A 121,796-nucleotide genomic window follows, 5' to 3' on the forward strand; every position below is an offset into this window, starting at 1 on the left:
CTCGATATAAGTAGATTGATGGTGGAACAAAGATTTCTAAACCAAAGGCAAGATGGATGATATCATCGTATTTTGACCCATTTTAGCTATAGTTTTATTATGCATTTAGTAAGAGTTTTTTTATGATTTCAAGGTTTAAATGTCTATTATCAAGTATTTTAGGTTTCAAGAAGGTTTTACAGGTTATAAGACAAAAGGACCAAAAGACAAGGAAAACACATTTTCAGGACAGATTCAGAACTTCACAGTACATACCACTTCTGAAGAACTTCCCAAACTCATACCACCAATCAAATATTACCTCTTATTTCGTATTATCTGCACTTGTCCCACAAATATATTTCTCCTGCATGTACTACAGTTAAATCTTATCGAACTACAAACCGCTTTTCCTGCACAATCAAAAACTCTGTCACCATTCGTATGATGTTAACAAAATAAGAAAACTGCATTCTCTATTTTTCCATCTTGTAATAAGTTTTATTATCATTCTTAAAGTAACTAGAATTAAATTAAGAATGTTAATAACAATAAATGTGCACACTTTCTATTTTCAATTTATTCAATTACATTCTGTTATGATTTTTGAACACAGTAAAAGATAAAAATAAGCTTTACTCTAAGGGGGAGGTATTGGTTTGAGATTTGAAGAGAATTATAATGACTTTAAATAAAATCATGGAAAGTATAAAATTGAGAATTCTAAGTGATTGTTTAGAAAGTTGTTTAAAATCTTGCTGATTTGTTTTTCCTAATCTTGTAAAATCACTCGTAAAATCTTGTAAAATCTTTCTCAAAAAATACTGCACAATATTCTTTTGATTCAACGCTTCTGTGAAAGAAAAAAAAATCTCTTGCTTATCTCATCTTCTATAAAATCATCTTTATTCAACGCCTCTTGACATTGAATAACTCAAGTTTTTGTTTTGATTTGTATTTTTAGTGCTCTCTGTTCACATACGTTTGCTCTCTGCAAGATAACTAGTAAAATATATCTTCTTTAACAATTCACATTCACAATTCACAATCATAAGTACACGTTTGCTCTTTGTCTATCACAATTCATGTGCTGGCTGCGAATGTACTGACTCTATTGTCGGAGTAATCAACGAAGAAGAAGGAGGAGGAGGCTTGTAGGGTAACAACGACACGACAGGTTTGGGTCGGAGCAAAAGCCGGAACCTAGCTACTATTTTTTTCTGGGTATATGAGTTTGGTTTGCGACGTCTTCGGTTCTTCTTCTCTGCCTCCCAAAAAGTCATGGACTATGATTCACAAATCTCTCTATTTGATGAAAGAGTTTTCATGACTCTTTTTATAAAGAAAATGGTATAAAATCTTAAACCAATAACATAATATTTGAATTCATTAACAATCCAAGATTCTTTTGTTTTATTTGAATAACATAAAACTTTTAGTGACTTTGTAAAACTCTTAATCCAATAACAATAGATTTATCAAGATTTTAGATTACTTTTTATAAATCCACAACTAATAACACCAAATTTTAAAAGAGTTTTAGAAAGTCTTAATTGAATAACAACATATTTTACATAACTTTTAAAATCATTAAAATTCTCTTAAAATCTCAAACCAATACCTCCCCCTAAAGCTTTCATCTCCTCCTTGAACTTAACCATTGCAATTCTTGGCAATGTAACCACAATCTGAACCCCTCCAACCATATCCGGTTCCAATTCCAACCTAGATGGTCGCATGAACATATTAACCATCCTAGCTGTCTCCGATGGGACTACTGGGACCATATTCACCGTCAAATAAAACAACCCATCTTTTTTTCCTTTGATCGTTAAATTCATCTTAATGATTTTCTCAGTGTTTGCAAGCTCTTCTTGGAGATAATCTTTATCGTGAGCCTTTCTCTTGGCCTCTTTTATGAGATCGGAGATTCTTCCACTTCTCTTGCAGTTAATGGCACGTACATATCGATATATGCATTACCGTAGTATCCATCGGGCAAAGGTGGATCCACAACGTCGCGGATTCCTACTGATAAACCCAAAACAGTGACTCCATCTCGATCCAAATTGAGAGCTTTAACTCTTGACTTCCACAAATAAGCTCCTATAACTTCGAAAGTAGTGAGAACCTCATTAGAGAATCCGTACTCTTTCAGTGTAGCTTCTTTCAATCTTCTTATGCTATCAGCTCTAATATTTATTTTCTCAGTTACCTTAAAACATTTATAAACAAGGACATAATTAAAATATTACCTTAGATTCAAAAACATATAGTTTTGTGCACATGCATACCCAATCATCCGTTGGTAAGTAGGGTGAAGCTGCCGTGTCGCCACCGGGAAGAAACGGAAGTTGATCATCGTCTTCCGGCTTCCCCACAAGTCTTTCTCTTTCCCAAACCGGTGTCAACTCTGGTTTCTTCTTACCGCCGGCCAACTCCGTTAAGGTACACATGATATGACCTTCTCCATATCCATCGCACATTGCATGTGTCATGGCCATCCCTAACACGAATCCTCCACATCCAAATTTGGTTGTTCTTCTTCATTTCACTTTCACATATTTAACTATTTCATACCAAAAAGAAAGGTCATTGTTGTTTATTTCTGAGGGGATATATGAATATATTAATATACATCTAAAATTGATCTGATTAACATGCCTATTTTCAGTTATTTGATTTATAAATAAATATTAAGAATACAAATCCCTTATCACTTAGCAATATGACTATTAATAAAAAAAAAAAATTTACACTTGAAGTTCATATATCTTAAGAGGTTTATAAATTAAGTATTATATGATTCTTGCTTTTTTTTAATGCTGACCTGATTTAAAATACATAAATAAATATATTTCTATTTATTTATAATTTTTAATAGATGTAATGTTCGAAATAACTGAGAAAAAATAAATGATCCAAAAACCAAACCATATTTATTGAGAACTTGTTAGATATACATTTTTGGGATACCTTTTTCAAAAAAACCCCTTTTTGAACATTTTTAGTTTTACCCTCTTTTACACTATTACAATATGTTAAATTCATTTTTTTAAAAAAATTTAGGTTTGGGTTCTCTATTTTACATTTATGATATAGTTTTGAAGGGGTAAGATTTGGTATTTTGAGATAGGACTTAAAATTTATTCATTTTTACATAGAAAATGAGTATTTTTGAAAATGGACAAAATGAAAATAGATTTTTGAAAAATGACTTAGGAAAAATAGTATTTTTAAAAATTTCATTATTTTATTTACGGTTAAAATGGTTTTTAAATTAAAAAATCTGAAAAGCTGAGTCCGAAATTAAGCTAAACAATAAATAAGATAGAAAAATTAGTTTTCATTTAAAACCAAGGATAACCAAAACGAAAAAAAAAACCGAATAATTCGAACCAAAATCGGGAATTAACACCTCAAAAAATATAAATGATTTGTGTACCTGCAAAGCAAAAGGTCGATAACCATCGTTCTCCACATGAAGTTCAGGCAAGAACTTCAAGGCCGTATCTGAGTCAATGTTCTCCAGATTATTCAAAGAAGAGAGCTCCACATTTTCAGTAGTAGCCACCGTGAAAGGCACACCACCTTCGTCGCCACCACAGCTCAATTTAAGCTTCCTGTCAGTCTCCTGCCGCTTCAAACTCCCTGACAGTGGATAGTAATACACAAGAAGATCGGACAAAGCCTCCCTAAGCAGAGATTCGGCGCTTGCATCATCATCATCATCATCAACAACGTTCTTGGCATTGAAAACGTAACATACCTTGTAAATGACGTCATTGTAAGAATCATTGTCAAGTGTTAAATTATTACGTGTTCAAGGCGAGAGGCATGAATGCTATCAGTGGTGTGGATGAATTCCGACTTATCTAAGGATGAAAGTCAGCCAGTCAAGCATAGACACCAGACGTCTCATGAAGGTACATCCAGTGTAAAAGGAATAAACTAGATCACCAAGATAATTTGAATATCTGAAAATGGCACCAGATGAGACAATTGAAGTTATCGGAAAGACTTACAAATATTATAAACTAGTGAAGAAAATGTTGAAGTGTCTGCCTGCAAAGTTATCTGCTATGTTGGTATGAAAGTTGCTAGTAACACTGACTCAATGAACTTTGTGGATTTAGTTGGGATTCTGAAGTCTAGGCGAACTTTCTATCTAAAATATAATGGCACTCGTTAACTAAACTAAGACTTGATGTAAATAAGTTGTACCCCAATAGAGTACCGCAAGTCTCACACACACTTGGTAGTATTTAACGACCAAATCATATAGACCAATTAAATAAGCACATAATAAACAATATATATTTAAATAAAGCTAGAATGCCATAAATTGCCTCTCCCAATCTTTTGAAAATGTATTGGTCTGTCTGAAATAGTTTCTGTATGATACAAGAAGTGATACAGGATTGTTGTTAGTTTGTGTGCATATAAAGTTTTTATAAGGTTTGAGAATAAAATATTGAAAGACGGTATGAGGATGAATTAAAGGAAAATTATTATTTCATTGGTTGATTAAATTGGAGTTTTACAAGAAAAAACAATAGCAAAATGAAAAAATGTTATTTCTTATAGAATTTGGAAATCTTCTCTTATGGTGATTAGGAAGTCTTGTTGGATATATAAGTAGGTGTTGGGCACGTCCTAGAGAAGGAAGATAGTTAAGCAAAAAGATAAATCTTATAAAGTTTTATGTGTTTGTGTGCGGCTTAGTTTCACGATTTGGTGCTTGTGTGATTAAATTTCTTTCTTCGTCGATTTCAAGTGTGTGTGAAGGTTGTTCCAAAGAACTGAAGTCTAGATTCAGTGAGAGTTAAGCCTAAAATTAGGTTATCTTGGTTTAAATAAAAGTTCGGTGTGAGTTTAGTTAAGGGTTCACGAATGTTACACGTGGAACCATATAGTAGAATTTGAAGAAGCAAATTATTCTACAGAAGCATAAATGGATGACGTGGCTTCTTCTAAGATGTTTTATTTTGGGTGATGTAGATGGCTTTAGGAATTAGGAGTCTTAAGCTACTCCTTTTATTAGTAAATAATTCTAATTAAGTTATTCTAGTTGTCCGCGTGTGGTCAATAAGTTAGAAAACGGTTTAACATAGTAGTTTTATTAAGGCTTAGAGTGGTTGGTCCATATTGGTATGCTAAACTCCATACTGAACCTGAAGTATGCAGCAGTTTTAAAGCAGACCAAAAAATGCACACCGGTAGAAAGATTTTGGTATGCAGTTATTAATTTGTTGGTTGATATATTCAACACTCAATTATATGTTTATCATAAACCAGAATAACACAACATTTAACTTCAAGTGACATGATGAAAAACAAGATACCAGTAAAAAGAAGAACGTCACATATTTTTATATCTATTCGCGCCCAACACTTTCCTTATATCACGAATACAAGAGACTTACAAGAACAGAGGAGTCTCTCGCTGCTATGGTAAGAACATAAACGTAAGAAACATTTCCGAATCCACGAGTTGATCTGCTGTTAGAATTTTGAGTTCCCTTTTTTTTTAACTCACTATCCTCCCACTGCTGTCTAGAAGTAAAAGAGCCATCGCAATCTTGCATTTCATCATAGTTACCTTTTTCAACAAGTAAACTTACCAAACACAAGAATGTGAAACGTAGAAAAAAAAAACCAAAACCTTAACAAAACAGTCATGGAAATGAGATATCAACAAAGAAGCAGCGATACGTGTCTCTCTTGCAATAACTTTAGTTACAATCTGACCTTACGATCTCCTCGGCATGAAGGGGCATAAAAACTAGAGCAAAGTTTGCCTCCATGCTCATGTTGCAGAGATAGAGAAGGAGAAAAAGAAGAAGGAGAAGGCTAGCGAGTTTTGCCATTTCTTCAACAAATAAATGAGAAGAATTTGTTGCTATGAGTGATTTGAAGGAAGAAGCTGGAGTAGGATTTTGAAGTTTCTAAACAAGAGGCAGGAATTGGGTTATTTTCTTTTGAAGTTTGAAGCAGTCAGACTTTATTTGCATGGACATTACTTTAGAGAGTTTTTGAGTAGAAGTTTCTAGTGATGCAACAGTACCACTCTAGTTTTATTATTGTGATGCACTTTGACAAAAAACCAAAAAAGTCATCTCAAAAAAAGAATTGGTTCGAGGAAATAAAAAAGATTGGGAAACTTCTGAATGCTATATAATGATTTAGATATGACAAAGGAGAGACCAGAAAACAGAATACAAAGTCAAAGGTTTTTGCATATATGAAATGGAAACAAGAACATTGAGGTTGATCTAGAGGAGTATACCAAAATCTGGATAGGTTTGTCATTCAAGATTTTGGTCACTGGAGATTCTACTTTAAGCAAAGATGCTTTTGCAGGCTCCAGGAACTTCATTAGATAAAATGGCAAAGTAAGTCAGAAACAGGGAGAACAAAATCATCTTGTCAAGTTAGTAGTGATGTTACGAAGTAGGTTAGAGTGACCAAAAGAGTTTTAAATCCGGTTAGATTAATGTTTTTTACAAAACAGGTTCAATGTTTTAAACAAATTCAATTTACGAATATGTATGAGTACTTAACGAGATTTAGTGTGAGAGCAAACGCTTAACTGTGCTCCCTTCTCCAAAAGTGGAATCGTTGGCCAAACCATGTTCTGCTTTCCAGTTTACAAGGATTGTCCTCCTATCTCATATTCCTAAAAACTGAAACAGAGCAAAACGGAAAAACTATCTCATATTCCTAATTCACAGTTTTACTTTTTACCCTCCTTCCATTTCCAGAAGCGCGGCCGAGCTCTAGGATATGTTAATGGCTCAGGCGTTATATCAAAAACAAAAAAAGGCGAATTCTTTACGCTGCTGGTTCAAGCCCCTTTCGAGTCGTGTTCAAAAAGTTTTTCAAAGAACCAATCACGTCTCTGAATCTTCTGCTTCTTCTTCAATTACAGTTGGGAGCGATCCTTCTCTGCTGAAACCAGGGTTTAGGAACTTGGCAACAAAAGCCCATAGCTTATAAACATCCTCAAAGTTTGTCAAAAAGCTAAGAGAAGCTGTGACAACCTCAAATCGCACAAACCCATTTTTTCCACCGCGCTTACCAGCTTCTCTCTGAAGATGCAAAGAGCTATCTTCCTTGATCCTAGCGCCCCCACGGTGGTTTCTCGGAAGATCCATTATGCGTATGTGACTCAAGATACCAATACCAAGAGATACACCTTCTCTCTCAGCCAGTTTCAGAACAACTTCTGGACTTACAAACCCTTTGCTTTTATCTTTCACGTTGAAAGCAACCGCTGCTCCTCTTTCGTACTTTATCTTTGGGCCATAAATCTGCACAAGGTTCATGTATCTGCTGCTACCATCACTGCCTGATTCAGGCACTTTCAGCTGTAGCAAAGAGATCACAAGCCAGTTAATCAGAAATCTGAGCCTAGTTGTCGTTTTATTAAGACCTAACATATTCACATGATCAATATGGCTGCAAACAATCTCTGGCTCTCTTCTGTCCCAATCATCCTCATTTTGGTTTTCACCATCACTTTCGTCATATACACTGGCCAAAGAAGCTTCACCTTGGTCCAGACTATGACTGATACGGTCCATGTTAAATGAAACCCGTGTTCCTCTACTCGGTTGTTCATCTTCCACACCCAAAAGCCTCCCACCAGTACCCCTTCTCCCCAATAACCTAAACTCACCTTCTGTTTCTCGTCTTATTGCATTATCTTTCATCTCTGAAGAAATCTTGGAGCTTGAGCCATTTGATCCAAAACCAGATCCTGCGCGATAGACAATGTTACCGCAGTTTTCTTCCTGTATCTCTTGCATTTGGAGATTACTATTAGAGTTCCTCAGATTCCGTGATGGCGTTGAGTTTGTCTCCTGAGTAACTGACATAACTGCAGCATCAAACGAGAGGACATCTTTACCATCATACATAGGACTACTGTAACTCTTTGCTACCGGTTTTGGTGATTGACGTTTGCTGGTAAACCAAAACGGTGGCAATGGAGAGGCGATTTTATGGTGGTTCAAGTGACCTGCACGGTCAGACCCAAGCGGACTTTGACCCAAATCAATCCAAAACGAATTATCAGACGACTCATCTTCACTGAAAGCAGGGCTTTTCATCAACTCTCCAACCGAAACACTTTCATTTTCTTCAAATATGGTACTACTAGTCCCATCTCTATCAGAGGTATTATCTTCTAAAAGCTCTGTCTCAAACACATCCCTCACTTGAGCTGCAGTGTATGCACCAGAGAATACCGGCATCTGAGCACCTCTACGAGCAGCTACTGTGGTTGCCGCCGGTTTATCTCCGCCATATGTACCAAGCTCATGATCTTCAAGACCAACCAATCCGTCCAGACCATCTATCGAATCACTGAGATATAACGGATACTGAGGTGTGATCTTCACTATTCCTGATCCTGTTTTACCGGACTGACTCTGAAGATTACCCATCACCGACTTCTTAATCAACAGGCAACCAAAACCTGTAGGATCATGCCCAAATACCTTGTAGAAGGAGGTGATGATAAACTCTGGTCGAAACAATGATAAACCGAGCGAATCCATATCTTTGGGACCTAAAGAACCAGCGTCAAGCAACACATGCCAGTTGTTCTGCTGAGCAAGAGCCATCCACTGATAAGAGTACTTAGATCCAGTAACCCTAGACTGAGCAGGAAACACAAACAACCCAACCCCAGAATCCTTTTTCTTCCTCTTCTTATGAGACAAACGCTTCTTCAAATCCGTGGAACACAGCTTCAAAGTTGGCCATTTAAACCAAGCGTTATAAGCTTTTGCACCTTTCTCTCTTGCAGTCTGAGCCATCCAATTCACAGACTGACTCTCGTGATCAAACATGGTCAAAAGCCGCTTATTCGTATGGAAAGGATAAGATTCCGCAAGCAACCTAAACGCAGAGCCTCTACTTCCAGTGAAAACAAGACCATACTCACTCTCAGGGATATTCAGATAATCCATTATCCTAGTCTTGAGATCATGTTCCACAGTGCCACTCTCAGCTCCACCATAAAGCGCATGGTTAATCAAATTGGCAGTAATCTCAGATAAACTAAACGTACAAGAATCCCAATAATGCAAAGTCTGAAGATATGAAAAAAGCCCAAATCCACAGTAATCAAGACATACCTTGGAATCTAACAAGTGAGCATACTCATCAGATCTCAACTGATCAACTTTCTCAGAAGTCTCATACTTTGGATACATTGTAAGAAACTTGTTAAACGCTTCAAGAATCTCAGGTATATCATCTTCAGACTCAAAAGTGCGTTCAGCGGCTAAAGCAGTTGCCCGCAAGAACTCGCGTTGAGCGTGTAACCTAGCCAAGGATCTAGAACGACCCAAGCTCTCATCTTGATTATCATCTTTCTCAACTTCTTGAGATTTAAAGAGTGAACCATTCTCAGACGCTTCCTCAAGAGCATCTCTAAGCTTATCTTCATACAATTTCCGAAGCACTGAAGCTTTTCTTTTAACATCGATTGGCGAATCAGACCCATCTCCATCTCTTCTCCTGCTCTTACTCTTATCCAAGATCAGAGCAGCACAGTGATGAATTTGCTTCCACAGAGGAAAATGCATTAATCTCAATTTCAAAAAACCTTTCCTTTTTTTTTTAGCCCATAAGAACAAAAACCCCAACAAGTGAAGATCTTGAAAACAGATCAAAGAGAAGCCTCTAAAAACGGAAACTTTCACAAAACCCACAAAAATTAAACGAGTTTTACGGAAGAAATTTTCAAACAAACAATCCCAAGAGAGAGAACCCTCTAAGAAAAAACAGATCCCAGAACTCTTGTGAACCGAAGAAGAAGAAGAAGAAGAAGCTTAGCTTTTTTTCTGCTCTGTTTTTTTTTTTTTTCTGATTGTTTGGAAGATTAGAGAAGATGATAATAAATGCAAAGCTGACTCCTTTCACCACCAATCTCTCGTTTCATTTACTACACTCTCTCTCTCTCTACTCAGTGCGTTTCTCTCTCTCTTTCTCTTTACTTTTTCGGTCAAAAAAGGCATTGACTTTTTTTTTTTTTTCACAAAAGGAAAAGAGTAGTAGTGGTGGCGTTTTAGGGTTTTTGATAAGCTCTAATTATTTCAATTTTTTTCTGTAATCGTTTGATTTTTTTTTTCTTCCTATGAGTATGAAAGATACGTTAAGCTCATTTTATGCATTGTGAAATAGACAGTAAATAATTTTTATATAATTTTATATAAAAAAATTGTTTATTATTTAATTAGAGTAAAACAAAACAGAAATTATTTTTTATTAGATAAAACATTAACTTTTTTTGTCTTATTTTCTGCCCTGAAAAAATGTATGAATTAGTCAACTCTGCCAGTAATATGAAGTAATTTTTTTGGTGAAAAAAAATGAATCTCGAAAAAATATATATTTATAAGTTCTTTTTTGGTAACTTAGAATTATAATTAGATATACTGAATAATTGAAGATAAATTTTTGTAGTAAAATTTAAGAAGTAAAAGAGTGCATATTAAATATGTTGGGAGTGTTTGGGTAAGCAGACCAAAAATACATATGCGTATTAAATATATTAGGTTGAGAACAGTGGGAAGATTCTTGCTCTTTTTAGACTCCACATTTATGAAAAAAAAATTGCAGAATATTTATTCAAAAACAGCTTAAAGAATGTATACGTGTTATTATTAGCTTCTAATTCGGAACAAATTGACAATTACAAGTTATTTGAAATCACTTTATTAGTTTATTGGGTAAATTCTTTACGACATTTTTTCCAAGTATATTTGAAAGTACTTTTTGAATAGTAAAGTTTGGGAAAATTCGGTTCAGAGACAGTTCTTTATAATTTTGCTTTAATTTTAAAATTAAAACGAAAAATTAACAAATAATGAACTATATTATAAGTTTGAAAGTAACAAAATATTTATTGAGAGAAGAATCAAAACAAAAAGAAATCTAGAAACAAGTTAAAGAAGAATTAGAGAGAAACTTAAAGAGATAATTAGATTTCTCACAACTACATCTTTTTCTTCTACATGATTTTTATTTATAGAGGGAGAAGACAAAGAGAAGTTGAGGATAAGTGGTGGACAAATGTTCCAAGTGGTGTTTAATAAAAAAGGACACATGTTGTGATGGATACACACATATTTTACAACACTCCCCCTTGTATCCATCACTAGCGATGAATTACACACTGCCTCATTAAAAATATCATCATGGAAAAACTCAGTGGGATGAAAAACCATGACAAGGGAAAAAGAGTACATCAGTGTAAACTCCCCTTCGAAAAAAACTTCACAGATCTCGTAGATGCCGCATTCCAATATTATGAATATGTTTTCTGAATGTGGTAGTCGGAAGTGCATTTGTGAATAGATCTGCTGGATTGTCAAATGAGCGGATATGTTGGATATCAACTTCCTTCTTTTGCTCGAGTTCTTGAGTGTAGGAGAAAAATCTTGGAGGTATATGCTTTATTATGTCGCTCTTGATATAACCTTCTTTGATTTGGGCGACACAAGCAGCATTGTCTTCAAATAATGTTGTTGGCCCTTTACTGGTGACTATTCCACTCGATTCTTGTATGTGGTTAGTCATTGATCTGAGCCAAACGCATTCCCTCGATGCTTCATGAAGAGCAATTATTTCTGTATGATTTGAGGAAGTGGCGACCAAAGTCTGTTTCTATGAGCGCCATGAGATTGAGGTTCCTCCAATTGTGAAAACATATCCAGTTTGGGATCGGGATTTATGTGGATCTCATAAATATCCTGCATCTGCAAAACCAACTAGACCAACCAAAGAGATTCTAGGATAGAATAATCTCAAGTCAATCGTACCTTGAAGATAACGGAGAAGTTTTATCCCATTCCAATGCCTGCGAGTAGGAGATGAGTTGTATCTTGCAAGTAGATTCGTAGCAAATGCAATGTCCGGTATAGTGCAATTTCAAGATACATAAGTCCAACGATAGCACTCATATAAGGTATTTCGGGACCAAGTATTTCCTCTTTGTTTTCACAAGGTCTGAATGGATCACTATCGACATTCAGAGATCTATTTACCATTGGAGTACTCAAAGGAGTCGCTTTGTCCATATTAAAGCGCTTTAAAATCTTTTTTGTATAATTTGATTGATGCACAAATATTTCATCTTGGAAATGCTCTATTTGAAGCCCGAGACAGAATTTTGTCTTTCCAGGATCTTTCATTTCAAACTCTTCTTTCATATGAATTCTTGTATCATCAATCTCCTTTTGAGTTCCAATTATATTTAGATCATCAACATATACAACAATGATCACAAATCCCGATGGAGATTTTTTTATAAAGACGCATGGGCATATTTCATTATTAACATACCTTTTCTTCAATAGGTATTCGCTTAAGCGATTATACCACATGCGCCCAGATTGTTTTAATCCGTAAAGTGATCGTTGTTATTTGATCGCACAAATTTCATTAGACTTAGATTCTAATGCCTCAGGAATCTTAAACCCTTCTGGGATTTTCATGTATATATCATTATCCAATGATCCATATAAATATGTTGTCACTACATCCATAAGGTACATTTCTAAATTCTTAGAAGCCGTTAGACTCATTAAGTACCTGAATGTAATTGCATCCATGACCGGAGAATATGTTTCTTCATAATCAACTCCAGGCCTTTTGCAACAAGTCGGGCTTTATATCGTGTGATTTCATCTTTTTAATTTCTTTTTCGCACAAATACCCACTTGCAACCAACAGGTTTACATCTTTAGATGCAGTGACAAGAGGTCCAAAGACATTTCTTTTATTGAGGGAGAGCAACTCAAGTTGCATAGCCTTTTTCCATTTCTCCCAATCAGGCCTATGTTGGCACTCTGATACGGACCTTGGCTCTGGATCATCTTTTTCATGATCGAGCTCTTTAGATACAGTAAAAGATAATATACCGTTATCATCATCGATTTCATCTCTAGCCCATAACATTCCATCTTGAGCATAGTTAATAGAAATCTCATATTTTTCTGTATCATCCTGAGGACTTTTTTCTTTATTTGGTCCTTCTTGAACCTTTTCATCTCCCATTTTCTTTTTCTTTCGGGGATTTTTATCTTTAGAGCCCATTGGCCTCTCCCATTTCAATTGAACCTTAGGTTCATTAGCTTTGCTTCCATCGAGTTCCTCTCTAGGAATTTCAACTCTTGATGGTGCATTTGCAGCGGGGATATATGACTTTGTCACCCTTTTTGTATCTATGAACGCATTTGGTAATTGATTTGCCAATTTTTGTAAATGTACAATTTTCTGAACTTCCAGTTCACATTAATTTGTAGGGGGATCAAGATATATCAGAGATGGTGTATACCATGTAATATCTTTTGGTACTTGTTTACTTCCTCCCCCTAACGCTGGAAATTCATCTTCATTAAAATGGCAATCGGCAAAACGTGCCGTAAACATATCACCAGTTTGTTGTTCAAGATATCGAATTATACTCGGTGATGCATAACCGACATATACACCCAATCTCATTTGTGGCCCCATTTTTGTTCTTTGCGGTGAGGCTATGGAAACATAAACCGCACATCCAAAAATACGGAGATAGGATATGAAGATGCTAATTGTAAAGGGGATATATATTATATGCGCTTGGTCGTAATTGGACCAATGCCGCAACATGCAATATAGCATGACCCCATATAGAAATTGGGAGTTTTGTTCTCAATATTAACGGTCTAGCAATGAGTTGTAGCCGTTTAATATAAGATTCAGACATGCCATTTTGTGTATGAACATGAGGAACCAGATGCTCAACATCGATTCCTATTGACATACAATAGTCATTGAAAGCTTGTGAAGTAAATTCATCAGCGTTATCAAGTCTGACTTTCTTTATGGCATAATCAGGGAATTGAACTTTCACCTGGTTATTTGGGCAATAAATTTTGTGAAGGCTGTGTTTCGTGTTTTCAATAGACACACATTTGACAATCTACTAGATGTGTCAATCATTACCATAAAATAACGAAACGGCCCGCATGAAGGGTGGATAGGTCCACATATATCACCATGTATTCTCTCCAAGAACATTGGTGATTCATTCCCAACTTTGGCTGGTGATGGCCGAATTATGAGTTTTCCTTCAGAACATGCATCACATGAAAATTCATCATATCTAAAAATCTTTTCATTCTTCAATGGATGGCCATTGGAATTTTGCACAATTTTTCGCATCATGACTGAACCAGGATGTCCAAGTCTTTCATGCCATATCTTAAATGTACTAGTAAACTTAGAGTTTACTGTTACATAAGATGCAAAACTATTTATTTATCTGCAATACAATCTAGAGGATAACATTGGCAATTCTTCCAATATATGTTTCTCCTCAGATGTTATGCAAAGATATTCAATGTCGTTCTTATTCAGAGTCTCTATATGATATCCATTTTTTCAGATATCTCTGAAACTAATCAAGTCTCTATATGAAATATTTTTTCAAGTTTCTATTGAGTGCGTTGTAGCACTGTCTGCTAGACACACATCTCCATCCTCAATCTCAAAATTTGACATTTTCTGAGATAAAGTATTTATAAAATAAACATTAATGAAATAACAAAAAATCTTACAAAAAAAACTTATTATATATTACAATAAAACTATTATCCAAAAAGACATTTTATAAATATAAAGTACATATCAAACTATGACAAAGCATATTATGGCATTTGAGCCTTATTCGCATGATTTTCCGTTTTCATGATCAACGAAAAAATCTGCTATATCAAGATGGGGTTCATCGTTTAGGCCATGGAAAGAAGGTCCAGCTTCTTTATAGATGATCTTGGTCTCAACATCCCTTTCTTTTGCCTTTTGGGATGCTTTGTACAGATCGGCCAAATGTTTTGGAATACGACAGGTCTGATACCAATGTCCTTTCATGTCGCATCTATAACAAGTACTTTCACCTTGTTTCTTTAAAACGCGACTAACATTATTGATTTGAAGATTTTTGTTGGTTTTTCTTGCATTGAAATCATTAGGAGAGAGACCCCTTCCTTTTACTCTTCCACGACCGTAACCACAGCCTCGACCGCGTCCGCGTCCACGTCCTCGTCCTTGCCAATTATTATAGCTGGATGTAGCAACATTCACTTCTGAAAGTGGAACTGATCCAGTTGGACGGGTTTGATGATTTATCATCACGAGCACATTATTTTGTTCAGCAACATGCAAAACTTGCATCAATTCAGAATATCGAGTATACCCTCTTTCTCGATATTGTTGCTGCAGGAGTACATTTGAAGGATGAAAAGTTTGGAATGTTTTCTCGATCATATTATAATCGGAAACTTCTTCTCCGCAGAGAGCCATCCTTGAAGTGATTCCGAACAAAGCGGAATTGTACTCACTAAGACTTTTGTAATCCTGAAACCTCAGGTTTAGCCATTCATGTTTGGCTTTTGGTAAGATCACATACTTTTGGTGATCAAACCTATCCTTGAGAGCGATCCAGAGATCTGCAGGATTTTCTCTCGTGATGTATTCATTTTTTAAACCATAGTGGAGATGGTGACGCAAGAACATCATGGCTCTCGCTTTTTCCTCTTCTAACCCCGTTTCTGACGGATCGAGGGTTTTGAGAAGCCCATTCCCTTTCATATAAAATTTTGCATCTAATGCCCATGTCATATAATTTTTCCCAAAGACATCAAGGGGGGGCGAATTCATGCTTTGCCAAGTTTGACATGATTACTATATAAATAATAAAACCATTTGTTAAAAATAAAATTTTATGAAACACTTTTGTAAAATCTTGTTTTAGCAATAAATATAAACTATAAAAGAAATTATAAGCTATATAATGTATTCATAAATTAGAACAATTATATTAGGAGGCATAGCCTTCCATATGATTTATAAATACATAGATCTGAACATATGATCAAGGAGGTAGAGCCTACCATAATGATCAAGAATGTAGATCTAAATGATCAAGGAGGCAAAGCCTACCATAATGATCAAGAAGTATATATAGTCTTTTATTTTATATATAATATATATAGTAATATGCATGTAAAATAATTAAATTCAAACAACTTTAACAAAACTTAAATCTTACCTCAAATTGATGATGGATCACAAATCGCTTATGCTCAAACTTGTAATGGATCGAGAGTCGTTCGTGCTGATAACATGTTGTGAACTATATTATAAATTTGGAGGTAACAAAATATTTGTTGAGAGAAGAATCAAAACAAAAAGAAATCTAGAGAGAAGCTAAAGAAGAACTAGAGAAATAATTAGATTTCTCACAACTACATCTTTCTCTTCTACATGACTCTTATTTATAGAGGAAGAAGACAAAGAGAAGTTGAGAATAAGTGTTGGACAAGTGTTCCAAGTGGTGTTTAATAAAAAGGAACACATGTTGTGATAGATACACATATTTTACAACAAACATCTCTTTTTTTGGCTGACAGAAAAAGTTTTTACCTTTTTGATTAAAAAATAAGAGTAAAAATTTCTTCTTCTTTTTTTAACAGCGAGCAAAAATTTCATTTTGAAATAAGTTGGTCATCTTTTGATCTAAGATCTTTGTAGATTTAGTTTCCTAATCAATAATCATCCTTAGATAGAGTTTAAACAAAAGATGCTTGCAAGGATTCAAGAGCTTGCACATAAGCAAAAAAAATACCAAAAAGAAACAGAAAGAGTCATCAATCATGTAGCTTAACAAAAGACGTTAAGGTGTCTTCTGGAACTTATTCTAAACCTCACTTTGGATCTTTCGGCGCTGCCTTAATCTTCCACCAATGCTATTTTGATTAGGTTCAAGAGCCGCCTTCCTCTTACTTCTCGTTACTCGAGTCCTCACTGAGTTAACCCCGGTCTCTGTCTCATCGCTTAGGACCTCGTTATGAGCTTTGACTACAGGAGTCTGACTTTCTCTAGATCTTGTCTCCAAATTCTGGTCTTGTCCTGTCCTCTCTTGAACTTCTGGAAGAGCATCACCAGTGTGGGCACATGAATGTTCTTGTTTATCCTGCTTTGGCGTCTGAAGATAACTCAGGACCTGAACATCAACCCATGGAGTCTGATCATCCACAGGAAGCAAGTAGCTAACTGGTCTCGTCTCCAGATTTGAGTTTTCTCCTATCTTTTTCTGAACTTCTGAAAGATTATCACCAGTGTGCGCACATGAATGTTCTTGTTTATCCTGCTTTAGTGGCTCACGACAACTTAAGACCTGAACATCAACCCATGGAGCCTTATCATCATCATCCACAGGAAGCAAGTAGCTAACTGGTCTCGTCTCCAAACTCGAGTTTTGTCCTATCGTTTCCTGATCTTCTGAAAGATCCTGAACATCAACCCACAGAGTCTGTTTATCCACAGAAGACTTGAAGCTCAGTGACCTTCTAGCTGAATTTGGATTCTCATCCTCCTCTTTCTTCAAGGAAACACCATTCTGATCTTCGATCTCCGGAAGCTTTTGTACTTCTTCAAGGAGATCACAGTTCTGATTTTCATTAGCGTTTTCATCTTCCTCTTTCTCCAGGGAATCATCATCAATCTGAAGCTTTGGTACTTCTTCATCATCAGCAATCTTTTCTTTAAAGGAAAGTGATCTCTTTGCAGAAGCTTGATTTGGGGTTGAGTCATCAGTTTGCAACCGTTTGGTTTGAATCAGATAATGTGCTACAGACTTATACCCAAGTGCAGCTATCTGGAAAACAATAGCAATAAAGAAAGAAATCTTAAGCTCTTGATACTATTCAAGATTATACAAAAGAAAAATCGAAAGAAAACAACGTACCCTTCTGTAGATCGGGCCAGTTGGAACCCATCCTTTGTTATTGCGACACAAACTGCAATTGCAAATCCCGCGACAAACAGGGCAGGTCCAGTTTGCATTCTCCAAAGCTTCCAGCACATGTTCACCATATCTGTTCATCAACAACATTGAATATACATTCATCACCAATAACAAAATAACTCCACTGCTAGTAATCATATTAGGTAGCAACCAAACCTCATGAACAAACAATCTCCACAGAATTGTCCTTGAACCATGTTGCATTCACTGCACTGTGTACGATGTCCCATCGTTTTCTGTCTGTAAGACACAGACACATACACACTGAAGTATTAAGCAAATTTCATTTCACTGAACTGCAATATCAAGTTCTCAACAGACATGGGTTTGGTTATTTACCTGCACTGGTGACAAGTCTTACCCTTAAACGGATCATAGATCCGTTTGCCATCCTTATCATAGCCATCAACAAAACATGTCCAGCTTCGTTCTGTATTCCCAAGAAGCTTCTCATGTTCCTCAGTGTAAATCTCAGGCCTTGCCCCTTCACCAATCACCACACTCCCTCGTTTAGCTGTTTTTTTACCCTTCTCATTGATCCCATCAGTGTAGATAACTGGCGTTGTGTTCTCCAATCTAACAACAATCACAAAAGAAGAAACAAATCATAAACCCTATTCCCCTTCTTCCAACTCAAAACAAAACCCTACTTTGATTTCTACTCAAAACCCCCAATTCCTCCAGAAAAATCTCTCCTTTAAACTGAAACAAATCGATTCATAAACCCTAATTTCAACTCAAAAAAAAACCCCTAATTTCTACTCAAAAACCTCAACTTCTCCAAAAAAAATATCTCCTTTAAGCTGTTTCATAAACCGTAGTTAAGATTCATAAACCCTAATTCCCACAAACAAACGAAACGGAGAAAAGGAAGAGAGATTACCGAGAAGACCGGCGAGAAGGCTGAAGAGGAGGAGTCGATCTCTGAGCGGCATTAGGGTTACCTTGAGATCTTCTATTGACGGGTCGGTTCTCGGATCTGAGTTTGCGAGAGAGATTCAAGATGCCAAGATTTTGCATCCTCTGAAGATTCTCTTTGATCCTATCTTCTCTGCATTGTTCGTAAAGAGACACCTTTTGGGTTCCTTCCATCACCACTTTACTGGGTTAAGGTTTGATTCGGGTTCTCTTGGTGATGGATGAATGATTTCAAAAGTCTCTCTCTTTATGGCTGCTGCTCTGCTCTTGTGGAGAAATGATAAAAAAAAAAAAAGTTTAGATTTTTATTTTGGGTCGAGTTGATGTTACACAGCAACGGTCATATTATATTTGAAAATGTGCAGAAAATTTGGGAATTGTGTTGGAGATAAGATAAGTACACCCTAATGATGATGGGACTTTAATCTTTTTAAATATTTTGTGTTTTTTTTTTTTTCCTTTAATTGCAATACAGCTAAGTAAAATAATGGGAATATAGAAAGATGTGAAGCATTTAGAAGAAAATATTATCCCAATTGGTATATATTTTTTCTATTTGATACCAAATTTGCAAATTTTGGATTTCTTTTTTCTTAGTGGACTTTTCTATTAGGAAGAGAATAGTATAAGACTTCTAAAAGAAAAGATTTAGACCATAAAAATAATAATGAGAGTCTTACCTTGTCGAACCAAATTAACACCTACTCACTTGCATGGAGCGTTCTCCTATTACTGTATGTGTTTTACTAAACTTCCAGAAAATATTAAAATGAAAGTTTAACACATTTGCTCAAATTCTTATTTTGCCAAACTGGACCAGGTGTGTCAAATTCTTTCTCATGGCAAGCCCATTAACTTTTGTGTTTTCTCTTCCACGGATGAAACAAAAGGGTTAACCATGATCTGCCTCTACTCGATTCACAACCTGGAGATCAAGCTTGCTCGGGTTGAATGGTTCGTAAGCTTAATCTGGCTTTGGACCGATGATAATTTCTCTTTGAAGAATCTTAAAGCTGCAATCTCAGCCTCACATCGATGGTGGCTGATATGTTCCCGGCTTGTAAAGCACAATTGTCACACACCAGTTATCGCATTCTTCAGTTCCATAGGAAATCAATACAATTTCACCTCCACTTGCCATTTTCGAATTCAGCTCTTGTATCACGAATGCTTTTTGAGGTTTCCCGAACCAAGGCTTAGAACAGCTCGTCAATTCATATCTCGTTGGTTCATCAGTGAAAGCATGAAGAGGAACGGCATTATGATCCCGTCTCCATGGAGCGGTGATTACCGTATAGTCTTCAATCCTCCAGCTCCGTCTCTTCCCAAACCCAAACCTCTACAAGCATCTTTCCGCAACATCAAAGGTAGATTTTATGAAAGTAGAGGTGGGGAGAAGAACGGCATAAGGTTGGTTTCAAATCCAACTCCTCCCTCTTCTCGACTCAGGTCTGTGCCTCTTGACCCTTTGCTTGGCCTATTATACTTGATTTATCGATACAGGGACTTGACTGGCCGAAGACTCTGACTAAGTCCTATATCGTATTCATGGAGATGGGTCTGCAATTGCTTTTCTCGAACCTTGGTCGTATGCAAATCCCCTAGTACCACATCTTTTAATCTAAGCTTTTGGCTATTTGGATGGTTGTTTATAGATCCTAGATATGTAAATGAATGGAAGGTTATCGGCATTATGATCTCCTCCCTACGGAGTGGAGATTACCGAAACCTCCCCATCCTTGTTTCCTTGTGTCCTTCAAATATCGAACCTGCTCAAGTGCTTATCAGCAACACCAAGGAAAGTTCTCATGCAAGTAAGAGGCCGGAAAATCACGACATTATGATCCCGCCTCCTTGGAGCGGTGATTACCGGAGATTCTCCACCTCTCGAGACTTGCTCCTATCCTCTGTCCCATTATCCCTATCGTGCTTTGTCCCGGCAAACCATGAGGTATATGACAGCTTATCAACGTCACATGAATCGGTTCTGATCGTGACTATTCCAAATCTCCCCAGACTTGCTCGCGGAAGTGTCTATGACACACCATGAGATCGCTTGTGGCTTGTTGCTCGTTTGCTTCAGTCTTCGATCCTCTATGGCCTATCAAACCTTTACTTTTGTATGCCCTTTAAAGTTTATTGTAACCCTTTCAATGCTTATTGTAACTTTTGCTATGCTTGAAGCTCTTGTACACTCTGCCTTTGAGGCTTTATTTGAATGAAAAAGCAAGGCTTGTTTGACAAAAAAAAAAAAAGCTATTAATATAGAAGAGTAACGAGCTATTTCCCCCCAAGAACTATCATATCTCGCTGGATGGAGCCCGAACTTGAGCCACAATCTATATAGCTATGTAAACTATGACCAATCTCTATGTCCCCCCAAATTAAAAGTTCTACACCTATATCTCCATGAAAAAAAAGTTCTATATCTATTTACACCTAGACCTGGTTATGTGACGGTTTACTATTTGCTTAACCGTCTAACGAATAGTCTAAACCAAAATTGACCAGATTAAACCTGATTTCTTGTCAGCCTTGGTCCAGTTGTGCTAATTTGGATCAAACGATAAACTATATATATGGGACAGTTAATGTTTTAAGTAAAAAAAAAAATGACAGAATCATATATATAAAAACATATGGTAAAAAAAGTCTGTACAACAAATCTGAATTCAGTATCTCCTATCTTCTTCTTTTTCATTTTTTTTTGTTTATTTCAATGCACGGAACAATCATAGAATACAGAGGACGACGAAGAAAACAAATTCTAAAAGTTTGTAAAAATCTTAACAGAAGAAAAAAAAATGGAGAGAAAGAAGAAAGAATTTAATTTTTTTTTCTCCAGTGAATGAAGGAGAGAGATGAGAGAATTTACCAGCTGAGACTGAGACTGAGAGAGAGAAACTATATAATATGTAAAACAGAGATCATCAATCATCAATCATCAGCATGAGTTGTAGTGTCCATACAAATCATAAGGTGCCCAAAGAGTATCAAGTGGACAAGGCCGTCTGGAATCGGGACACGAGGAGTGTTTCAGGATCGAGTGCACGGCGGCGACCGAGCCACGGAGGTACTCGAAATCGAGAGTAATGGCGACGTGGACCAAAGAAGGGTTGCAGACGCCGGAATCGATGTCGGCGACGGGGTAATCGGCGGCATTGCGGAAGACGGGAGCTTTTCTGAAGGAGAACCTATGGGTCTGTGGATCGGAGGTTGGTAAGCGGAGGTAGGCGTCGAGATGAGAGGATCTGATGGCTTCAGCTGGAGGAAAAGATTGGAGAGAAGGAGAGAGGACGATGATGACCAAAGCGGCGGAGAATAAACCGGAGAATCTCATTATCCAAAGCATCTTCCTGAGGAGGAGGAGGAGGAGGAGATTAATATCGATACGTTTCTTCTTCTCTTCTTGGATTCGAAATCAAACCACCGATGGGCGGCGAAAGAGGAGGAGGCGATAGAAGACCGGACCAAGGCTGACAAGAAATCAGGTTTAATCTGGTCAATTTTGGTTTAGGCTATTCGTTAGACGGTTAAGCAAATAGTAAACCGTCACATAACCAGGTCTAGGTGTAAATAGATATAGAACTTTTTTTTCATGGGGATATAGGTGTAGAACTTTTAATTTGGGGGACATAGAGATTGGTCATAGTTTACATAGCTATATAGATTGTGGCTCAAGTTTGGGCTCCATCCAGCGAGATATGATAGTTCTTGGGGGGAAATAGCTCGTTTCCCCGACTTACAGCTCTATAGTTAATTGAAGGTCAAAAAAATTACGAGCTCCCAAAACTCATAATTGTAAGTACGAGTATGTTTTGGTAAAAATATTTTCGAATGTTCAATTTTAGTAAAAATAAAACTAGCTCTAATTAACTACGCTGTAAAATTTATTGTTAAACTCACGGTAATTTAATATTTTCTTTATATGTTTTTTTGACTAAATTATCTTATTATATAAAGTATGGTTTCAAAAGTTATTAACTCATCAGATCATGAAACGTGTAAAGTATGATTTCAAAACTAGAGCTCTCCAAACTTACAATTGTGAGGATGTTTTGGTAATAAGAATTTCAAAACTCACCAATAGTTAATTACGCCGCAAAATTTTTGACTAAATTATCTTATTATATAAAGTATGGTTTCAAAATTTATTAACTCATCAGATCATGAAACGTGTAAAGTATGATTTCAAAACTAGAGCTCTCCAAACTTACAATTGTGAGGATGTTTTGGTAATAAGAATTTCAAAACTCACCAATAGTTAATTACGCCGCAAAATTTAGTCTAAACTGACCCTAATTTTAGTCTTTTGGTTATGTTTAATAAATTTTCAAGTATTCATTTTTGAGCAAAAACACATGAATTATTTCTTAAAACCGTAATTTAGTCTTCTCCTTATGTAGTAAAAAAAAAAATTTACCTCATCCATACACAAATCTTCCAAAAAACATATGTTGAGGTGTTTTTCTAAGAGATATACATGTAATAAAAACAAAACAAACTAAAACTTTAACAAAAAGATTTTTAAAGACGTTTCATACATCGTTTGTATCCTTTTCACCCATTTTGTTAGTTTGTAAATTGTAACAACAAAATTTTTGGCGTTGATACTTTTATTTCTTGTTCCAACAAGTTTGAGCTACTTAAATTAATTACGAGTCAAAATACATAGAGTTCAAGCGTCTAAAGAATTAAATTCTCGTCATTATTTTCTTACTAGCGTGAGGAAAAACTAGGCCACGTTGATGAACCACCACTAGAAAAATCTTGAAGCCTCCTCTTTATATCAAAACGGTCAAACCAAATTCATTTTAACCAATTAAACACAACCTCACAAGTTTCCCTTCGATCTCAAACTAACACTTTGTTATACTTGTTATATAAACTCAAACAATAACACCAAAACTTCTCAAATCCGAGAAATATGGCTACGACACGAGCTTCTACGTCAGGCAGGGTCTCTCAAGCTTTCACTATCCTCGTCTTCTTCTTCTTCTTCTTCTCAACTCTCACTGCTTCAGTGGAAGCTGCTGGTCGTGGAGTTAACAATGATAAAAAGGGCGACGGATTAGGAGCTTCGTTCATATTTGGAGATTCTCTAGTCGATGCCGGAAATAATAATTATCTATCGACGTTGTCTAGGGCCAATATGCAGCCTAATGGTATCGATTTCAAAGCCTCCGGAGGAAATCCTACCGGCCGGTTCACCAATGGCCGGACCATCGGTGACATCGTTGGTACGTAGAAAATGGAAAAAAAGTTCCATCGATATATTCAATATTATCCATGCATGTATATCCTATAACCCATTTCTGGTATATGATATGTGGGGTTTACTCGTTTAGATAGTTCAACTAACATACCTACAAATTTATGTTGACGTTTTTTTTTTTTTTTCAGTTTTTGTAAATCACACTATTAAAATCAAATAACCGGATATGAGATCCAATTAAGTTGGATATATAGAGTATACAAACGTTTTAGCAACATGAACCTTTGTTTGTTCTATACATGGTTGAAATTTTGATATAAACGGTTCTAAAACGTTCAAATGTTTATTCAGGGGAAGAACTTGGGTCTGCCAACTACGCGATTCCATTCTTAGCACCGAATGCGACAGGCAAAGCTCTATTAGCCGGTGTGAATTATGCATCTGGAGGAGGAGGAATCATGAATGGCACCGGGAGAATCTTTGTACGTACCGAACTATTTTAATCGGATTTTGTATTTAGATATATCGTTTTAGAGTTCTAAATTTTAATGGAAATGTAAATATTTGGTAGGTGAATAGGTTAGGTATGGATGTACAAGTTGATTTCTTCAACACTACACGGAAACAGTTCGATGATCTACTTGGAAAAGAGAAAGCAAAAGAGTATATAAGCAAAAAATCAATATTCTCAATCACTATAGGAGCAAACGATTTTCTCAACAATTATTTATTCCCACTTCTCTCAGTCGGAACACGGTTCACTCAAACTCCTGATGATTTCATAGGTGACATGCTCGAGCATCTACGCGACCAACTAACCGTAAGCAACACCAAAACCAATCTCATCAGCCTAAATTTTTAGAAAGGTTTTGTTATTTGATATCATATGTTATAAGCTTACCATCGAATTGTATGGTTGCAATACAGAGGCTATATCAAATGGATGCAAGGAAGTTTGTAATCGGTAACGTTGGACCAATTGGATGCATACCGTACCAAAAAACGATCAATCAGTTAAAAGAAGACGAGTGTGTGGATTTGGCTAATAAGCTAGCAAATCAATACAATGTTAAATTAAAGAGTTTATTAGATGAACTAAACAAGAAACTTCCCGGTGCAATGTTTGTCCATGCCAATGTCTACGACCTAGTAATGGAACTCATTACCAACTACAAAGAATACGGTAATACATTTTTCTTGCTCTTCTACAAAATCAATCCATATATATTGACTAGCATATTATCCGAACCCGAAATAAAACCCAAACTAATCCGAATTAAATGTAAAAATGCATCTAGGGGGAATTGAACCCATTACCTTGGACATTTAAGAGTGCATATTAAACTATTGTGTCATCTTAGTTTCTTTGTCCTAAAGTGAAACGTTAAATATTTATATATATACATGTGTTCTGAAATTTATAAAATGATAAAAAAAAAATAAAAAAAAAAAATTGTTCATGATTTTTTTGAGTTCGGGTATACCCGAATAACCCGAATGGGTAATACCCGAACCCGACTCGAAAGTATAAAAAACCCGAACAGGTTCTATATGCCTAAACCCGAAAATCCAAAGCCGAATGCCAAGGGCTAGTTATTGACTATATGACTTAAATAAATTTTGGATTCACAAAATATGGCAGGGTTCATATCCGCGACAAAGGCTTGTTGCGGTAATGGAGGACAATATGCAGGTATAATTCCGTGCGGACCAACTTCGAGTTTGTGCGAAGAGAGGGATAAATATGTGTTTTGGGATCCTTACCATCCAAGCGAAGCAGCAAATGTCATCATCGCGAAGCAATTGTTATATGGTGATATCAAAGTTATATCTCCGGTTAATCTCAGCAAACTTCGAGATTTGTGATTTGATTGTTGAACTAAAAAATGTCCCTTTATATACACAATTTCTTACATTTACGTTTGTTATACGCCAAGTTAAAATCATTTCTTTGTATTTTTATGTGTTGTCGTGTTCAAAAAAAAAATTTAAGTGAGAAATGCTTGTTTGTTTTTGTCAAGAATCAAGATGTGTGATACAACTTTGGAAATTAGCTCTCGGCAATAAACCAGTGCAATTTAAATCCGGTTCTTAATTCAAATCAAATTCGTTTTCCGGTCCGAACCGGTTCTTTAAACAGCGTCTCTCTTTCGTCGTTAATGGTCTTTCTTCCTCAACTCGCCGGTTACAGAAACCCAGAAATGTTGGTTCTTTCGAAGCAAAGGCATCAAATTTGCGGTCGTTTCTGCCGCAGAGCATCCCCTTCTTCTCTCAATCGCAGCATTCACATTGGCCGATCGATGTTCACCTGGGATTCTCAAAGGAACCTGCTTTAGATTGAGTACGTTTACTTTGTTTTCTCTTGTTAGCCTAGATTCTTAGTCTAATTGCTTCAGTGCTTGTAGTTTTTTGATGGGTAGAGGGAATTTGATGAAAAGTTTTTGTCTTTCCTTAAATCTAATTGAGAAAACAATAACTACTGTCTTCTGTGACCAATGAAGTGTTCGAGAAGCCACATTATTCTGTTATTTTCATCTTACATTTAGAAATCACTCTGCTTATTTCTTATACATGTAGATGCATTCTCATATGACTTATTCTTATTGGTGGAAGCTGTTGTTGTTAACCCATTTGCAGTGCCAGGTTAATTTAGGCAATATATTTATCAGCAATCTCTAGGAGAAGAGCACACACTTCTTGAGGCGTGGAGAACATTGGCATATGATCAGCACATTTGATCTCCATTACTTCTTTTGGTGGAAAGTTCATGATCATCCAACGCTGGTAATCTTCTGACACCACACAATCCTCTCCGCATACAATGTATATACGTGTAACGGATCCGTATCCTTCCTCACTGAAGCTTCTTGCCCCTGCTAGATTGTTTGTTACTAATGGGTTTGCCTTCACCAACATTTTCGCCGATTCAAGATTCTTATTCGCCGCAACAAAAAATCAACAAAAGATTGAATGAGTTTACTACTAGCACAATCATATTTGTGTTACTTAAAAGAACTGGAGTCTTACTTGATTTGGAGAGTGTTGATACATTTTCTTGGTCATGAATTCTGGTCCTAAAAGTGTATACTGTAGAGGATAATCAGGTTCTCCATAGGTTCCACAAGTGGTGTCCAACCATTCCTCTTGTGGAATGCTTCTGAGAAACTGCATATTTCAGTCAAATATCAGAATCACTCAGAAGAGATATGAAACCAAATCATCATGTTTGTTTTCATACCGTTTCGTAAACATAAGCTGGTGGGTTTCTTGTGTCAGGCATGAAAGCTGTCAAGAAGACAATGGCAGCAACTTTACAAGGGAAAATGTCAGCAGCAAGTGCAGCCGGTATTCCTCCCATGCTATGCGCAACTAGAATCACCTTATCGTCATCTGAGCCAAGCGAGCTCAGAAACTCAAGCAATGGTTTGCAGTAATCCTTCAGAGTCTGAATCTCTTCAACTTTGGTCATGTTTGTACCCGATGCAGCAAGATCCACTGCTGTCACACAGTGACCTGCATTCTCCAGCTGCGTTTTCACCTTGTACCAAGTCCATGCGCCATGGCACACGCTATGGACAAGCACACGCTATGGACAAGCACAAACTGCTTCAGGTGCGTCTTCTCCATTGCCTTTTTTACTCTCAGCATCTTGGTTCAACGCTTATATATATATGGTAATTTTCCCGCATATACTGTTTTGTATATTGACTGTTAGTTTTTGGTCGTTCTCTGAGATCCAGAGAATGCTAAATCAAGACTACGTTGACTGTTAGATTTTTCATTTCAACTATAGTAAGCAATAAAGTCTGAACGGTTTAGAAAGATCCATTTTTGAAACACATTTAATTGTATCAAATCCAGATACAGTTACTCTTTGAAGCTTCAACTTGTTTGCAGAATCCACGAACAAGCACATACCGCCCCTGGTTAGTTGCCTTCTCTTTTTATCCTCTTTGTTCATCTATTCTTTTGACTATTAGTTTCCCTGGTAATATAAGATATAGAGAGTGGTTCACTAATATTTTATTCACTTATAGTTTTTACTTAGTAGAAACTTCTAGCTATGGTTATATGGACTTCAGTATGACTTGGATCACTACCATCTTTGTTTTATTTTGGATAGAAGCTGAAGTTCATAGTAATATACTTATATATGCAGGTATACATGCATATGTTCTACATCTTTTGATAATTCAATGCTGGAGAACTTCAGGTAGTGTGTAATCTTCTTCTTACATTCTTAATTATATGATACACCATTGTTACCAATAATCTTATTTGCTTATTTCTTATAAATATAGAATGTAACTAGTCACTCACATCTCGCTTAGTATTGTAACTGTGATGCAGTGAAGATCTCTAGTTTATCTAGGCATATTTATCCGCAATCTCCAAAAGAAGAGCACAGAGTTCTTGAGGCTTGGAGAACATCGCCATATGATCTGCATCTTTGATCTCCATTACTTCTTTTACTGGGAAGTTCTTGATCATCCAGCGCTGGAAATCCTCGGGTATCGCAAAGTCCTCTCCGCAGACGATATATATACGTGTAACGGATCCGTACCCTTCCTCACTAAAGCTTCTTGTCCCTGCCAGATTGTCTGTAACGACCGGGTTTACCCTCACCAACATATTTGCTAATTCAAGATCCTAATCAGGCACAACAATAATCAATAAAAGACTGAAGTTACAAGCAATCATTTGGGTTTAAATTAGGAGTCTTACTTGGACGGGAGAGAGTTGATACAAATTCTTGGCCATGATCTTTGGTCCAAAAAGAGCAAATTCTAGAGGGCGATCAGGTGTCCCATAGGTTCCAAACACAGTGTCCAAGCATTCCTCTTCTGGATCGCTACTGACCAGCTGCTAGTTTCAAGCAGATATTAGAATCAATTTGAAGAGATCACACCATGCAATTAGAATCATCGTTTTTTATGTACCTTGTCAAAAACATAAGCAGGTGGATTTCTTGTGTCGGGCATAAAAGCTGTCAAGAAGACAACAGCAGCAATCTTACAAGGAAATATGTCAGCAGCAAATGCAGCTGGTATTCCTCCCATACTATGAGCAACAAGAATCACCTTATCGTCATCCGGACCAAGAGAGCTCATAAACTCAAGTAATGGTTTGCAGTAAGCCTTCAGAGTTTGAATCTCTTCCACTCTTGTCATGTCTTTACCGGATGCCGCCAGATCCACTGCTGTCACACAGTGACCTGCAGCCTCCAGCAGTGTTTTCACCTTGTACCAAGTCCATGCACCGTGGCACAGCCCATGGACGAGCACAAACCGTTTCTGTTGGTTCTTCTCCATTGTCTTTTTCTACTTTTAGCATCTTGTGGTTGAACACATTAATTATAAGGTTCCCGCAATCACTCTTTGGATGTTGACTAATAGATTTTTGGTCGTTGTCTGAGATCTAGAAAGTTTCTAAACCACACAACATATTGACTAGTTTTTTTTACACGTATCTTATTCATTACCATTCTTGCATACGGCTTCCCAATTTACTACAGTTCTCACTAATGAATCTTTATTCTCATTTATGGTTTATGGTTGTGGTGGAAGCAATAGTTGGTTATTTATTTGCAACCTCCAAGAGAAGAGCACATAGTTCCTTAGGCTTGGAGAGCATTGCCATATGATCTGCATCTTTGATCTCCATTACTTCTTTTACCGGAACGTTACTGATCATCAAACGCTGGTATTCCTCAGGTACTATATTATCCTCTCCACATATGATACGTACGTGTAACCGATCCATACCCTTCCTCAGTAAAGCTTCTTGTCCCTGCTAGATTGGTTGTAACCAACGGGTTTACCCTTACCAACAATTTCGCCAATACAAGATCCTAACAAATGACAACAGTGAATAGAAGAGTGACTGAGGTTACTAGCAATCACATTTGTTAAAAAAAAGAGGTTTTGTTAGGCTTTGGAGTCTTACTTCTACCGGAGACAGTTGATACACTTTCTTAGCCATGAACGTTGGTCCCAAAAGAATAGACTCTAGAGGACAATCTGGATTCCCGTATCTCCCAAACACGGTGTCCAACCATTCCTCTCGTGGAGTGCTTCTTATCAGCTGCAGCTTTCAGTTGGATATCAGAATATATCACTCAGAAGTCAGACGCGACCATACGGTGCAACCAAATCATACCTTTTCGAAAACATAAGCAGGTGGGTTTCTTGTGTCAGGCATGAAAGCTGACACGAATACCATAGCAGCAATCTTACAAGGGAAGATGTCAGCAGCAAGCGCAGCGGGTATTCCTCCCATGCTATGAGCAACAAGAATGACATTCTCGTCATCCGGGCCAAGCGAGCTCATAAACTCAAGCAACGGTTTGGAGTAATCCATCAATGTCTGAATCTCTTCCAACCTGGTCATGTTTCGACCTGATGCAGCCAGATCCACTGCGGTTACACAGTGACCTTCAGCCTCTAGCTGTGTTTTCACCTTGTACCAACTCCACGCGCCGTGGCAGACCGCATGCACAAGCACAAACCGCTTTGTCTCCATTGCCTTTTTCTAGTTTCATCATCTTGCTTCAATTCTGAAATATATAGTTTGTACGGTTTCACCAATCTTCTGGTGGCTTGTCGCATGCAAACTCTTTACGTGATCAAAGAGCTGAAATTTGTATTTATATATCTTTCGAGCTAACTCCAAATTAAAATATACAAGTGAATCTTGGAATGATATTGATGTAAAACTCTAACCACCACGAGATTGACACTGCTTTTTGGACTTTTATTACAGTAGATGACTAGATATTATCAAACTATTTGTAGTTGCATACACGTTAGATTAACATATGATCTATGTTTACCCAAAAATAAATAATTTAACCACATATAACAAAGACTGCAAAAATGATAGTTTATATATCCATTGGTCATGATTTATTCATTTATTTATTTTTATTTTTATTTTTATTTTTTTCTGTTTTATTTGCTTTCTTGCTCTTTTGAACTCTACTTTGTTCAATCATTATGAGAAAAAAAACCTACAAAAAGTAAACATAAGTGAGAATCATAGTGAATCATTGTGCAAAGAAGGAAATATGAATCTTGGTGAAAACATTGAAATATATTTTTCTTGTGAAGAATATTATTTCTATAGATAGATACATGATCTAGTCACCCATATATATCACTCAAATCTGGCTCATAATTGTGGTTGAAGCTGATTTTTGTAACTATAATGTAGTGACGATCTTCATTTAATTTATTTTAGGCATGTTTATCCGCAATCTCCAAGAGAAGAGCACATAGTTCTTGAGGCTTAGAGAACATTGGCATATGATCTGCATCTTTGATCTCCATTACTTCTTTCACCGGGAAGTTCTCGATCATCTCACGCTGGTAATCCACGGTTACCGCAACGTCCTTTCCGCATACGATATATATACGTGTAACAGATCCGTACCCTTCCTCACTTAAGCTTTTTGTCCCTGCCAGTTCCTTTGTAGCGAACGGGTTTACCCTCACCAGCATTTTCGCCAATTCAAGATCCTAAACCCAACACAACAGACAATGAATAAAAAGTTAGACTGAGGTTACTAGCTAACAATTCCGGTTTGGTTTTAATTAGGCCAGGAGTCTTACTTGGGGTGAAGATAGGTTATACAAATTCTTGGCCATGAAGTTTGGTCCAAAAAGAGCAAACTCTAGAGGACCATTAGGCTTCGTAATTACAGTATCCATCCAATTCTCTTGTGGACCGCTTGTGATCAGCTGCTCGTTCCAGGCAGATATTAGAATCACGTTGTTCAAGTTAAGAAGCTAATCCTAGTGATTTATACTTTTCTTTCCACTTAAAAGTTCAAAACCATTTGATTTAAGGATGCATATAATGTAACAAGGTTTTTCTTTGGTTGAATAAATTTTACACTCATTCAATATATATTAGAATCAAATTGAAGAGATCACACCAATGTAACTGATTCAACTTTTTATGTACCTTTTCGAAAAAGAAGCCAGGTGGGTTTATTGTGTCGGGCATGAGAGATGCCACGAAGACAATAGCAGCAACCTTACTAGGGAAGATGTCAGCAGCAAGTGAAGCGGATATGCCACCCATGCTATGAGCAACAAGAATCACCTTACCGTCATCCGGGCCAAGCGAGCTCAGAAGCTCAAGCAGCGGTTTGCAGTAATCCTTAAGAGTCTGAATCTCTTCCACTCTGGTCATGTTTAGACCCGATGCAGCTAGGTCCACCGCGGTCACACAGTGACCTGCAGCTTCCAGCTGCGGTTTCACCTTGTGCCAACACCATGCGCCGTGGCAGATTCCATGGACTAGCACAAATCGCTTCTGGTTCTTCTTATCCATTCCCTGCTTATTGTAAAGAATGTATAGTCCTGTTATACATTGTTCAGCTTTATAGAATCTAAGAAAATTACAATTCAATAAAATAATACTGTATCGAATAAAAAATCCTCAAGCAGGGCAGCTAGCAAATAAGAAAACGACTTAAATTAACCCTTTCTGACTTTAGTGAAATAAAACATCCTTTGAAAAGGTAAAACAAAAGTGATGACTTTGATGACTATATCTAATTGTGCACGCAATTGAATACTATCATATTTAAATATCAACTTCACTCATATATTATATCCATAAAACATACTATCTTTAGGCTGGACAACAATTTTTGTTTTTGTTTTTGTTTTTGTTTTTTGTTTTTTGTTTTTTGTTTTTGTCTTTTTAGTTTACCAAAAATCATTATGAAACAAATGGTAGTAAGATAAATGGTTTGCTTAACTTATTAATATCATTATTTATACGAAAACCTTGATTTACATGATATACTTAATAGATGAGATGACTTTTATATGCAATCACGACCAGATGCACTAAAACATAGTGACAATATTGTTTTAGCATTTTTTGTTTTAATGAGACTAATAGAATTATTATCTTTTTTTTTTGGACAAAAGAATTATTATCTAAAATCAGCTAATTAACACATTCTAACATTCATTCTGTGTGTACTGTACTCCTACTCTCAGTCTCATGCTTTTCGGCCTCCTTGGACACGTCTAAAAATAGGTAGAAATACATCAATTGTTTTTTGTATAACCAAAACAACTTAAGCACTATCGGAAAAGGATGATCTTTAAGGATGACATGCATAAATCGAGAAATAATCCAAAATTGTTTATTTCAACAAGAAAAAAGTGGGTGTAAACATTATACTCCACTTATTTCTTATCGGGATAAGTTGGTCCCAGATGATTTTCTGTGCATTGGCTTTTGGAGATTGAATAGGAGTGGCAAGGCAGATCTAAAACTTTTTGTTACAGGGTCATTATTAATATACCTATATAAGAATATTAAATTATTTGTGAAGTTAACAAATTCAAAATGTTTAAGTATTACTGTTATTATTTTAAGGGAGATTCTCGAAAATAGCACCTTAAGTTTTTTTCCAAAACTAGCACACAATCTTAATTATTCCAAATATAGCACAATTTTAATTTTGAGAAAAATTATCTAAATAAATAAAAAAATAAAAATAAAAATAAAAAAAAGAAAAGGAAAACGCAGCAATCATCTTAGCCAAAACCTAAAAAAAACTCCAGTTGAATTAGAGTAGAGATGCTCGAAGGAGGAGGAGACAACGAATGAAATCGATTTGATTTTGAAGAAGCGAATGAAATCGGAGATGATGATGCTATCGACGCTTCTCTCTCGCTGTAACGCTCTTCAATCTCAGATTTTAAATTCACGGTAGGATCGATATTTTGGATTCTTCGATGTGAAGCTTGCTTCTGGAGCAGAGGAAGTGATGAGTTTAGTGGAAGAACGTTTCTTCAAAGAAAAGTCATTGTTGCAGTTTGACATTGTCGTTGTTAATTTGCTTTTTAGACTATGAAAGAGAATCCTCTTCTAGGTCCTTCTTCTTTGACGTGGATAATCTTAAAGATCTCATCTTTTTTTATTTTCCTAGAAAGATTCCAAATTTTTAACTTTGGTTGTTCAATTCATGTGTTCTGAGTTTTGACATTGTTCAAATTTATGATGGGTTCTTAATAAAATTCATTATTGTGTATACTTTTTGATGTTTTTCAACTTCTCCTTTTGAACAAAGAAACTCGTTTCTAAATCTTTGGGGGGTGAGTTAATTAAAAGTGTTACGAGTGTGTGTTGTTTTATACAAGATTGGAGAAAATGGGGTTTTAGATGTATCAATGGTGGTTCATAAACACCATGTGTGGCGTTTGTTCACTTGTAGTGTTGTAGTGGTCAAGATTGGAGCTTTAGATATATCGAATGATGTTTTATACCAGGTGTGGCGTTTGTTCACTTGTAGTAACTTTGTATAGATGTAGATTTGGTCAGAAGAATTGGAGTTGTACCAACATTCCAAGAAATTTAGGAAGGATGTCTCGAATTTAAGGAAGGGTTTCAAACAAAAGAATAAACAAAGAAAACAGAGCATACACGCCACCCTATTGAGTTTTGTTGATGGCTCGAGAATTCTTTCTCATGTTCTTGTAATGTTAAAAATCAGCACCCAACATCCAACATCCAACACTCCTTGGAAATTCAGGAAGGATTCCACGAAATTCAGGAAATATTTATTGAACTTGAGGATGACCTTCATAAAAAGTTTGAATTTCAGGATGAACTTAAGGTTGACCTTTACAAAAAGCTTAGATATTGGTAAATACCCAGATATGTACAAAAAAGATATCATTACCCCCTCACTAATAGAGTATTCTTTCATATATTGAGGCATGTGTCGACAATTCATAGGATTATGTTCCTTAATTCAGTTTTACTTTCTCTGTTTTTAGACATGTATGATGTTTGTAAAACCTTTTTAGATTGTTTTGGTAATTGTATGATGTATCTGCATCATATGTTTTTATTAACACTTTATTTTAACTGTGATTGAACTTCAGGAAGGATTGTGTGAAATTCGGGAAAGATTTTATGCAATTCAGGAAGACTTCTTTGAATCGGAGCAACCAATTTGATTCCCCTTGATGAATACGAATACATCGATCTATGTGAATTCAATATCCATCAAATCATGAACAATAGCCTAATTCTATAATCATTGAATCATTGAATCATTCTTTTTTTTGCTTTTACTTTTGATAACATAATTTGGAGTGACAGATTTTGTCTCCGACGAGATCTGAGTTTGATCTTTCATGGTGGTGTCGTTCTCTCGAGAAGAAAGTCACTATCTAATTCTGGTTACATGTCTGCCTCCACCGTTGCCGTTGCTGGAGGAAGACGATGACAGAGACTATGATTTCTGGATATATTGGAGACGACGGAGAAGATAGAAACGACATCGTCATAACTAGACGGAGAAGAAGATGAATAAAAAAAAAAGATATTTATTAATTTAATTTTAGAGAAATAATTAATATAATAAAAATACTATTTTTGGAAAATCTGAGTGTATATGCTTATTTTGGAAAAAAAAACCTAAAATGATGCTATTCTAGGGTATTTCTCTTATTTTAATGAATTGTACACCTATAAATTGTAGTTGTTTTTTTTTTGGGGGGGGGGGGGGAACTATTGTTCAAAAGGCCATTTTTGGCTAACCATTTTGTTAATTTGTCATTTTGCCTAAAATATTTGTAATTTTTCATTTTACGGAAATTTTTTTTTTATTAAATTGCATACTTAATAACAAATACTATACTCTAAAAGAACACAGAATTTAATAAACTCAAACATAATGTGTAAAATTATGTTTTTAAATATAAATTTGGCAAATTAAAAATTATTTTAGGGAAAATGGCAAAATATATATATATACCACTAAAACGTTCATTTCTCATAATTGATTCTTGTTTTTTTTTGTCTTTTTAATATGTGTGGCAGGTGCAACACCATGTTAATTATAAAGTTGTTTTGAAATTATTCTATAGGGGATCGGTATAAGGTGCAACAATATGTTAAAATAAAATAGTGGTATGGGTAGGATAATTCTGGTCATGAAAGTTGTCTCCAATAAGGCAATAACTCAGTAGCAATCCCTAACTCCACTAATAAAAGATGATTTTCTTGGTCATTATGGCTACAAGACTTGACACTTGTTATCCACTGAGTTGCTTTGTCGGCAATGAGATTTGTTTTGGTCTTTGTCTGGTCAGAGAGACTTTTATCGTCCAGTGACCAAGTAAGAGAGATTTCAAAGGCTACGTAAGGAAGCTGAAGGGCATAGTACGTAGCTGATTCGAAAGCAAAAGATATGGTTGCAAATGAAATGATTCCTATTAGTGATATTAGAATTACATATTGACTCATGATGCTGCAGGTATGCGATTAGTACTGAATATATACACCAGTAAATTAGTTGGTTGGAACATAAATATTATTAAAGGACAGGGATAGAAAAAAATGAATTCTTATCCATCGAACATCAAATACTATTATATATTTTGTTTGTTTTGTTAAGACTCTTTTGGTCTTTGTAAATGTATATATATGAAGGTTTTCTATGATCAAGTAGCTAAAAGATCCGCAGACGGCGGTGATGGGAGTGTGATACCAGATGGATGTTTGCGTATGTCGAGAGTCGTCCTTGGTAGGTTCTTTGTCAAGTGGTTTAACTTGGCGAATTAAAAATCTCGAAAGATTACAACAACAAAAATTGGAAAATGGACTTACAAGTTGGGGAGGGGAGAATCGGATTGTAGTCGTGCCAAGTTAGTCTATGTCGACACGTACTCATTTATATATAGTAGTCATCTTCCTGTACGAGATGCCCTTTTGTCATGTAGTATATGAATTATAATACAAGAATAGTAACATTACGTACAAGTACAGCATTAAAACAAACGATTGGGTAAAATTTATAGTATAATAGTTATCCGGCCTGGCCATGAACTAAAACCTCAGAGAACATGGATGACAAGTTGACAACGTTCTAAAGTAATTGATGGCTCAGTTGGTTCATATTACATTAAAATCCTCATTTTCGTAAAGACCATGATTTCTTATTATTATATTTTTTAAGAAATCTTATTTTATTCAATTCAAAATATGCAAAATTAATCAAATTTTTTCTTAAATTAAAGAAAGTATATAAAATACCATGTAGTAATAAAATCCTTAAATACAATATTTACATTAACAAATTTGATATATGAAAGGACAATTTAGAATATTGCTTTAGAAATTTGAAATCCCAAGATTGGTCATATATAGTAGTTAGGTATTCATGTACGACTTCTATGGTTGCAGGATTTACCCAGTGAGAAAAATCATTTAATCAAGAATGCATGGATGTTGTTGTATGCCTACGGGCTACGGCAATATTATAATAAAAATTATACGTCTTCTATTACTTCGGTCATCTATAACTTTGATCATCCCTCCGAGAAAGCCTACAAAATACTTGCTAAAAAGCTTGTCGAGGCTATCAATACAGGCTTTGCCATATTTGCAAGTCATCTATACTTGCATTATACTTTGGTTGTACATGATAATCATCTAGTATGTTTTCTATGAAAAAAGCCTCCGGTTTCAATAATTGGCGGCATTTATCGGACTATGAGAGCGAAGCTTCTTGAACTGTACAGCTTATAATTATTTAATCTAAATACATTTTCATTGGTAGACTTGAAAGCTCTGATTCCATATGGATTTTTTTGATACATTATACATATATAATTGTATCATGAATCTTATTTATTTATATAACTGCTTTTTAGTGTAATACAATTCTTGCTACTGATTGGGCATGAAGACAGAATCTGGATTCATAATTCTTCGTAGATACTATCCTCTTATGGTTTATTGTTGTGGTGGACGAATGAAGTTCACTACTAATTGCGGTCCCTCAGGTTTATTTAGACGTATTTATCTGCAATATTCAAGAGAAAAAACACTTCTGGTGGGGTTTTATTACGTTACGTGATTTATATTTACATATCTTTCGAGTTATATAAAAATGAAAAGTCTGACCACCACGAAATTGATACTACTTTTTGGAGTTATATTACAGTAGATGCTATCAAACTAAATGTAGTTGCATACACGTTAGATTGTCACATGTCAACATATGATCTATCTTTAGGGTCTTATAGTGCAAAATAAATATATAAACCACAAATGATAAAGACTGCAAAAATGATAATTTATATTTAATTTTTATACAGCAAAATAATTATATAACCACAAATGATAAAGACTGCAAAAATGATAAAGAGTTTGCTCTTTTTGGACTTTTATTACAGAAGAGTTGACTAAACGTTATCAAACTAATTGTAGTTGCATACACGTTAGAATTTCAAGATAAGATCTATGTTTATGGGTCTTACACTGCAAAATAAGTAAATAACCACAAATGATAAAGACTGCAAAAATGATAACTTATATATATATATATATATATATATATATATATATATATATATATATATATATTCTTTTCTCTCTGTTTTTTTCTTGCTCTTATATTATAAGAGAGAATCATAATGCAAAGAAGAAAATATGAATCTTGGTAAACATAAGAAAGTATATATATCTTGTGAAGGATAACATTTGCTTATTTAATTATTTGCACAAAGTAAAACAATCAGTGTGGGGCAAAGGCAAGAAGAGAAGAAGTAGATGTCAGACAAAGAGAAAAAGATGGTGGTTTGGGCTGAGAAGTATAAAGGGCCAATGGCTTTGGTTAAGGCCCAAATAAAGAAGTGTTTGTTTTGTTTAAAGCTAACTAAGTTAAGAAGAGAAAGAGTGTTGTGTTGTTAGTCTAAAGACTCTAAACTAGAGTGGTTAATAGTGTAAGAGTTAGTAGTTTGACCTTGCTTGTAGAAATGAGTCAAGTACCTAGAACTAGAAGTATAGATTAGAACTAGAGTTTAAGTGTGTGGAAAGTGGAAATAACCACTATATGTCAGTCTATATGTATCAATGTATGTGTGTTTTAATACCGTGTAGACAATTAAAAGGATTTTATTCTCTCTTCTCTCTTAGTTACCAACGTTTTGTAACTATGATGCAGTGACGATCTTATGTTTATTTCGGCATATTTACATGCAATTTCCAAGAGTAGAGCATATAGTTCGTGAGGCTTGGAGAACAATTGCCATAATAAGAAATAAAGTCCGAACTTATAGAAATATCCATTTTAGAACACACACTTAATTGTATCAACTCCAAATACATTTTCCTCAATTAAGAGAATTTGTTGGCGATTTCCAATAGATGGTCACTGAGTAGTTGAGGTTTGCAAAACATTGGCATATGATCCGTCTCTGCCATCTCAATCACGAAATTCGCCGGATAATTATCTATCATCCATCGTTGATGTTCTTCTAAGATGATCTTGTCCTCTTTGCACACAATGTAAGCTCGAGGAACAGATCCATACCCTTTGTCTGAAAAGTTCTTTGTCCTTGATAATTGGTTCACAAATAATGATGCGGGCCTCTTTAAAAGCAGTCCAAGCTCAAGATCCTAAATCAAGATTACCACAATATCAAGATTACCTTACTATCAATTATATGATGATCATAAATGTTTTTTTTTCTTCTAAAGATGATTATAAATTAAATTACCTCAATAGGAGAAAGCTGGTAGAGACGGTTCTTCATAAACTCAGTGCTGAAGAACACAGACAAGCCAGAATTGTCTAAGCCGTACGGCTTGAGCTCAGTGCCCATCCATCCTTCTGGTGTCATGTGGCTTGCAAACTGTAACGTGAGTCAAATACATATTATATGCTCAATATTTGTGTTTTTCCGTCCATATGCACTTGACTGATTGATTAATACTTAATACTATATGTGTTGAATGATGGCCATAGATTTTGTTTTTTTTTTCTATGTCAACCACAAAATTAAACTAAAATATGAGATATACCTTGTCCACGACGAACGATGGTGAGTATTTGGTGTCGGGCATGAAAGCAGTCACAAAGACAGAAACAGAGATTTTTTCAGGAAACTTATCCATGGCTATGGCTAAATTCAAACCTCCAAAGCTATGACCAACGAGCACAACCTTCTCATCATTTGGCAATGAAGTCATTAGCTGAATCAATGGCTCAGAATATTGTTCGCATGTGGAAATGTCAGTGATCGACCTGGTGGTGTCTATACCGCAGGCAGCTAGGTCTAAGGCGGTTACACGATGTCCCGAAGCCTCGAGCAGCGGCTTCACCTTGTACCAGCACCATGCGCCGTGGCATGCACCATGGACTAGCACGAAGTGTTGCTTCCTCTTCTCCTCGCTCATCTTATTCTCTCCTTTTGATTTTTATCACCCGGTTTCGTACTATCACACATATTAGTAGAGGGATCACAAATTAAGCTTATCTTCGAATTTTCTAAAATTGTCGCTTTCTTGAGAATCTTTTACGATTTCACGTGATAGTTACAATCGAATATTTCTTTCAAGAAATAAGAAAGAAATAACAATTTCTGGAATTTTCTTTAAAAAAACAAACAATTTGCTGTGCGGGTAAAAGTATCTTTTTAAAATTATAATAGTAGGACTTACGAACGAGCTGTAAATCGGAGGTTGACAAGTGATTTAACTCGTTGGAATTATATTCATTCAATAAAACTGGTATCAGAGCGTTATTATTGATTTAAAAGCAGTAAAAAAAATAAAAACGAGTAACATTTCCAAAAAATTCCAGCATTACAGTTTGTTTTATTTTTTCCTAAGTGGAGAATATGACAAATCTTGCAATAAGTGATTACCGTAACCGACGGAGGAATTTTTTTGTTTTTTTTGGTTTTTAAAGATGAATGCCACATGACTTTTTATGTAGTCGTTACCTCATAAAAAGCAACGAAGTCTGAAACTTTTTTTTTTTTTTACATCATCTGAAACTTTTTAAAATTCATTATTATTGTTTGCAACAAACCCTTATTATTATCAAATCTAATACACATATTCATGAAGATCGATTAAACGAATTCGTAAGCAATTTCCAGTAAGTAATGGCAGAGTTGCTGAGGCTTGCAGAACATTGGCATATGATCTGTCTCCTCAATTTCCATAACTAAATTCACCGGAAAATTATTAATCATCCATCGTTGGTGTTCTTCTGGAATGGCTTTGTCCTCTTTGCACACTATGAACGCTCGAGGAACAGATCCATATCTTTCACTAGAGAAGTTCTTCATCTTTGATAAATCGTTAACAAACAATGATCCTGGCCTCTTTAAAAGCAATCCCAGTTCAAGATCCTAAATCAAGATAACAACATAACCAAAACCAAAAGAAGTTGAAAAAACCAAAAATTTACTTTTTCCATCGACCCACAACCCAGCATTAAATTTTACATTTTATTTTAGTACTCCTTAATTCCATAAAAATGAAGAAACTTAGTTTAAATATTAGAGTTATCTAAAACATATATCAATCTAGCTAATATGGAAAAGTCTCATATAGGTCATTATGGTGCAATAATTATGTAGACCACTTTTGTAGGCCACAAAAGGTTGAATTCGATATAGTTAAATAAGCGTGCATGTTTTGTTTTTATTTAAATTTAATAATATAGAACATTATAGAAAATTACTGTTCGCGGCACTAATCATATTAGAGATAAAGACTAAAAAAGAGAAAAAAAAAACAAACTGAAAACATATATACATATAGATAAGTAAGATAAGTACAAGAATGTATGATGATGAATTACATACCTCAATAGGAGAGAGCTGGTAAAGACCCAACTTCATGAACTCACGGCTAAAGAACATACTCAGTCCGGAATTGTCTAAACCGTATGGTTCGAATTCGGTGCCCATCCATGCTTCTGGTGGAATGTTGCTTCCATACTTTTACATAAATTGGAAAGAAAAGAAAAACTAAATATACAAGAAAATAAGGAACCGTATACTGTGGCAAATTTATTGACAAGTTGACAACCATGAAAATGAAACATGTAAGAAAAAAAATCCACTATATAGGATTTAATTTTAGACCCCACGTGTTCGTTAGATTGTCAAAACATGATCTATAGTTATCTCATATAGGCCACAAAATTCATAAAGTAGATTCCAGAAAGAACGAAACATGTTCAAAAGAAAAAACTCCAGAAACGAAATATTTCTATCATATACGCTAATTCATTTCTCTGATCAGTATACTAGGTAGTAGGTACTAAGTACTAACCATTAATATTTTTTAGCAATATGTATTATGTAGGCTTGAGAACGAGTATAAACACAAGAAGGGTACTATTACATATTACTAGGTTATATATGTTATGATTACCACTTTAAATTTGTTAGGAGAATAGTGTGCTAGATTTATACATGACCATAAATAATTCTTATATTTTTTTGTAGTTTTTATTATAAGCAATCTTCCTTATTTTCTGTAAGACTATAAAACGGGTTTTAACTTGTCCAACTTGGACGCTACAAGTTTTGCTACAGTTTAAATTTTGACTCAGCAAGACGCCAAGACTTATTTAAGATAAATAAATACAAGTATTGGCGTTGACGAAAGAGACTTTGTAGATACATTCATACATACAGTGATCTATATACATATCATCAAGATCGATCTATCATATTAAATAAGTAATAAAAAAACGAGGTACCTTCTCCAAGACGAAGGAAGGTGAGTGTTCTGTGTCGGGCATGAAAGCTGTCAGGAATACAGCGACAGAAATTTTTTCGGGAAACTTTTCCATGGCTATGGCTAAGTTCAACCCACCGAAGCTATGACCTACGAGGACAACCTTCTCATCATTTGGTAATGAGGTCAGCAGCTTCGTCAATGGCTCTGAGTATTGTTCACATGTAGGGATGTCAGTGATCGACTTGGTTATGTCTAAACCAGAGGCAGCTAAGTCCACGGCAGTTACACGATGGCCCGCCGCCTCTAGCAATGGCTTAATCTTGTACCAGCACCACGCTCCGTGGCACGAACCATGTACTAGTACAAAATGTTGTTTCCTCTTTCCCTCGCTCATTCTTCTGACCTTTGATATTTTCCTACTCTCCTAAAACTAAAACGCATACAAATATAAATAGAAGATTTTGTTGGTCAAGTTTAAGACAATATAAAAAAAGTCGCTTCGGTACGAAGGAATAGGGTGATTGCTACTCACGATGATATTTATTTAATTTAACGTTTACCATCAACCAAATCTTACATACTATATAATACAGTCTGTCGCGCGCCCGTCAAGATGAATAATTTTCTAAGTAAAATGTACTTCATTAAATTATTTTACATTGTTGACCAAAAAAATTATTTTATTATCCAAATATATTTTAAAAATAGAAAATAGAGGACGGATTTCTAAATGGACTACCCTCTGTTTCATAATAAATAATTTTTTCACAAAACACTTTTTGTTTGAAGTAACGCTATATTTTTCATAAAATTAAATATTTATATGTTTATGATTATTAGAATTTTGTAGTTTGATTTATTAGTGGTCAAATAGTGTTTGTGTAAATAATTTGCTATGTTTTCATTTGTTTGCAAAAACTGGAAATATTTTTTATTTTGTAATAGATAAAGTGTCCGTTAGATCCAATTTAACACTCCAATTTCTTTATGTTCTTTTGTTATTATCTTTTAGTAGTTTTTTTCGTTTTACTTTACTTTCTCAAACTTGTATGCAAAAGTTTATGTTGATTTAGTAAATAATGATTATTTGTGTTTTTCAATTTCGTATTCAAATTAATCCACTTTTCAAAATATATACTAAAAATGGGTTTTAAGTAGAAATAACAAACATTTATCGTTATTATCTTTGCATTTTAACTTAAAAATATATAAAAGTGGAGTAAATATTTTGTCTGGATATTAAGAACCCACTTGCGAATAACTAACCTTTGGAGAGCAAACGAGACTGTTTTTTTTTTTTTTTTTATTAAAATGAGACTAATCTCTTCAATATATCCACTAAGGGACCTATATTGTTTTGTATATGAGCATGTTATCAATGGAATGGAGATGATAACCAACAAAAAAAAATACTTCTTCTGTTTTATTTTTTTTAGATTTAAAAAACATCTGTATTAGTATTTTTGCAGCAGTTTTTGCTCAAAAATACTTTTTGGAAAGTTTTTACATTTAATGCATTGACTTTAATATTAGTTACCAAAACTTTAAAATTAATTATAGGGAAGTTTTAAAAAAATAAGGAAATCTTTCTATCTCATTCAAACATAAATATATGATTCCTTTTCTTTTTTATTTGGATTTAAATTATCTTGAATTATTCTATAATACATTTAGTTAATAAAAATTGTGATTTTTTCCTGCATATGATGTAATACAAAATTTTAAAATGGGACATATATTACTCAATATTTAAAAACTTTTATTTGGTTTATTCCGGTTTTTTATTTTAAAGATTTTTAAATGGTTAAATATGAAAAATATTTAAAACTTTAAAAAAGTTAAATATGATAAATATTATACCGTAGATACACAATAAAAACTAAAAATTAAGATGATAAAGTGTGAGTTAAAATATTCTGGGACAGGATTTTATAGCATGACGGATTTTATTGATATTTATATTAATTAAAAAATATCATTAATTTGGTGTTACATGGATAAAACATCATTCATTATTTTATTAACACTATCGGTATCAGAGAATAGACATATCTAATTATATAGATTAAATAAATATTATGTAAAAAATAAATTATATTGTGGTATTATATGGTTTATTTAACAATTATTATATAATTATAAGTTATAACATATTTAACCAACAAATACAACTTATAATTTAAATATTTTAGTTATAAATAATTTTGTCTTGCGGTGTACCGCGGGTCCTAATCTAGTTAAGTAAATAAGTGAAATCTTGTATATAAAAGTTTTTGTAAGATTTTCAGTTTAATTGTTTAATTGTTTAATTGTTTTTAATTGTTTTTTTAAACAACATTCCTTAAACAACACTTGTATTAAAACGAGGGTATATATGTAAGTGACAATATTGGGAGGAAAAAGAGGGATGTTTGAAACACCATGACTCGGAAATAAAAATAGATCGATTTAGAACTTTAAAAACAATCGTATTTGTTTTTATGAATAGATTCAATTGATAAAACAAAATTTAGACTTTCTTAAAATTTGACCACTTAGAACGAATGTTCATAGGTTCAAATACCATTAAATAAAGAGATTTGTACCCAAAAAAACCTTTCAAGTCACCATTTTTTGCATGTTTATACTACAATTTCCAAAAAATACAAAACAAACACATGAAGCCAAAAATAATATGCATTATAACATGTCATCAGCACCATCAAATTTAAAATGGTTAAAAATAGTATATTAAATCGAAGTCTCGAGTTCAAATCTATATTTAATTTTATAAAAATATATTATATGTGCCCGTATAAATGTTTTGAAGATACATATAAATACTATATTGCGTACTATTTTGTACTTCATAAAATTAATTTGCATTGTCTAGAGAGCTCAATGTAAGGGCAGATTGTCTAGCCCGTTCTTCAAGATTGCTTTCCTCTGAAATTTCCTTTGTAAACTCTTTTCCTCCGGTTTGGGCAACCAATCTTGGAGTTATTTTTTAATTTGATTAATGTTTGGTTGAAAAAAAAAAAAAAAAATTAATTTGCATTTTTAGGAGATGAAAGGTAAAGTTGCAAAAAATGACCATTTAAAGGGTTATTTTGCACAAAAACCTTAAATAAACTTCACATAAATGCAAATGAATAATTCGATGATATATACTGTCACACGACCCTTTATTTCCATTTTTCTTGGATTTTGCATTCATATTACATTTTAGGTTGCATTTGCATTCTACAGTAAAACCTCTATAAATTAATATTCTATAAATTAATAAACACGATAAATTAATAATTTTTGCTGGTCCCAAGTCGGGACAATGTAAAAATTAACAATATTCGATAAGATAATAAGATAATAATTTTTTCGAAATCTCCTTATAAAATATGGTCCCAATAATATCATAAATTAATAATCATAAATCATAGGCATAAATACTAAGACAATTTTGTAAAATATGAATCTAGTGTTGTTTGTCTTTTCTTAAAGTTGGAATCTCGTTGGAGTTCATCTCTGATTTTCCTTATTGCATCAAAAACTCCTGGTGTTGTCTTCTCGATTTGCATCCAAAAGTTGTGAAGAGTTCTAGACGCGATAATTGCTTCCTTACGTGTAACTGGTTCCAAAGGTTCTACATTATCGTCTTCAGCTTCTTCATCAACATTAATGACAGAAGCCACAATCTCTTCTAAACTCTGAACTTCTGAGCATGCATCATTTTCACCTGGATAGTCGAGTAGACTATTGACATCCACTTTATTTCGATAACCAAGATTATTAATCACCACTTCAAGTTCCTGCATACCATCTTCACAAAGTGATTCCTCTTCTGAATTCCTTGATACGGCATCCCTTGAACGAATTTTACAATGTCGAAAACAATTTGCTATTGTCTCTCCATGAACATTAGTTGTCCAAGCAGAGACCGCAAAATTGATAGCATGCAAAACATTGATCTTAGCTGGATCAGATTGTCCCAACTCATATCCTTCTAAAACCTCACGGTAAAATCTCCTTCGATAATGCATTTTAAAAGCTCTTATTATTCCAGCATCACAAGGTTGGATTTTTGACGTCATGTTAGGTGGCAAGAAAAACAACTCAACATTATGTAATCCTTCAATATTTCTTGGATGTGCTGGGCAATTATCTACCACAAACAAAACCCTTCTACCATGCATTATCTGATCAAACCAGCGAATATATTCTTCAAAAATAACACTTGTCATCCAAGCTCTTTTGTTGGCTCGATAATGACAATTCAAGCTATTCATGTTGACATTCTTGAAGCAGCGCGGCTTCGCATATTTTCCAATAATCCATAAGGGAATTTTTTCAGACCCATCCTCGTTACAGCAAATAACAACAGTTAACCTTTTTTTGTCTTGTTTTTTGCCTTCAAGTTGTTTTGTAGCAAGAGAATGATCAGCTTGTAACCTATAAAACAAACCAGTTTCATCCATATTAAAAACATCTTTCTTAGAAAACTTATCTATTTTTCTTCTTATAGCTTCCAGCTTCTTTTCCATGTCTTCAACATCAACTGAACCGCTTTCTCCAAACCGACGAAACGACTTGATACCGTGTCGTAATTTGAATTTTTCAAGCCAGCCTTGAGAAAATTGGTGCTCAAAATCTTGTTCCGGGTATACAAGTTTCATAGTCACTTTTGCCTTCTCTAAAATTAGTTCTCCGGTCATATTCACACGATCTTGGTATTGAAGAAACCATTCAAAAAGAACTTTCTCCATCTCTGGATATTTTGCTGGTTTGTGACGTTTGATATCTTTTTTGGATTCCAGATTGGTGGAAAGATATTCATCTGATCTTTTGAGTGTGTTTGAGATTGTACCTTGGCTAACTTGAATTTGAAATTTTTCTTGAATCCACAATTGTAACTCTTTTTGAGTACATTTGGTATGATCTCTTTTGTACTCACATAACTCTTTGCGTATTTGGTCTGTCATGGTTGCTTTTGCAACACCTTTTAGATGAGAAGCCATAGCTAAGATTTTGTGTAAAGAAAAAAAATAGTAGACGAGAATAGCTCGTACGTTCACGTTCGTGTCTACAAATAAAGACAAAGGTTCTATAGAAATATGAATGTTAACATAATTGAATATGTTATATCAAAACATAAGGAATTTTATATAAAGAAAAATTCTAAAAAAGTATATGATTTTAAGGAAAAAATTCCAAATTTACATCTAGAAATATTTTAAAAGTTAATGTAGTGAATAATATTGTATTTTGCAAAAATATTTCTATAAATTAATAATTTATAATTTATACGATAAATTAATAATTATTAATTTATGGATAAATTAATATCACTATAAATTAATAAAATCTCAAAGTCCCCACATTATTAATTTATAGAGGTTTTACTGTAGTTATCTTTATTAGGTCTTGGAGTGAAAACTATTAAAAAAGAAAAATTGTAGAAGAGATTTTGTGCTTAAGAGAATAAGAAACATAAAATAAACAAGAGATGGTTATGCAGGATGCATCATATGAAGGCCTTCCCTTGGGATTTATCTTCATAGTCCTAATGAAAGTCAGGAGATTAATTTAACTTTCCAATGGAGATGATTTTGGGTCAATCGAAGCAACGTTCAAAAGTTATGACTGATACAGTGAACATTTATTCTCCTAAAAACTTCCAACTGTCCAAATATCTCCTAAAAAAATCAGTATTTAAGATATCTAATATTATATGCAAAATCAAAATACTGATTAGTTATAAGGATTCCTCCCCGCTTATTAAATAAAGTTTTTCAACCGAAGCATTTCAACAGTTGTAGTCTCGTGTCTTTGCCTAGTTTGGTTGAAGCACTTCAAGAGGTATTGGGTTGAGTTTCAATTGAAGATGTAGCAGTCTAGAAGGAGTGGTAATTTCAATCCTTGGTAGGTGCTCTTCTTCATCTCAGTTCTACAAGTCCTTTGCTAATTTGTTTGGCTGCATCTTTATCCTTTCCAAGCATCGTTGTCTTCCTGTTCTTGGAGTCCATTCCAAGCTTCGGGAATTGATTTTCAGAGTTGAATCTTTATTAGCTTTGCATTGTTGGGTTTGGTATTGTATTAGAAGTTGTTTGTTTGTAAGTTTCTCTTATCCTTTGAGGCTTTAGCTTAAAAATCTTTGTAAAACTCCAGTTTTATCAATGAAGAAGAATCCTTTAGTGAAAAAAAAAAAAAAGGATTACCATATCAACATTGTGCATTGGTTTTGTAATCAGCTTATCTTATTTCTTAAAATATACTATTTTTCCTTTTTGACACAACAATACATTCAAGCTGGTGGTAAGTAATAGTATAACCCTGGCCTAAAAGTTGACTTGTTAGTTTTAAAAGGTCCAGTAGAGCTGTAAATGCTAAATAATAGATTAGTTGTTTCCTCTGTCCCATTTTAATATTTGATTATAACATTTTGGTTAAAAGTGCACATATTAAAAATTATTTTATCTACAAAATTATTAGATGTAATTTTTAATTTAAAAAGATTGGCCTAATCATTGAAAATTAATAATCACAAAAATGTTAAATAAATATAAAGATAATTTTACAAAGAAACTTATAAAATACATAAAAATGAAAGAAATAAAAAAATCATAAATATTTTAGGAAATAGGACAGAAGAAAGAAAAAGTACTAATCTTGATCCAACTTATCGACAGACTTAGTTGTTAATTGACATCTGATAATTGATTATCCAACATATATTAATTGATGAGAGGAAAAGAGACAGAGAAAGAAAAAAAGATATCTTTTAAGTATAACTCCAAAGAGAAAATCTTGATGCAGTCTCAATTTATATTATCTCATAGCCGACCTAACTTGTTAAGATACAAAGTCTAACTTGACTGTGTGGTTGTCTTCTTTTCGACCAAGGATAATAATGGTTCGAACTCATATTGGAGGAACTCATATTGGAGGTTGTCCGCTAATGGTAATGGGCATTTTTTGTAACTTTACCTTTCATCTCATGAAAATATAAATTAATTTTCTGAAATAAAAAATAATATATAATATAGTTTTTATATGTATCTTCCAAACTTTTGAACGGGCACATATACTATATTTTTAAAAATTAAATATAAATTTGGACTCCTCATCGTTAGAACTTTGATTTATTATACTATTTTCAACCAGTAGCGGAGGCAGAAATCTTTTTTAGAGAGGTCCAAACAAAAAATTAAGCTATAAAAATGTAATATTAAGAGGATTAAAATGAATTTTTTTAAAAAAGTAGGGTCAGCTGACCCCATAATCCCTTGCTAGATCCGCCCCTACTGACATGTTATATTGTATATTATTTTTGGCTTCATGTGTTTGTTTTGTATTTTTGGAAATTGTAGGATAAACATGCAAAAAATGATGACTTGAAAGGTTTGTTTTATACAAATTCCTTTGTTTAATGATATTTTAACCTATGAACATTTTTGTTCTAAGAGTGGTCAAATTTTAATAAAATCTAAATTTTATTTTATCAATTGAATCTATTCATAAAAACAAATACGATTGTTTTCAAAGTTCTAAATTGATCTATTTTTATTTCCGAGTTATGGTGTTTCAAACATCCCTCTTTTTCCTCCCAATATTATCACTTACATATATACCCTCGTTTTAATACAAGTGTTGTTTAAGGAAACAATTAAATTTGCAAGTGAGTTCTTAATATATCCAATTTACTCCATTTTAAAGTTAAAATGCAAAGATAATAACGATAAATGTTTGAGAATGCTTTACGGCCGGTTGTTCACTAATGTAATGTCTCATGTTATAATTCAAATATATGCTTAACTCGTGGTACATCACGGGATAATTATTTAATTTTATTTATAATGATGTTTGATTTTAACGGTATTTAATTTAGTAATAAAATTATATATTTTTAATTTTTAGTATTTTTTATATTTAACCGGTGATACAATTATTCTTAAAGTATTATAATTTTATCAAGATAAAACACTAAAATTATGAAATATAACTGTTTGTATAATGTATAATCAATCAGAATAATATTTTGTATTTATTTAAAATAATACAATTATTGTTTTGTTTAATATATAATTATTTAATTTAACTGATTGTTTATTTTTAGTGTATACAGTACAGTTTAATGATTGATTTTTTTATTTTTATTTTATTTTATTTTGGGACAGATATATAGGAAACAAATTTGCTATTAATAAGGAATTTAGGTAAAATTAATTAGTTTTTACAAAAAAAAATCGATTTTGTTAATTTACCATATTTTACATATTGCTTTTAGTGCAATTTTGTTGTACTTAAAAAATATATATATATACTCACTTGTGCCATTAAAATTTGGTATTGGTAATATGATTTGATTGTTCGATAGAGAAGTTTTATATATAAATGGGATTATAAAGGCAATAAATGTTCGGCTCAATAAGGAGATGTTAAATCCAAGCAAATGAAGAATGGGGACCTACCTTCTACGTCTCTTTCGTAGGTGTCTCATAAAATTATAAATAAAACATGTGGTTTACATATATCCAAAATATTTGCTAGAAATATCTTTTTAATATACTCTTATTTTTGTGTTTTCATTTTTGGTCTTCTTTAATTTTCAATAAACATTATCCTTACATAAAAAAATATTTTAATTAATAAAATAAAAAAACAAAATTTTCTGCCAAAAAAGGTTTCGAGATATTTTCCCGCCAAAAAAAATTTACAAAGCGTTTATAAGGTATTTAAAAAGTTTCCAACCTGTAAACATTAGTAAACTTTTTTAAAAAGGTTTTTCAAAGTTTTTTAAAAAAAATTATAAGGTATAAATTTCATAAAATTTGGTGGAAAAATCCATTTTTGTAATTTTGGTATAAATTTTATTTTGGCGGGAATTTTTTTTATTTTGACAGAAAAAAATAATTTTTGGTCAAAAATTTTTTCATTTTTTGGTGGAAATTTTTTTAATTTTGATGACAATATATTTGGCTGTCAGTAAAAAAAGTAATTTGATCATTTTATAAATAAAAAGAAAATGTTTTGAAAATGATTAATATAAAAAATTATTTAAAAAAAAAAGACATGGAAAAGAGTTATTTTCGAAAATACCCCTTGTATTTATACGTTTTTTTATCTCACAATCATCATCGTTCTTTATTTTGACATTTTCTCTAAAATATTATATTACTCATGATTTACCATTTGTAATTGACAGATCTAAGCCACGATATGTGGAACAACAGAAAATGCTCTAGCCTTTATGTGAACTATTTGAAAACTTTTTGCATCGATTCTATAGTACTAAAGCAAAATTCAGAAAGAAAATTTGAGTTTCAAAGATTACAAATAAAATCAATGAACTTGAATAAACAAAAGAAGACACTTCTACATTACTAGTTCTCTTCTATATATATGTATTCACCTCTTTTTTTTTTTGGTCAAAATATATATATTCACCTCTATCAATAGAAAATAATGCATAACTATTTTTTATTTAAATATTGACTTGCTCTACCTTTCCATTCTTCGGATAATGGAGCCTAGCTCTCCTTGTCTCATCCATCGTGAGAGGTAAGTGCAATGATCGTGCTCCCCACCAGGTGTTGGAACCAAATGCACTACAAAAAATTGTGTGTCTTGTATCACTTAGATTGTATCACAAATCTAAGTAATGTTATTTAAAATCATTTATTTATAAATAAAGTAAATATAATGACTTAGCATCATTTGTATTAACTAATGTTTTAATTAATCTGTTTGACATCAATTAAATAAAATTGATACAATTTTTACTAGTTTGTATCACTTTTTTAAAACGGTATAAAGTAAAAAACTTACATCATTTAGATAACTGATGTATCTATTAATTTTTTTAAAAATCATTTTAAGAAATGATACAAAATTTACATCATTCAGAAAACTGATGTTAAAATAAATTACATTAACATAATATACACATTTAGTTTTTAGAACTAAAAGGTAACGTAAACAATAAAAAAAATAATGAAGATTTTTTATTGGTTAGTCAACAGTTATAAGGATTGAACTGTAGTTTTACCGTTCGTAAATTTAATCCAACAAATAAGATATTTTTTCTTTTTTTGTTTTTGTCAAAGCTTCTCTTTTTTTTCTTGTTGTTATCCAAACTTCTACCCTTCTATATTCTTTTTTGTCGTTCTCCTTTCTCACAACTTCTTTTTCCTCACATCATCTCATTCCTTCTTCATCATAGTAATTTTGTGGTGATTAGGTTTGGCATGTTTGATGACCAATATCCGACGGCAATAAATCACTTGTTGATTTCACTTGTTGATTGTTTTGCAAGTTGTTAGGCTCGTGATTTGCAAACGCATCACTGAAACTAACAGAATTGTCTTTTTGTTAAACGTCACACCCTCGTGGCCTAGTTAATAATAATAATAATAATAACCGTACATGTATATTAAAAGCTGATAACAATAAAGCTAGGATATATATTATAATTTTAGAAAAGTTAATGTAAATCAAAAGCGAGGACGTTTGGCTTTGCCGCAGAAGAGAGCGTTAACAGGAGGCTCGGATTCAGTATAAAGAGACTTCTCGTCGTTCCATACACGAACATAGAGTTCCTGACCTAAGTATCTCCTTGACCATATCTGTGACCTCAAATTCCACATTCCCTTATTGTCTAGTGATACCAATATGCTCGTCCACGACATTGGATACACCTATTTTTACACACATATATAGAACATTTAGCACCATAAATAGTTCATATGCATGCATTTAGTATTACTAGACATTTACAACATAAACTATTATATATGTGATATTCTAATTTTTGGGTTCAATTTATAGTTTATACATAAAATTTTCAGTGTACTTAATAGATTTTACCTGAAATGTGTGCTTTGTAACAGCATCAATCAAATTGTAACCTCTTCTCTTGGCCATGTTCCATGTGCCTGACCCGTATCTGATTATAATTATAAGCATCTTCAATAAATCTAACAAAAAAATCTGATAGATCGAGAGTGATAGTGATAGCTAGATATCAAAGAACTTAGGCTTAATTATTACCCAACAACATATGCGCTAGTGCCGTCCAGGTGCCAAGATTGAATAGATCTCTCGTTGTTCTGGAACACGAACTCGACATACTCATGAAGAGCCACATCAAAGACAGAAGTTCCGAGAATGGAGGGACCTGGTGTAGGAATGTTCATAATGGTCCTAAAGTTAAACACCCCGGGAATATTGAACCAGTCGGCTAATTTCAGTGGAGTTGCTGGGTTAACGTACGACACACGGTTCACTGTGTACCGGAGTTTCCCATTGATCCTCGCTCTTCCGTTGGCTAAAACAAAAGTTCGATTTATCGGTATGGTACCATAGTGAAAGGATCCTTGTGGATTTGGCCTTGCTGCATTCGCCGTCAAATTTAACCTATATTAATTGACCTTCAAATTAGGTGCTGCCATAAAATTGCTCAATTTAGTTTTGTGTGACCAAATTAAATCGTATAAATTACCTGATGGTTCTTGCTTGTTTCATGGACCAATGGATATGGTAAGTAGGATCCATGGGGAGGGGATGAGATGGTCTGATTTTGGAGCCTTGGTAACTGAGGATTCCTGTGGTGGTCAGTACCGGTTTGGTAAATCGTGTTGAAGCCACAATGAAGTAGTCCTTAACTGGAGCTTTCAGTGTGACCAGCACGGTGACAGACTGGCCAACGTGTATGTCAAGTGACTCATATACCTCTTGCAAAGTGTGAGAGCCTTCTACTTCGACGAGAGTCATCATGTGTCCTTGAATCCTAAAATTAATTGATGTCGATATCCCGACATTTGATACCCGAAACCTATATATCTTGCCTTTACAAACACATAAAACATGATATCAATAAAGAGTACAAAGAATCGAAAGTTGAATTAAGGAGACAAATGGATCTTTGGTTATGATGATTTACCATGTTGACCGGTAAAGACTAAACCTCTAGAGGCACCATTGATGAGAAGGCCGTCCGGAAGAGGAAGAGCACGACCTGAGTCAAGTCTCCTTCGCAGTTCCTATCAAAAACAACAACGAGGCACATATATTTAGATGCTGCGCTTATTTAAACCCTAAAAGAAATTTGGTTACTTCGAAAGTTAAATCTTGTATTATACTAGTACCTTGTGGCCCATCTTGTACCAATCACTGACGAGGAGAGTGAAGTCAGCGTCTGGTTTAGGGTAAGGAACGAAGATGACTGACCTCTGGTTAATGTTAAGTGCACCAAAAGCACCACTTGCTCTGTGCATAGACGTCGAAGCAAAGTATGTATAAGTACCGATCTGGTCCTTAAGTTGAAAATGGTAAGTCCAATTCGAGTTTGGTTGGATCGGACAGTTTGTTCCCAAAACTCCGTCTTGCCACGACATCTTCCTCTGTTTAATTCCGTTCCTACGCATTTTTCTAAAGTATCAAGTTCTGGTTCTAGGTTAGAACCTTATCAATTTGTTTTAAATCTGAACCCAATTTAAAGACGACCATCATGTATAAATTTTACGTACCATGTGATGAGGAAAGGTTCATCAAGCTTGTTAATGACATTAACAACGATATTATTGTTTGTTACACCTTCAATTGCAGGACCAGGGAACTGTCCATTGATAAGAATAACCTGAAAAATTAAAACAATAACAACACATTATATTATAATACATAAACCAACCAGAAAAGAAAATTAAAAGAGACAGAACAGTGTATAACCTGTTGAGGAACACCTAACGGAGATCGGGTTCCATAAGTAACAGTCCAAGTGAAGAAAAGATAAGGGTCCTCTGCGTTTACCATAAAAACTGAGCTAAAACAATAAGCCAATAAGAACCCTACTAACAAGAGATTTGTCTGCTTCGTCATTGTCTAGATAAGTAATGTTATGGTCGAGAGAGACTATTAGTTTTCTTGATATTTTACCAATTAAGGTTGATCTTAAATATATATACAAGTGACTAAGTGAGTATAAAACAGAGAAGTAATCAAATGGAAGTGACGAAGTAAGTTCATATTGTGAATCCCCATGCATATGTACACACAAAAAGGCACCAATGCTCTTTTGCGCCGTAATTCATGCAATTGCCGCAACCCTTTTTTTGTTTCTTTTCTCCGTAAATTAAAGTTTTCTAATGGATTTTATTTGAGTTATGACTTATGAAAAATAACCTCTTGTTATCAGTTTCACTTTTCAGCAAGTATAAAATAACTCGCCCTTAGCATAAAATTCGGATTTCGGATCTGAATTCTAACATATTCATCTACTTTTCTTCTTTTTGGGTATAATTTTGACCATCTACGTAGTTTCTTGTCATGCAAAAATCTTTTTTTTTTTCCTTTCTGTAAGAGTATTACAACTGCGGTTATGTTATTATGTTAAAATATAATTATCTCCATGATAAAATTTGTATTTAATAATAAGTTGCGGTAATTCGCCGTACATCTAGGATGAAATCATGAATTTGTATCTTGATTAGCTTCGGTTTACATATATTAGAAAGTTTTGCATTAACATATTGTTGTCTTTATATTGTACAGTTGTGTTTGGCCGTGGTCGATGACTCGATGTCAGTAGAAGAGAAGTTATAGTCACCGCCACGAACCGCTTCTCATTTAATGCATCATTGGATCGTGGAATTTGAGATTACAAGTTTCATGAATATATTTATAAAAAAATTAATGGAAAAAACTATAGATCTTTATCCGAATTTCAAGTTAATAATTCAACCATTCTTTTGACATTTTTTTTACATGCTAAACTGCCATTGCTAATACTAAGTTGGCAAACAAATTTGGTAAAACAAGTTTGTTCGGAAAATACAGATTTCGATTACTCAATTTATGAATTTAATTGCCTAAACTATTTAACTCTCATGAGACACTAATTGACATTTGTTATTAATTAGCTATTTTTAGTTTTAAAAGGAAAATGAAGGTGGATTACGTCAATTGTCAAACCGAGTGGTAACTTGTGAACATGGTGAGGCATCCCTAAAAGGCAATTCTCATTGGGAATCCAATTTTATTACATAATAATCCACACACATGCATGCGTAACCAATAAGCTCGGTTTTTCCATGTTGCTCTCTATAAACTAGTTTAATTACTGTTTTTTTTTTAATTGTTATAGGCATTTATTTACTGTTTTTTTTTTAATTGTTATAGGCATGTATTAGAATTTAGAAGACAAAAAATAGAAAACTCGATCCGATAAAGCCTCCTAGAACCGCCAAATTCTAAGTTCTCGTTGTCTCGAATGCTAAATTTAGAGGCTTATTCTATCTTACATTTTTAAGAAAACTTACATTTTATTTTCAGTTTACTTACATTTTAAAACAAAGAGAAAATTGGCTTAGTTATCTATTCAGAGTTATAAAATGCACATTATATTTTTTTCTACTAAAAATTTAACATCATTTATATAAAAGAAAATATACGCAAATATCATTTATTCACCAAGTATCTTCCAATAAGAAGTTTCATGTGGTCGTAAATTTACTCTTTTTCAAAAAAAAATATATATATTTACCCGGCCCACTTTTGTGAATCAACAAAAATTTACTTGCTCCTATTGGATAACTAACATTTTTGTATCGTTTTCAATTTATCCTTGCATATCAATATCATCGAGTTTTCTATCCAAATTGATGAATTTTTAGAAACAGACGAAATTGTCATATAGATATATCTTTCATTTCAAGACGATTTGACATCTAAACTAACTTTTTACTCGTCCGAGTAGTCCTACATGTTGAACATGGTTTCCTTATCAAGCAACACATATCAACCATGCATGACTACCACGTCACCATAACCACCACGACGTGTTACATGCATCAAGAACTAGAACTACTTTACCCGCAGTCTACCTCTTATCAATTTCCAATATACATGTCTATCAACCATTATCCAAAACAGCCATGGCTAACGACGTGACCAAAGATCCCTCACCCAAATCTGGTAAAAGCAACTTAAGCCAATATATATATATATATATATATATATATATATATAACCAACTAACTAAATTTGCTTTTTATTCTTACTTTAACTCTGTTTTGTTCCTTGCTATATGTTTCATAAATTACATCGAAGATATTGTGGAGGATATTTACTTATGGAGGAGGAAGAAATTAGCCTTCTCTATACTCACAGTCTCAACGTCGACATGGATTTTACTCAACTTTTATGGTTTAAATTCCATAACCATTGTTTCTTGGATCGGTATCGCTGTTGTCTCTATGGTTTTCCTCTGGGGAAGTTTACTTCGCCTTCTCAGCAAGTAATTAATATTCCATCTCAAAACTATTTGAAATGACAAATTCTTATATGACAAATAATTTCTGATTCAGATAGGCTCGACTGACATGCACAGTTGTTTATGTCAAACGCACGGTCCATGTTTTAACGGATTACGTTTTAAAAATGGTCTTATATATAATTTTAGTTGCTCATGTATGTTTTATTAATTTTTGGACAGGGTCGAACCGGAGCTGTCAGGGTTAGAAGTGTCGGAGGAGTTTGTGACAGAGACAGTGAGGTCTTGTCGGATGTTAATGGAAGAAATTGTTAGATGGATGTTCCGAGTCGGTGCTGAGAGTGAATGGTTTGTTTTCGCGAGAACCGTTTTAGGTTTTTGGATCTTGTCAAGAATTGGAAAGCTTCTCGATTTCCATACTTGTCTCTTCATAGGTACGTAATTAACTACGTTGGTCGTGCACCACACAACGGATTTCGTAATACTTATTCAACTATAAATTCCTTAGCCTAATCATTAATCATGTGGTGTGCTATTGACATCGATCGTAGTGATAAACTGATAATTTTCTCAAAATGGTCCCAATTTTATTTTTTTGTTCTTCAAAATGGTAGTATCATTAACCGTAAGTGTGATCAAGTTTGTTTCTTGATTCTCTGGCATTTACAGGATTGGTGATGGGCTTGACAGTTCCAAAGTTGTGGGAGAAGTATGGAGTTCAAATTCATAAGCAATTGGGTGATGTTAAAGAGAGATCAAAAGGAGTGTACGGTACAACACATGAGAAGATTTTAATGATGAAGAACAAGTTACAGTATGGTACATATGATAAAGTGAAAAAATTAGAGTAGATGTTTTGTATCTGTTTTTTTTTTAATGTAAAATAGTGTAAAACATAGACGTGTAAACAAAATTTAATTGAGTAGATTCTTCTATTTTAACCGCAAAAACAAACGAGACAGAGAAAATTGCAATAAGATTTTGGCGTATATTTTTGTACTTGTAACAGAAACTTAAGATCTTAAACTAAATTTGGTAGTGATTTACAGCAACGTATCATATGAAAGATCTTAATATGTTTTGTCTGAAAAAAAATAAAGACAAAAAATAAAGACAAAAAATAAAGACCGTAAGCCACTCTGTATCAGAGCCAGGTTTCGATCCTGGGACCTGTGGGTTATGGGCCCACCACGCTTCCGCTGCGCCACTCTGATTTGTTGTGAAGAGCTACCAATTACGTATTTATTGACACTATTAGTCTTGGATTCACCTCCGGGATTAGTTTCAAGCAAAACATCATTAGGGTGTTAAAAGTATCAGCGTAAGCCTCTGTATCTTCGGAAGTTATACAGAATCCATATTCGGCAACAGTCCCAAATATTCTAAACCCCAGCGAAACTCTGAGGCATCCTCGGATTAAATTCGCTATCGGTATAGAGAAGTGCTGCATATTGACAATGCTGAATTTTATAGATGCAAATATAGTGAGAATGAATAATACTAATACGGTCGATTAAAAAAGAAATTAGATATTCAAGAGTTAGTAACTAACCAAGAAATGAAAAAAGTGTATTTGATTCTTTTATTGCAATTGTCTCTTAAAAACTAGCTTCCTTGTTCTCAGATTTCCTCCATTTAACCGGTGGTTCAAGCTCTTCCTCCTCCTCTTCTTCATGGAGATTCTCTTGTCCCATTGGTTGCATCAGAAACTGTCCTACCTCTGTTTGCTCTTGACCTTCTTGTAATGGAGGCTGAAGCATGAGCTGTGTCTGAATTTGATCATGGTTGATATGACCATGGTCTGCCTCTTGACCCATCTGATAAGGATCACCAAAGCTTCCTAAAGCAAGAGATGGTCCAGACAACGACCCACTAGCACCGTGATCGTTCACATCCATTTGGTTATAACCCGTGGCTGTAACCGACCCATTGTTGTCAATTCCGTAGCCATTGAACATCCCTTGTTGATCCCCTCTCTCCATCATCATTGCAGCAATTCTCTGTGCATCAGAAGCCATGAATTGCAACTGCTCATCTTGCGGTTGATGTTGCTGAGACAAGTTTGGTTCACGTATCATCAAGGGTTCTCCTTGAGGGATCACTCCAAGTGGCATTCCTTCCATAGACATCATGAAATTGGGTGGAGGATTGTTACCTAGAGGAGGAAGGTAAGGCGGCGGAATCACAGCATCAGGTCCCATGTAACCAGAAAGCTCTTCTTTAGCAGTGACAAGATCCTGTTGGACTTTCTTGAGGTATTGTTGTAAGAAGGATATGAGTCCAACGCATCCATAGATTGGGTCACGTATACGCGCCTCGGCTTCATAGAAGAGAGAATTAACAGTTTCTTCACGTTGGTCAGGGTGGAGATCGTTAAGGATCTTTGTTACATTGCTTGCTCCAAAGACTCGGTGAACACATATAAACTTTTGAGGATTAGTCGGTGGAAAATACGGCGCAAACACACATTCTTGAGTGCATTTGCGCCTCAAGAGCTTGCATGCCGCACAAGGTGTTGAAGCCATTCCCTCTCAAGAAACAACTCTATCAAAAAAGAAAAAAAAAAAAAATAACGGAATAAGACATAAAAAACAAGGCAAATGAAATATGTAATGTAAGACATGTCTCTCCTTGAAGCACAAGAAACACAACCACATACGTTTTAGCTTAAAAATACAAGGAACCAAGAACAAATAAGAGCATTTGGATCATCCTTTAATTAAACATATCACATCAACTCTCTCAACAATAAAAACAAAACATAACTATGAACATTTAATTATTTTGGATTACATCAGTTTTCAGCCAAAATCAATCTCATTATAGGACAAAAAAAAAATCTGAAATCCACATAAAATGGATTAAATCAAAATAATTTAAGAAATCGTACCCGATCGTTGGAGAACCTCCGATCCTGTTCTCATATGACCTTCAACGAGGTACCTAAAATATTCATAACAATTTAAAAATCTCCCCAAACAAAAAAAGACAAGAAAGAAAAAAATATAATACAAAAGCTAGATGACCTAAAAATAATTACTGGATTTTTGAAAGAGTGAGAGAGGAAATGAAGGAGAAAGGAAAAGACAGAGATATTCCCAGTAGAGTGCCTGAGGAGTCGTGAAGATTGATTACAAAACTAAGGAACAAATGACGGAGAGATGTTTCTGAGAAAAATTTTAAGGAGACAACAAAAGTTGAGATTTAGAAACCTTAGATTATATCACAACAACGAGAGAAAAGAGAGAGAGAGATGAGAGACATCGTGTGTTTAAATTGATATCTTAACCGCTCATGCAATATTTTTTTTTTATTGTTTTTTGTAATTGATAGACAATTTGAAATGTGTCAATTGATTAGTTAGTAGATGACTAATTCAATTTTGCTGAGGAAAATAAAATCAAATATAGTTACATTGGTAGGAAAAATAAGTTATTTTTAGATATTGGTTATATATTTTTTAACTGAAATTTACTAGGTCTTGATAAACTTAACTTGCACATTTAGAATCTAAAAAAAGAAAAAAAAATTATAGCATATCCTTAAGTATTTTAAACTGTTTAAAATTTTTAATACATAATGTGAAATTAGCATTTGACATTTCTGAAGTTTGTATACATTGAGCGTTCATTTTTAACTTCATTGTTTCAGATATGATACATTGTAATTATAGTGAACGTTTAAGTTATAATAACAAAGGTATATTGTCTTTAAAGATTTCATTGATTTGAACTTGATACTATTTAATGAGTGAAGATTTTTAGTTGATAATAACAAATTCAAATTATGTCTTGACTTTAACTTGAATGGCTGACAAAAATCTAAAATCTGTTGAACACTTGTTAACTATATTAGTATTTAGTATTTTACTTTATTTTTCAAATAAATAGAAGGAAATTAGCTTGTTCTTTTAGTTTAGCCCAAAAGAATAGGACTGGAAATGTATGATATTAAGAAGAAGCAAAAAAAAAAAAGATAAGCGAGCGTTTACTTATTGGCTCTACATACAACGTTTAATTTAAAAGTCTCTAAATCCTTCACTGATTTAAACTTGATTCGATGTAATCAGTGAACACGTAACTAATAGTAATAAATTAATAACGTAAGTAGGTAGATTAGGTGTTGAAATTTTAATTAGGGTCTACGCGGTCGTCTAGGCGCTAGGCGGTTAGCAGACATCTAGATGACCGCATGATCCGCTTAAAATTACATAAATTTTAATTTAATAGTTTATTTTTGATTTTTAACTACATATATTTAAATTATTAAGTTTTATATCTGTATATGTAAACTATAAATGTTTATATGTTACTAATGTAATTTAAATAAATGTAATTTAAATAAATGTGTTTTCTAACTTTTGTTTATGATTTGTTATTTTTTTATTTTTCTAACATATATTTATATATAATTTTATATGTAACAATTACAGAATAAGGCATTTTTTTATTATTTCTTATCAATGTAGGACGTTTAGTCCAGACTCTCGAAAACATGCATTTTCTCATTAACCAAAAGACGTTTTAATCTTGAGTCTCATTGCAACACAATTTTCCTTTCGCTTCAGATCTTACCAGCGGTTCGCCGTGAATGGCCAGATCTCTCTCAAACGATGCAGCTGACCGCCAATCATTTCGATGGGTATAAAGGCATCCGATTATCTCCCTCTTCTCTGCAGTTTTTTCGTTTGATTCATAAAATATTGAAGGAGAATTTTGATTTGTTTAGTGTTTATGATTTCAAACCCTTGGGTTCACAAGATAGTATCCCCTTAGGGTTTAGATTTCTTCATGCACAACGAAATAGAGATTGAGAGAGGTTCTTTGTTTATTGGATCAGCGAAGCCATGATTTTGGATTTATTAGATCAGAGAATCCATGGTTTTGGTTGAGAGAGATTTTGTGTTTTGGATGCCAAATAATTGGTGTTGAAAGTGGTGAAGATGGTATTGATGAGAAGTTGAGAAGCCATGGTTTTGGTCAGAAGAAAAACAAAAATTTTGATCGGCGGCAGAAATTTTTTTTGATCGGTTTTGTCGTTAAGAGAGAAGGAAAGAGAAGACACAGAGGGGCAAAACTGAAATTTTCTCTAAGTCAAAATACATATATCTGAGAGTATAGATAATAATCCTGATTTCAAAGATTTGGTCCAACAAAGGCCCAAATATATATATATATATCTCAATTTTATATATATAATGTTTTATTTGTAAACGCCTGAACCGCCTAAAAACTGTCTAAATTCCAATTAATTTTATATATATAATATTAATGATACGATTAAGATCATCTTGCTTGTCACAAGCCTTGTGACACACGGTTATTAATAAAACAATATCACTATCATGATCATGCTAGTCTCTGAAGTCTATTTCTCGCGTATGATTGACCCCGATTAAGCGTATCATTAATCATATGCGAGAAAATGGACTTCAAAGACTAGATCATGATAGTGATATTGTTTTATTAATAACCTTGTGTCACAAGGTTTGTGACAAGCAAGATGATCTTTTCATGAATTGGCCCTTGAGTACTGTACAATGACATATTTGAGTACTCCGCGCATTCTCTCGATAAACCTCTTCTTCTTTCTTTTAATTAAAAAAAAAGGAAGAATAAATTCTGTAAACGTGGATTTTAAGCCTTTGTTATGTATTTTTTCGTTATCAATATATCTCTCCATTTTGCTTTCTTTTCCAATGTATTTATTGTCTGAAAAAATATAGAACACAAAAAACACAAATCTCGCTTAGTAAAAAACTATGCGAGAAGCAACAACCAACAACCAACAAGGTCCTTTTCTTTGATCCTCTATCCGTGACTCGATGCTTGAATACTCTACAATAACATATGAGCATTTCCTTCAGGTGTCAGGAGAGCTTCTCGACTATATTTTTTTTTCTTTTTCTTTCAAATAACTAAAAAAATTCAACCTTTCGTACATCTCTTCAAAATAGGGATTATAACATTTTATTTGGTCTCTTTTCAAATGTTACTCGAACTGACGACTTCTAAATTTTGTCTTAGAGTCTTTATTAATTGAGCTAATAACATTTGATCTCCTGGTTACATTATCTTCACGCTTTCCTTTATATACACAAAAATGAAATGTTAAAATGAGAAACACTGTAAAACCTAAACCCATTATGCTCTTGCTGCAATTTGGTGCTGTCCACATTTAACATCGCCAAGTTTACTTAATTCTTAAACAACCCTATCAGGCAAAATTAACAAAATGTGAATCATGGATTTTAACATAGTTTAATTACCGCCTAATACTACCTTTGATTTTAAATTATGCATTAAAACTATGTCCAAAGAAAAGGAAAAAAAATCAGGGCAAATGTAAAATTCTGTTATATTGAACATGAATTTCTAAAGTTTGGTGTTATTGAACATGAATGATATTCATACATCTTATATGTAAAATTCTAAAGTTTTGTGTTATTCAATCAAGATTTTAATTCTTATATACTTCATGAAAATCTAGTGTTTGAAATAAGTTTTAATAGTGTCATGATAAATTATTGGAAATAAAATCCACAATATAGTATACCAAAGTGATATTTCCTCTGTTCCAATATATAAGATTTTCTAGCTAAAAGATCAAGGTTTAAGAAATCATAAATGTTTTGTTATTTTTACATAAAATATATGATTAAATATTTATTTAAAATATTTAACCAATAAAAAAAATCCTATAGAATGGAACAAAAAAAAAACTAATTTTTTTTTATAATTTGGAACAGAGGAAGTATTAAGTATAATAGTATATCAAAAGTCCACATTCTAATAAACATTTTAAAATTAAAATAAAATAATTATATTATTATCATATCGACCGAAGAGTGCCATCAAAATCAGAGAGCAACTGAAACGTTTAATAGCTATGTATATTTATAATATGAGCCACACAATTTAGTTTTTTGTCGATGGAAATAAAAATGAAAACAGAAACAAAATAGACCACATAATTTCTATCTTTTTCGTCTCTGCGTTATGGGGTTTATGACTTTATGTCATTATGATATTACAAAACCTGATTAACACAAAAAAAATTAGACAAATCTTTCTTTAATTTCCAACACAAAAAGTACATTAGAATCTTTCAATCCTACGATTTCTGAGCTTCTGGTCCTAAAATCCCATTCACCACTGACGTGGCGAGGAGAACTCCGATGAACTCAGCGGCCACGACTGCTCCGGCCTGTGTCAATCCATTAAAACTAACCGCGGTCACGATTTCCTTCTCCGCTGTCTCTACACCTCTCTCCGCCGCTTCTAATCCTTTCTCCGCCGCATCAACTCCTTTCTCCGCCGTCTCGAAACCTTCTTTAACGATCTCCACCGCTTCTTCTTCTGCCTTCTTCAGCTTCTTTCTTATACCGAAAAACGGAATATCCTCCGCCATTGATGCGGGCTGAAGTCCCGTCACCACCGTCGCAGCCGTTAAAGAAAACAACATATTCCTACGAGAGGCGCCGGATAGTGAAAACGTAGGAGGCGCTGGTTTGCTAGGATGCGCTGCTCGTGGGCTAACATACGCAGTGCGTGCGCAACGTGCCTGGAGAGCTCCGCAACCACCGCTGAGTAAAGAAAGCGAAACAGTCGAAGCCATTTTTTTTAGGTGACAAAAAAAAGACTTCGATATGATGATGATATATACAACAAGATAACAAAATAATTTTCATTGTCTATTGACGTGACACGTCATCTCCATTCAGATTCTTAGAGAGTGGGTAATAATAAAAGAAGTAATTAAAGAATAAGGGAATCCATTTTATATAATTATTTTAATCAACTTTTAGCCCCAAAAAATTCAGCAACTTTGTTATTATATGATGACTCTCATGAAGCAATTCGTGAGGTGCGACACATTTTAGCCTTGACTAAAGTCAAAATTCTGTAACCGGTCATGTAGTTGGCAACTTGGCAATGGTCTTGTCCATAGATATACGTGGAGGCGCTTCGCAACTTGTTTTTCCGTGGCGAACCATAAGAGTTTTCACGTGATATGAAGATTATAAATTCCCTTCATAACGAGCCAACAAGTTAGAGATCATGTACAGATGGTTCCTTACTTCTTGTAGTAGTCAATTCGACAAGAATCCTACCTGAGCATTGTGACTCTACATGTTCTTAACGTATTAGCGAGTAACGTATATGTAAGAAAACATATCGTATATTTTTTATTTAATTTTGTATGTGTTTTACTTTCTCTAAACATGAATAAGATGTCAACTTAATAAAAATTGAAGACGTTAGAGAAAAAATTGTAACTAGAAACCGGTAGATATGGTGTTCTTTGGAATGTTCTTCTCAAGACTTGTTCAACTATGGATGGCTACCTAAAAAATATTGGATTAATAATATTAGCTATCCGTGACATATACACAAGGTTTTTTTTTTTTTTTGGATTCTAAGACGAAGACTTCGGTTTTGGGTCATCTACTTGTTCTGTCTCTCCTTTTTATAACTTGAGTTCTGCTTTGCTTCTGATTTTATTATTTTGGTTTCTTTTATAATAAATTGAAATGGAAAAGATTGAGTTCCTGGCTGAGTTTCAAGTCGCGGCAGAGAAGCTAAGCCACAGCAACGGAGTCCTAGTTATGATCACGTTGTTCCTAAGATGGGTCGCGTGCTTCGCTGCTGTGTCAGTCATATTTTTTCATGTTTTAAACTATACGATTTATGTATAACTTACTCTTCATCTTATATATATGTTTATTACCTTTTATGTGGTTAAAAGTTTCCTGATGATTTTGGATGGAACGAAATGGAAGTACCCAAACAACATGTTGACTTCACTATTAGCTCCCTACCTCTGCGCTAGCCTTCCTCTCGTTATTTTCCAATTTTTTAGGTAAGCTTTTTGTTCTTGACTCTTAAGCATGTAACAATTGGATTAAGTATTCGATTTGTGTGTTCGCAGGGCGGGATTTGGGAAATGGATCGCACTCTTTACAGTTGTTCTCAGGCTTTTTTTACCAAACCATTTTCCTGGTACGCTTACGGTTTAGTGTTTTCGATTACTGTTTTCTGTTTTCTCAACTCCAAGAAACTGGTTCAAGTGTACATTCCTTAACTATAAGTTAAAAAACTTGCAGAATTGCTAGAGATCCCAAGTGCAACGATTCTTTTTATTGTGGCTACACCGAGGGATTTAGTGGATGCATTCAGAGACGACCTGAAATATACGGGAGGTAATGTGAGTCTTCTGACGAGCTTTTACCTTCTAGATAGACACACTAAAGCTTGTGGTGGTTTCAAAAACTCATTCACTCAAAAGGACAAATTGACTTACACCATTTGTCTTTATATTCTCTCTTTCTACCCTTTTTTCTCCGCATTTGCTTCCCTCTTCTACTAATTAAGTACCCAACGATCTTGCTGATATTGTGATTGGTGGTCTTATAAGGTGTCGAAGACGGATCTTGTGTCTTGTTTTTAGTCGCCGTGAATAAAAATATCAAAATTTTGAAATTATATATCTTTTAAAGGCTTTCAAATAGTATTGGTTAATGTTTAATTAGGGTTTTACTATTAAATTGTGTGTGTTTACAATTTACTATCGTTTCCAATTTGCAGAAGATAATTTATGGAGAATTATATAAATGTTTTGTTTAAAGGTAGGCAGAAGATCCTACCAACCCTAAATTATCAATTCGAATGCAAACCGAATTTTTATACAAAAATACCAAATTAAATAAAATTGATTACAATATATTTAACTTTAATAATATATCTTGGAAGAAAGCTCTTCCAACATAACAAAAAGCACGACTGCTATGAGTCTATGATATCAATATGCTAGTTTTGTTGAAATATATATAACAAAGAAAATGGACTTGTTGAAGTAGTTTCGTGTATCCAAATCATCATAAAAATATGAGAGAATTCTAAGACGTATAACTCAAGGAATGGCTTTCTAGTATGAGAGAATATTCTTTTTATTCTTGTCGATTAGCTCTTGTGTTGTGTGTCGCTAATTAGTTTACAATTTTTTTTGAAGGACATTAACGAACATTGAAATTCATGTTCTTACGTATTCAAATTCGCTTATACTGTATATTTTCGTAGATACCATTTTTCTTTTGTCTGGGCCACTGGGCCATAGTTATTCTTTTAGGGCTTCAACCTTTTGTAAAAGAGAGATGGAACCAAGTTTTTTATGCCGGTGAAGAAGACCCTAACGGCCATACCATAAGGTGCAAAAGGCTCTTCGGCTAGTGTAATGTTGATATCACGATAACTGTCATTAAAAAAAAACGGAGCGAGAACCAAAATTTAGGGCGTCAAAAGATATTTTTCTAACAATGTTAAAAAAAAAACAAAAAAAGCAAACTGTACAATAAGTTTTTATTTAACAATTAACAAACTATACACCAAGATACAAATCAAATAAAATCAAATTAAAAAAATAGAATGTTAAATTTAAAATATATTTTTTAAATTACGAAAAGAAAATCATTTCAGTTAGTCAAACAAAGGTGAAAGGTAACGACTGGTTCAATATTTTTAAACTTTATCAAAAGAAGTTATATATACTACCTTTTGGGGGTGAGAGATTAATGTATCGTCCATGAAGCTTCTCAGAAGTTACTGAAATTTCGTAAAAGAAAAATCTTTTTACTCAATGCAAAAGACAATTTACGCATAATTAAAAATCATATTCACAAATAAATCAATAAAGTACGCACACGTATGGACAGACACAAGTATTTATAAAAGAGACCAAATTATTCTGTAAGAATAAAAACACAAATTACAAGTATATATCATAGCCAGCAAGCATATTATTATAGACATTCCAAGTCTACGAAGCCTACAACAAAATTAATTAAACTTCCAAATCAACAACATGCCTATCTGTTTCTCCTTCCACTGCACGAGAAAACTCAAACTCAGAAGACTTAGTTAATGTATTAATATTTTTTTTTAATCTACTTTTGTTATCCACCTTTCCTTAAGTAATCACCAAACAGTGTGTTCTTAATGCGGGATGAATGTTGGAGTATAATATGCTAAAAATATAGATAAATTAGAAGTTTATTAGGGAACACAGTCACTTGCGGTTGGCATCAATGTGCTTAGTTGACAATTAACCCATTGACCCATCATATCATCATCATCACTTAAACTCCATAACAGCTAATCAACAACCATCAATTCTTAATAACTACACTTCAAAAACAAATTATAAATATAAAGAAAAAACATAAATCTATATTTCTAATTTGATGTACAAAGAAAATATATGAAAAAGAGATGTGACCCGGTTATAAGGGGGACTTGACAAGCTGACTTCCCTGTTCTGCAACAAGTTGTCGAATTCAGAGAGGTAGGACAACGCTTATTGAAGGAGACACGTCGTTGCGTTCGTCTTGTAACGTGGCAGATTTAGCCACGTCATATAATCCCAATCGTTAGGATTGTTTTGTTTTGTCACCGTCCTCCTTATAAAGACCACAAATAAAACTTTTCTCTTTTGCTTTTAACATCAACTTCACATATATATTATTAATGAACTATCTAAGCTTGAGCATGTAAGCTGCATGTTATACATTCGTAATCAAAATGTGGTACAAAGTTAATAAGTAATGATGATGCATGTTATAACATTCGTAATCAAAATGTGGTGCAAAGTTAATAAGTAATGATGATGCATGTTATACATTCGTAATCAAAATGTGGTACAAAGTTAATAAGTAATGATGAACATATAAGTAGAACTGTGGATGTGACATTTATGTATGTGTGTAGTAGGTCGACTTGAAACCCAAGCTCAAGTTTTACTTCTTCAAATTTGTTCTTCCACCAAATCACACTTATCACAACCGTCATATATCCCAATCACTCTGGATTTTTGCCACCGTCCACGTAAGAGTCACCAATTCTAATTTTTATTTTGACAATTAACAATTTCTGTTAAGGGTTTTTTTTTTCAATGTTATATTTCTCATTAACTAAAATCAGAGATTACTAAGTTACCAATAAAACATATATATACAACCAAAACACTACAGATGTTTAGGTAAAAACAGTAACATCAATGTTTAGTTTAGATATAGTTTTGTTTTTAATTACATTCCGTTTCGCTATCACAATTATATAATTTATATTCTATTGTGATTAAAATTAACTAATGATATGATATTCCTCTACTTCTTAAGTACGAATACAGACGATGAAACTAAAGTATTAAAAACGTTTAAGACTTCCACAAAACCATGATCATATATACGATGGGAAGGATTAGAGTATATTACAATATCGAAACGACGAATCTAATGAATAATTTGCCAATTAAGTCTTAGTGTACGTCCATCCATACATACTCGACAATGAAATTAAATAACATTCAATGGTTTGCATCTCGTAGCTTCTTGGCCATCAAAAATCATAGGCTTAAAGTGTAGCAAAGCTAATCATCTCTTCACGTACGTACGTAAATGAAAAAGAATGCGTTAAAGAAATTTGCAACTTACCTAATAAATGAGAACCATATAATAAACGCATGGTCCTTCTTTTTTTCATATATTTTTTATGAGTATTTGTTATCATCAGATGACATTAATAAATTTCAGATCATGTAACTTATTTATTATATAACACATCCCCACATCGATCAACATCAGATATATACTACTCCTTAAACAAAACTATTAAATGCATCATGAACATAACATATGGTTGATGTAGATAGAATAGAATTACAAAAAGAAACAAATATACTCGAACAAAGGTTGAACGGTAATCAAAAGAAAAATATAATTACTTTTCGAGTTCAACAAACCTTATCTTAACACTTCCCAACTACCATATACATTGATAAATCTTGTTAGATTAATTTATAGTCAATTTGCACTCATAATTTGGCAGCCTATAGTTAATTAGTAGTCATGACATACTGCTGTATGAGATATTATTGTTTTCACTAACTCCACTATCCTATTAATTCTTGCCACAACTTCTTTAATACCTCTATCTATCATAATAACATTAAAGAGGCTACTACGCAATAAGAGGTTAAACACTTGAAAGTGTGAAAGAAATCAAGATGAAGACAAAAAAAGGTATTGAGAAATCAACCAAACAAGAATTTGAATGTATAACAATCTTTAAAATTTTAGTTTGAGAAATCAACGAAACTAAAATTTTCTAAACGGATTATGATACATTTTCCTGTTTAACGCTTCCGATTAAACATCTTTCTATACAATATTTTTTCAAAAAAATTCTCCTATATCATACATACTTTTCCATTCTCATATCAATCAGTCCACTTTTATATATACTGTCTTATAATTATCCCAAGAAAAGAGAGGTCATTAGTTGAACAGATCATTAGCGAACGAGTTTGATTCACAAAAACACAGCCCCTAAACTGGTAATTAAACACCAAACCAAAGGGTAAACAAAATCACAACACAAAGCTGTCATCCTCCCAACTTACTTACACAGCCTGTCATTGCCCCCACTGGTCGTTCAAACTTCAAAAACAATATTAAAAACATACACATAATCACAAAACGACGAAAATTCCTACGTGGCACACATCCTTTTATATAAATTACACACAAAAGCACCTTTCACTTCTCATCTCCTTTCTAACTATTCCCTTTATATTGGCCGGTAAACGAGTCGACTCACTGAGTCAGACCAAAAAAACCATGGGTATATGCAGCTCGTACGAGTCGGCACAAGTGGCAACGGCGAAGCTGATCTTACAAGACGGGAGGATGATGGAGTTCACGAGCCCGGTCAAAGTCGGTTACGTGCTACAGAAGAATCCGATGTGTTTCATTTGTAACGCCGATGATATGGACTTCGACAACGCCGTATCCGCCATTAGCGCCGACGAGGAGTTTCAGCTTGGTCAGCTTTACTTCGCTCTTCCTCTCAGCGCGCTTCATCATTCTCTTAAAGCCGAGGAGATGGCTGCATTGGCTGTTAAAGCTAGCTCTGCTCTCATGAGAAGTGGTGGTTCTTGTGGCCGAGATAAATGCAGGTGTCGTCGGAAATGTGTATCTCCGGTGATCTTTTCGGCACGTAGAGTCTCGGCGGTGGGATCTGATGGAGAGACAAGGAACGGGAAAAGACGCGGTGGTGGTGGTAGCGGGAGGAGGAAGTATGCGGCGAAGTTGAGTAAGATAGAAGAGTAGTGAAGGGTAGTTTGGTAATTTAGTTAATATTTTAGGGTTAAGTTTGTGAATAGCATGTAGTGTGGTTATTATTATTGGAGGAGCATATTGTTGTAATGCACATTGCATTTTGCAACGTGGGAAAAAGTGATTGTACTTTGGTTCATATCATATGATTAGAGGATTTTATATTTTAGACTTTCGAACAAAAAAAAAAAAGAGACCCTTATTACGGATCAAAGTTACAAATTTACTAATAAGTGCATTACGGGTGAACGGTATGTGTTGCACATTAGCATTCACCAAATATAGAGTTTGAGTGCATTGTGATCTTTAGTAGTGGTGGTATAGATTTGTACAGTCAAAATCTCGCTGCAGAACTATTAATTTTTGTTTTGTCACGTTTTATGGACCACACTTTGAAACGCACACACAAACAAAACAACGTAAAAAATAAATTGTCTAAAATTCTAATCATAGTTATTGAAAAACGTTTGGTGGATCTTATGGACTAATATAAAAGATTATAAAATATAAAATAGTCACATTCAATTTGTTTCATTTTCTTAGCAACGTTTGATTTGATCTAATTACACTTTTACATCCGATGTGTTTCTCTGACAATTATTGGTTCCGCTATACCCAATCAAACTCACATCTAATCGGTTGGTCCATGATATTAAGAATAAGATGGCTTTGTTATACTTATACATATATAGAAAGATTAAGATGACTATAGTATTAATCCAAGTTAGATTACATTTTGTGGATAAGAAAGGACCATGTGTTTGATTCACATGACTAGTATTTTGATTGGAAGGTAAACAACCAAACAAAACAAAAGAAAAAGAAAAAAAAATCTGTATAACACAATAAACCATGGAGTAAAACAACAAACTAATTATGAAACTTTGTAAAAAAGATTCGATCTTGTTGTCAGTTTAACATTTACAGTGACCACTTCTAGTGACCAGTTTAGAAGTTGGCATTTCACATGGTCTACAGAAGAGAATTTTTGTCACTAGTTGCATTGGTGAATTAAAAAACCAAATATTCCAAAACTGTGAAAATCTAATGTCAATAACTTAAAGAATAACTAGATAAGTTAGCCTAACATGATCCCACATTTATTGTATGAGTTTGATAGGTAATGGATAATAGTGACACTATGAATCACGCATAATGACTAACTGCAATGAGACATGAGAGACATCACATAGACTCAGTAATTTGACTTTTAAGTGACGACCCTACGCATTAGGGGCGTTAGGTTTGAGAGGCATCACCCGATTTGGTCCCATCGATACATTATGACGAAGTCAATTCTTTGGGATTACGGTGACATATGATTTTATTTTGTTTTGGATTTAAATTTTGCTTAGAGGCTTACAGCTATTGATTGATTGATAAGTTATCTGATTGAACCACATCACGTACTTGATTTCTGATTCGATGTGAGATTTCTATGGCATATGTCTCTGTTTGGGTAATCCGGTTTTGGTTTTGAGTTTGCTTATTATCTCGGTTTGATTTGTTCTATGGAAACTCATTACTGAACCAAATAAAACCAATTTATTTCTGTTTTAATTTCACTCGGTTTGATGTAATTTTGATTTGGTTTACTGTTTGGATTTTGGTTTAATTTTACCACAAATACATATTTTCTAATTACACTAAAATTGTTTCAGTTCGGTTATGGTTATTTTGCTTTCCCATTAGAATAATAATCGGTTTACATAGAAGATTCGGTACGATGTTGAACTAAATATTTCGATTCGATTTGGTTTGGTTTTTATTTGGTTACATGTGTTTTTAGTAGTTTGGTAGAGTGCATGTCAACTAGGTCAAATACACTAGCAAATGGTGGAAAGCAATAATGAATGTGGAAACAAAAGAATGGGAGTAATTATAAGTTTGGACATGACTTTAATGAGACGACGGTACGTGCGGTGCCAAACCATTATGGCCTACTTTTAGAAGCCCACTTCTTCTTTTATCTTTTTTTTTTTTGTCTATTAATTTTATTTATAAAATCATGTATCTCACTCTACTACGATATACATTATTATTATCAGGCGATATCAAAGAAAAGGCTAAATATAAATGTAACGTAAACATAAAGAGAAAACACTCTTTTATATATGAGCACTTTAAAGTGTATATGAAAAAGAAAGAAACCCCAAAACACCATGAAAAGAAAGAAAAGAAAAGAAAAAGACAGAGAAGTTTGACAAAAGAAAAAAACAAAAGTTTACGTTCAAAAAAAAAAAAAGCTTATCCACCAAATTTTATTGCAAGTGTGTGTATAAATAATATCCCACCACTAAGAAAAGCTTTTGGGTTTGTTGATGTCCTTCACCTTTCAAAACAATTCATTTTTATGCTTTAAGAATGGTGACTTGTTTACACTAGTATCATGGGGCGTACGTGATTAGAGAAAAATTTTATATAGTTCAATCTAGATGTTAGTGTGAATGTCAAAAAAAAAAAATCTAGGTGTTAGTGTGAATGTAGCTGACTCTTTAACTTTTGTATATAGGTTCAATCTATAATTGGATTGTATACTTGCTGAAAAATATGATGTAAACTAATATCGTACGTTAATGTCACAAATAATAAATAAGGGAATTGATTTTGTTGTATGTACAATAGTCTATTCTTCTGCAACAAAAGACAATACAAGAGCCAAAACATCATCCCGGATTGGTAACCAAGAAACGGCAGGCAGTGTTTCCTCTAATTTCTATTTCTACTTTCTACACTCCACAATACATTCTCCTATATACTTCACCAATAACATTACCAAGAAACTGAGACCCTGAAATCAAAACCCTTTAAAGAATTATTCATCTAACAAGTTCTCTGGATATCAAATACCGAAACACGAAACTATGAGGCGTCCATTCGATAATGCTCTTTCGGGATCTCCCTGAGTTAAGTTTCTTTATAGTTTTCTTCATTGTCTCTGGAAGGCATTCTTGAATCATCTCCATCAATGCCGCTTGACTCAAACCTGAATCTTTGCTAAAAGACTCAATGATCTTTGGTAAGACTAGCTTCTGGTCTTTTTTCACACCAAACATTGCACGGATGTATTCCTCTTTTGAAGTTTCTAGCTCTTGGTATATTCCCTTAGGCGTATAAACACGAATCTGCAGCCAAAACAAAGAAGCACATTTAATATCTCTCTGTTTCTTTCAAAGAAGATATAACAGAAGTGTAACCTTCTTTCTCTACTTACCGCAGGATCTGAATGGTTGCCTGAACAAAGTGCAAAGAATAAGAGAGGCTCAGAATGGTCAAGGGAATATTCTTGATGTTCATCTCCTGTTCTGAATTTTTTCGGAATAAGTAATAACTTCAGCCACTACATATAGAAGAGAAAAAAGCTTTAGACAAAGTCACATTAACAATATTGAGTTTAGAGATACACAAGAAGGCGGCCTTACCTGGCCAGGACGAGGCATCTTGATGCGAAGAATATAACTTTGTATCGCTTCTATGCTTACCGTGCGACCTCCTATTTTGTAAGCTGGCTGGAAAATGTCAAGCAGAGACAAAGAAGAGTTGTTAGTAATATTACCTTGGAGACCAAGAAGACCAAGAAGAGTGTTAGTAACATTACCTTGGAGAGCAGTAAAAAACGCTTCCCATTGTTCTGTGGAATACCATTTACTAGAAATGTCTGCAATGGTGAAAAACGCATTGTAAGTTAGTAAACTACAGTAAAAAAGAAGACAAGAGGTTAGATCAAAAGAGCAGAGAGAAAGCTGCGTACATGCATCACAAGTGCGTTATGTATGTTAATCCAGAAGGCAAGTTTCTCTTGATGAGTGAGCTTTCTCGGATCAACACTTTCCAGTTGCTTAATAAGTAAGCTGTAAAAGTACAAACCAATGACTACCATCAGCATAAAAGTTGAGCAGAAGAACAAAAGGAAAACTCTGATAGCTGAGAATTTAAAGACTGACCTGAAGTTTCGATTCATCAAGTCAAGGTCACGTCCTTTCCTATGGTTTCGATGAATCTGTGACACTTCGATCATTGAGTTATAAGGTCCGCTAAACTCAAACTGATCATCGAAAGACGAGTTTTTCCTGAAGCTTGGACTCCACATATCATACTGGTCTTGAGGTGAAAACTCGCTTGTTGAAGATGGAGATGAACTAGGTGATGAGAAACCATGGTTTATCGATGGTGGATCTGCTAGCTTAGAGTATATAGCAGATACACATTTTATCATTTCCTCTGATAACTTGTTTGGAGTCATAAATATGTGATCTGATATCCTAGTTCCCATGTGTTCTGCAAGGCTTGCAGCATTTGATCCATTTTGTATATACTGTTGCATCAAACAAGAGTAAAGTTACAGACTTTATAAACTCTTAAGGTAAATACAAGATGATAGAACCATTTCAATGAGACTCTTACTTCATGTATGGACAATGGTTGGGAGTGGCAAGCGAATACCGAGTCTTCTGGTGGAGAGATTCGGTTCTTGTAGGTGGAACGTTGATTAAGAGAGGATTGGCAACGGCGAACACATGAATCAATGTCTTCCTTCTCAACAAAACATTGATCTTTTAGTCTATTGTCAAAGGAGAAACACCGAGAATCAATTGTTGAGTTTTCTTGATTGAACTGTCGAGCAGCAGAACCAGGTTCCTTCACTCTATTGTCAAAGGAGAAACACTGAGAATCCATTCTTGAGTTTTCTTGGTTGAATGTTCGACCAGCAGAACCAGGTTCCTTCAGTCTATTGTCAAACGAGAAACACCGAGGTTGCGTGGCTAAGCTTTCTTGTCTGCATCTAATGTTAGGAGACTCTAGTTCCTTCTCAACCAAGTGTGGACTCTTCAGTCTGTTGTCAAAGGAGAAACACCGAGATTCATCAGGTGTTGTTGAGAAGTCTAGACGTTTTCCTCTGAGAGTGGACTTAGGTGAAGTCGAGCTATGTTGTTTCGATGTTGGTGGAGATAAAGAAGATGTTTGTTGATCAAATGCTTTACGGTACAAAGATAGAAGGTACTGTTCCAAATGTGAAACTTCCAATTCCAGCACTGCGATTTCCTTGATCAATTCTGTTGGAGGCTGCAAGAAAAATATATAAACCAATTCATGAGCATGAGCTGCACAATAATATCAACATTGTGTCACCTATTTTACATAAGAAACTGATTACTTTACCTTTGGTGTTGAGTCAGCTTTGATGTCTCGAGAAGGTGTCTTATAGCCTAATGCCTTCTCTAACGCACCGCGGACATCAAACTGGTTTTGCAATCTTTTCTCAAGCTCTTGAATCTAAATGTAACCAAAGATCATAAAGAAATCAATTATGTGAATGAAACAAATGATCTTGGAGTAAAGAGAGCTACCAATATATACAAACCTCTTGCTTCAAAGAGCTCTTGAATTTTACATCCGGGGATAGATCCTTCTTCGTTTCACCGCAACGAGGTAAGTCCTGTTGATAAAAACAAAATAGTTGAGAGAAGCTAAGATTACGTTGTTCTGAAGTGAGCTTTTGAAAAAAAAAAATCATAAATCAAAATGAGAAGTTGGGTTTAAAGTTTAACTCACGAGCTTGAGGCGTTGAGAAGCATTAAGAGAACAGTCAATGCTATTCTCATCTTCAAGCTTTTTCTTTTCAGGAACAGTACAACTACAATAAGTGAAATCAAGATTCCAAGAATCAAAACCCAGAATATATATATATATATATATATAAACAAAGATTCTAAAACAGAACTAGCCAGAAACAAAACCACATTTCTATAACAAGTACATAAAAGCTTCAACCTTTTTTAGTCCTAAAACCTACAAAAGACTCAAACTTTGACCCATCCAGCAACGAAATAACTTAGCATCTGACTAAACTTAGACAACCCATGTTGTCAAATTTGAGAAATCGCTAAGAAACAAGTAACATTGAAGCTAAAAAAAAACAGAGCTAAAGAAGAAGAAAGTCTTGAAATTGACAAACCTCTTAGAACGCTTATGTCTCTGTCTCTGCATTTTCTTGTGTCTCACTAGGAATCTTCTGTAACAAAGCTCAACTTTGTGACTGATCTCAAAGAGAAGAAGAAGTAGAATGGGTTTTGACTTAAGAGAGACAGAGGAAGAAACAGAGATTTGATATTGATCTTCTCAGATTGATGAATGAATCATAAGGAAGAGAAACTAAACTCCAAGAACAGAACACACATCACTTGTCTTCTTCCACCATTGGAAACAAAAGAGAAACAAATCTGAGTTTATGAAAGCGATTATTTTTTGCTTATAAGAAAGAACATATATACGGATACGACCAAAGAGAAGTAGCAAAGATTTGATGTTTTTTTTTTTTTCTTGTGTTCTCTGTCTCACGCGCGTATACGCACAGAAGAGCAAAAAGAGTGTGGGTATAACTTTTTTGACCCTAGAGAGAAGAATCTCACATCATCACCTCACCTCTCTTAGCCTTTCTTTATCAATCTTTAAGCTTTTTGTTGTTAGGGACTTTCTCTTTTGCATTAAAAGCACAACATTTTACGTGGGATATCGATTTACGTAAAAAAATCTTTATATAATGTAAAAACTTTTTCACGAATTAATAAATATATATTGTAATTTTGGGTGAATATTTCTTATTTGTAGAAAATAATATTGTGGTCGAATAAACAATAGGTAATTATTTTAAATAAATAACGTATTTTATAATATAATTAATTAATGATACAAGAACAATACAATACTATATGGTTAATATAGAAGATAAATGAGACATTTCAAAAAAATGTATTTTTAACAAATTCTCAAAGATAAATCAAAAGTTTCATGAAAATTATAAAATGTGATGTATATATATTTATATTCTATTGCTGCAACAGAAAAATAATATCAAAACATTATAAAGAGAAACAAAAGTACTACATTAGTTCTATTTCCACAGGGTTTGTGTGTGGTATAGATTTTTTTTTTTTTGGTAATCTGTGTGTGGTATAGATTGGTAAGCTAGTAAGCTACATAATGATATATAACCGGAAATCTAATATATATATTTTTTTTTTGGTAACAATGGGAAGTAGAAATGTAATAATTTTAGGACACACACTACTTTCCAATACGACTTAGTATACATTAAAGATTAAACCCCCCAATATTTCTCTCTATAAACTCACTTAGTAAACTTTAAGGAAAACTTTTTCAACTTATTTACCCACAATATTAAACAAGTACTCATGATATTGACATATTGTAACACATGGAATTGTACAGCATTTGTTACAGCTTTGACTACACTTAGAGACTGACAAGTAAATAACCGTCCGTTACAAAAAGAAAGTTCTTTTAATCTCAAGTGTCCAAGAAACAAAGAGTTTTTAATAATTGATTATATATACTAAAAGTAAAGAAGTCAAAAAAATGAAATGGTACAAAGACAAGCCAAAGGGTAAAACAATATTCCGTTACTATTTTTGCGGTGAAACGAGAAAAAAAAAACGAAAACGAAAGGAGACAAAACTATATATTATATTATATATTTCTACTCTTTTGTCAATATTTGAACGACTTCCCAATTATCAGATTATAATATATATTGAACCTATCAAAGAAAAGTTACTCAAAAAGGTGAACACAACTGTTGTATTGTATGGGCTTGTTGGAATGTAAGTGGGAGTTGTTGAACCATCGCATTGCTCATTGTCCCGTTCTGTTCTCTTCTCCTAGCCTCATAGGATTATTAGGATCCTACGTTTTGTTTTTTGTTTTGTTTCTTTTCTTGTTACATTCTCTTAACTCTTGTACTCATTCCTAATGCTTGATTACTCAATATTATACTTAGTTTTATTTTATTTAATCTTACATATAAATTTCTGTTTTGTAAACATAAAAAATTAATGTTTTGTTTTTTTTACTCCATTATGGTCTATGTAGAGTATCATTTATTAGACTATAGATAGTTTATTTGAAATTCATCATACATATGTTTCGTTGGATATATATAGAAACATGCATTCAATCAACTAATCATATTTCAACAGATAATTAGATGATAATATAACTTGGCCGCAACATAACTTATATGGCTACTGCAAGTAGTCAACTGGATATGAGCTATGGTACCAAGTATGAGTCCAATACATAACGAAAACAAATGATTTGGATTTCTTAGAAATTTATGAGATAAGGAATAGATAAGTTTGCATCTCACTCACTGAAGTTGTTTGGTGCAGTAGGCCAACTAATTAAGATGAGATCGATTGCTAAACCAGTAAACCACTAATCAGTACATCAGTAGACATACTTAGACATTTTTATATTATTATTTATTCAAACTATCCAAACAACCACAATTCTACTTATGTCAACCTGATTTGACATTTTAATGTTCATCACTTCATTGGTCTCAATTTAATTACTTTTGCATATACACAAGGATATAAAAATAATTGAAAATTTCGTAGCCCATTGGCCATTATACACTTCGTTTGACTTTTTTGCTCACTATTTTGTAACCATCAGATACTTTATTGTCCTCAACTATTGTACTATATAAATTTATGAAGACACGAGATCACAGTAATGTGAATTAAGTGGACTGAGGCAGATTAAGATACTGTACTTACCAATATAATTATAAAACTTTCACTATTTTCTAATGTAATTACCAAAATAATTTTAAAACTTTCACTATTTTATTAATGTTTTGAGTGATCGATTTTTTTTTTTCAAAGTCGAAAATTAGTCCATACCATTTTAATTTTTTTTTCCAAGTTTTAAATTATGTAAACCGCACTTTTCCTAATTGGACCTTTCTAAAAATTTCGTCATACATAACTTCAAATTATAATGATAATATACAGTCATATAAAAACTATTTTGCTAATGGATAAATTTTCCCTCCAAATTTTTTTTTCTCCAAGACATAAAGGGAATTAAGAGACATAGGATGCTTGCTGTAAAGGGGAACTTGGAATGTTACTTTTCTTTTCTTCTTCATCTTTCATTTCACTTTCACTATTTTTTATTTTTTAAATAATTAATCTCTCAAATAATGAGATACCCGAATTGTCTTCCAGTACCAAGAAGACTATCGTTTGTCAAAGAATCCCAGGGGAAAAAAAATGTTTTAAAAGTAACCAAAAGTGACATCTCAAACCATAGGGTTTTATTATAATCCCTTTGATCATTAGTGATTTAGTGTTGTGTTATTGTTAATATAATAAAACTGACAGCTCTTGGTACTCTTTTTATCTTGATTTTCACCTGCTCTTGAAAATGATACAATCCCTAGTTTTAAAACATTTACTCGAAACCAAAAGCAAAAATTGGATCATATTTTATAGCAGTATACTATATATATATATATATACTACTCAACTTATTATAGTATCTAGTTAAACTCAGTTTTCTTGGTATATTATTAGTAGCTCATTAAGTTTATTCTTCTTTTTTTTTTTGTCAAAGGCTCATTAAGCTTATTCATCATTGTAATATATCATAGTACGAATATCACATATAAGTGTCAGGAAATTCAATCATTAATCTAATCAGGTAAAAATCATCAATAATGGGTTGAAATCGAATTCCATTAACCAGTACAATTAGCACGGTAGATCATATACCATAAAGAAATTAAAATCCAAGTTGCTAATGTTTTACCAAAAAAAAGTATATATTTGTAAATTTGTTTAATAATTTAGTTTATATATAGAGAGTATATAATCATTTTAGATGAATTTTAAAACCAAGTGGTTTAACATTTTTTTTATATACATAACTTAAGAGCTTAGATACACTTCCCATTAGGTTTTAAATTATATAGTTAGCGATTCACTTAACAAACACTATTTTAGAGAGAAAGATCCAAAACTTTCTTACATTGAGATTGAGGAAAAGGCCAAAAAGCTTGTCGATTATTATTTTAAAACTAATTGGACGTTAGTGAATTCAGAAGTGATCGTGAGATTGACCAGTTTAAATTTTGATTGTTATAATAGACTATTAGTAAATGTAAATAATTTGTGATAATCTATGCACGTTGAGCTCGGTAACAGTGTTACAACTTCTTATTTGCACGGTGTCGGGGACACAAATTACGGTAAAAATTCAAGTTTCACCACTAAACACTGTTCTTTCTTTTTCATTAAAATTAGGTTCAGATAAGATGTATAAATAAAGAAAAATTTATTTTTGTATGGAGTTTATGAAATGTGAGATCGGTGACTTTGGACTTGGTGGTGGCATGTGGAGAGCAAAGTAATGAAGAGATTTGCCAGCTGAGCGAGACAAACATGCTTTAATGAATCTTATTTAAGATGCATTTGAGCTCTGAGATTATTTATAACAAAGTAGTTCAAAAGATAAATACTTATTTATTACAAATTACCTCAAAGAAATTAATGATGCACATGAACTAGTAGTACTTATATTGGATTCCGGTTTATTAAAAAATTTTCATCGTGCCGTAAAAAATCAGTTTCTTCTAACGAGATTAGTAAAGTATACTGTATTTAATTATTCAAAAAATTATCAGGTTGATGAGATGTGGATTTATAAAATAGAAAACAAAAAAAGTTATGGGGCAGTTTGGGATAAAATAAATAAAAAGGGGGTTGAAATTAGAATCATACAAAGAATACAGGAAAAAGCTGAAATTTACAAAGGCATTTGGACAAGAGAGTCAATGCCAATCATAACTATCAAATACACTTTCAAGTTCACTTTTTGCTCACATGTTTGTAGTAACATAACACGCGCTATCACCACCACCATTTCGTTATATCCACAAAGTGATTATAATTTTTGCATTTTTTTCTACAAAACCAAGGAATTTAATACTATATGTATTTCATTTTTAGCGTGACCCATAATGCAATAATGAAGTTTGCAATTATTAATTTTGTTCTTTCATGCATCCCATGTATAGTATTAGTGACATAATCTTATGATCTCATATGCTACGAAACTAGACTAGCTAATGAGCAGTGATGATGTTTGTTTGAAATTTAAACTAACCTTGAAGGTTATGGCCTTATGGGCATTTAGCGTATACAACGATTAACCATGATTGAAATCGTTATGTGTATATTTAAGAAATTATAAATTAACAAATAGGTTTTGCGTTTGGTAACTTTTAATCAATCAGTAAAAAAATGACATTTCTTGGAATAAAAATCAAATTAATCAAGTTAATTTGTTTTAAATTTCTTCATGCTGCGTTAGTAACATTACGTCCAATGTTTTACAAGTTTGTTTAGGAAATGATTCATCTGTTTAGTTTTCGATCTATAAGTCTACTAAATTTTAGTTCCACACTCACTATATACAATCATATAATCGTACTAAAATTTATATTCTACAAATGTATGTATTTATAAAAAAATGCATAGCCTACATTCTCTGAAGTCAAAATGAAATTAAGTCAATAATTCAGAGTCAACTTCCTCCTTGCTGTCGAATATATATATATATATATGTACATATCAATTTTCAATGATTGGTATTTTTAAAGAGACGATAATTTAATATAATGTTATAAATTACGTAGGTATTTTAAAACAAGAAGAAAAATCATATCTCAATGAAACGAAAACATAAAATGCTAAAACAAATGATTGCAAGTAACCTTGGGTTGTTCCACGATTCTTACCCACTCTTACGCAAATACAATTTAGAATCATGAGAATAAAGTGACATGGGTGGTGACCTAATGTGATGGGTCCATGAAATTGTTTTATACGATATGTAACTAGTTTGGTAAACTATCCAACAAGATTTGCCATCTTTTTTGCCTATTTGTTAAACACATTATATGTTTTCACAAAATTCACCTTTTAAAAAAAGACATAGAATAGTAAATATCGTGGTAGATTTATGTAGCTTTCATATTGTACAAGTTCAAGCCCATTCTTGTGATTAACTTAACCTCTTTCTTGTAATGTCCAACATTGATCAGTAACATGGTTTCAAAGTCCAAATTTGATAGTAAGATGGTCCAAGTAGGATGGCCAAATAAGATATTCTAGGTAAAGGATATTGGTCGAGATGAGTTGAATGAATTTATCAATACGAGTTTCATATTGAAAACATTTCATGAATATGCATAAGTAGCTGGCATTAAGAAAAAAGTATGGAACTAGAACAAAAATACGAATTGTGCTCGTTTATGTTTGGTGGACAATAGACCATATATGGGCCTTAAGAAATTATTTTAGACATGGTGCATGGGCCTCTCTACAAAGAGCAAACCGAGCCCTCTGGTTTACAAAAAGTGAACTGATGCTAAGGCGTGGTGGACTACGCTGATCAGTTGTTGGGGAGGTCACACAGATTTTACTTTTGTGCTGAGACATGGTTTCCTGATTGACCGCATGCATGTCAATAGTATTATACTAGCATTTAATATAACTTGCGTTGATCATTAACTGTTTTATTTTATTTGCAATAGATTAAACCCCAAAAACTCAAACAAAATAGTCGTCATACAAAAAAAATTTAGTAGCCTAGCTGGGCTAGCTAGAATTCGTCCTTTCGTTCTCTACTTGTATGCAGACAAAACCCTATAATACAATAAAAGGAGATTACCGCGAATTTGCCGAATATATTTCAGAAAAAATGACACCAAATATATATAAACATTCTGGATCATTTTTCAGTACACTTAAATCAGTTTTCTTTCTAATTAATAAGTTAAAAAAACTTAAAATATTAGAGAAAAAACTGACTTATGGTTTCAAACTCTTCGTAAAAATTATAAAATGAAACTCTTCTTAAACACAAAAGTAAAGTCTAGTTTTTTTTTTTGTGACACATAAGGAAGAATCATCAAATTGACAAAAAAGCACACAACATTAGTAAGTAATATATTAGTAACAATATATTCATAAAATTTGTTTAATTATATAAAAATCATTTTTCAATGTAGTATAATTGTGACACCCCAATTTTAGAGACTTGAGCAGAAGTTTAAAAGAATTGATTTGGTAACCTATGTTACCAAATTACACTTATCTCTTCGGTCAAAGATCTTGAGAGAATTCCAGAGTTAAACGTGATTATATATGCTGGAGTAATTTCTTGATGGGTGGGAAAAATGTTATGGTGATCTGTAGGAACGGTAAACAAGTCTTTAAAACCTTCTGAACGTAGTAAACTGGTCATCAGATATGGTTGGATGTACATGCTAAGAGTAGACATAGATCCACTAAAAATGGTGGATCCATGGACTGGAAGTGGACATAGAACCATTAAGAAGTGGCGGTCGGGACGTTACATATTACATTACTATATAATATAATACGTTATTTATGCGCTCTAAACAGACGTTTCTTTTCTTGGTGTCAAAATTGTCATTCTGGATTTGCATGTTCGACTACTGTATCTTAAAAAAACTCAATAATTGATGGTTATTTATACCTAAAATTTTTATTTTATTATTAATTTAAATTGCATCAATTTTGTTTGAATTCTCGGTTCATTTGAACATTTTTCTATAAACTAAGTGACTTAAACATTAATTGTTTTTTTCCTTTTCTTGAAAGACATAAAAACAAGATTTCTAACAACTTTCAATTCTTACTATATTGCGTAAATTTTCGATAAACTCAATAAAGATCCAGAGAATCTAAAAAAATACCTTTTTTACAATACCACATTTCAAAAATGATTTTTTCTATTAAACCTTATCAAAAATATTTCTAAAAATTTGAGATTAATCCAAATATGTGTGTAAACTTATAAACATATACACAAACTACATTTATATATGTGTAAAATCTTATAAATACCATATAAATAATTTATAAATACCTTACAAATACGTTATGAATACCTTTAAAGTTTTTATAAATGCTTAATAAAACCTCATAAAATTTTATTAAACTAGAATTATAAATTATAATTTTACTATCACTATATAATATTTTTACATGTCTGTGCCAATGTTATTGCAAAAAGAGCATCTAGATGGCTTGAATTGAGTGTGGTACCAACGAAACAAAATATTGATATTGAGTAGATATCTAATGAGTTTGATAGATAGACATAGTGAGTTAGTGACAAACTTTTTCAGCCAACAACTAATTTTTTTTTAAGAAATAGTTTTCTCATTATTATCGTTTTATTAATACAGTATATAATATTTGCTGACCCATTTTTCCCAAAATGCAAATTACATTTATCTTTAAGGGTGACGATTTAATTTGGTTTGTCCTTGACAGCTAATATAAATATATAATGATTAACAAAAACCAAACTCATTCACATACATACATATTGAAACGTATACCTTTTTTTTTTTTTTAATCTTATCTTTTTAATCTTACACTGTAATCCAATTTATAACCACACACCAATAACAGGTATCCCTAGAAATGTATCTTCCCTTTTCTGACATTGTGGCCATGGTACATCCCCAAATAGAGATGCCCAAGTCCCAAGACCTATAAATCGTCACAATTCCAGAAGAGAAGAATCACATCCAAGAACAAAAACATATATAGATCTTAAACTCGTAGATTCAACCTCCTGAAGTCTCTCTCTCCAATTTGCATCCATCACATAATCATTAAGGTATGACCTTCCATGCCCAAAGTCCAATCCTTAGTGTAAAATCATTTACTGTGCTTCGAGTCCTGTGTAGTTATGTCACATACATGATGCGTTCACTTTGCTTTATACTTCTTTCATTATCGTTTGGTTCCTCTGCGATCAGTTTGTCTCTGATTTTGACATGCCTGTTAGGCTTTTACCATGTGTGGCCGAACAAGTTAATACTGTCACTGTATTACATGACCTCTAAGTTAGATCTCTATGCGAAAGCTTGTTTGGGCACCTTGGATGTGACCCTGTAACTTTTTCCTTTTGAGTCTTAACTGTCTAGTGATAAAGCATCAAATTCTTTATTTATTAATGGTGAGCTAATTTCAAACTTTGAACACAGAAATCCAAGTTAACAAAGCTTTTTTAATAGATCTCAGACCTGTATCTTTTTAACTTTAATGTATTTGTTGATTATTTTTTTTTTAAACAAATTCAACATCTTTTCTTTAAACATCACTGCAACAAGCATTCTTATTTTTCTTCTTCGGTATTATTTTTGTTTTAAAATATATATATTTACCATGATAGAAAAATTATGGATCCGCCACTATTAAGTTGTTTCATAAAAATTCACGAAACTTCCTATAATTTTAAGAACTTTTTTTAAATTTTGTTTTAAAAGTTTTGGAAAACCCTTTAATACGGTATTTTAACGTGATTTATACTATATAAATTTATTAGTTTTTTTTTATTTTTCATGAACGATATTTACTATCTTAAGTAATTGTTTTCGAAAAGCATTCAATCATATACACTATCTTAAGTAATAACAAAATTTCCTAACTTGTGCGACCGATTCCATCATAATTCGAATCCATCAAGTCGCGTTATCCTGCAGTAGAGTTTGGCTATAGATCGAGCCGTGTCGATTGAATGATTATAAAAAAAAAAAAATTCCTAACATATTATCATTAAAATTAAAATCCTTTTATTTTCTCATAGTAATCCTTTTATTTAATATAAAATTATTTTTTTTATGGACAAAAAAAGGGAAAAAAAAATACAGCCAAATTGACCCATTTTCTAAAAATCCAAATTACTCTTTAAAAGGTAACAATAAATTTTGTTTTGACACTGACAGCTAACATAACCATTAACAAAAACCACCACACCCCAATTAACTCAGCCTTCTTTATATACTATTATATAATAAAGTTCATATATACATACATAGACGATAGACCTACACACCATACACATAGTTTGTCCTCCCGAGTATATATTTTTAAAAATCTACTAATTCAATTTATAAACCACACACACAGAGAGAAATAATAATTATCCCCTAGAGAGCATTAGAAAAGTTATCTTCGTTATTTTCGACATATCAGGCCATGGTACATGCCCAAATACCGATGCCATCGACCAATAAAACTTTCGATTTTAAAAAAAACCCTTTCTCTATTCTCTAATTTTGCATCGCACCCACACCACAACACACAGATCAATCAATAAGGTGTGTAATACAAACCTTCCCCCATGCCCAAAATCCAAATCTCTTATGCTATATATATATATATATAAGAAAAAAGAACCCGTATTATTATTAATATTACTATGTCACATACATGATGTGTTGTTGTTCCGTTCCCACTTTTATAATTATCTTTTTTTTTTTTTTTTTTTTTTTTGTTGGTTTGGTTCTTCTTCCGTGACCTAGCCTTTGATTCCGCCATGTCTGTTTCTATGTGTATCCTAACAAGTTATTGTGTTACCTGACCTTTCTCTTATAGTTTTATTTATTTATTAGTAATTAGATTTGTTTTGTGCATTTTAACATTTTTTTTGGTCACCCTCTCACCACACACCTGGGTTTGTTGTTGATAGGTCATGTTATTGATCTTCGAATTGGTACTTGATCCCCATCTATGGACCAACCTTTTTTATACATATCTCTAATAATCCCATATTGGGTTTTTATCAATTCTTGTAGAATTCAGGGTTTTAGTTTACTTCGTAAGATCTGAATTGTTAGATTAACAATTGTGATTAATATTAGTAGTACCAAACAATGTTCATGTAATAATTGACCTTTGTATGTCTGAAAATTTCTTTTCTTGCCTTATTAGAAATTTTCTTATGGTTAAATTTGATTAGGAAAGCAATTGATATTGAGTTATGTGTTTGATTATTATTATATTTGGTTTTCTCCTCTGTTCTTATTGCAGAATTGTGTGATTTTTATCAAGTCCTGGGTTTAAACAAGTGAAATTACCAAGTGGTGATTTATGGAAGCTGAAATGGATGAATTGGTTCTTGACGTGGATGTTGAGGAAGCAACAGAAATGGATGAATTGGTGAAATCTGAGCTGGAGGATGATGTAAACGCGGTGAAGCCTAGTACTGATTCAGTTACCGGTAATAGTGGCGAGGCCGAAGGCGAGTCATCTCCTTCTGAGCCTAAATGGTTACAACAAGATGAACCTATTGCTTTGTGGGTGAAGGTAATAATGATACATTTTTATAGCTCTCAGAGTTTGTAATCTTTGAAAAGTTTTTTTCATATGGTTAATGTTTTGGTGTTGTAGTGGAGAGGGAAATGGCAGGCTGGAATCAGATGTGCCAAAGCTGATTGGCCATTGTCGACATTGAGAGGGAAACCAACTCATGGTAGAAAAAAGTATTGTGTGATTTTTTTCCCGCATACGAAGAACCACTCATGGGCTGATATGCAGCTTGTTCGATCCATCAATGAGTTTCCTGATCCTATTGCTTATAAGTCACACAAAGTTGGACTTAAGTTGGTTAAAGATTTAACTGCTGCTCGACGCTATATCATGCGCAAACTTACTGTAGGCATGTTCAATATAGTTGACCAGTTCCCCTTGGAGGTATATACACTGGAATATAACTATTTTTAATATACCAAATGATTTAGATTGCATTTGATCATGATATTTTTGATGTTGCAGGTTGTAGCTGAAGGAGCTAGAGATATAATAATCTGGAAAGAATTTGCAATGGGGGCTACTAGAAGTACAAGTTATCATGATCTTGGAATAATGCTTGTGAAGCTTCATAGTGTAAGCTTTATTCTCTCTTTGCTGTTAGAGTTTAAGAGTGTTTTTTTTTGTTTGATTCTTGTATAATCATGTCTCGGCTTTGTATAACGTTTGTTCAGATGATTTTGCAACAATACATGGATCCGGTTTGGCTTGAGAACTCATTTCCTTTGTGGGTACAAAAATGTAACAATGCAGTGAATGCCGAGAGTATTGAATTGCTGAATGAGGTAATGGCTTCACCAGAGGCTGATTGTGTATTGTTCAGACATGTTTTTTTGGTAACTAAGTTCACTTTATACTTGTTGTGTGTTTAGGAGTTTGAGAATTGTATCAAGTGGAATGAAGTGAAATCACTTTCTGAGACGCCAGTGCTACCAATGGTGTTGTCAGAATGGAAAACGTGGAAGCATGACATTGCGAAATGGTTCTCAATATCTCGCCGTAGTGTTGGCGAGATAGCACAGCAGAATGGTGAAAGCGTGTTTAACTCGGATGTCCAGGCTAGCCGTAAAAGACCAAAACTTGAGATCCGACGTGCAGAGGCAACCAATGCATCACTGATTGCTACTGAAGCTTCACCACTAGAATTGACTGCAACTGTTTCGGAAACTTTTGGTTCTCGAGGCAACGCAAATACTCCTGAGGTGGTGAAAGAAGAAAACCAGATAACGAATGCACCAACGAATGGTTTGGACCTATGGGATGGCATTGTTGTTGAAGCGAATGGTTCACAGCTTATGAAAACAAAAGAAGTTAATGGACTGTCTCACCCACAAGACCTACTACACATCAACGAACCAGTTCTGAAGAAACCATTTGGTTCGGGAAATAAGAGTCAGCAATGCACAGCTTTCATTGAATCAAAAGGAAGGCAATGTGTGAGGTGGGCTAATGAAGGTGATGTATATTGTTGTGTGCATTTAGCTTCTCGTTTCACCACCAAATCTACGAAGAACGAGGGCTCTCCTGCAGTTGAGGCACCAATGTGCGGAGGCATTACTGTTCTTGGTACCAAATGCAAGCACCGATCTCTACCCGGTTTGTTGTTCTGCAAGAAACACCGCCCTCAAACAGGGATAGAGAAACCTGATAATTCTTTATCTCTTCCGGCCAAAAGAAAGGTAGCGGAAATCATGTCAGACTTCGAAACGAATCAATGTCAAGATTTGGTGCCCTTTGGAGAACCAGAAGGTCCATCTTTCGAGAAACATGAGCCCCATGGAGCCACAAGCTTCACTGAGATGTTTGAACATTGTAGCCAAGAGGATAACTTGTGTGTAGGTTCTTGCTCAGAAAACAGTTATGTTACTTGCAGTGAGTTCTCAACGAAGCACTCATTGTACTGTGAACAGCACCTTCCTAACTGGCTCAAGCGTGCAAGGAATGGTAAGAGTCGAATCATATCGAAGGAAGTGTTTATAGATCTCTTAAGGGGTTGTTTATCGCGTGAGGAAAAATTGGCTCTACATCAAGCTTGTGATATTTTCTACAAGCTCTTCAAAAGTGTCTTATCCTTAAGAAACTCTGTCCCAATGGAAGTACAACTTGATTGGGCGAAAGCAGAAGCTTCAAGAAACGCTGACGCTGGAATTGGGGAGTTCTTGATGAAGTTAGTATCCTATGAAAGGGAGAGATTAACTAGGATATGGGGTTTCGGTGCTGGTGATGATGAAGAAGATGCATCATTATTATATGATACATATGCCTGTGGTGATGATGATAATGGAGAAGAATCTACTGACAAAGATAAATGGTCCTTTAGTGGATTTGCTTGTGCTATTTGCTTAGATTCTTTTGTGAACAGAAAGCTTTTGGAAAGTCATGTGGAGGAGAGACATCATGTGCAGTTTGCGGAAAAGTGTATGCTTCTTCAGTGTATTCCTTGTGGCAGTCATTTTGGAGATAAAGATCAGTTGCTATTACATGTGCAAGCTGTGCATCCTTCTGAGTGCAAATCGCTAACCGTTGTCTCTGAGTGCAACTTGACTAATGATGAGTCTTCTCAGCAACCTGAAGCAGGCAGTTCACAAATTGTGTTGAGCCAAAACAGCGAGAGTGCAAGCGGCGTACATAAATTTGTTTGCAAGTTCTGTGGGATGAAATTCAATTTATTACCTGACCTTGGCCGTCATCATCAAGCTGAACACATGGGACCGAACCTAGTTGGCTCTCGTGGTCCAAAGAAAGGATTAAGGTTTAATACCTACAGGATGAAATCTGGTAGGCTTAGTCGTCCGAATAAGTTCAAGAAAAGTCTTGGAGCAGTCTCATATAGGATTAGAAACCGGGCTGGTGTAAATATGAAGAGGAGGATACAAGGTTCGAAATCTCTCGGCACGGAAGGAAACACTGGAGTATCATCGCCGCTTCCGAGCGATAGTAGAAACGTTGATGGCACAACAGATGCTCATTGCTCTGTGGTTTCGAATATATTGTTGTCAAAGGTTCAGAAAGCGAAACATCGCCCTAATAACCTCGATATCTTGTCTGCTGCTCGATCAGCTTGCTGTAGGGTGAGCCTTGAGAACTCTTTGGAGGCTAAATTCGGGAATTTGCCTGAGCGGATATATCTCAAGGCAGCAAAACTTTGCGGTGAGCAAGGTGTACAAGTGCAATGGCATCAGGAAGGATACATATGCTCTAACGGATGTAAGTCTGTTAAAGACCAAAATCTTCTACGTCCCGTGATCCCGAGACAAGAGAATGATCGATTTGGGGTAGCTATGGAAGCTGGAGAACATTCTAATTCTGAGTTGGAACTGGATGAGTGTCATTGTATCATGGAGGCTCATCATTTTAGTAAGAGACCGTTTGGAAATACTACCGTTTTGTGCAACGACTTAAGCTGTGGTAAGGAAGCTGTTCCAATTTGTGTCGTCGATGATGGTCTTTTGAATTCCGAAAAGCCGCAAGAGAAGCCTTGGGAAAGCTTTATTTATGTTACAAAATCAATACTTCATCCGTCAATGGATCTCGTGAAGGAGGTATCATTACTTGTTGTAGCTTTGTCGTATCCTTGAAACAGAATTGTGACTCCATGTTGTAACTTTGTTCTTTTGTCCGCTGTTTATGATGCAGAATCTGCAGCTCAGGTGTGGATGTCGCAGTTCAGTGTGCACGCCTGTAACTTGTGATCACGTATACCTTTTCAGTAACGATTTTGAGGACGCTAGAGACATATATGGAAAACCCATGAGGTTTAGATTCCCATATGATGACAAACAACGGATCATTTTGGAGGTAATCTTGTTACTACTTGACATCATATTCGTTGGTCCTCTTTTCTCTGGCATAACATCACATGATTTTTGTTGTCAATTCTGAAAATGTTACAGGAAGGTTATCCTGTTTATGAATGCAATGAGTTCTGTGGATGCTCAAGAACATGTCAGAATCGGGTTTTGCAGAATGGAGTTCACGTTAAACTAGAAGTGTTTAGAACTGAAAGCAAGGTGTGATCCTTTTACAGTCATTGTCGTTTTATCCATCTCTCTTACTTCAATTCCGATATCCATGACTTGGTTGATCCACAGGGATGGGGATTGAGAGCTTGTGAACATATACTGCGTGGCACATTTGTTTGTGAATACATTGGGGAGGTTATTGATCAGGAAGAAGCAAACAAGAGACGAAACCAGTACGTAGCATTTTTGATGATATTTTTAGCCTTTTTTTACGTAGCAAAACTTAAAATCCTGCCATTGATTTCATAGGTATGGAAAAGAAGGTTGCAGCTACATACAACAAATTGATGCTAATATGAACGATATCGGTAGATTGATCGAAGGAGAGTCCGATTATGTTATTGATGCTACTACCCATGGCAACATCGCTCGATACATCAATCACAGGTGTGTAAAACAAAACTAAAACTTTTGCATTATACTACTACTACATAGACTGTTGATTTTGTAATCTGGTTTCATCTCTAGCTGCTCGCCAAATCTCGTTAATCACCAAGTTATTGTGGATAGCATGGAATCCCCGCTGGCTCATATCGGTCTATATGCCAGTATGGATGTAAGGCTCTTCTTCTTTCTTGCTTGAAAGAAGTATCAAAGTGTTGAACTGAACTGATTCTTTGTTATGCGTGTAAAACAGATAGCTGCAGGAGAAGAGATCACTCGAGACTATGGTCGCAGACTGGTAACATCTGGACAAGAAACTGAGCATCCTTGTCGTTGTAAAGCAACTAACTGCAGAGGTAGTTTATTGTGTTAGATTTTGGTTCCTAGGAACATTCTTTGCAGATTTGTTTTAATAAGTTTCCTTCAGACTTTTTTTTTGACCTTTTTTCCCATTGAACCTGTAGACAGCTTTGGTTTATTCATTCTGTTTAGTTTCCTTCAAGCTTTTACCTTTTTTTCTCTCCATGGAATCTTTGATCAAATCTTGATTTCTCCTTTCATAACTGTGAAGAACCAAAAGGGAAGTCCATAGCCAAAGATTACTATTGCAAGCATACCTGAAATCATTAAGAACCAATCAAAGTTTGAAACTTTTTCTAAAGATTGGAATCTTTCTTCTTCTTGTTCTTACCAAAGTCAATGGGTTTTGTGGAAGAAGCTTGTAGTTGCAGAACCATTGAAGCTACGACCAAACCACTTCCAATCTTCTCTCTAACCACTCTATGAGTAAGATCCAAAGACAAGACTCCAACTTTCTCTGTTATGACATCCTCTGCAACAACTTTAACTAACAAGAACAGACCCAAGCCTAAAGCTGTTCTCACCATCATTTGTTTGATTCTTCTCGACTTAGATATTCTTCTTTTGCAGTTGATCAGATTAATTAAACATGCAAGTGTGTATAGAGGAAACCAGAAGTACCAATCTACAGAAACACAAACAAAAAATGAAAGTTTACATAATCTTGTTAAAGAGATCATAGACGAAGTAAAAAACAAGTTTTATTTTTTTGAGTACCAGGATCATTAAGCTGGACAGATGCAGAATAAGCAAACAAAAATGCCATTAGCAGACAGCAAAATCTAAACAGGTTTCTGGGTTTTGTCATATCTTCCTTAAGATTTCTGGATCTTTAAACTCAGATCAAACTTAGATCGTAGCCTCGTATGGTATGACTTATGAGATACTTCTGACGCGTCTGCTTAAATCATATATCGATAACCGACACAGAACCTAAAAACCCGGTTCTTTGGTATGTTTCGGTTCTCGTTGATGATTGTCCCAGAAAGCCCATAGGATTTTTCTCTGTTTCTTTCGCAATAGTTTGGCTTCAAATTTGTCTCCAATATTTAAGTTTCTTTAAAATAAATTAAAATTGACTTTCTTTTTTCCTATTTCAAAAGAAAATATTATAAGTATAAATATTGTCTCTATTTTATTATTAGTAATAATACTCTTAATTTTCTAAATTTATAAATTTTATTCATTTATTTTACAATAAGCAAATAATTCATCAAATTTTATCTAAATTAACATTATTATAAATAATATCACATTGCATAACACTAAGTCACTAATAAAATAAAATATCTATTGATAATGTAATTGTAGACATATACTTTTTCCAAAAATAATCAATTAATGCATTTGTAGTGAAAAATTATTAAAATCACGTATTTTATGGATTTGCCATTTTTGAACATTTATGTCATCGTGAAGAAATGACAAACTCATAATTGATTCATTACAAAAAATGGTAAGATCAATTTCAAATTAAAAATTCTACAAAACATAGAAATATTTCGTTAATCTCAAAATGATATATGTAAAGATTTATATCCATAATCAATTAAAAAAAAAAAGAATTGTGTCCTAATTCAAAATCATAACAATCCTTCAACATCTTGTAGAATAACGCTAATTCACTTGAATTTCATACAACATAAGTTCAATTTCAATGTGTGACATTTTACTTGTAAATAATTTTAGTTTTAACTTGGATGAATTTTTTTACATTTTCTTCTGATGGTGTGCAATTATGTGAATAAATTACCATTTTTGGTAATGAATCAAATAAAATGTAGATGTATAATATATGAATACTATATTACCATTTTTTGTAATGAATCAATTATGAGTTTGTAATATATGGTAGACTCATAATTGATTCATTACAAAAAAATGACAAATTCATTACAAGCCACGACGTATTTGGCAGTGTGCAATTATGTGAATATATGTATATGTATAGTTTTGCACACTACCAAATAAAATGTAGATGTAATCATTTATAATACATGAATTCACAATTCACATAACATGGAGATAAGACAACAAAAAGATACGGGCCTATCCTTTCTAATTAATTATTCCAACAGTGCACCATCACTGTTCTCCTAATATTTTAACAAGTGCTCAGTATGATCATATATTCCAAACAAATGAAAATTCCCAAAAATAGACTAAGTTCGACATTTAGGCATATGTTCATAAGTAATTATGTATGTGAGGTCGAGAATATAAACAATTTTGATACGATTGGTTTTAGTGAGGGGACCTATTAATTTGGTCATAAAAATATGGTTGTATGTGATGGGGTACTCATCGGATTCGGCGATCGCTAAATTCTGTAATGCCATGGCCCCAAAGCCCAGTACCATTCAAATGGGACCGACCTCTCTTCTCATTCTTAGACCGGAGAAAGTCGTAGGACCCCAACCCCCACAAGTTGGTTTAATCTTCTTCTATTCCAATCCATTCAATTCTAATTGCTAGAACTGAAGCACGATATGAAATTTAAGTGTTTCGAACCCCAAAAAGATCTTCTATGAAAAGAATGTAAGATATTTATACTGAATATAAATTTGGACACGTAATTTGACCTAATTTAGTGAAAAATTTGGTCGAGAATTGCAAGTGTAGATGAAGGTACTCAGGGAGAGATTACTGATGAACATCAACCATTAATTATTTGTCATATTTTTCAAATTCCCTATATAATAAAACGGAAGTTTACAACCTTTTTTTATATACTATATAATTTTTATAAATTGATTACAAAATAGGTTATACATTAAATATAGGTTGGTTACAAAAAAACGTTATAGATTAATTGGTGAATTTGTGGGCTATATGAATACACTTCAAAATATCCCAAAGAATCTTCTTAAAGAGAATATTTCAATGATTTATTACAATTTCGTAAATAAAATCTTTAGTATTCCATGTATTGTTACAAAATATATACTATTAGGCATAAAAATATATTTTTAGGCGTAAAAAGGAATAAAATCTTGGCAATTTATCACACTTAATCGTGATTTCTGAGATCTTATTGTGCAACTGAAAATAAAATCTTACCTAAACACGGGTCATATTAAAAAACTTTCACCAAACATGTTCAAAAATTAAAATAAAAACAAACAACAAACATAATAATTTCTCATAAATAAAATTAGAAAATTAACAATATAAAACTTACAAAATATGTATTTTTTCAAGTAATTATATTTAGCATATAATTTTATTTGATAATGTTTTATCCAAAAAACTATTAAAAATAATCATATAAATGATATTTTATTAAAAAATTATAATATAAATAAAAGAAATTTCAACCCGTGCTCTAGCACGGGTCCTAATCTAGTGCTGTTTTGATTAAGTAACGTCACACTTTTTCTCTTATAATGTTTTTACTCTTTCATCAGATTTTTCTCAATTATTTGAGTGTCTAACCGAGCCCCGAATAACTATCTATCGGTTCAGTAAACCGGTTTGATATATTGTCAAATTATGTGTCTAAACCGACTTTAAAACCACAAAATGAACATACTGTAATTATTATTCATAAAATGTGATTTATACTAGAAAATAACATGTGTATTTTTTTTTTGTGATTCAAGTAAATAGTTGACGTGATATAATGTAACGTTGTATGTCGTCCGAGAAAATAGTATGTTAACTAAATTAAGACCCGTGCTAGAACACATGTTGAAATTCATTTTATTTACATTGTAATTTTTTTATAAAATATAATTTATGTGATTATTTTTAAAAGTTTTTTTGGATAAAATATTATGCAATAAAATTATATGCTAAATATGATGACATGAAAAGACACTTCTTTTGTAAGTTTTATATTGTTAATGATTCTAGATAAGTACCGTGCTATTACACTGGTTAAATTTTATTTTATACAAAATTTTGTATATTTTCTGTTTTAATTAATATGTTGTATTGGTTTATGTACGTGAAGTTATGTATATTCTACATCATGACTCGAATGTCATTATAAGACATAATTTTGTGAATTTGGTTTTTAAAAAGTGAGTTATTATATTATGAGTAATTTAATATATTGTTATACTTTTTTGTTTTAATATACTTGGTTTTTTTAAATTCTTGCATATTATAGTGACATATTATTGACATTGCTATAACAAACCAATTTAGAGTGTTTATAGTTTCTAACTTTAATATCAAGTTTCAATATTTTAAAAATATTTCAAAATAAATTATCTAAAGTTTCTTATATTATATAAAATTATAAAATTCAACATAAAAGTATGAAATTGAATTTAAATATTCAAATTTTGACCCGTTACTCAGTAAATTTTTTAATTCAATAGATATTATTTTTAAAGAATAACATTAATAAAAATTGAATATTTTATAGATTGAATCATTTATATTTGTTTTTAAAAATTCAACTTATGGTATATCCGGAAATAAAACTATTTTTTAATTATAAGAAATAATATGATAATTTATTTGTTTCACAAAATAGACTCATATATAAAAATAAAAGGTGAAGTATAATATTAACAAATTAATATGTTAAGTTAGATATCAAAGGATTTTATTTGATGAATAATTTAATAAAGAAAATTAATATGGTAAGTTAGATGATATCAAATGATTTTTTAGAATATTTCTATAAGATTTTTGGAAACAATAAATCCAGACTATACAAATAATATAAAACTTAATCTATAACATATTTGTAACCAACTTATTAAAATCATATTTGTACTTCCGTTTTATTATATAGGGAATTGTTGTTAAAAAATTGGGTGAAATATATGTTATTTAGAACAAAATAATGATAAATGAACAAATCATTTTTATTTGATATCTTTTTAAATTTTAAGCAAATGTGAGGCTAAAATTTGGGTACCTAGCTAGTCTATAGTTTCCATATATAAGTAATAATTAAATTATTTCTATAGATGAAATAAGAAGCATAGATGAAGAAAAAGATAGTTTGTTAGAAATATATAATACAAATTACGGAAATGAGTTTCATCATAACTCACACTTAACAGTTTTTAACAAATAATCAAACTTTTTTTTTGTCAACCAAACATTAATAGTTAAAAAATAACTTCACGGTTGGTTGCCCAAACCGGGGGGAAAGAGTTTACAAATGAAAGTTCAGAAGGTAAAGATCTTGAAGAACGAGCAAGACAATCAACCCTCTCGTTTGATGAACGCGGTATCATGGTAAGAGTGAAAGATAGAAAGGAAGATCTGAGAAAGCTGAAATTGTCCAACAGATTGGAAAAGGCGGATCATTTGTCTGGAGATTGCACCATCGCCACTAACTCTGCACAGTCCGACTCAAAAGATTGACAGTCAACACCAACCGCCATGAGAGATTCCATAGCCCAAATCAATGCATATAACTCCGAGTGTAGGGGTGAAGGACTTTGTCTCTGACATCATGCTCCCAAAAGTAATGTCGTATCCGCACTATTACAATACCACCAACCCAAGCCCGTAAAAATGTCTGAAGCCTTCCAGGATCCATCAACCAGACAACGGGAAGAAGGTTCTTAGACTTCCCTAGTTGACGAAGGAGCCAATACTCCCGCAGAAAAAAGCCTTAGCTTCCTCCCATAACAGTTTATCATTCGCCGCTTGATAAATAATATCGATTGGTTCCATCTCTAACCCTGAATTTTTTTTTATTTATATCCTTCCAAATTGACCATAAAACCCAAGGTAATGTAACCGATATCCGAGAAAAATAATCAAACTTTTCATCCAAAAACATTAAAACAGAATCGATAATTTTTCAAAACTGTTAATTATTTATACTTGTTTTTATTTATAATTAAGAGAATAGCCCAATCAATAGCTTTATTTAACCCAAAAAAATAAAACAAAAATAGTACGCAGCGTTCTTTGTATATATATGTGGAAATCACAGAATGTGCTAACGTTTTCAAGGCCAGCTTAACCACTAATTCACATGGAAAATGTAAAATTTCAAGAGATTAACTATATATATATATATATTAATACATATCAAAAATAATGTATGCATGACAGAAAGTTCCACCATGCGATGCGTGCAGTATAAATTATAAACATGACATTGACACAGAGACTGTCAATGTATTCGACAGCACATATATACAAACGCTTGCGTATGGATCATTAAAAGGCAGAGGCCCTCCAGTATTAAAATCAAGAATCTTACACTCATGCATATTTGATTTTCTTGTCACGTTCAGATCTGCATTGATATTTTCCTTTTTACAAAGGACAAAAGAAATTGTTATATTGTATTTTTGTATACCAGCCAAAAAATAATATTGAATTAAATCATAAATCAGTATATGAAAATTTTCCATTTTAAATAATGTTCTTTTATAAGAGTATGGTAGATATTGGACAGTGGTCAGACAAGAAGGGTTAAAAATTGGACCACTAAAATAGGAATAAATGTATTTAGGCTTCTAATGGCAACATGTGCAACAGCTGCGAAAGAAATGATTTGCAGTTTTAATTCTAACTATATGTATATATATATATATATATATATACACACAAATATTTTTATCAAATCATTACTTTTTTGTTTGGTAAAATATTTTTAACTTGGTATACATTACCTTTGTTTAGTCATTAAAACACACAAAAAAAAAACACACACACACACACACAAAACGGAATAGTTTAAGAACGAAAATTATTTCACTAAATCATTACTATATGTTCAAGTGTAATTGTTGTCTTGTTGTCATTTTCATTTACTTCAACGACCGCTGAAGTTAAATAAAGTGCACAGTATAAGGAATGATCGTAGTGTTTGACAAAAAAAAAAAAAAAAAAAAAAGAAAAAAAAAAGGAATGATCGTAGTAATCAGGATCGAACACAAGTAGAATCAATCAACCTCCTAGGCCTAAGTAAAAGAGAACTACTTTTTAAGAGTGAGGAACAAAAAAACAAGATTAAGGGTAAAACATGTGTATTTTTGTGTGATTATAAACTAAAGGTGAGACTTAAGAAACTATATACACTAGAACCCCAAATTTTATTTAACCTCTCATTTCCAGAAATTCATTATATATTTGGAATTAGGTGACACGTAGATGTTCTTGTTTACAAAAATTATTGAAGTAACTTTTAAGGGAACCCTTTTAGAAATAAATTAAGTAACAAGTCCCTATTTTATAATTTTTTTTTTAAAAGCAATGTGTAGCACCATGACAATGAGCTTAAATGCCCCTTTGTGGAAACAAAACGTCTCTGTCTCGATTGAGATAGCCCCAATATGACAAGTAACCAAACCTTTGGAGTTCTAGGGAAACAATAATATCTTCATCGAACAATATTATTGTTTCTATTTAAACAAGATGTCACGTTTTAAAGTTTAAACTATAAATATAAAAATAATGCATTTGTTAATACGTCGATAGTGCACCAAATATATTTTGTTGCCATTACTAAATTAAGGAGTACATAGTTGTAGTAAGTAGGGATTAGTTGAGAGATGATTACATTGATTAAACAAGCAAAGTGATTAGACTTAAATGGAACATTGGCACTTTCCTACGACTGTTATCGTTTATTAGTAAAACCAAATGGAAGAATCCAATAAATGCTATATCACAAAATTTAGTTTTAGAAACACCAAAAAAATTACAGAAACATAATAATATCAATTTCAAAGAAGAATATAATAAAATATGTGCATAATTGTATATATAGTATAACTTTGGTGGCTAGCTTGGATAATACTTGAGATATGTATCTCTCTTCTTCTTACGACAGAAAAGACAGAAAAAAAATGAAAAGAAATTTATAAGTATGTGAAGAGACTAAAAACATATATAGATAAACCAAAAAATGTATTCACTATAATTTGGATTAATAAATTTGAGAAACGACGAAGACTAAAAATCTCCAAAGTCTCTAACGGAGAAAGAAGTGTTCTTATCAGGAATATTGCCAGAGTGGCGTAGACCAAGCGTAAGTGACACGTCACCAGGCTGTTTGGTGCCGAATCTTATGGCGTTCACACCACCACCACCATCGTCAACGTGGAAGTCACTGACGTCTTGCTGACACGTGGTGACGGTGAAGGCGTCTGAGCGGCCGTGAGAAGCGGCGGCGACGGAAGGGAGGAGGAATGAAGAGTCGCTATCGTGATGTGTCGATGTCATCGTCGTTGGAGTTTGTGCGGTTATGACAGTGAAGTTGTTTTCATTGTTGTTGGGTTTCGTGTCGTTGTTGTTTGTTTCTTGCTGTCTTCTTTGTTGTTGATTTTCATTTTCTTCCGCTTCTTCTTCTCTTTCTTTTGCTTCTTGTTGATACATCTCTTCAACCATTGGTTTCCATAGACGAACCCTAGCATTTATGAACCAATTTGACACCTGAAAATTGAACAAAATTAATCAAAATTGTCATTAATATCCATGCAAAAAGGTTAACTTTTAGTATTTTTTACTTATTTTGATTAATGTATTTTACAAGATTAACATTTTACAACGACACTTATTTTAAATCAGAAAGAATGTCAAAACACAATTTGAAAGGGATGTGAACTATAATGGATAGATAAGCCAAGTGTATTAAATTTGGGATGTACATAATAGTAGAAAGACTGTGAAATGAAAGCTAGTACTGTCTTTGTGCTGAGTATTTACGTCTCTCTCTCTCTCTCTCCTATGTTTTGTATACTTGTGTGTGTGTGTGCGCGTATGATGTATTAAATGTAAAAAAACGAAACCCAAGAAAAATGATTTCATCATATTCAAAATCCATGCAAGAGAAATAAACATGAGGCCACGATCATGTCAGATTTTGCATGATGAAATGATTGATATATATGGTAAATTGTGAATTAATTGCAACATGTAAATGAATAATTAAAAGGGTTCTTGTATATGATCAGTATTAAACATAAATATGTATCTATACAGATAAAGGCTGACCTGATTTCTGGATAAACCAGTCTGTCGTGCTAAGAGGTGCTTATCAGCATCGCTTGGGTACCTGAGAAAGAGACCAGAAAATGACTTCACAATCTTTAGAACCCTAAACCCAATAATTATTTATTTATTTTTTTGCATAGAGAGAGAGAGAGATAAGAGGAAAAACACAATCAAGTAGATGCAAGAAAAGGTACAAACTTTTCTTCTTACAAGGGCGTGAGAATCTAAGGGACAAAAGAAAAAGCTGATTACAGAATAGAAGCATTTGGTTTTATTTTTGTATCTTCACTTATTTTTCACTCTAAAGCAAAAATATATTCATCTGTACAAACCAACCCTTCTCTTCTTTACTTCACTAACAACAAAATAGTAAAATTCTGCAGACATTAAATAGAGAAAGTACTGATGAATAATGAAAGAAGAAATTGCTTTTTTCAGCTTTTAGTTTTTTTTTCTTTCTCTTTTTAATTTCTGTCTTTCTTAAGAGACAATATACCAATGACACTGTACCACTGACAAATCTGAGACCTTTTTTTTTTTTTTGTAATTTTGTTATTGGCAATATATTTACTTCTTTTGATCATAATGGAATGTGGAAAAAAAATCAAAGCAAATTAAAGAAAAAAATAACTAGAAAGAAAGGGTTAGACAGAGACAGAGAAACCGTTAGGATGCTATTAGGGCATCATTAATGGGAGAACTTTTTTTTGTGTTCTTAGATTAAATATATAGTGAAAATAATGTTAGATCAGTTGTTAAGATCATAGGTAAAAAAAATGGGAGAACTAATTATGGTGTTCTTAGAATAAAGATATAGTGAAATAATATTCTTAAACATATTACAATTATAAAATCTTATAAAATAACATTTAAATTGCTTACTTATATAAAAGCAATTATATACTTATAAATTAATATAATATTCTTAAACCTATTACAATTATAAAAACTTATAAATTAACATTTAAATTGCTTACTTATATAAAAGCAATTGTATACTTATAAATTAATATAATATTCTTAAACATATTACAATTATAAAAACTTATAAATTAACATTTAAATTGCTTACTTATATAAAAGCAATTGTATACTTATAAATTAATATAATATTCTTAAACATATTACAATTATAAAAACTTATAAATTAACATTTAAATTGCTTACTTATATAAAAGCAATTGTATACTTATAAATTAATATAATATTCTTAAACATATTACAATTATAAAAACTTATAAATTAACATTTAAATTGCTTCCTTATATAAATGAAATATTTTTTTTTCATAAAATCTCGTCCAATCACATGAAGCCACGTCAAATAAGAACTGGGCTTAGATCAGTTCTACATCAAGAACTAAAAAAAGTGTTCTAAGCCACTATTTATTATTTTTATAATTTTTTTGGGCTAAGAACACCCTTGGTGTTCTCCCATTAATGATGGCCTTACGATCCCAAAGCCTAAAAGTTTGTGATCTCACTCTGCAAACTTCTTTTGTTGCATTAATTATTTAATCCCTTTGCCATGCAAACCACCTTATATTTATATAAACACACACATTTTTCTTGAAAATCCCAAGGTCAAAGCATTGTACACTGATCTTATATATCGGTAGCATCAAGGGGAAAAAACGAAAAATCAATTGATATTTGAATATTTGATTAGTAAATAAACATATATAATCAAACTCATTGACGAATTGGTACTTATTTAAAAGAAATTTTTAGTTTAGTTTTGAAAATTAAAAAAAAAATCAGCAACATTAAAAATATTTTGATTGAAATTGAAATATTCTTCCCGCAAACCAAACTCAGTTTGAAAAAAAAAAATGTCACTTTCATAACTTAATTTTATAAACATATTATCAGTTAAAGTCTTGGTATCGATGTATAGTGTTAGTCTATATTTTATAATATACGGTCAACATTCAAGAGGATTAGATTATATTTGTAACAAAGAATAAGAGTAGGTAAGTATGATTGAGTAGGGATGAGAAAGTGGACTTACGGATTAAGAAAATGTTCGAAAAGCCAAGCTCTAAGGATGTTAACGGAGCGTTCAGGCAAACCACGTTGCGGTCTCCATGCCTCTTGCTCCATCATGCCCATATGATGAAACGCTCGTTGCTGACGCAAACTCTGCTCTAGCAAACGTAATCTCGGCGTTTCGCCTTTGGTTAGCCCAGAGGACGCAGCCCCTGCCGCCTCTTTATCCCCTAGAAGCTCACAGCTGCGTTTAAGCTGAACCGCTACCGCATCTTTCAAACACCGGAAGTGCCTAGACATTGCCTTTTGAGCTAATGTCGTGTACGGAACCGCTGCACCATAACCCATTACTTGGTCGAATGAGTTCACTACCATTTGCATCTGTTCACAGTAGTGGTTGTACCGTCGGTCCACCTACAAATTAAATTTTTAAGAAATGCAATATAGATTGATGAGTTTTTGTTTGTTATTATTAGCTCATTTTTTAAGATAAATATTCAAACCTCATCAAAAGATTATTTTGTATAATTAGGTAATATTATACATTCATACTTCAATGTGTTTTGTTCTCCTAATAACATCTTAGAACATAAATTAAAATTAAGATATTGACACAAGATAATGTCAACTACAAAATAAATTGTAAGATAAATAATGAAGTAACTTCAAGGACTAGTTTTGGTTACGTAGTAAAGGTAGCTTATATGGAGAAGGGAACTCTAATTTTAAATTTTCTGGTTGAAGACTAAATCACTTAAGTAATCATAATTTAAGTTCTTATGTTTAAATTTGATTATGCGATGCCACCAAACGCGTGACACAAAATATGGATTAATACATCAAATCAGACTGTAACACCAGTATAATGATATTAGTTAGAAAAATTATATAAGTGATGGTAGGATTGCGTAATCAGGCTTTACCAACTAGAGCATGTGTCGTGCTCTTGTACCAGTCGGTCTTTCTCAATACATTTAATTTTTAAGAAAACAACTTAGATAGATTTTATGAAATATTGGTAGATTCAAATTAATTTTAGAATGAGAAAAAATCACGAAGAAAGATCAAATATTTTAGAGATTAATATGAAAATGTTTATTTAACATAAAAATTCAATCATTAGAACGGTTCATTAAAAGTTTGATAGAAAATTAAATAAGTTTGGTTAGAGAAAAATAAATGTGAAAACGTTACCTCTTCAAGCATAGACAGTAGCTTGACCTTTCTTCTTTGATGTTCAATCCGATCAGCCGGAGATAAAGGAGGATTATCATTAGCTGTTCCAGCGGAAGACGAGGAACCTCCACCTCCGCCGCCTCCTCCTCCACCGGTAGTATTAGGGTTCGAGTTGTTCCTACTAAGTTTATTCTTCTTGAAATGGCCTCTTCCGACACTACAAAACTCTTCCAACAATTCTTGTGCCGGTTTTGTATATTTCGAATTCCTCAACGTATAGATACCTCCAATGGAGGAAGACGCCGCCATGGGAGATGATGAGGATGACCCGAAATGTCCCACAGCTTGATGTTGATGATGATGATGAGAAGAAGAAGAAGAATTATCAAGAAGAAGGTTCTTGAACTGGTTGAACTGATGATGATGAGCCGATGCGTTAGTAGAAGAAGAAGTTCCATCAACGGCTGCACAATAAATGCTTCTATATTCCTCGGCTTTAGCTGCAGCTAATGAAGATGAGAGAGATAAAGACAAACCCTTTCCGCCTTCCACGTGGACGGTCCCGATCATATCTCGGTTCTGGTGATGATCGGATGAAGATGGCCATGTAGAGTGTTGTTGTTGTTGTTGCTGATGCATAGTGTTCTCGTCGGTGAAAGCAAAACCTTGATGATGATTTGGTAGTAACATATGAAGAGTTGAGTTGTTGTTGCTGTTTTGACGGTTTTGTTGCTCTAGCAATTGTTTAGTACTAGACTGATCAAGAATCTCTCCACCAGAGCCACCACCACCGCCGCCGCCGCCGGGAAAAGCAAACATTTCAGACAACATCCCGGCTGTCTCATAAACCGGAATTTGAGCACCGGAGACGGCTGATTCATCTACTTCCTCTTCATGATGAGTAGTTGATGATGATCGGTGGAATCCATTAGAGAAGGAAAAGATTCCTTGGTGATGATGATAATCTTGTGACATAGTAGAATCTGAATTCTGATGATGAAAAGTTGTAGTAGCTAAACCCATACCGGTTCTTGATTCTTGTTACTCATTCTATCTCCAAAGCTCTTGGATCCTGTAAGGATTCAGACATACACAGAGAATCTTATATAACACATAAGAAAAAATACAAAAATTTTAAGAAAAAGAAAGAAAGAGAGAAAGAGAGAGGAGCTAGTCAACTAGGTATTATACAGGTTTTTTTTTGTTTGTTGCCAATCTCTTTCTTGTAACTCTTTTAAGGTTCTCACTATCAGCTTTGGTCATCATCTACATATATGGTATATAGAAAGAGAGAAGAGTTACCTTGGAGTTGCAGAGAATTGTAGCTATCCTTTTCTTCTATCTATCTCTCTCTAGCTTTCTTTTTCTTAGGCTCTTCTTTTATTTATTTTATTTTTTCTGTGTTAGCTAGTGAGAGTTTTGTTGTTTCAGCAAATTCTTGAAACCAAAAAACTTATAAAAAAATCTTCTTCCCAAAGAGAAAGGAAGAGAGAGAAGAGAGAAGAAGAAGAGGCCGCTGTTCTTTCTTCCTCGCCTCCCTTTGAAACCCACCATTCTTCTTTATTATTATTTTGGTTATATATTTTGGTTTATCATTTTTAGTTTTCTGTAATAATAATAATGAAGTGGTTTTATTATAACTTCTTATTTTAAATTTTTAATCGGTAAAGGTATCCATATCAATAACGATGAGGAAGAAAGACAAAACTTATAAAATCCTGAAATTACGAAACTGTCCTTGTCTTTTTTTTTTTGGTTATAATTTTTGTCAACGGTATATTAATTTATAAATGCAAAAAAAGAAAAAAATATTTTAACTTTTTTTTATCACGGAAATGTCGGCTGATATCAACATTTTAAAGGCGTTAATTTGGAAACTTATTTTAAAAAGCAAAACTTAAAAGAATACAAAGATAAGGTGAGTCCAAGGTCATATATCTCAATGACCCAAACCACCACCATAAATACTTCCACATATTTTTCTGCTTAAATAATATTCTCATTTGCCAAAAAAAAAAAAGTATTCTCATTTTGGGCCATATATATATATATAATATGTACATATATATATATACTTATTCAGAAAATAGATACTAATATTATATATTCCAACAATGTCCACTCAATTATCCTTCTGATTTCGTGTTTACTTGCTGGTTAGGGTCAACTATGTCATTTTTTACTACTTTATTTTTACGTGTCTACTTCAATCAGCGTATGTAGCTCATGCTACTCATAATGCAGAGCTAAAATCTCAATACTGGAAGATAAATGATACTCCTCTATATATATGCTCCATTGTATATGTATATATATCAAATATAACTAATATACCATCACCCAAATATTGTATTATATATGGTGCAAAAGATCTTGTTCATGGTGGTATCTCCAAACATAGGATGTTGGCATGAATGCTCAGCTCACTCTCAACAAATGTTCAACGAAGGTTCGACTAATCAACTCAAACTTACCTTCTGACTTTTTTCTGCTTGCTTTGTAAGTTGTAACTCAGAATTTGGATTCATGGATCATATGTTCTTAGGCTATACCTTTGGTAACTCGCTTTGGTCTTTGATTTATGAAGGTTATAAATTCTTTCTCTGAGACACTGTACTTAAATTCTTGCTCTGAGACACTGTACTTAAATTCTTCCAATTATCTCTGGTTTTAAAATCTACAGGCGTCACTAGTTTAACTCTTCATTTTGATAGGAACACTAATTTAACTCTTCTATCGTCGCAACTGGCAAGCTGTGATTAGTTTATAAGGATTGATAAAAAAAATTCAAATTTCATCACATTTCTACCGCTCAATATGAATGCTCTTTATTGATATATTGGCACCATTGCCTCCTTATTATGGGATTCAAACTCTAAGAAGCTTTAAATATGTTGCAACGATGGCTTCAAAGATGATTTAATCATAGAAATCGGGTTCCCTATCCCTACTTTCCTCTATACAGGAGCTATTGGCATATAGAAACATAAGAATTGTCATATAGAAACGTTAGAATTGTGTAACGATGACCCTTATTTATTTGTCTTCGTAATTGGCTTCTCTTGTTTACATATATAGTAGTAACAATGTATTTTATATTTTTTTTAATTTACATTGTATATATGCATGCAATACAACTACAAACCCAAAAGGTATTTTAAATATATATTTCCAAATTTGATTTGACGTGCGTATCCATCTCACAAACAGTTAGAAACATCCTGGATATGTGCTATGTAGGTTATAAATCCACAATGGGATAAATAATTGATGGATGGCTCGAAAGCAAAAGTGAAAAGCCCACTTGTATTGTATATTTGTATATATATCTACGGAGACTTATGTTGAAATATATTATGTAAGAATCAGATACCAAATCAATGATTTCTTAGCACCCATAATTTGGTTTAAACTATTTACTTAAGTCTAAATGAATTCAGCTGGTTCCTCAAAGAATATTAATTTTTGCTAAGGATAATTAAGTTGCCTATTAAAAAAAAGTTGAGGTATTTCCTAAATCAATTATGTTTTAGTTTCTTTCCACCAATTTCATCTACTTAAAAATTCAAAGTTTCTGATACTTTTCCGTCCCCCCCCCCCCCCCCTCCCACCTCAATATATATCACCAAAATTTAAGCAACCCGAGTTATGTTATACATTTTATATATTACCATATAAAAGTATCAATTTGCTATTATGAATATTCAATTTACAATTTTGTTCCAACTGCAAATGAGATCGACGGTTGACAGCCCAACCTTCTTCACTCCTACCAGTATCTTTCTCTTTTCGTATTATTTATAAATTTATATTTTTGAAAAAATAAAATGAAAAAATAAAATCTGTGTTTCCAAAAATATAATTTGGAAAAATGATTGCCAGCTACTTGAAGTATACGCCAACACATAGACACACATACAAACAATATAAATATTTTGTTAACTACATGAACTATTGTCATCACATAAGGACATCCATAAACAAACATAGGTTATGTGTAAAACACCATAAACATTAAATTTTGGCTGGAATCCGGCATTGACCAGTGTTGACCAATGTTTTTTTCCTAAAAATAATATTTTTTTTGTTTTTATATATTTATTATAAATAAATAAATAAAATAAATGATTTGTATAATTTACCAAAACAAAATATAACAACAAAAAGTTATATGATAAAAAAATATAAGAAAATTATGTATCAAAAAAATTAAAATTTTTATGACAAACAAAATTTGTGGTATATCTAGTAACTAATTTTGTTAATACAGAAAATATACCAAAAATAATGTAATAAAACTATACCACCAAAATTTTATGTCTAGTAGATTTTTTTATAAAACTATAACAAATATATACCTTTCTGTTTTAAAAATCATTTTTTTGTTTTGTATTTTCAAAGATGGGGGTTTTAAATATATTTTTCTTTTTTTACTTATTTATAAGATTATGTCACTTGAAATATATCCAAGGCATTGCCAACTATTTCTTTGATTTTAATAGATCAACCTTTGATTTTACAAAATGAACTTTTGTTTTTTAACTATCTTCTTGATATATGTCTTTTATGTAAATAAATAAAATTTTCAGTATTTTTTTTTTGTTTTTCTTATTAGAAACAAAGAAATAGTTGGTAATGTCTTGGATATATTTCAAATGACATAATCTTATAAATAAGTAAAAAGAAAAAAAATATATTTAAAACCCCCACCTTTAAAAATACAAAATAAAAAATGATTTTTAAAAGAAAAATGTATAGATTTGTTATAGTTTTATGAAAAAATCTACTACACATAAAATTTTGGTTGTATAGTTTTATAATATTATTTTTGGTATATTTTCTGTATTAACAAAATTAATTACTAGATATATCACAAATTTTGTTTGTCATATAATTTTTAATTTTTTTGGTATATAACTTTCTTGTATTTTTTTGTCGTATAACTTTTTGTTGTTATATTTTGTTTTTGTAAATTATACAAATTATTTAATCTTTTTATTTATTTATCAAAAATACATAAAAACAAAAAAATGTTATTAAGAAAAAAAATTGGATATTTTTTATGGTCAACGCTGGTCAATATTGGTCAATGCCGGTCAACACGGGTCAACGCCAAATTCCGGCAAAAAATTAATGTTTATGGTGTTGTACACATAATCTATGTTTATTTATGGATGTCCTTATGTAATGACAATAATTCACGTAGTTAACAAAACATTTATATTGTTTGTATGTGTGACCATGTGTTGGCGTATACTTTCAGTAGCTACAATCATTTTTTACATATAATTTTTGGTCGGGTGAATCTCTCACGTGAATCCCACCCCTAGAACTCACACACGTATGCACAACCATCCATCACGTGTGGAACCTCCTTTTTCGCATGTGTGGTTGTGTCCTTTATCCTCCTCTACGCATTTAATGGATCTTCTGGTTTTATAGTCTCTTCATCAATGGTGGTTGCAAAAATCTTCCGAATATCTCTTTGTATCTTCATCAACACGTTACTCTCCTCTCGGCCTCACATTTATTAATATATTCAATATAACAATGTCGATGAATCACTATTAGTTAAAGATCTTATAAATTCTATAGTTGTTTTGATTCGAACTATGTACAAATAAGAAAATTTGACTATGTATACATTTTTTTTGTTCAAAAGGACTATGTATACAGAAGATGATTATTTGAGTTATTTGTATATAATTCAGTAATAGCAAATTGTTACTGAATTAAAACCTCTATAAATTAATAATGTTGGGACCAAGACATTTTATTAATTTATAGTGATATTAATTTATTTATAAATAAATAACAATTATTTTAAAGTATAAATTAATAATTATTAATTTATATAGATTTATTTCAATAGTTTAAATTTTAAAAATTATTAATTGATGGCAAAATAATATTAGAATTTAGGATTTTGTAAATTTTTATGGTATTGGAATTGAATTTTTAATTTGTCGAAAACATTATTAACAATAAATAACAAATAAAATAGACAAATTCACTAATACACATGACATACACAAATTTAAATTTATGAATAATAATATAAATTGTTGTATTTTCATAGTCAATCAAACTATCAAAATGTAAATGATGGATATCTTAGAAATTGAAAACTTAAAAAAATAGCTATTATTATGACATGTTACATAATATTTTATATCATTATAGTTTAAAAATACACCATAACAATTGCTTTATAGATATGAGCTTTAGGAGAAACATACATTATTATACCAGCATATATATATATATATGATTATTAATTTATGATATTATTGGAACTATATTTTACATGAGGATTTCAAAAAGAATATTATCTTATTATCTTATCTAATTTTGTTATTTTTTATACTGGCCGGACTTGAGACTAGCAAAATATATTAATTTATATTGTTTATTAATTTATAGAGGTTTTACAGTATATATTTGATATATACAACTATAGATATCCTCATATTAATTGTTACTGAATTGAGATATGTTATATGTAGTATACTAGATATGAAAAAAAATTAGTTAGAAATAAGAAGATAGAAAATTAGAGTCACTTGTTCACGTACGTATGGTTGTTAATATAGACAAACATATACTTACACGTCTCGTAGATCATTAAAAGCTCTTTAACATGCCATGTGTATCCATATATAGAAACTCTCAAGTTCACCAGGACAAAGGCATTGAATGATTAAACTACAAATATGTAATTATCATATCAATATTAGTCCATTCATTAGTACTTCCACGGTTCCACCCAAACTCTTCTTTTTCCATCATCCAACCTAATAAAGCCTCTTGTTTCTTTGTTGAAAGAAACTAACCTTTCAAAATTTATTCATACTGAACTACATCAACACATATTTGAACGTAGCTAGGAGTTTTGATTTCAAGAATATTAAGCATAATGTAAGTTATTGTACTCTTCTAAACTAATGAGACCTAAGCTAATTAACTCCACTGCACTGATCCTAAATTGTAACAATGTGGAACCTCCCCGATGTTTGGCAACTTTCTAATGAACAAAAAATATTCAAATCTAAAATTTTTAATCCAAGGCTGCATGGAAGATCGGACTGGGCATAACGCCACAACCGAAAGAGAAAGTTAAAACGAAATTAACAGAAAAAATATATATATTGACATTATATGAAATAAAAGGCAAATTTTGTAAGCAAAAAGAGAAAAGAAAAGCTAAAAGAAGGGAAATGATAATACTGCGCAGCATAACGAATTCTTGTCCGAGGAATCATCAACCCTCTATGTCACTCTCTCTTTCTCTTGTTTTACTTCTGTCCTTTTTATTAAATTGCCTTTAGCATGTGAGAACTTACATGATTAAATGATTGAAAATCGAATGATTGGATGAACATTAAGTTTTCACATGTTGAGGATTGAGGAATTCCATGTAAACATATTTTCTTGATACATACTATTACATATATACGTAACCTTCATCTAAAATTAATTTATCATCGAAAGTTATTCCCAAGGTTTGTTTGCTAGGTAACCAAACTTTGGCTAAAAGTGTCAATAAGGCAATGGAAAAACCGTAAATAAGTGATATGTTTTTGTAAATATGATTTAAAGTAAATAATGTGTTATCAAATAAATTGACATGATATTTGTTTGAAATACAATTAGGATTTTTCTATCCTTCTATTTTTGCAAATTGAAAATGGAGAATTCGCTATATAATGCATATTCTTTTCTTTTTTTTTGGTCTTGTGAAGTAAACAAAAAATTACATCTAATGAAATCACTATCTTCATATCATATTAGAGTTTAATTAGATGGAATGAACCACAGAAAGAAAGAAAAGATACATTGAAGGAGTAGGACTAGTCGTCATATCATTTGTTTAACAATTTTTGGTGTGACATCAGTTTTTCGAAATGCTGATGTTAAAGACTCATATGCATTGTTTCGGGAATTGGTACGACTTTCTCATTGATACTTGAATCAATTTCATGAATGTAAATGTACAAAGCAACTAACTTTGATTTTAAATTAATGGGTGAGTGAGTGATATAATACCACAAACATAAGGACTAATGAAAATGGAGGCTATGGTCCCTTCTTATTCCACTGTTTGTCCATTCGGTGTCAATCAAATTGTTCCTTTCTGCTTTATTTATTTCGCTGAACTCCTTTTCTTAGCTCTTTGATAGATACTTCAAAAAATTGTATAATATTCTATCTTCTTCTTTTTCGTTTGATTTTTTTTTTTTTTTTATGGAGGAGATGGTTTTTGTTTTTCTTAAAATTTGATACACTATATCTTTTTTGGTTTAAAAATTGTCTAGCTTTGGTGTTAGATGCTTTTGTTTTGTTTTATTCCCGCCTTTTAAGTACACTCATTTTTGCAACTTATGCTTTGTATAGTGGTGTGACCACAAGCTCACTACACATGTCTTCGGTTTGCGCATTTATTTGTGTATCAATATGAATATTGTAATACTTATATATATATATAAATGTGCCATTTGTGCATGGAAACTTTCAAAATCTAACGCATGACATGCGTTCAAAATTTCTTTACTAATATCTTCTTGTTTTTGTCCTTTCAAGATTGGAATAGCTTTAGACCATTCTAGGTTAGAGTTTAGAGATTTTGATCCTTAATTATTTATCATAAATTATACTATAATACTACCACTTCGACATCTATATAACTAATCATTCTGCGTTTCTTACACGATAGTTTGGTTGAAGTTGACTGTGTTGATTATAAAATGTCTTATAATTACGTCTCTGTCAATATTTAAAATAGATGGTTTCAAAGGTATAGCCAATAAGGAAGGGTCCATATATATATATATATATGCATAAAGATGTGCAACTTTGACTTTGAATATCTTAGATCCAAACTGGTTGATTCAGGCCTTTCACATCCCTTAATTAGGAGTTTAGGACCATGCATGCATAAGAGAAATAAAACATATATGCAATGAGTAGGGGTAAAAAACTTAAATTGGGCTTTCACATAATGAATTATGCAATGTGAAGTGTTATACATTCATTTTTAAGTACCCAAAAATAAAGTTTACAAGATTTGGTGTTTTATATAGATGGTACGTAAAAATAATGTGAAAATATAAAATGCTCGATTATAAAGAATATGCAAAATCATAAAATAATGTGAAAATATAAAATGCTCGATTATAAAGAATATGCAAAATCATTAAGTAATGAACGATCATATCGTATTTACGATATTATAAATGAAGAAAATTATAACACCCAAAGATGTTATGCTCCAATATTTGATTTTTTTTTCTTTTTTTCTTTCCAATATGTGATATATGCTGACAAAAAGTTGACGCATACATAGACATAGACAAACACGATTGTATATAAATCCAAGGGAAAAAATAAATGATGATATATTGATATGACCGGAACTTGCAAGCTAAATGTTTGTATTAGACATTAACATGTTAGATAGTAAGGTATAACTTTTATGATTTGAAAGAACGATTATATATATGGCGAATTAGAAATAAGTTTTATAACTTGAGTGTTCATAAAAAGACAAAGCATGTATTAAATATTTAAAACCACAAAGATAAGTTAAGATTTGGATCTCAATTTCGGCCCTCAAAAACGAATTAAGCAAAAAAAAAAAAAATATATATATATATATATATATATATATATATAATTGTTTATCCTCAAATTTTGAACTATATTTATTTTCTGCCACTAGAAATTTCATAATGATAAGAGGAATTTAGAAACTGGTATAATATACATATATATATATATATATATATATCTCCATTCCAAAAATAGCAATAATTTATGTCTAAATAAGAAAACAAACCCTAGACAAACAATGATTGTCGTATAATGCATGAGATTTTTAATGAACACTTATCAAAAGAAAAAGATTCATGCTCCGCATTCAACCCAAAAGAACAAAAACAAAATTCATTCTAAAACTCATGTTTGCTTACAAATATGCATTTTCTTTTTATCGTTTTCTTTAAATATCAACCTAAGTATTAGAGAATGTATATAGTTTGATTTAATATATCTTTTTCCGATTATGTTATCTTTCGAGCTCTATTTAATGGAGATAATCTAATACTAAGGTACATTAACAATTGGTATCGAATACTATTTCTCTTTCATTTTTGATATTGAAAGAAAATAAATCATACGTAGGAATTAATAATATAAAAAACGCCGTGTGTATTATGTAATGTGTTATTTTTTTTATGTGGATGAGTCGATGTTTGCTCATATCTTATCAAACAAATAGTGGTCCTTAAACACAAAACACAAACTCAATTTAATAGGGTCCACGTGGCAGTTCAGGCAAAGGATGGTCATGGCCACGTGGGATAATGTGGTCCATGTCGGAATCAACGTGTCTTAAAGTGCCACGTGTATTGACTACCCAAACGTGACAGCCTGTGTGTTCTTCTATCACCACCACCACCAAGCTTCGAACTTCATCAATTCAACTCGTTTCTTTCATTATTATTTTTTTCCTTATTTTAGAAAGTGAAATAATGAGAAGATATAAAAAGAATATATATACATATATATATGGACTAGATATTTTGAAAAGTTTGGGGTTTTAGTATTCAACATTTTTGAAATGTAACTTCTGATGTGAAATCAAGTAAAATAAAGTTTTTATATGAGTGAATATATATTATATAGCATGTTATCTACGAAAAAAAAAATACTTTTTGAATATGTTATTTAGAAAAGTATAATTTTTCATACCTGAAATAGCACTAAGTCAAGTTTTTTGTTCCAAAGAGACCATCACTGTTAATTATTTTTCCAAAAATACTATTACAGATTTTTAGTCTAAAACTACCACAAACCTTTAAATTTTTTTTTAGAGTTTATAATTTTAAAGTTTGGATTTCTGTTTAATATTTTGGGTTTAGGGTTTAGTTTTAAGAGTTAAGTTTTTATTATTTAGGAAATAGGATTAAATATTTAAAGTTTATAGTTTAGTTTTTAGTTTTGTAGTATTTTCCAAAAATTATACTATGGTATTTTTTAGGGGAAAAAAATAACTTAATCAGGATATTGTTAGAACAAAAAATTTTAGTAGTATCTATTTTTATTGGCTATTTAGTGAAAAATCTCTATATATTTATTCACACTTGTTTTTTTTTGTTTTTTTAAAATCAGAATTTAAATATCGATGTCAAAAAACAAAAAAAAAAAACATCAGAATCTAAATCTCTCATTTTTAATTGTAAGTCTCATTTTCTAGTTGACAGGTTAACCAAACTAATTTTAGATGAAAAATTAAAAGTTTTTTTGTTGAATCTGTTTATTATCATCAACATTAGTTATGAGTGTTATCAAACTAATTTTGTAGCATTTAAGTATTAACTAAACATGCAAAACTCTAAAAACCATCATTTTTTCATATTTGCAGTTTTTTCCAAGCCACATTTCTCACAAGTCACAACAAATTTTCATGCAACCAAATTTGTTTACTCTATTTTTGGTCAGACACAACCACAGCCTTAACCAATCAACATTTTCTTTTGTGTGACCATTCAACACCACAACATAAACCAAACCTTCTAACATCTAAAATCCTTAATACAAAAAAGGTCGTGTGGTTCATTTACTGGGTCTTTGGCCCCAAACATTATTGGGCCTTAAACTTAGTACGATGATTCTTCCCAATTCTGTGTAGCCGTCAAGATCTTAGACAAAGACAGAACAATTTCATCCATCGATGGACGATTCAAATGATCTTTCTTCAAACAATCCACCACCAGCTTAACAACAAAACTCACTAACCCTTCAGGTAACAACCTTCCACGATTCAAAATCTCCTCAATGGCATTACCTTCATCGATTTCTTTCTTCAGTTCAGAAGCTTCTTTACCAGTAACAATCTCCAACAACACAACTCCAAAAGCATACACATCAAGCTTAGTTGAAACTAACCCATGTTCCAAATACTCAGGAGCTAAGTACCCTCTTGTTCCCTCCACGTGTTTCGTCAACACGAAATCTTCGGTCGTTGATCTTGCGGAACCTAAATTACCAATCTTTGCGCGAAACTCGATGTCGAGGAACACATTGTTGCTGCTCAAGTCCCTGTGAACATACGGAGGATCAGCAAAGTTGTGTAGATAGCTAAGCCCCGTTGCTATATCTAAACCGATTTGTAGTTTCTGAGTCAAGCTTAGTAACGATTTCGTCGTGTGGATCCAATCGCTTAAGCATCCGTTTGAAGCGTGTTCGTAGACTAAGTACCACTCTCCTTCATGGAAACAGAATCCAGAGAGACGGATGATGTTAAGATGGTTTAGTTTCGATAACAAGTTGATCTCCTCAGATGCGTTTCCTTCTATTTTCTTGATCATGGCACCATCGCCGTTGATTTTTCCGATGTATCCTGATCCTCCGATCGAGCTAGACGATGTGAAGTCACTCGTTGCTGACTGTAGTTCGTGAAATTTGTAAACTTTCAAGGACTCTACCACCATCCCTGATAGACCATCTAACGGATCGAATTCTTGATAAGACCTAGGCGGTTTCTTGCCCGTGAAGCTATCGAGATTTCTCGTTTCCTCTTGCGTTTTCGGTTTCTTTTTAACCAGACAGAAGATGACTGCACCAGTCACAACCAAAACCAATGCTCCTCCTAAAACTCCGGCAAGAACATAGATCCATGTTTTCTTCGATTTCCCACCGTCCGGCGACAATGGAGGAGAAACCGATGGAGTCGGAGGAGGAGGAGGAGGAGGAGTGAGAGAAGAAGAGTTGGAAACTGAAGGAGGATTCTGTAAAGGAATCAGAATTGTGGTGAAAGGGAAAACTTCAGAGTTGTCAAAAGACATTTGATTAGCTTCTAAAGTTTTGCTCGTCTCAACTCCAAATCTATTGCTGATGATATCCACCGTGTCTCCGAATACCACAGTATAGCTCATCAGATACTTCACACCATCTTCGTTGACCTGTTTAGCCGTAGGACAAGCGCAACGGATAGGAACAACGATCTTCATACCGGGAAGCAAAGATTGAGAGGAAACATTGTTCTGTTTCTCCAAAGCTTGACAAGTCGAAAGCCCCTGAAGAGTGTTGTTAGCAATGGCGAAATACGAATCGTCTTGCTTGATTGTGTAGCTGAGATTGGATTGTGAATTGTCTTTGGAACAAGAACAAGTTAAAGGGATGATGACTTGTTGACCGGAAGGGAATGAAGTTGAAGTTGAGGCGGCATTGAGGGAGGAGAGGAGGGATGAGTTGACGGAGAAAAGCGAAGAGATGGAGGAGACGGTGGAGAAAGGAGGAGTCGATCGGAAAATGACGTAAGATTGGCAAGTTCTGTTGAGGCCGTTACAAGAGTAGCCGAAAACAGAGGTTGAGTTGTCGGAAACAGAGCAGTCGGTGGTTGATACCCCGACGTACGGCTGTTGTGCTGTTGCGAAAGTGAAGAGACATAATAAGATGAGGAGATGAAATGGAAACGACATCATCGTTGTTATGTTGCAACGTGTTATGATTGGGTTTATAGGGAAAAAGAAAAAAGTCAACTGTTTCAGGAAACGTCAAATGAACAAAAGTGAGAATTGGTCTCTCTATTGATATGAATTATTGGAGCGGATAACTTGTTATATGATTTTATATTCAACCCATTGAATTTTTTGTTTTGTTTTTTCAGAATTACAAAAAAAGGCTTTGAAGCCGCCAAAGACGACGTGAGAAGATGACACAACAGGGTTTTGCCTTTTTTTTCATCTCGTCTGGTTTTTAATTTCCGACAGTAACTAATCGATTCTGTCTCGTTGCTAATAATCTTAATGACACAGAAATAAAGTCGTCCAAATTGCAGCCACCATACAAAGCACCGACGCAAAATGGGTTGTCTCCCGTTGTATTCATATCAGCGTCTAGTGGGGAAAAGGTTGGTCCTTTCTTGATTTCTCTGTACGACCCAACATTTTGATACCACCAACCAAGGAGGACTCGTAGTATTCAATGGACATTGTTGAGTCACACTCAATATTATAGGAGTTATTCAAGAATGGTAGTAGTAACTGAAGATGCATATGTTATTGAAAAGTTTTTATAAAGTGGTGCAGTAGTTGAGACTTGGTTTAGGCGTGAAGGGTATGAGTGATGCTCTAGAAATCATCCTAACGTTGCTGTTCCAATGTTAGCATCGATCTACAACTATCTAGCAAGTAACGAACACCTATCAAAAATATTGAATAAACACAGAGTGAGGTTGATAGATAAGAGGAACAACACGATGAACAAGTAAGTGATTCTCTAATCTCAGCCAGGCTCAGTCTTAGCAATCCACTACTTGAAATCAAATCACTTGAATAAGCTTAGTCTCGCACATGAATACTCACGAGATCAAAGCAACACACACAGCTTTTCCCTAATAAAGCAGAGTTGTTATAACAAACGATTAAACCGACACTACCAACAGAATCATTCCTAAACCAAGCTCTTCCAAGCCTTCTGAATCAAAGATTAAGCCTTTGATTCTGGATTTTCAGTGTCTGTTCTTCGTTTCTCAATCAGTAATAAAGCAGAAACTATATGGGAAGCTAATGATCCATCAATCAAATATTATAACCAATTGTTATAAGATCTGCAACATTTATTCCACAAGTAGTTTTCACAAGATACTTAGACATAACACAAAAGCAAAAAAATAAAAACAAAAAAAACAAAGGAGTTGTGTGAAAACCTTATAGACTCAACTCGACTCAAGTTTCATCTTCAAAACAAAAAAAAACAATAACAACGTCGAAAATGGCAAACACAGACACTCAGCTATTATGATATTTACATACACAACTTGAAAACAAGTAAGTGACTTTGATTCATACCTGGAATATAAACCAAATTGTGAATTTGTTCTCACCAGCAAAGAAATACCAGCACGCAAACTCCAACAACAAGTAAGAGATTCTTCAGCGTTGCATCGCTTTGGTTTCCTCCACGAGCCATAGGATGATGCTCTTGTCCATGAGTAGGAACTCCACGGAAACCGTTATGGTACCCACCGTAACCCGGTGCTGAACCATAAAACGTTGCATCGGGAAACCCATGGAACTGAAAGTTAAACAAAGAAGGCAACAAACCACCAAACCCCATACTGAAGTTCCCAATTCTAGTAGTCGCCGTTGGCATAAACCCACCCATCAAATCAATACCGTAATTGAAAAAATTACTCGCAGCATCAGGCTGAGGAGGAGGAGGAGCTGCAGTCTCGGGTCTTTGACCCGCTGGTCGGTTAGGAATCCGCATACCCGGATAACGTTTTGATCTCGGGTCAGTTTGGTTCTTGCCTCTACCGTAAAGAGGAACAAGCTTATCGTCTTGAACCACAGCTTTACAAACAGGACATTCTTGAGAATGGGAATGGTGGTGAAGCCATCGGTATAAGCAAGGCCAGCAAAAGAGATGGCCACAGAGAGTGACGATCGGGTCTTGAGCTATCTCGAAACAAATGTTACACTCAAAGTCACCTCCTTGATCATTTGCGCCATTGTTATTATCAGAGTAAGAAGACGTGCTAGTGGATTCTCCATCCACCATCTCAGTGCCCTAAATCAAAAAAAAATATGAACTTTAAATCAAAAACCCTTAAATTAGGATCATTCAGAGCTCAGAGTCAAACAAAATTACCAACTTTAATAAGAAAATTAAATCCAATCCGGACACAAACCCCAATATACCAATTAACCAAAAACCCTAATTTTTCCCCCCCAAGACGATAGAGTCGAATTTGAACAGACGAAGACAAAATCGAATCATAATCAGATCCATGGATCGAAACTAGAATCAAATTGAAGTAGAAAAACTTACCCTTTTCTCGTCGAAAAGGATCAAATTAGATCAGAACAAAATGAAAGAAGGAAGGACAAGATCCCTAAAAAGTAGAGATTTGCACGAAACTACAGAAGAAACCAGACATCGTGGGAACAAAACAAAAAAAACAGAGTCCTACTGTTGTTGGGATGGGAACTGGGAAGAGCTATTTTCT

General features: G+C 33.1%; 22 protein-coding genes, 1 non-coding gene and 3 pseudogenes across 37 annotated transcripts; 6 read left to right on the forward strand and 20 right to left on the reverse strand.

Moving 5' to 3' along the window:
• Nucleotides 1–1,580: 1,580 nt before the first annotated feature.
• LOC147941822 (spermidine sinapoyl-CoA acyltransferase-like) lies at nt 1,581–5,849 on the reverse strand (annotated as a pseudogene). Its single transcript, XR_015562017.1, has 6 exons — nt 5,723–5,849; nt 5,406–5,581; nt 3,425–3,748; nt 2,737–2,753; nt 2,274–2,523; nt 1,581–2,194 (listed from the first exon to the last, which is right to left on the reverse strand). The product of XR_015562017.1 is annotated as a spermidine sinapoyl-CoA acyltransferase-like (transcript).
• A 606-nt stretch (nt 5,850–6,455) lies between these two features.
• LOC104702877 (uncharacterized) lies at nt 6,456–10,049 on the reverse strand. The gene has a single exon (XM_010418797.3). The coding sequence runs from the start codon at nt 9,576–9,578 to the stop codon at nt 6,873–6,875; it is 2,706 nt and encodes a 901-aa protein (XP_010417099.2). The 5' UTR covers nt 9,579–10,049; the 3' UTR covers nt 6,456–6,872.
• Nucleotides 10,050–14,703: 4,654 nt separating this feature from the next.
• LOC147941823 (uncharacterized) lies at nt 14,704–15,660 on the reverse strand. Its single transcript, XM_087458656.1, has one exon. The coding sequence runs from the start codon at nt 15,658–15,660 to the stop codon at nt 14,704–14,706; it is 957 nt and encodes a 318-aa protein (XP_087314782.1).
• Nucleotides 15,661–16,550: 890 nt separating this feature from the next.
• Nucleotides 16,551–19,172, reverse strand: LOC104702878 (uncharacterized). Its single transcript, XM_010418798.3, has 5 exons — nt 18,732–19,172; nt 18,188–18,424; nt 18,005–18,088; nt 17,789–17,918; nt 16,551–17,698 (listed from the first exon to the last, which is right to left on the reverse strand). The coding sequence occupies exons 1-5, from the start codon at nt 18,938–18,940 to the stop codon at nt 16,739–16,741; spliced, it is 1,620 nt and encodes a 539-aa protein (XP_010417100.1). The 5' UTR covers nt 18,941–19,172; the 3' UTR covers nt 16,551–16,738.
• Nucleotides 19,173–23,582: 4,410 nt separating this feature from the next.
• Nucleotides 23,583–26,004, forward strand: LOC104702879 (GDSL esterase/lipase At2g23540-like). Its single transcript, XM_010418799.3, has 5 exons — nt 23,583–24,006; nt 24,333–24,463; nt 24,553–24,801; nt 24,909–25,164; nt 25,624–26,004. The coding sequence occupies exons 1-5, from the start codon at nt 23,694–23,696 to the stop codon at nt 25,845–25,847; spliced, it is 1,173 nt and encodes a 390-aa protein (XP_010417101.1). The 5' UTR covers nt 23,583–23,693; the 3' UTR covers nt 25,848–26,004.
• A 234-nt stretch (nt 26,005–26,238) lies between these two features.
• LOC147941824 (uncharacterized) lies at nt 26,239–29,473 on the forward strand. 4 transcript variants are annotated; one of them, XM_087459618.1, is made up of 6 exons: nt 26,239–26,322; nt 26,619–26,765; nt 27,258–27,593; nt 27,843–27,907; nt 28,141–28,194; nt 28,332–29,473. In XM_087459618.1, exons 3-6 carry the CDS (start codon nt 27,402–27,404, stop codon nt 28,342–28,344), a joined length of 324 nt encoding a protein of 107 aa, XP_087315744.1. In that variant the 5' UTR covers nt 26,239–26,322; nt 26,619–26,765; nt 27,258–27,401; the 3' UTR covers nt 28,345–29,473. The 4 variants fall into 4 exon arrangements, 2 of the variants coding, with proteins under 2 accessions (XP_087315744.1, XP_087315743.1); XR_015562473.1 differs by lacking the exons at nt 26,239–26,322; nt 26,619–26,765 and having other exon boundaries at nt 27,402–27,593; nt 28,313–28,492; nt 28,578–29,473; XR_015562474.1 differs by lacking the exons at nt 26,239–26,322; nt 26,619–26,765 and having other exon boundaries at nt 27,402–27,593; nt 28,332–28,492; nt 28,578–29,473.
• Nucleotides 26,483–27,450, reverse strand: LOC104702880 (putative methylesterase 6). The gene is made up of 3 exons (XM_087459616.1): nt 27,220–27,450; nt 27,009–27,146; nt 26,483–26,915 (listed from the first exon to the last, which is right to left on the reverse strand). The coding sequence occupies exons 1-3, from the start codon at nt 27,448–27,450 to the stop codon at nt 26,631–26,633; spliced, it is 654 nt and encodes a 217-aa protein (XP_087315742.1). The 3' UTR covers nt 26,483–26,630.
• Nucleotides 28,086–29,309, reverse strand: LOC104702882 (methylesterase 4-like). 2 transcript variants are annotated; one of them, XM_010418800.3, is made up of 3 exons: nt 28,922–29,309; nt 28,707–28,844; nt 28,086–28,631 (listed from the first exon to the last, which is right to left on the reverse strand). In XM_010418800.3, exons 1-3 carry the CDS (start codon nt 29,291–29,293, stop codon nt 28,350–28,352), a joined length of 792 nt encoding a protein of 263 aa, XP_010417102.1. In that variant the 5' UTR covers nt 29,294–29,309; the 3' UTR covers nt 28,086–28,349. The 2 variants fall into 2 exon arrangements, with proteins under 2 accessions (XP_010417102.1, XP_087315741.1); XM_087459615.1 differs by having other exon boundaries at nt 28,244–28,570; nt 28,922–29,293.
• Nucleotides 29,359–30,526, reverse strand: LOC104702881 (putative methylesterase 19; annotated as a pseudogene). Its single transcript, XR_015562472.1, has 3 exons — nt 30,141–30,526; nt 29,928–30,065; nt 29,359–29,832 (listed from the first exon to the last, which is right to left on the reverse strand). The product of XR_015562472.1 is annotated as a putative methylesterase 19 (transcript).
• Nucleotides 30,527–31,054: 528 nt separating this feature from the next.
• LOC104702883 (methylesterase 7) lies at nt 31,055–32,632 on the reverse strand. Its single transcript, XM_010418801.2, has 3 exons — nt 31,947–32,632; nt 31,592–31,720; nt 31,055–31,498 (listed from the first exon to the last, which is right to left on the reverse strand). The coding sequence occupies exons 1-3, from the start codon at nt 32,316–32,318 to the stop codon at nt 31,217–31,219; spliced, it is 783 nt and encodes a 260-aa protein (XP_010417103.1). The 5' UTR covers nt 32,319–32,632; the 3' UTR covers nt 31,055–31,216.
• Nucleotides 32,633–39,040: 6,408 nt separating this feature from the next.
• On the reverse strand, nt 39,041–40,426 carry LOC104751996 (methylesterase 2). Its single transcript, XM_010418802.3, has 3 exons — nt 39,831–40,426; nt 39,527–39,661; nt 39,041–39,425 (listed from the first exon to the last, which is right to left on the reverse strand). The coding sequence occupies exons 1-3, from the start codon at nt 40,203–40,205 to the stop codon at nt 39,144–39,146; spliced, it is 792 nt and encodes a 263-aa protein (XP_010417104.1). The 5' UTR covers nt 40,206–40,426; the 3' UTR covers nt 39,041–39,143.
• Nucleotides 40,427–40,808: 382 nt separating this feature from the next.
• Nucleotides 40,809–43,103, reverse strand: LOC104702886 (methylesterase 1). Its single transcript, XM_087456377.1, has 3 exons — nt 42,532–43,103; nt 41,627–41,761; nt 40,809–41,167 (listed from the first exon to the last, which is right to left on the reverse strand). The coding sequence occupies exons 1-3, from the start codon at nt 42,904–42,906 to the stop codon at nt 40,886–40,888; spliced, it is 792 nt and encodes a 263-aa protein (XP_087312503.1). The 5' UTR covers nt 42,907–43,103; the 3' UTR covers nt 40,809–40,885.
• Nucleotides 43,104–45,937: 2,834 nt separating this feature from the next.
• Nucleotides 45,938–47,503, reverse strand: LOC104704992 (CENP-B homolog protein 2-like). Its single transcript, XM_010420986.2, has one exon. The coding sequence runs from the start codon at nt 47,501–47,503 to the stop codon at nt 45,938–45,940; it is 1,566 nt and encodes a 521-aa protein (XP_010419288.2).
• Nucleotides 47,504–52,850: 5,347 nt separating this feature from the next.
• LOC104702887 (L-ascorbate oxidase homolog) lies at nt 52,851–55,430 on the reverse strand. The gene is made up of 8 exons (XM_010418804.3): nt 55,212–55,430; nt 55,013–55,122; nt 54,632–54,902; nt 54,427–54,526; nt 53,986–54,331; nt 53,535–53,900; nt 53,352–53,430; nt 52,851–53,182 (listed from the first exon to the last, which is right to left on the reverse strand). The coding sequence occupies exons 1-8, from the start codon at nt 55,359–55,361 to the stop codon at nt 52,979–52,981; spliced, it is 1,626 nt and encodes a 541-aa protein (XP_010417106.1). The 5' UTR covers nt 55,362–55,430; the 3' UTR covers nt 52,851–52,978.
• Nucleotides 55,431–57,252: 1,822 nt separating this feature from the next.
• LOC104702888 (reticulon-like protein B13) lies at nt 57,253–58,707 on the forward strand. The gene is made up of 4 exons (XM_010418806.3): nt 57,253–57,455; nt 57,591–57,777; nt 57,976–58,187; nt 58,423–58,707. The coding sequence occupies exons 1-4, from the start codon at nt 57,416–57,418 to the stop codon at nt 58,602–58,604; spliced, it is 621 nt and encodes a 206-aa protein (XP_010417108.2). The 5' UTR covers nt 57,253–57,415; the 3' UTR covers nt 58,605–58,707.
• Nucleotides 58,708–58,744: 37 nt separating this feature from the next.
• Nucleotides 58,745–61,088, reverse strand: LOC104702889 (LOB domain-containing protein 10 pseudogene; annotated as a pseudogene). Of its 2 annotated transcripts, none has more exons than XR_015562477.1 (4): nt 60,780–61,088; nt 60,644–60,696; nt 59,306–60,297; nt 58,745–59,197 (listed from the first exon to the last, which is right to left on the reverse strand). The product of XR_015562477.1 is annotated as an LOB domain-containing protein 10 pseudogene, transcript variant X2 (transcript). The 2 variants fall into 2 exon arrangements; XR_015562476.1 differs by having other exon boundaries at nt 58,745–59,213.
• On the reverse strand, nt 58,896–58,967 carry TRNAM-CAU (transfer RNA methionine (anticodon CAU)). The gene has a single exon. It is a non-coding gene; the product is annotated as a tRNA-Met (tRNA).
• A 3,722-nt stretch (nt 61,089–64,810) lies between the features above and the next one.
• On the reverse strand, nt 64,811–65,654 carry LOC104702890 (uncharacterized). The gene has a single exon (XM_010418811.3). It carries the CDS (start codon nt 65,368–65,370, stop codon nt 64,867–64,869), a length of 504 nt encoding a protein of 167 aa, XP_010417113.1. The 5' UTR covers nt 65,371–65,654; the 3' UTR covers nt 64,811–64,866.
• Nucleotides 65,655–66,112: 458 nt separating this feature from the next.
• On the forward strand, nt 66,113–67,235 carry LOC104702891 (cold-regulated 413 plasma membrane protein 3). Its single transcript, XM_010418812.3, has 4 exons — nt 66,113–66,405; nt 66,502–66,615; nt 66,685–66,755; nt 66,860–67,235. The coding sequence occupies exons 1-4, from the start codon at nt 66,287–66,289 to the stop codon at nt 67,120–67,122; spliced, it is 567 nt and encodes a 188-aa protein (XP_010417114.1). The 5' UTR covers nt 66,113–66,286; the 3' UTR covers nt 67,123–67,235.
• Nucleotides 67,236–71,082: 3,847 nt separating this feature from the next.
• Nucleotides 71,083–72,299, forward strand: LOC104702892 (uncharacterized). The gene has a single exon (XM_010418813.3). It carries the CDS (start codon nt 71,426–71,428, stop codon nt 71,915–71,917), a length of 492 nt encoding a protein of 163 aa, XP_010417115.1. The 5' UTR covers nt 71,083–71,425; the 3' UTR covers nt 71,918–72,299.
• Nucleotides 72,300–74,528: 2,229 nt separating this feature from the next.
• On the reverse strand, nt 74,529–78,428 carry LOC104702894 (uncharacterized). The gene is made up of 11 exons (XM_010418814.2): nt 77,880–78,428; nt 77,477–77,558; nt 77,286–77,360; nt 77,084–77,197; nt 76,328–76,987; nt 75,868–76,238; nt 75,675–75,774; nt 75,522–75,581; nt 75,346–75,432; nt 75,138–75,263; nt 74,529–75,048 (listed from the first exon to the last, which is right to left on the reverse strand). Exons 1-11 carry the CDS (start codon nt 77,909–77,911, stop codon nt 74,743–74,745), a joined length of 2,013 nt encoding a protein of 670 aa, XP_010417116.1. The 5' UTR covers nt 77,912–78,428; the 3' UTR covers nt 74,529–74,742.
• A 7,794-nt stretch (nt 78,429–86,222) lies between these two features.
• On the forward strand, nt 86,223–93,837 carry LOC104704993 (histone-lysine N-methyltransferase SUVR5). Of its 4 annotated transcripts, none has more exons than XM_087459623.1 (12): nt 86,223–86,452; nt 88,651–88,926; nt 89,011–89,313; nt 89,395–89,505; nt 89,604–89,714; nt 89,802–92,471; nt 92,566–92,727; nt 92,823–92,939; nt 93,021–93,124; nt 93,201–93,338; nt 93,420–93,507; nt 93,589–93,837. In XM_087459623.1, the coding sequence occupies exons 2-12, from the start codon at nt 88,711–88,713 to the stop codon at nt 93,706–93,708; spliced, it is 4,140 nt and encodes a 1,379-aa protein (XP_087315749.1). In that variant the 5' UTR covers nt 86,223–86,452; nt 88,651–88,710; the 3' UTR covers nt 93,709–93,837. The 4 variants fall into 4 exon arrangements, with proteins under 4 accessions (XP_087315749.1, XP_087315747.1, XP_087315746.1 ...); XM_087459621.1 differs by lacking the exon at nt 86,223–86,452 and adding an exon at nt 87,647–87,938; XM_087459620.1 differs by lacking the exon at nt 86,223–86,452 and adding an exon at nt 87,941–88,333.
• On the reverse strand, nt 93,243–94,575 carry LOC104702895 (uncharacterized). Of its 3 annotated transcripts, none has more exons than XR_015562478.1 (4): nt 94,413–94,573; nt 94,027–94,320; nt 93,777–93,952; nt 93,243–93,683 (listed from the first exon to the last, which is right to left on the reverse strand). XR_015562478.1 is itself a non-coding variant. In XM_010418816.3 (4 exons), exons 1-3 carry the CDS (start codon nt 94,501–94,503, stop codon nt 93,873–93,875), a joined length of 465 nt encoding a protein of 154 aa, XP_010417118.1. In that variant the 5' UTR covers nt 94,504–94,575; the 3' UTR covers nt 93,243–93,683; nt 93,846–93,872. The 3 variants fall into 3 exon arrangements, 2 of the variants coding, with proteins under 2 accessions (XP_010417118.1, XP_087315750.1); XM_010418816.3 differs by having other exon boundaries at nt 93,846–93,952; nt 94,413–94,575; XM_087459624.1 differs by having other exon boundaries at nt 93,243–93,952.
• A 6,788-nt stretch (nt 94,576–101,363) lies between these two features.
• Nucleotides 101,364–107,542, reverse strand: LOC104702896 (BEL1-like homeodomain protein 4). Of its 2 annotated transcripts, none has more exons than XM_010418817.3 (5): nt 107,087–107,542; nt 105,803–106,856; nt 104,631–105,022; nt 102,621–102,681; nt 101,364–102,059 (listed from the first exon to the last, which is right to left on the reverse strand). In XM_010418817.3, the coding sequence occupies exons 2-5, from the start codon at nt 106,805–106,807 to the stop codon at nt 101,580–101,582; spliced, it is 1,938 nt and encodes a 645-aa protein (XP_010417119.1). In that variant the 5' UTR covers nt 106,808–106,856; nt 107,087–107,542; the 3' UTR covers nt 101,364–101,579. The 2 variants fall into 2 exon arrangements, with proteins under 2 accessions (XP_010417119.1, XP_087315745.1); XM_087459619.1 differs by having other exon boundaries at nt 106,976–107,097.
• Nucleotides 107,543–117,175: 9,633 nt separating this feature from the next.
• LOC104702897 (lysM domain receptor-like kinase 4) lies at nt 117,176–119,526 on the reverse strand. Its single transcript, XM_010418818.3, has one exon. The coding sequence runs from the start codon at nt 119,266–119,268 to the stop codon at nt 117,442–117,444; it is 1,827 nt and encodes a 608-aa protein (XP_010417120.1). The 5' UTR covers nt 119,269–119,526; the 3' UTR covers nt 117,176–117,441.
• An 829-nt stretch (nt 119,527–120,355) lies between these two features.
• Nucleotides 120,356–121,348, reverse strand: LOC104702898 (uncharacterized). Its single transcript, XM_010418820.2, has one exon. The coding sequence runs from the start codon at nt 121,346–121,348 to the stop codon at nt 120,668–120,670; it is 681 nt and encodes a 226-aa protein (XP_010417122.1). The 3' UTR covers nt 120,356–120,667.
• Between the last annotated feature and the right edge of the window lie 448 nt (nt 121,349–121,796).

The sequence above is a fragment of the Camelina sativa genome, chromosome 7 (assembly GCF_030686135.1).
Source record: "Camelina sativa cultivar CO46 ecotype springtype chromosome 7, ASM3068613v1".
Classification (NCBI taxonomy): domain Eukaryota; kingdom Viridiplantae; phylum Streptophyta; class Magnoliopsida; order Brassicales; family Brassicaceae; genus Camelina; species Camelina sativa.

Bases quoted from the DNA above. Each gene is read 5' to 3' on its own strand.
- LOC104702877 (XM_010418797.3), bottom strand. From the start codon at position 9,578: ATGCATTTTCCTCTGTGGAAGCAAATTCATCACTGTGCTGCTCTGATC.
- LOC147941823 (XM_087458656.1), bottom strand. From the start codon at position 15,660: ATGACATGGGCATTAGATGCAAAATTTTATATGAAAGGGAATGGGCTT.
- LOC104702878 (XM_010418798.3), bottom strand. From the start codon at position 18,940: ATGGAAGGAACCCAAAAGGTGTCTCTTTACGAACAATGCAGAGAAGAT. The intron at 17,919-18,004 runs GTTTGGTTGCTA...GTTGATGAACAG, and splicing joins GGAGATTGTTTGTTCATGAG to ATATGGTGAACATGTGCTGG. The intron at 17,699-17,788 runs GTACGTTGTTTT...ATTGTTTTCCAG, and splicing joins CTGGCCCGATCTACAGAAGG to ATAGCTGCACTTGGGTATAA.
- LOC104702879 (XM_010418799.3), top strand. From the start codon at position 23,694: ATGGCTACGACACGAGCTTCTACGTCAGGCAGGGTCTCTCAAGCTTTC. The intron at 24,802-24,908 runs GTAAGCAACACC...GTTGCAATACAG, and splicing joins ATCTACGCGACCAACTAACC to AGGCTATATCAAATGGATGC. The intron at 25,165-25,623 runs GTAATACATTTT...AAAATATGGCAG, and splicing joins TACCAACTACAAAGAATACG to GGTTCATATCCGCGACAAAG.
- LOC147941824 (XM_087459617.1), top strand. From the start codon at position 27,402: ATGGTTTGCAGTAATCCTTCAGAGTCTGAATCTCTTCAACTTTGGTCA. The intron at 27,594-27,842 runs GTGCGTCTTCTC...TATCAAATCCAG, and splicing joins ACAAGCACAAACTGCTTCAG to ATACAGTTACTCTTTGAAGC. The intron at 28,195-28,312 runs GTAGTGTGTAAT...CATCTCGCTTAG, and splicing joins TCAATGCTGGAGAACTTCAG to TATTGTAACTGTGATGCAGT.
- LOC104702880 (XM_087459616.1), bottom strand. From the start codon at position 27,450: ATGACCAAAGTTGAAGAGATTCAGACTCTGAAGGATTACTGCAAACCA. The intron at 27,147-27,219 runs GTATGAAAACAA...TGAAATATGCAG, and splicing joins CAGCTTATGTTTACGAAACG to TTTCTCAGAAGCATTCCACA. The intron at 26,916-27,008 runs GTAAGACTCCAG...GCGGCGAATAAG, and splicing joins ATCAACACTCTCCAAATCAA to AATCTTGAATCGGCGAAAAT.
- LOC104702882 (XM_010418800.3), bottom strand. From the start codon at position 29,293: ATGGAGAAGAACCAACAGAAACGGTTTGTGCTCGTCCATGGGCTGTGC. The intron at 28,845-28,921 runs GTACATAAAAAA...TGAAACTAGCAG, and splicing joins CTGCTTATGTTTTTGACAAG to CTGGTCAGTAGCGATCCAGA. The intron at 28,632-28,706 runs GTAAGACTCCTA...GTGCCTGATTAG, and splicing joins ATCAACTCTCTCCCGTCCAA to GATCTTGAATTAGCAAATAT.
- LOC104702883 (XM_010418801.2), bottom strand. From the start codon at position 32,318: ATGGATAAGAAGAACCAGAAGCGATTTGTGCTAGTCCATGGAATCTGC. The intron at 31,721-31,946 runs GTACATAAAAAG...TGGAACGAGCAG, and splicing joins CTGGCTTCTTTTTCGAAAAG to CTGATCACAAGCGGTCCACA. The intron at 31,499-31,591 runs GTAAGACTCCTG...TGTTGGGTTTAG, and splicing joins ATAACCTATCTTCACCCCAA to GATCTTGAATTGGCGAAAAT.
- LOC104751996 (XM_010418802.3), bottom strand. From the start codon at position 40,205: ATGAGCGAGGAGAAGAGGAAGCAACACTTCGTGCTAGTCCATGGTGCA. The intron at 39,662-39,830 runs GTATATCTCATA...CTCACGTTACAG, and splicing joins CATCGTTCGTCGTGGACAAG to TTTGCAAGCCACATGACACC. The intron at 39,426-39,526 runs GTAATTTAATTT...ATCTTGATTTAG, and splicing joins ACCAGCTTTCTCCTATTGAG to GATCTTGAGCTTGGACTGCT.
- LOC104702886 (XM_087456377.1), bottom strand. From the start codon at position 42,906: ATGAGCGAGGGAAAGAGGAAACAACATTTTGTACTAGTACATGGTTCG. The intron at 41,762-42,531 runs GTACCTCGTTTT...TTTATGTAAAAG, and splicing joins CTTCCTTCGTCTTGGAGAAG to TATGGAAGCAACATTCCACC. The intron at 41,168-41,626 runs GTATGTAATTCA...ATCTTGATTTAG, and splicing joins ACCAGCTCTCTCCTATTGAG to GATCTTGAACTGGGATTGCT.
- LOC104704992 (XM_010420986.2), bottom strand. From the start codon at position 47,503: ATGGCTTCTCATCTAAAAGGTGTTGCAAAAGCAACCATGACAGACCAA.
- LOC104702887 (XM_010418804.3), bottom strand. From the start codon at position 55,361: ATGACGAAGCAGACAAATCTCTTGTTAGTAGGGTTCTTATTGGCTTAT. The intron at 55,123-55,211 runs GTTATACACTGT...TTAATTTTTCAG, and splicing joins CGTTAGGTGTTCCTCAACAG to GTTATTCTTATCAATGGACA. The intron at 53,901-53,985 runs GTAATTTATACG...CAATTAATATAG, and splicing joins AAACAAGCAAGAACCATCAG to GTTAAATTTGACGGCGAATG.
- LOC104702888 (XM_010418806.3), top strand. From the start codon at position 57,416: ATGGCTAACGACGTGACCAAAGATCCCTCACCCAAATCTG. The intron at 57,456-57,590 runs GTAAAAGCAACT...ATTACATCGAAG, and splicing joins AGATCCCTCACCCAAATCTG to ATATTGTGGAGGATATTTAC. The intron at 58,188-58,422 runs GTACGTAATTAA...TGGCATTTACAG, and splicing joins CCATACTTGTCTCTTCATAG to GATTGGTGATGGGCTTGACA.
- LOC104702890 (XM_010418811.3), bottom strand. From the start codon at position 65,370: ATGGCTTCGACTGTTTCGCTTTCTTTACTCAGCGGTGGTTGCGGAGCT.
- LOC104702891 (XM_010418812.3), top strand. From the start codon at position 66,287: ATGGAAAAGATTGAGTTCCTGGCTGAGTTTCAAGTCGCGGCAGAGAAG. The intron at 66,616-66,684 runs GTAAGCTTTTTG...GTGTGTTCGCAG, and splicing joins GTTATTTTCCAATTTTTTAG to GGCGGGATTTGGGAAATGGA. The intron at 66,756-66,859 runs GTACGCTTACGG...AAAAACTTGCAG, and splicing joins TTTACCAAACCATTTTCCTG to AATTGCTAGAGATCCCAAGT.
- LOC104702892 (XM_010418813.3), top strand. From the start codon at position 71,426: ATGGGTATATGCAGCTCGTACGAGTCGGCACAAGTGGCAACGGCGAAG.
- LOC104702894 (XM_010418814.2), bottom strand. From the start codon at position 77,911: ATGCAGAGACAGAGACATAAGCGTTCTAAGAG. The intron at 77,198-77,285 runs GTTTGTATATAT...GGTTACATTTAG, and splicing joins AGAGCTCTTTGAAGCAAGAG to ATTCAAGAGCTTGAGAAAAG. The intron at 75,264-75,345 runs GTAAGGCCGCCT...TTCTATATGTAG, and splicing joins AGATGCCTCGTCCTGGCCAG to TGGCTGAAGTTATTACTTAT.
- LOC104704993 (XM_087459623.1), top strand. From the start codon at position 88,711: ATGGAAGCTGAAATGGATGAATTGGTTCTTGACGTGGATGTTGAGGAA. The intron at 88,927-89,010 runs GTAATAATGATA...TTGGTGTTGTAG, and splicing joins CTATTGCTTTGTGGGTGAAG to TGGAGAGGGAAATGGCAGGC. The intron at 93,508-93,588 runs GTAAGGCTCTTC...CGTGTAAAACAG, and splicing joins GTCTATATGCCAGTATGGAT to ATAGCTGCAGGAGAAGAGAT.
- LOC104702895 (XM_010418816.3), bottom strand. From the start codon at position 94,503: ATGACAAAACCCAGAAACCTGTTTAGATTTTGCTGTCTGCTAATGGCA. The intron at 94,321-94,412 runs GTACTCAAAAAA...GTGTTTCTGTAG, and splicing joins TGTCCAGCTTAATGATCCTG to ATTGGTACTTCTGGTTTCCT. The intron at 93,953-94,026 runs GTAAGAACAAGA...TAATGATTTCAG, and splicing joins CACAAAACCCATTGACTTTG to GTATGCTTGCAATAGTAATC.
- LOC104702896 (XM_010418817.3), bottom strand. From the start codon at position 106,807: ATGGGTTTAGCTACTACAACTTTTCATCATCAGAATTCAGATTCTACT. The intron at 105,023-105,802 runs GTAACGTTTTCA...TTTAATTTGTAG, and splicing joins TACTGTCTATGCTTGAAGAG to GTGGACCGACGGTACAACCA. The intron at 102,060-102,620 runs GTCAGCCTTTAT...TTCAATTTTCAG, and splicing joins CTGGTTTATCCAGAAATCAG to GTGTCAAATTGGTTCATAAA.
- LOC104702897 (XM_010418818.3), bottom strand. From the start codon at position 119,268: ATGATGTCGTTTCCATTTCATCTCCTCATCTTATTATGTCTCTTCACT.
- LOC104702898 (XM_010418820.2), bottom strand. From the start codon at position 121,348: ATGGTGGATGGAGAATCCACTAGCACGTCTTCTTACTCTGATAATAAC.